The sequence below is a fragment of the Battus philenor genome, unplaced genomic scaffold, assembly GCF_028537555.1.
Source record: "Battus philenor isolate CCGP_79_NKW_IND1 unplaced genomic scaffold, ilBatPhil1.0.hap1 SCAF_30, whole genome shotgun sequence".
Taxonomy (NCBI): domain Eukaryota; kingdom Metazoa; phylum Arthropoda; class Insecta; order Lepidoptera; family Papilionidae; genus Battus; species Battus philenor.
Genome location: NW_027181694.1, coordinates 1123171 through 1255000, shown reverse-complemented (window position 1 = coordinate 1255000; position 131830 = coordinate 1123171). Strand labels below are relative to the sequence as shown.

At 35.8% G+C, this 131830-nt stretch overlaps 3 protein-coding genes across 3 annotated transcripts in view; 1 reads left to right on the top strand and 2 right to left on the bottom strand.

Annotated features, from left to right (window-relative positions):
* The window catches only part of Nup98-96 (nuclear pore complex protein Nup98-96), a 58972-nt gene extending 4401 nt beyond the window's left edge, over positions 1 to 54571 (bottom strand). Inside the window, exons 1-40 of the mRNA XM_068771015.1 lie at positions 54453 to 54571; positions 53710 to 53823; positions 52942 to 53142; positions 52091 to 52228; positions 49992 to 50128; positions 48817 to 48952; positions 46673 to 46750; positions 46064 to 46156; positions 45096 to 45190; positions 44263 to 44416; positions 43592 to 43711; positions 42211 to 42333; positions 42027 to 42129; positions 39939 to 40042; positions 38021 to 38157; positions 35697 to 35842; positions 33978 to 34099; positions 33474 to 33504; positions 31756 to 31838; positions 29782 to 29821; positions 28722 to 28846; positions 26904 to 27011; positions 25237 to 25356; positions 24144 to 24294; positions 21315 to 21417; positions 19704 to 19818; positions 18247 to 18411; positions 18106 to 18168; positions 13593 to 13691; positions 11837 to 11983; positions 10552 to 10641; positions 7943 to 8071; positions 6756 to 6865; positions 4981 to 5121; positions 3793 to 3871; positions 3094 to 3222; positions 2407 to 2529; positions 1706 to 1880; positions 1022 to 1205; positions 73 to 191 (exon numbers count right to left, since the gene is read on the bottom strand). Of these exons, the coding sequence (XP_068627116.1) occupies positions 73 to 191; positions 1022 to 1205; positions 1706 to 1880; positions 2407 to 2529; positions 3094 to 3222; positions 3793 to 3871; positions 4981 to 5121; positions 6756 to 6865; positions 7943 to 8071; positions 10552 to 10641; positions 11837 to 11983; positions 13593 to 13691; positions 18106 to 18168; positions 18247 to 18411; positions 19704 to 19818; positions 21315 to 21417; positions 24144 to 24294; positions 25237 to 25356; positions 26904 to 27011; positions 28722 to 28846; positions 29782 to 29821; positions 31756 to 31838; positions 33474 to 33504; positions 33978 to 34099; positions 35697 to 35842; positions 38021 to 38157; positions 39939 to 40042; positions 42027 to 42129; positions 42211 to 42333; positions 43592 to 43711; positions 44263 to 44416; positions 45096 to 45190; positions 46064 to 46156; positions 46673 to 46750; positions 48817 to 48952; positions 49992 to 50128; positions 52091 to 52228; positions 52942 to 53142; positions 53710 to 53823; positions 54453 to 54495 (4673 nt within the window). The 5' untranslated portion in view covers positions 54496 to 54571. The remainder of the gene's footprint in view (positions 1 to 72; positions 192 to 1021; positions 1206 to 1705; positions 1881 to 2406; positions 2530 to 3093; positions 3223 to 3792; positions 3872 to 4980; positions 5122 to 6755; positions 6866 to 7942; positions 8072 to 10551; positions 10642 to 11836; positions 11984 to 13592; positions 13692 to 18105; positions 18169 to 18246; positions 18412 to 19703; positions 19819 to 21314; positions 21418 to 24143; positions 24295 to 25236; positions 25357 to 26903; positions 27012 to 28721; positions 28847 to 29781; positions 29822 to 31755; positions 31839 to 33473; positions 33505 to 33977; positions 34100 to 35696; positions 35843 to 38020; positions 38158 to 39938; positions 40043 to 42026; positions 42130 to 42210; positions 42334 to 43591; positions 43712 to 44262; positions 44417 to 45095; positions 45191 to 46063; positions 46157 to 46672; positions 46751 to 48816; positions 48953 to 49991; positions 50129 to 52090; positions 52229 to 52941; positions 53143 to 53709; positions 53824 to 54452) is intronic.
* A 6905-nt stretch (positions 54572 to 61476) lies between these two features.
* Positions 61477 to 82008, top strand: LOC137927311 (uncharacterized). The gene is made up of 11 exons (XM_068771099.1): positions 61477 to 61720; positions 63427 to 63579; positions 65077 to 65208; positions 66204 to 66350; positions 70327 to 70389; positions 72171 to 72256; positions 73172 to 73372; positions 74476 to 74540; positions 75578 to 75658; positions 77319 to 77434; positions 79897 to 82008. Exons 1-11 carry the CDS (start codon positions 61544 to 61546, stop codon positions 81346 to 81348), a joined length of 2673 nt encoding a protein of 890 aa, XP_068627200.1. The 5' UTR covers positions 61477 to 61543; the 3' UTR covers positions 81349 to 82008.
* Positions 82009 to 90380: 8372 nt separating this feature from the next.
* On the bottom strand, positions 90381 to 131489 carry LOC137927379 (uncharacterized). The gene is made up of 9 exons (XM_068771178.1): positions 131323 to 131489; positions 107771 to 107954; positions 101795 to 101929; positions 100286 to 101053; positions 99181 to 99299; positions 94249 to 94380; positions 92677 to 92919; positions 91857 to 91970; positions 90381 to 90559 (listed from the first exon to the last, which is right to left on the bottom strand). The coding sequence occupies exons 2-9, from the start codon at positions 107951 to 107953 to the stop codon at positions 90472 to 90474; spliced, it is 1782 nt and encodes a 593-aa protein (XP_068627279.1). The 5' UTR covers position 107954; positions 131323 to 131489; the 3' UTR covers positions 90381 to 90471.
* Between the last annotated feature and the right edge of the window lie 341 nt (positions 131490 to 131830).

Genomic DNA, 131830 nt, shown 5'->3' with positions numbered 1-131830 from the left:
GTACTATATCATCGAACCCAATATCTCCAATAACCATGGTGTGAGCGAGAGATAATACACATGGTGTTTCACCTGAGACTGTAGTCCATGGGGTCTAAAGTGTAACCAGCTGGTTGCAGCTTAGGTCTGCTGTTGAAAGCCCTGGCCCGAAGCAGCTCGTAGCGAAGATCTAGCACACGACGGTTGGAGTCCTGCTGAAAGAAATATCATTGTATCCAATGTCACTACAATATACACTATCGCTTCTGTGAACCAGGCGTGGACCAAACCGTCTTCGTAGCCCACTGTCCTGCATTCGGAGGACTCCGAGTCGACTCCCGGAATTCCTTAATGTATGCAGAATATATAATAAATCGAAATAAAAACTAAAAATTAAGATACTGTAAATAAAATGAATACTTTGTAAATAAGTAAAATAAGTATGGAAATTAATTTTTGAAAAACAAAAAATTGTAATAATTGAGGAATGAGGTGAATGAAAGGTATTGAATGAAAGGGAATGATGGAGCTAAAGTAGAAAGCGAGGAAAGAATGAAAGATCATACGATGAATGGAATAATATCACGCAAATAAAAAACAATGTGAAAAACCATAAAATAAATAAAACAACCCTGTCCTTCCAAAAGATAGGGGCATGAGAGGTCCCCACAAAAAAAAATATACACTACCAGTGTCATAAATAATCTGTGGTACTTAAGTTATAAAAAAGTTTGAAAGGCGATGGTTGAAAGAAAAAAAGAGAAAGCATGATAGATACTGTCAACGAGGAAAGAGGACAAATGTTAATAAGAAATATATCTGAGGAACTTATCTATTAGAAATTGTAACATTCCTGTCCCACACCAAGGAGGATGAATGGATATATATATATTGTATGTATATATATATCCCTTATGAGGCCCGCCGTAATCGACTACGTCTCAGATCCGTATGTCATCACCGGCAACACACATTGGTGAAAGACCATCATCGTGGCAATCATCACAGTAAACTACTTTCTGCTCAAAAATCTAACTCTTACCCCATTCGTCCAATCATATTGATCGTTGTATGGAGGCAGTGGTAGCTTCATCCCCATCTCGTCTTGCTGGACAGTACTAAGGTCCAACTCCTCGCCGTCTTCGGTGCTGGACTCCTGGGTGCTGAAGTAGCTCTCATACGTGCGGACTACTTGCTCCAAGTGAGGCACTTGGGGACAGAGGTATCTATATAAACAGATAAACATACAGGATGTTTCATTATAGGTATAAAAGTTTTGAATGGGTGATAATATAGTAAGAAAAAGTTAACCGGTGGAGAATGTATTAACACGTTGAGTGCCGTGTCAGTCACCGGTGACTGACATCGACCTTACCGTTTAGGCCGCGTCAGTCACCGATGACTGACAGTATAAAATATGATAATAAAGATAAAAATTGGACATTTCACATATCACTTTAATGGATTTTATTGAAACAAGGTAATGATTAAATGTAATAAATTTTTCAAAATTTGAATCACTTTATATTAAAATTAATTATTATTTATTATCTGTTTCTGTAGGCTTAATATTAGAATTTATTAGCATGTCGCATATTAAAATAAAATAAAAAGGGGGTTGAAAATGCGCTATATATTCATCCTCTTTACATGCATTACCTATCATCCTGTATATATCCTGTATACCAAAAAAAAATTATTAATGATAAAGTGGAAACGTATCTACCTAGCGGTCGCATGAAGGGCCCTGATCCAATCCAGCTGTTCCAGCTCTCCGCGCGGACGGATGCCGGCGATCAGCTGTAGTGCAGCCATGCGTGGACCGGCCACCAGATCGTGGGCACCGCACTCCCTCCACAGATTCAACTGCTTCTCCACCAGCGACCTGAAGACGGGGTCACCTGGAATGACACATGCAGCAATTTTATTTTACAAATCAATTGAACAATGAATTTATATATATCCACACAGGGACACACAGACACAAAGAGAGAGAGAGAAAGAGACGAATCTGCATGCGCGCGCAGTCACATATACACGCACGCACAGACATGCATACACACACAGCATAAGCAAGCACCCACACAGACACCCACGAACGAACACCATTTTTTTTTAATCTTCTGAGATATCCGACAGAAATATATAAGTAAATTATAATAAGGTTGACGCGTCCCAGGAGGGTCTATCAAATTCTTCACTGACTGGACCCATCGATTGCAACCTATCAACCCAGATGGGTGGGTAGCGTTCTGGACTTTACCAAGTTATATATTGCTTCAATGTTCCACTACCATATTATCACCTCTCCTAAAGGAGAACTAGAGCACTGGGGACTCTCTTGTAGTAGACCAGGAGTAGAAATCTAGTGTTCCACATGGACCACGGATCCATGAAGACTACTTGGAGAAGTAAGGTACAACATACCAGCAGCCTGTGCCAGGAGAGTTGCCATGTGGAGGTCACCGTTATCCCTGGCCACCTTGCAGGCCTCCAGCACTCGACCACCCAGGAGTAGTGTCCACACTCTTCCGCTGTGACCGTCCGATTCTGTCAAAGATATATTTATACATTAATAACTATAGTTTGTGTGCAGCTTCGAGTCTAGTCGGTGAAGGTGAACGCCAATGCATTGCACGGATGCCTCCCTAAACCTGTTACGATCACAGTAATAGCCCCACCAACAATATATATATAATGGAGTTTAACTATTACATTTTATGAAGTCCATAGTAGTACATCATCAGATATCAGATAATTGAATCCATGGAAAGCTTAGAAGTTGCGTCTCTCTAGTATATATATGTATATATATATATACACATACGAAATTAAGCCCAAAAAACATACTAAATTCGACGGTAGAAAAAAGCATGTAAACACATCCTTATCTTCGACTACGAGGGTGGATAAACCTTGGCAGGTGATACAAAAACATTTTTTAATCTAATAGGCATTTTTACGCACTTTTGCATTGTCTATTATTTTGCTTGTCTTATATTGATCTGCTGAGAACTGGCAAAAAAATCAGCAGTTGATCTTTGTAAGTAAAATTTGACACTGAGTTTTACACATTTCGATACTAAATTAAGATGAACTTTGGAAGGTACTAACCATCAAGAGGATCAGCCTTCACCAGCTTCTTGAGTTCCCGCTGCGTGATATCAGCTACAGCATCCTGCAGCCAGCGCAGCAGCTGGCGGTGCCGGTGCACCCTGGACTGCACATCCATTCCTGCCACTCCTGCCCAACCAGAGATCAAAACTATAACTAACATATTATGAGGATGAAGAAGGTCGAAGATAGATGAGAGCGAAGTTGACAGTGATGATAGTGGAAAGTGAAAGAAGTAAAGAGATAGAGGGTGAGTAAAAAGAGAGTGAAGGTAGGAGAGCAGCAAAAAAGAAATGGGGAAAAAAGAGTGATAATAAAACTGAACGCAATGTGGGTAAAGGAAGCGATTGGGAGAGTAGATGAAGTGATAGAGGAGAGCGAAGAAAATTATAGGAAAGAGTGAAAAAGAAGAAGAGTAAAGACTCTTCTCTTTCATACTACGTTTCTTTAAATGTCTGAAAGAAACAACAGGAATCAGCCTGGAGAAGGAAATAAATATAAGATACATGAAATGATAAGGGAAGAAACAAAAGAGATCTAGTGTATGGGAGAAGGAGAGGAAGAGAGTAAAGGCAGTGAAAATAAGATATGATAAATAGAGGTTAGTGAAGATGCATGAGGAGAATAAAGGCAAGGACAGAGAGGGTGGAAGAAGATGAAGGAGATGACTATAAAAAGGTTACACTTTACGAATCTCACCATCGTTCTCCAGGTCAGCGCCCCACAGCGCCTCGCAGAGCTTCCATATCTGCAGCCGGTAAGTGTTGCCGGCTTCCGACTGGAAATTAAAACTTTTATCATCAAAAACGTATTAGCAATCAAAAATATGCCGTTAATTTTCTGACATGAGGATATTCTTGCAAGATTGTTAGAAATGGAGAGTAGTTTTAGAAAGAAATACAGGAAGGTTTCCTTAAAAAACGTTTATGTTCAAGGATCACTCATACATGGTGATCATCTTAAGAAAGGCAGATTTGTAAGCGGTGAAGATGGGAGCCCCGTCAAGAGATATATCAGCTCATTGTGGAACAGGTTTCTTATGTTATTATTTAAAATTTGGTTTGGTAGAAGTCTTGTTGGTGGAGGTAAACTTAATTACACGATGGTCTCCCTTAATCTGGTACGCGGGTCGTCAGCCCCGACCACAGTAATAGGCCCACCATCAATATATATATATATATATATATATATATATATATATATATATATATATATAATGGACTTTAACTACTACATTTTAAGAAGTCCATAGTGGTAGATCTTTTGACAACTGAATAGGCGGTTGCCTATTGCTATTTTTAAGCAAATCTACTATCAAAGCAAAACGCTAAAGGCACTTACAATAGATTTTACACTAAACTATGGGGGTACCGCAAAAGCCTGACTTCGGACTGATGGTATATGAAGTTCCTCGTTTTAAGCCTCTTTTACAGACAACAGAATGGGTAATGTAGCTATTACCCATTCTGTTGTCTGTAGTCTGTAGTCCCGAGGTAGTTCTATGGATATATGAATATAACCTAATTAAGAAAAGGACCAATATATAGCCACTTCCGCACATGCAGTGGTAGTCGTGCAACAAAGCGCACCGCCCGCCAGCCCGCTGATAAATGCGTATGCGGCAAACAATGCGAATTACACAACTGCCACCGTCAAATCACTCAACACGTGTTTCACCCCTCCACGGGGCATCTTCAGGAGTTATGTTACACCGATTAGTGCCAAACATAGAGTCCATACCAAGTGGTTAAATATTGGTCCTTTTCTTACTTAGGATGGACTTCCGCAAGGTAACGCCTGATTCCATTAAACATGAATATATCCATCAAACACACCACCCTAGTGATAGCTTACCTTACCGTACCACACTAGCATTAATGCACTCACCTCAGCATAACGCAGTAGCTTCATCAGCAGCTTATGACGCTGTTCCGGCTCCGAAGACAGGACCAGACGAGGGCATCCACCTTCTTCCTCCACTATCTGACTGAACTCCAAGAGGCTCTCCATTTGCTTGGGTAAAACATCCTGAAATGAATTGTTTATCTTGAGATATACTCCTGAGATATCTTCCGTATCATCATCATTTCAACATATGTCCACAGCTGGGCAAAGCTTTGGATCATTTAAATTTCTAATATGATCGAATACATTAAATTGCTAAAGCCTTATTATTAGTATAATAACACTGTTATCTAATATATAAAATTCTCGTGTCACGGTGTTCGAACTTGAACTCCTCCGAAACAGCTTGACCGATTTTTACCAAATTTTACATGCGTATTCAGTATGTCTGAGAATCGGCTACTATGTATTTTCCATACCCCTAAGTGATAAGGGTGGTCCACCCCTAAATTTTATTTTTAATTTTTTAGACAATTTTTTTGATTTTTATTTTTTATGATACAACATACAAAAATACATACAACCTTAAATTTTCACCCCTCTACGATCAACTCTTATTTTTAAATTGAAAAAGAAAAATATTTTTTTTTGCAAAACAACGTTTGCGGGATCAGCTAGTTATTAATATAATAACACTGTTATTTACATATAAGAGATTTCCACCTATGTACATTCATCACAATATCTCTGGAACCATAAGACATAGAGAAATCAAATTTGATAGTAATATTCCTTTAGCCAAGTAGAAGCTAGCTATTTTACCAAACTATCCAGAAAATAATATTCCTCGTTTTAACAAATAGACAATTTAAGGTAAAGACCTCCCCCTATGGGGGGATATACCATGATCGCCACGCCTGATAGACGGGTTGGCGATATATCTCTTTGGAAACTTGTTTCTAAGTAGCAATCCTATATAATTAATACAGATTTTGAATTACATAAGATTGTATTGATTAATCGAATCCACGACTTAAGATCGCATGTCTTAATTCTCTACCGTTTGGTTATAACTTGTCAAAACATATTAACGGGAGTGTTTATTATATATATAGTTCATGTTAAAATTTACCATAAATACATTACCATCCTAAAGGAACGGAAAACATATAGTATATATAACTTTATATGCGTTTAAGGCGTAAATATATATATATATATATACAAAACTATATTTATTCATATATTTATATTAAATAAATTGCATTAAAGTTAGAAGAAGACACTGTATCCGGAGATAAATATTGCACATCGACCTTTGGAAAGAGACGATCGGCTAATTTCGGCTTCGTAGAACGCTATCTCTGTCGTACGAATAACAAAACGTCACATCGATGTGCAATATTTATTTACTGTACGATCGAAGGATATAAAAGAAAAATATTATTTTTATATAAAAAAAAATTATTTACCTATGTACATTTACATTGGTCTAATTTAATATAGTAATAATTACTGTGCCCACTTCGTAGAGCGTTATCTCTGTCTCACATATATATGTGACGTTGGTAGTGTCTTTTGGCCAAACGTCAATACGGTTGAGTTTCGTCCAAATATCCGGAGCTATGTCAACATATATTTATTCCGGCCTTTACCGTTTATTAAAAATATATATTTAATTCGGTTTCAAACAATAACTCATATACATATAAAAGTCTATAAGAATATTTATTTCGCTATTATAAAAATGCCCACAAAAAACGGCGTGGACTAATCAAAGTGCGCTGAGTACAGATAATAAATAAAAGAACCTATACCTGAGTGTCAGATGGTTCTCGTCCAATAGCCAGACTGGTCACCATCGGTTCGCTCCAGTCTTCACCGTCGCGACCACGAAGGTATCTACCCAGGTCCCATAGCTCCGCAGCTGTGGGAAGAATTTAAAAAAATATAGCCATGACATCACATATATATATAACTGAGAATTATTACAGAAACTAGTTTCTCTCTCTACACATAAAGGGTTAGTATCTAGTTAGCAGCACTTTTGTTTCTAATTGCGCCATGCCATCAAATCTCGGGGATTCCCTTTCTAAAAGCGACGCAACTACAGAATACAGTTTTATTTTCACTTTGTTATGCTAATTTTAGAGTTCAGTTTCAATTACGTAGTGTATTGTGCTATATATATATATGTATATATATTATGTAATATATATGTAATATATATTATGTAATTATTATATAATATATACATATATATGTATATATATTATATAAGACACTAGATTCTGTAATAATTCTATTTTGTACTGCGCCGCTCTTATTTGATGTCGATAAAGCAGTGTCTGTTTAACCTTGACACTTCACAGATGGCGCTGTTAACAATGGCGTCCATTGCGATCGCCGGTCGGTAAAGCAGTCGGCATTTGTACAAAATAACCTTTTAAAAGGAATCGACAATTTATATAATATCTTTAAATATCGTTTCTCTGTTTCAGAACAGTTATTTTAAGCATATACCCACATATAAAAATAGTATATGTATATAACATATACATATATATGATTTACAGGTTAAAGCATGTAGTTTAAGACACTCAATCCTAACATTATTTGTAACTATACTCGAGGAGTCTAAATGAAGCTGGTACTTTATGTCATCGGATTCATAAATCGCTAAACTTTTATTAATTCAACCGATGGCCGTCAGGGCCGAAAGGTTATCGAGTGGTGACCATCATTTGGTAGACTCCACATGAGTGATCAGCACACTAGGTAGACCCACGACATAAGCAGCGCAGAACCGGGCATCAGCTGAAAAGAACAAACTTATATCCCTAGGTTTCGAGACTGTATTACATAGACCAATACAATATTTTATCCAACAACGTCATTGTCATTGTTTCGTATGGCTTTTACAGCTTCATCTGTAATGAGTTCACGGAACGGAGGGGTCCGTGAACTATATACCAACAATGTTATGGTATTATCTGATACTCACATCGCGGTAGATCGGAAACCGCGTCGGTGGTGGTGACGAAAGCCAGGGATCCACGTGGTCCAAATCCCACTCGGCTGTGTCTCGCACGGCACACCGACACGTCTGCAATACACGCTGCTTGCAGTCGACCTGGTGGTGATACCAGAAATTATTACTATACTCTCGTATTAACGTAGATATGCCGAATTCATACTTAATTTTGAGACGATTGTGGTAGGAGTCAACAATTGCAAAGGTACATAAAGATGTGTTTACATGCGGCCAATTTAATAAGATAAGCAAGTAACATTTAACATATTCCACGTCGTGTTGGGGCTTATACGACACCTGCTACACTTTCCGTTCATATGCAGTTCTCATTGAAGAACAGAAGATTCTTAAACAAATGAATTGTTGGCTCGAATATATATATATATATAAACTATATACAACCCTTATCACTTAGGGGTATGAAAAATAGATAGTAGCCGATTATCAGACCTACTAAATACGCATATAAAATTTGGTAAAAATCGGTCAAGCCGTTGCAGATGAGTTCAAGTTCGAACACCGTGACACGAGAATTATATATATATATATATATATATATATATATATATATATATATATATATATATATATATATATATATATATATATATATATATATATAACATTTTCTCGCTAATTATAACTTTGCAGTATTGAAAGTGTAAAGCGTATGTCTTAAACGACTTTTTTAATTTTTAAACTGTGGGTCGTATACGCCCCACGCGGCAAGAATAGAAAATCTTCAAAAATTTCTGCGGCACGGAATGTGTTAATATATTTATATATATTTTGGCAGTGGTAACACTGTACTACATTTAACGTACATATATTTACTAATACTATATAATAAAATATGGCTGTGGCTATATAATCACACTTTTAAGTGAAAATGAGAGACGATTGCAGTGAGAATCAACAATTGTAATGATATATAAAGATACGTTTACATGCGGCTAGATTTGAATAGATGTGAAATCAACAATGCATATATGGAATTAAATTACTTCTCACTAGTACAGATATTAATTATGATATATAGCTTTCGTAAATGAAAGGGACAAATGAATGTAGGGGTCGTAAAAATTTTCACCCAATATAAAGATGCATTTACATGCGACCAATTTTTAAAAAACATGCAAGTAACAATTTTTTTTTATTTTCGCAGTAATACAGATATAAATAAAGACACACCAATAACTCGCTTTGCGTCGCTTCGTTTAGCGTTTTTTTCGAAGTTGCGTCGTTGCTTAATTAGTACTAATTTTCACTGTGCGTCGTTAGATTTCCGAGGTTGCATTGTTTTGGGTTCGAGTCTTTATTTATTTGTTCTAAAAGATGGCAACACTTTTGTTTCTAATTGCGCCATGCCATCAAAACTCGGGGATTCCCTTTCTAACTAAAAATCAACGCAATTTGAATATAGTTTTATTTTCACTTTGTTTTGCTCATTTTAGAATTCAATTTCAATTTCGTAGTGTGTTGTGCTTTTTTAAAAAGAGAATAATAAATTTATATAAATTTTTACGTGTTGTTTCTGGTTACAGAAAATGTAAATATTATTCCAATTTATTTATTGGCAGAGTTATATTATTTTTGTTTTTTAAATGTTTACTTTGTTAAATTTTCTTTTTAAAAAGTTGTATTTTGCGACCCCGGAACCTATCTTCGATCTTTACATGGTTTGCTATAGAAAATCTTAATTCACTTTGCGGCGTTTCAATTCGCTTCGTGTTTTTTTGGTACGTAACCACGACGCAAAGTGAGGTATTGGTGTATATCTCTTTAAATAAAACTTTCGTTAATGAAAGAGACAGATGATTATAGTAGGCGTCAACAATTTTAAACAAATATAAAGATGCGTTTACATTACTTTTTTTCATCAATTTCTCAGATGATGTAAAAGGCGTCCAAAACTCCTAGTAATCGCATTGTTACAAGACCTCCCACTTTCAATATAGATATATCAAAATAAAACTATATAGATGATTCAGATATTGCTATAAATTATATTGTAAAGAAAGCACAAAAATACGTAAAAATAGTAAAAGAATTAAATAATTTGTAAAATAAAAATGTGTAATAAATAAAATGGTGCGAAACTGTAATAAATAATAAATAAAATGAAATTGTAAACTAGAATTAGCATGTAGTGGCGGAGGATGGATGTAAGGATAACGGAATGAAAGTGAAAGACTGGGAAAAACTGTAGAAAGAATGAAGAAGAAAGAGAGATAATAAGAAATATGAAATGAAGAATGAAAATAAATAGAAGTATGTGAAGATATTAATAAAAAATTAAAAGTCCCTGTCCCACACAAGATAGGAAAACGAGAGGTCTCCAATAACAGGGGCCATTTAAAAAAACAAATAGGTATATCGACATGGGCTTCATCGATGATCAATCTATATTATATCATCATCACCCTAAGATCCTTCACTACTGGAAGTAGGCATTCCAGTGGACTTCCAGTAACACCAACTTCTTGTGATGTGACAAATCCTTAACTTGCTGATCAGAAGTCTTCACTCCAGGACCTTGAACTTTGATGAAGAGAGAGTTGGATAGTTTAAACGTTTACCAGCAATCGTCTTGGAGAACGGTGGCACCTTCCTATGGTACTTCAGCACGACGGTATGTGGCCTTACAACTAGAGGTCTCATAACCACTTCTGCAACAATAAAAAAAAACAGCCATATGTAAAAATTCCCGCGGACTTCGTTACAACGTTCACTCGTCTCGCTCACTCGCACGGCGTGCACTATACGCGCTCTTGCTCGCACCTTGGCACAGAACGCGCGCGCTGCCGATGTTGGAGTTCTCGGAGGAGTCGGATTTCAACTAGGGTTCGATGTAACCGCTCGTATGCGAATTATTCATTTTCCGCGCACAAATTATTTTAATTATTAAATAAACGTTTTTCCAAATCACAATACTTATTTTCTATATACAGGGTGTTCAATGTCAGACGGAATAAATAATGATGACGCAATGCGATATCTTGGACGAGGAGTGAACACAGAACCAATGATCTTACCATAGATCATTTCAACTATCTCACAGAATAAGTTTTAAGTATATACAGCGTGATTTTTTATAGGTCAACTAGCTGATCCCGCAAACGTTGTTTTGCAAAAAAAAATTGATATTTTAATTTACAAATAAAAAATAAGGGTTGATCGTAGAGGGGTGAAAATTTATGGTTGTATGTATTCTTGTATGCTGTATCATAAAAAAATAAAAACAAAAAAATTCGTTAATTTTTTTTTTAAGTGTGTACAACCTTTATCACTTAGGGATATAGAAAATAGATAGTAGCCGATTCTCAGACCTTCTGAATACGCATATTAAATTTAGTAAAAATCAGTCAAGCCGTTTCAGAGGAGTTCAAGTTCGAACACCGTGACACGAGAATTTTATATATGAGAAGAAGATTTATGTATGGTACATCCTTTATATGGTATATCGTAAGAAAAAACGTTTGATAAAATATTTCATCTGTCGATAGATTTTGTAATGACAGAAGCTATTGTACTGTCGCATTCGGATATACAAAATATATTAATGCAACATATTTTAGAGTGATCACTTTATAAAAGATGATTGACAATAGATGAATTGTCGATGTGTTCGCTGATGATGGGGCGTATAGGTTCAAGGTAACCCGAAGAACAATCACCGACATATATAGACGATTTTTTCGTCCAAAGTGGCAGTAGGTATGGCACATCGCTCGTGCAACCGACAACCGTTGGAGACGAAAGGTTCTTGATGGTCGAGGGATTCCCTGATTCACCATGACGATGTTTGGAAGAGACCAATGCCTTGCAGTTAACTGATATGATGATGGAAAAGGTGATACTGACCTTCGGTTGATGGTTTAGGCATGAGCGGTTCCTCTAAACGAGACTGGCGCTCTGTTAGCACCTCCGATGGCTCCCCTCTCAAGCCAAGCCCTCCCAGAGGCACTAGCTGGTCCTCGCTTGACTGCGACATGTCTTCGTCTACATCCGCTGGAAAATACAAACATTTCGTAAGAAATTATTAAATGAGCAAATTCAAATTTCTTCACGGGTCTGAGCGTACGCATATATACAGTACAAACTAATAAATATTGCACATCGACTTTTAGAAAGAGACAATCGGCTAATTTCGGCTTCGTAGAGCGTTATCTCTGTCGCGCGAAATACAAACAGTCCGGTATCTACTAGGAGCTGTTACAACAAGTATCTTTTTTTTCTTTAGATAATTATTTTTATTCTTTGTATAAAATACACCAATTTTTTTACAAGTGATGGCTTTAGGTTGGTGTAAAATAAAATAATACTACTGTAATAAAGTTCCACAAGATATATCACACCTTACATTTCTTAGTTTTAAATCTACCGCGCTGGTGTCTCTTTTATACGTCAACTAACAACAAGCGCCGTCTGCCGAAACCATAGTTCCTACATATATGTTATGCTAAAATTTTAATTCATATAGATAAAATAGTGACAGACACATTATAAATAAAAAATATGTATACACGACGAGATATGTTTATTTTATTAGTTTTAAATGTAAAATTATAAGTATATTATTTTATAAATTTTATTATAGCATTCAAGAGTTTTTGGTTGATAAAAATCTTTGTTCATTTAACAATCAGAGTAACAATACCGAACGATAAATATTACATCGTTCTATGGAAAGAGACAATCGGCTAATTTCGGCTTCGTAGAGCACTATCTCTGTCACACTACCTATGTAACGTTTTGTCATACGTGCGACAGAGATAACGCTCTACGAAGCCGAAATTAGCTGATTATCGGTACTGTACTTCTCATATTATAATAATTGATGATTCAAGTGCTTACAGATGCCTATTCGAATAAAAAAATTAGATTTGAACTCCTATACCGGCCTTACAATACTTTTTTTTATGGCCCCCGCTATTGGGAGCCTCTCGTACCCCCTATCTGGTGTGGGACAGGGAATATTCAACATTATTTAATTTTTTCACATATTTTTTTATTTTTATTATCGTCTTTCATACATCGTATGATCTTTCGTTCTTTTCATTCTCGCCACAATTCTTCTGTCTTTCCCTTTCGCTCTGTAACGCCTTTCATACATCCCCCATTACTCTTTTACATTTTTATTATTTTATTTCTATATAGGATTATTAAAATATCACTTAGTTTTACATTTTTTTTTTGATTTTTGTTGTTTATATTTTTATTAGCTTTTATTTCATATTTTTTTTTACAGAGTAGGAGGAACTCTTCTTTGGTTTTTTCTTCTCTTATCAGGGAAGCTATTGATTGCTCCCTGATTTTCACATCAGACCGGCACTCGAAGTCGACCCACACACATCAAAATACTTTAAAAGCTTCTGCGACACTAACGCCCTCTTCTATAAGCGATACATAATTAAGGCAGCACAAGACTGGTCATCATGGTGATCTTTGGAGGAGGCTTTACCTTAAAGTGATCATTTATCGGTTGACATAATGATGGTGATGAGATTTTTGAGACACAGTTTAAAAGGACTCCCGACGTAGACCTGGATAAGGACCTTAAAAATGATGACAAGGGACATTCATGGAAGTGATGGTGGTAACAAAAAAGACAACTTACCGATGTCGGCGTAAAGCGAAGCCTTCATAAGTTGCACGCTGTGGGAGTGGCGGTGCTCGAGCCTGGCCAGTTCGCTGGTGGGACTCTTCACTCCGAGAGCTGAAACAAGCGGATTCCTTATAAAATATACTAGAATTACACCTGATCAATAGACGATTGCCAGCAGACAGACTTTGTAGCTCTTAGTTTCATCTGCCATGAGCTTGAGGATCCAGGGTCTGCATAATTACCCATCATAAAACTAATGTTACCATTTAGTATGGTGGCTATGTGAAGGTTTGGAAAGTTATGACAGAAAAAAAAGATGCTAGTGTTAACAGAGCGACTGGCATGGCCTAATTGACTTGTAGTCGAACCGTGGTGACATTTGGCCACTAATAAAGTTGATTGATATACATCAGATCGAAAACCGGCAGTTGGTCGACGTTCATAGGGCCCAAGTTACGTTTGGTGAACAGAAGGTAGCTCGACATTCATATGGTCAAAGTTACGTTTGGTGGACAGAAGGTAGCTCTGCATTCGTAAGGTCGAAGTTACTTTTGGTGGACAGAAGGTAGCTCGACATTCGTAAGGTCAAAGTTACGTTTGGTGGACAGAAGGAAGCTCTGCATTCGTATGGTCAAAGTTACGTTTGGTGGACAGAAGGTAGCTCGACATTCGTAAGGTCAAAGTTACGTTTGGTGGACAGAAGGAAGCTCTGCATTCGTATGGTCAAAGTTACGTTTGGTGGACAGAAGGTAGCTCGACATTCGTATGGTGAAATTTACGTTTGGTAAATCGAAGGTAGCTCGACATTCGTAAGTTTACGTTTGGTGGACAGAAGTTAGCTCTACATTCCTAAGGTCAAAGTTACGTTTGGTGGACAGAAGTTAGCTCTACATTCCTAAGGTCAAAGTTACGTTTGGTGGACAGAAGGAAGCTCTGCATTCGTAAGGTCAAAGTTACGTTTGGTGGACAGAAGGAAGCTCTGCATTCGTATGGTCAAAGTTACGTTTGGTGGACAGAAGGTAGCTCTGCATTCGTAAGGTCAAAGTTACGTTTGGTGGACAGAAGGAAGCTCTGCATTCGTATGGTCAAAGTTACGTTTGGTGGACAGAAGGTAGCTCGACATTCGTATGGTCAAATTTACGTTTGGTAAATCGAAGGTAGCTCGACATTCGTAAGTTTACGTTTGGTGGACAGAAGTTAGCTCTACATTCCTAAGGTCAAAGTTACGTTTGGTAAATCGAAGGTAGCTCGACATTCGTAAGTTTACGTTTGGTGGACAGAAGGAAGCTCTGCATTCGTAAGGTCAAAGTTAGTTTTGGTGGACAGAAGGTAGCTCTGCATTCGTAAGGTCGAAGTTACGTTTGGTGGACAGAAGGAAGCTCTGCATTCGTATGGTCAAAGTTACGTTTGGTGGACAGAAGGAAGCTCTGCATTCGTATGGTCAAAGTTACGTTTGGTGGACAGAAGGTAGCTCTGCATTCGTAAGGTCAAAGTTACGTTTGGTGGACAGAAGGAAGCTCTGCATTCGTATGGTCAAAGTTACGTTTGGTGGACAGAAGGTAGCTCTGCATTCGTAAGGTCAAAGTTACGTTTGGTGGACAGAAGGAAGCTCTGCATTCGTATGGTCAAAGTTACGTTTGGTGGACAGAAGGAAGCTCTGCATTCGTATGGTCAAAGTTACGTTTGGTGGACAGAAGGAAGCTCTGCATTCGTATGGTCAAAGTTACGTTTGGTGGACAGAAGGTAGCTCTGCATTCGTAAGGTCAAAGTTACGTTTGGTGGACAGAAGGAAGCTCTGCATTCGTATGGTCAAAGTTACGTTTGGTGGACAGAAGGAAGCTCTGCATTCGTATGGTCAAAGTTACGTTTGGTGGACAGAAGGAAGCTCTGCATTCGTATGGTCAAAGTTACGTTTGGTGGACAGAAGGTAGCTCTGCATTCGTAAGGTCAAAGTTACGTTTGGTGGACAGAAGGAAGCTCTGCATTCGTATGGTCAAAGTTACGTTTGGTGGACAGAAGGTAGCTCTGCATTCGTAAGGTCAAAGTTACGTTTGGTGGACAGAAGGAAGCTCTGCATTCGTATGGTCAAAGTTACGTTTGGTGGACAGAAGGTAGCTCTGCATTCGTAAGGTCAAAGTTACGTTTGGTGGACAGAAGGAAGCTCTGCATTCGTATGGTCAAAGTTACGTTTGGTGGACAGAAGGTAGCTCTGCATTCGTAAGGTCAAAGTTACGTTTGGTGGACAGAAGGAAGCTCTGCATTCGTATGGTCAAAGTTACGTTTGGTGGACAGAAGGTAGCTCGACATTCGTATGGTCAAATTTACGTTTGGTAAATCGAAGGTAGCTCGACATTCGTAAGTTTACGTTTGGTGGACAGAAGTTAGCTCTACATTCCTAAGGTCAAAGTTACGTTTGGTGGACAGAAGTTAGCTCTACATTCCTAAGGTCAAAGTTACGTTTGGTGGACAGAAGGAAGCTCTGCATTCGTAAGGTCAAAGTTACGTTTGGTGGACAGAAGGAAGCTCTGCATTCGTATGGTCAAAGTTACGTTTGGTGGACAGAAGGTAGCTCTGCATTCGTAAGGTCGAAGTTACTTTTGGTGGACAGAAGGTAGCTCGACATTCGTAAGGTCAAAGTTACGTTTGGTGGACAGAAGGTAGCTCGACATTCGTATGGTCAAATTTACGTTTGGTAAATCGAAGGTAGCTCGACATTCGTAAGTTTACGTTTGGTGGACAGAAGTTAGCTCTACATTCCTAAGGTCAAAGTTACGTTTGGTGGACAGAAGAAAGCTCTGCATTCGTAAGGTCAAAGTTACGTTTGGTGGACAGAAGGTAGGTCGACGTTCATAAGTACTAAGTTACGTTTGGTGAACAGTAGGTAGCTCAACATTCATAAGGACAAAATTACGTTTTGTGGACAGATGGTTGGGCGAGACCCATAAGGCCCAAGATACGTTTGGTGAACAGGCGGTAGGTCGAGATTCTTATGGCCCAAGTTACGTTTGGTGTACAGAAGGTAGCTCGACATTGATAAGACCGAAGTTACCTTCCGTGGACAGAAGGTAGCTCGACATTCATACGGACAAAGCTACGTTGGGTGGACAGGAGGTTGGTCGAGATCCATAAGGCCCAAGCTACCTTTGGTGAACAGGCGGTAGGTCGAGATTCATAAGAACAAAGTTACGTTTGGTGTACAGAAGGTAGCTCGACATTCATAAGTACAAAGTTACGTTTGTCGACAGGTGGTTAGTCGAGATCCATAAGGCCCAACTTTCGTTTGGTGGACAGAAGGTAGCTCGACGTACATGAGGCCCAAGTTACGTTTGGTGAACAAAAGCTAGCTCGAAGTACATAAGGCCCAAGTTACGGTAGGCGGACACAAGGTAGCTCAACATTCATAAGGACAAAGTTACGTTTGGCGGACAGGTGGTTAGTCGAGATCCATAAGGCCCAACTTACGTTTGGTGGAAAGAAGGTAGCTCGACGTACATAAGGCCCATGTTACGCTAGGCGGACAGAAGGTAGCTCGATATTCATAAGGCCCTATTTACGTTTCGTGCACAGAAGGTAGCTCGACATTCGTAAAGACAAAGTTACATTTGGTGGACAAGCGACTGGTCGACAATAATAAGACTGAAGTTACGTTAGGCGGACCAGAAGGTAGCTCAACGTTCATAAGGACAAGGTTACGTTTGGTGGACAGGTGGTTGGTCGACATGCATAAGACCCAAGCTACGTTTGGTGAACAGGCAGTAGGTCGAGCTTCTTATGGCCCAAGCTACGTTTAGTGTATAGAAAGTAACTTGACATTCATAAGACCGAGGTTACCTTTGGTGGACAGGTGATTGGTCAAGATCTATAAGGCCCAAATTACATTTGGTGAATAGAAGGTAACTCGACATTCATAAGGCCAAAGTTACGTTTGGTACATAGAAGGCAGGTTGACATGCATAAGACCCAAGTTACGTTTGGTGGACAGAAGGTAGATTGACATTCATAAGGCCCAAGTTACGTTTGGTGGATATGTGGTTGGTCGACATTCATAAGCCTGAACTTACCTTTGACGTACAGAAGGTAGGTCAACATTCATAATGCCGAAGTTACGTTTGATGAAAAGGTAGTTTGTCGACATTTAATACCAAGAAATGACTAGCAGGTTAAAATATTAAAATAACAAATTCTCTTTCACAAATAATTATTTACTCTTACTATAGATACACACAAATTATGATTTTTTATATTCATTTAATCAATTACGTTAATTTTCTATACTTAGTTAAAGTAACTTTAGATAAACCTACATACTATTCCAATATTCGGGTAAATTTTATTATCTTTATAACTAGTCGTGTTTTTTAGTAACACTTTATTGCTACAAAACAAAATTTCAATAACAAGGGTGATTATAAAATGTTATAATATAATATATATATTTAAATCAATGATTTTACTGTCCGTACATACATTCGATCTTTCGTTCAATTACAAAATATTGAAGATTATATATTATAAAACTGTTTACCCATGCTATCCGGGAACATGCTTTGACCATCCGCACTATCTTCTGTTGTATCCATTTCGAATGCTGAAACACATAAGAATATCAATATAAAAACACTGTCACTTGATTATTAGTACAGTCAGCAACAAAAATTCTATGTACCTTTCTCGACACCATTGGTAAGGTTAAGCGAGGTCCGCTGCATGGAGAACAGGTCTTCGGCTATGGAGCTGGTGCCGGGAGGCGCGGATAGCCCGCCCAAGCCGCCCAGACCTCCCAGACCAACTGGAACAGCTGGCTGAGCTGTAGCCGGTTGCTTTGGTGGTGCTGGAAATATTAAAATTATTTAAAAAAAAAAACATTTGTATTTTTCGGCTCTTCTAAGATCAGCACTGTTCAGAACCCTTATAGCTTTAAGTTGGATGCTTTATAGGGAAGTTCAATCTGAATCAAGTTCCTATTAAATTGATCTCTTCTATCGTTTTTCACAGGATCTACAGGTGACAACTGTACAATAAGTTTAGTGACGTGTTTCCGGAATGGACTGGTAGATGGCGCCATAACTATTACAATCGTGACTGACGGTATTAACCCTTTTCTTACCGCAGTACGTTCCGCCGAAGTAACGGTAGTGAACCGTGCATGTGCGCCTCGAATTGCACATTGCATGGCGGGTATTTAAAGTTTTTACTGGTATATTAATTAAAAAAATGAAGTTAGGATATTTTTTTATTGAATCAGGCGTTACCTTGCGGAAGTCCATCCTAAGTAAGAAAAGGATCAATATTTAGCCACTTCCGCACCTGCAGTGGTAGTCGTGCAACAAATGCACCGCCCGCCAGCCCGCTCATAAATGCGCGTGCGGCAAACAATACGAATAACACTACTGCCACCGTTAAATCATGATCATCATCAATCATCATCAACAACATTACCGTTAATCATCACCGATGAAGTTATTAAGCCTTCTGACTAACAGCATCGACATCTACAGAAGCAATAGTATTGTAGTACCAGAAAGTAATGTCGCTTTCTCAAGTTAAATTCACACGACTACATATATATCAAATTTTTATTTATAATCAACAATATATTCACCTTCGTTATTAACCTTTTGCCGTCTACTAGTATACAAATCAATGCCGGAGCGGTAACAAATCAATCTAATTTTCTATATGTCGATAGAAATGACATTACTTTTCAGTCCTATTACATAAAAATCAAGCCAAAACCAAGTTATCAAGAAACTACAAAAATTACAAAAGTACAGTTATAAATAAATAATTAATTTAATCTAATTTATTTATTTATATATAAATCCTAGAGAAAAAGATCCAGTGGATATACCAGAAGATGAAGCATAGAACTTCCATCATCATGTTTCATTGGCCATGTCGAGAAGTAGACATATGAATAAAAGATAAAATACGTTCATTCATCATTGGAACTTTTTTAATCTAATTGATTTTTGACCCTTCTTTGCAAGGTGTTACAGTTGTGGAGAAGAATCATGAATATGCGAAGAATATGTTCTTTCAGACTTTAGTCTCTTGTACGTATTAGTATATTGCTACTACAGAAGTTACAAAGGTAGTTGAAGAGTAAGAGAAGTCACTTACCAGGTGCTGCAGACTTCTGCAAAGCCTGGGTAGCGAGTTGCCGCTTCAGCACGTCTGGAACAGGATCGTCTTCTTCATCAGAGTCGGTGAGGCCGTATTTACTGAAATGCTCCACCTGTAAACGTCATACATTATAATGAATAATATCATTCGATCATTCATTCAAATATCATTCAGTTGAGAAACTTATTTCTATTTCTTTATATTTTCATCATCTGTGTTATTTATTTCGAACCAATGCCTATCATCGTTTTAGGTCGTATTACGTCCACACTTGGACTTCATCACACCACATTGGACTGTTTTTTTTTCGCCCACGTTTTTGTGGACCGCTTCTACCCCCCTTCTATGTGTAAGGACGTATTCGTTTCGACCTTTCACCCACTGTATATTCTAGGCCGCTTCCAAAGATGTCTATGGGGGGATATACCGTAATTGCCATGTATTTTGGTACGCAGACACTGCTGACTATCTTCTGGAAAGTTATTACGCATAGTGTGAATAATATAAGATTGTATCGCGGGAATCGAACCTTAGACCTGTAATTAAAAATCTCAGTCCTCTACCGTTGGACTACCTAACTCACAAGCAGGGACACTAATCACATATTTCCTCGCTGCTCTTTATTCATTCCTCTGTTGTCTTTCTCATTCTCTTTCATTCCATGTACCCTTCTACCTTTCATACATCCTTCCTCTTCCTTCGCCTCTAGACCAGCGCCTAACTCACAAGCAGGGACACTATTCACAATTTATATTTCTTCGCTGCTCTTCGTTCATTCCTCTGTTGTCTTTCTCATTCTCTTTCATTCCATTTACCTTTTTACCTTTCATACATCCTTCCTCTTCCTTCGCCTCTACACCAGTGCCTAACTCACAAGCAGGGACGTTATTCACAATTTATATTTCCTTGCTGCTCCTTGTTCATTCCTCTGTTGTCTTTCTCATTCTCTTTCATTCCATTTACCTTTTTACCTTTCATACATCCTTCCTCTTCCTTCGCCTCTACACCAGTGCCTAACTCACAAGCAGGGACGTTATTCACAATTTATATTTCCTTGCTGCTCCTTGTTCATTCCTCTGTTGTCTTTCTCATTCTCTTTCATTTCATTTACCTTTTTAACTTTCATACATCCTTCCTCTTCTTTTGCCTCTAGACCAGTGCCTAACTTACAAACAGGGACATTATTCACAATGTATATTTCTTCGCTGCTCTTCGTTCATTCCTCTGTTGTCTTTCTCATTCTCTTTCATTCCTTGTACCTTTTTACCATTCATACATCATTCCTCTTCCTTCGCGTCTAGACCAGTGTTTCTCAACATTTTTTGTGGAATGCCCATATTTTGCAATTTTAAAATTTTTATTTCCTCCTATTTATCATACTAATTTTTAAATAAAAAAAATGACTCGCGTGCAAAACACCCTATCTTTGCAAAATATATAATCACTCTCCAGCGCGCGTGTGTTGCAATTGTAGCTAGCATAAGATGACAACACTTTAAAAAAAAAACACTAATAAGGGGCCTCCGACAAATATCGAATGATTATCTTGTCCCTGATAATTCTCCTCCCCTCCCCGTCCCCCCCACTTAAACTAAATACATCACATACCCGGAACACCCAGCTGCCTGATTCTGGTCGATACTCGATGAACTTAGTTTCATGTTTATCACACACACGACGCAATTTTCCTTCATAATCCATTTTCAAAAGCCTGCGAAAATTAGAATATATCGTTAGGTATTGTGGGTTCTGACTCGAAATGAAACACCACTGGTTCACAAGGAGTCCTTTATTCACAAATCAGATGGTCACCCTACTTCAACACAAAGTATACTTTCGCTCAGTCCAAACTACGCTTCCAAATCGCTCAAGAAATCACTGTCCAAATAAATTACCAAATAGTCACTTTGTATCACTGATCGTAGATCTTATATAACTCGAAAAACAACACTGAACTGTCGACATGGGGAGTACACTTATTTATACTACGAATAAGGTTCTAGTAAGTTCGAGATTGTACTCGGCTAGAATTTCCGAGGACCGTACACAAAAATCTATAAATAACTTCAAAGTCTTACGTGTTCACGACGCTTCTTAATCCTAGGGTTTAGTGTTTATTGTTTAGAGGGTTCTGTAATTCGTGCTTTATAACATTATTACTATATAAATAAGGTTGTAAGTTCATACACCAATAATCACTATTAGATTAACACAACTAAAAAGCTTTTACATCTATTTACAATCACCCTATGTAATCACATAAATAAAGTATCAACCCAAGGTGAAGTGCTTGTGGTACACCCGGAGCATAATCACTAAAGAGGTCCAGGGCTAAGAGCTTTCAATCTTATGACCAAACCGATGAAGCCCTATTGTCGAAGAGAATTTGCCAATGACATAATGAACTCTATGAAATTCATCTAAAGCACCGACCCAAGGTGAATGCTTGCGGTACACCCGAAGCAGAATCACTGTAAAGAGGTCCAGGGCTAAGAGCTTTCAATCTTATGACCAAACCGATGAAGCCCTATTGTCGAAGAGAATTTGCCAATGACATAATGAACTCTATGAAATTCATCTAAAGCACCGACCCAAGGTGAATGCTTGCGGTACACCCGAAGCAGAATCACTGTAAAGAGGTCCAGGGCTAAGAGCTTTCAATCTTATGACCAAACCGATGAAGCCCTATTGTCGAAGAGAATTTGCCAATGACATAATGAACTCTATGAAATTCATCTAAAGCACCGACCCAAGGTGAATGCTTGCGGTACACCCGAAGCAGAATCACTGTAAAGAGGTCCAGGGCTAAGAGCTTTCAATCTTATGACCAACCTGATGAAGCCCTATTGTCGAACAGATTTTGCCAATGGCATAAGGAACACTATGAACTACATCTAAAGCACCGGCCCAAGGTGAGGTGCTTGCGGTACACCTGAAGCATAATCATTAAAGAGGTCCAGGGCTAAGAGCTTTCAATCTTATGACCAACCCGATGAAACCCTATTGTCGAACAGAATTTGCCAATCACATAATGAACACTATAAACTACATCTAAAGCACCGACCCAAGGTGAGGTGCTACTGAGGTGAACTAGAGACCACTTGATCAAGGTCAATCACCTGTCTCTCTCTCTCTCTCTCTCTGAGAGAAAGAGAAAGAACGTCCAAGGTGAGGTGCTACTGAGGTGAACTATATACCACTTGGTCAAGGTCAATCACCTGTCTCGTTCTCGTTCTCTCTCTCTCTCTCTCTCTCTCTCTCGCAGGGAAAGAGAAAGAACGTCTGACCTCCTCATCCGCAATCGGAGAACTGGACGTCGGAGGGTGTTATACTGCGTTTTTCTCCAACCCCTTTACAGTGGCCTTGGCGACGAAGTCGGGGTGATCTGCCTCAAGTAAGGAGTCGAGGAACTAGGTCACCGCCGTTGAAACTGCAATAATATGCAAAGGCGTTCCCATAGTTTCAACAGAAGGCGTTCAAGACCGTGGGTTTTCAGCTGGCAAGAGTCCCTCACCCTTTCGTTGCTCCCGCAGCGGAGGGGTATCCCATGCAGGATTTCCTCACCAGTATAAAAAGGCCAATCACCCGTCTCACTCTCTCTCTGAGAGAAAGAGAAAGAACATCCAAGGTGAGGTACTACTGAGGTAACTACAGACCACTTGGTCAAGGTCAATCACCTGTCTCTCTCTCTCTCTCTCAGAGAAAGAGAAAGAACGTCTGAGCTCCCCATTCGCAATCGGAGACCTGGACGTCGGAGGGTGTTATACCGCGCCTTTCTCCAACTCCTTCATAATGGCCTTGGCGACGAAGTCGGGGTGATCCGCCTCAAGTAAGGAGGCACTAGGTCACCGCCGTTGTAACTGCGGTAGTATGCGAAGGCGTTCCCATAGTTTCAACAAAAGGCGTTCAAGACCGTGGGGTTTTAGCTGGTAGGAGTCCCTAACCCTTTCGTTGCCACCGCAGCGGAGAGGTATCCCATGCAGGACTTCCTCACCAGTATAAAAAGGCCAATCACCTGTCTCACTCTCTCTCTCTGAGAGGAAGAGAAAGAACGTCCAAGGTGAGGTGCTACTGAGGTGAACTACAGACCACTTGGTTAAGGTCAATCACCTGTCTCTCTCTCTCTCTCTCAGAGAAAGAGAAAGAACGTCTGAGCTCCCCATTCGCAATCAGAAACCTGGACGTCGGAGGGTGTTATACCGCGCCTTTCTCCAACCCATTTATAATGGCCTTGGCGACAGAGTCGTGGTCATCCGCCGCAAGTAAAGAGTCGAGGCACCAGGCCACCGCCGTTGAAACTACGGTAGTATGCGAAGGCGTTCAAACCCGTGGGGTTATAGCTGGTAGGAGTCCCTAACCCCTTCGTTGTCACCGCGGCGGGGGGGGGGGGTGTATCCTATGCAGGACTTCCTCACGAGTATAAAAAAGGCTAATCACCTGTCAGGTTCCACAATGAGCCTGCGCTGAGTCTTGTCACGCGGCCACACGCGGTCCAAGGTCACCACCGCGCGACGGTTCAGACCCTGACCGACTGGTGGCTTGTCGGCGTCCTCCGGGTAGATTATCACCTCCTTGTTCAAAAAGTGGACTGAAAATGAAAAAAAAAATAATAATTACTATTGTTAGTCACAATGCTTACGCAACATAACTATTTCTTGTAAAAGAGCTTTGGAAGCATTACTATTGCCTGTGCGAGCATTGGAAACATAACTATTTCTTGTGAAAGGGCTTTAGAGGCATTACTTCTGTTTGTGTGAGTGCTTTGGAAGCATTACTATTTTTTGTGCGAATGCTTTAGAAACACGACTGTTTCTTATTCTGTCTGTATCTGAATAAGATAGAATAGATAGAAAAGATAACCTTATTATCTTTCTTCGAGAATTTTCTACATATATGTAAATATGTAAAGAAACTAGTTCCTTTAACACTTCTTTATTGTATTGCGCCGCGCTTATTTAATGTCGGTAAAGCAGTGTCTGTTTAACTTTGACACTTCACAGATGGCGCTGTTAACAATGGTGTTATGATGGCGTCCGTTGCGGTCGCGTCGGTAAAGCAGTCAGTTTTTGAGATGTCAAAGTGACGAGAATTTAAATGTCTTTTTACTATTTACACGTAGGTTACTGGTGTAAAACATTAAGTGTAAGACTATTATTACCTACTTGACATATTTAAGGTTTTTAAAATAGTATTTTCAAAGCTCTATTGTAGTAGAAAGTGCTTCAAGAAAACTATTATTTTTAACGTGAGGAAAATCGTTGAAATTAGACGTTTGTTTTAAATAAATGTGAACTAAGACTTACAATAAAGTATTGATTTATAAACAAACACCCAGAACAGCATTATATCTCTCATCAGCATATCAAAACTGCTTTCTTCGCCTCTTTACATATCACCAACTAAAAACCTTCAACATCTTGGCCTGAGTAAATATCTCATAGTACGCTATCAAAACTGAAGGATCCTGAATTTTATAGAACATTAAAGTACAGCAACCAGATTATGATGATCAAGGGTTCGAAGTACTCACCCAGGGCGTCCAGGTCTAAGTTGGCTACGTCCATCTCGCAGTCGTAGTGCACGTTGCCATAGTTCTTGCGCCCGATTGTGAAGTGTGGGACCACGCATGATCCGTCTGGGCGTATGTAATCTGTAATTTACAGGAACATTATTAAAGGACCTGGAACTTTGGACCTGGTCTCATGATTTTCAATCTAATATATAAGATTCTCGTGTCACGGTGTTCGAACTTGTACTCCTCTGAAACGGCTTGACCGATTTTTACCAAATTTTATATGCGTATTTAGTAGGTCTGAGAATCGGCTACTATCTATTTTTCATACCCCTAAGTGATAAGGGTTGTTCACCCTTAAAAAAAATTTTTTAATTTTTTTGACGAAATTTTTTGTTTTTATTTTTTTATGATACAACATACAAAAATACATACAACCCTAAATTTTCACCCCTCTACGATCAACCTTTATTTTTAAATTGAAAATTAAAAATTTTTTTTTTTGCAAAACAACGTTTGCGGGATCAGCTAGTATTTGATATGAATTCATCGGTGTGGCAAATACGGCATCCGTTGCATATACTGGCGAAGAACCTGATGATGGTTTGGGTGACGTAATTAGACAAAATAAAACCATGTAACATAAAGTGTGGCGAGGAATGGGAGGCGATGAGTGAATGTATCGTGAGTGAATACTGTATGCTGAATGATAGAAATTGTGAAGGATGAAAGAGGAAAGGTGTAAGTAGAAGTGTATGTCTCTGTCCCGAAAATAAGATGGGAGAAAGAGTGTTTAAAAAAAGAGAGAAAAAAAAACCGGAGACACAAACCGCAGTGACGTCACGATTTCTCAGGCCATATAGGCTACGCGATATAACATGCAACTTTCTAAAATCTATGTGTTGTTCAACTGAAGGTACATATCTATTCCAAGATCTTTTTAAATATTATATATAATACTTTTCTAAATATTAGGGCATGGATGCACAGACCGCGGCCCGCCAGTCGAATACTGGTGGCCCGCCGACAGCAAAAATAATACTCTCGTACATTCGAAGAATATTGTATTCTATTCCAGAATAAAACCAAAAAAAATTAATTACCTATACTTCTGGCGGCCGGCCCGCCATCAGTTCATGATTTGTCCGAGTGGCCCCTAGTCTTAATAGGTCTGTGCAACCATGTATCAGGGAGACCGGAAAGTAATGTCGCTTTCTTAAGTTAAATTCACACGTTAGTGAAGTTTTTAGAAAAAAAATTTTTAATGTTACGTATCTTTTACATAATAGATACAAAATTTTATTTTGAGTAATTTTAATTTAAATTCAATTAATAAATGTATAAATTAACATGTGTTTTTACTTTAAGTTTTTAACACTAAACTTCACTACAGTTAGAAATTTACAGGAAATCAATATCAGTGTAAGTAGGGGGTCTACCCAACACGGAAAAACATGGCAAGGGGTCTACGACACAAAAAGTTTGGGGAACTCTAGCTTACAGGGTATCTATTCTGCCACTGCAACCTTTGGGTTAAGTCTGTTACTTTCCTTCGTCCTTAGATCTCCTCTTTACAGAAGCCCAGCGTTGAAATTCCCTCTGATGATGCAGGCTTCCAACTGTTCCTATTGGAAATCTATAGAGATATATGATGGTAATATCCATATAATATATCCTAGCTATACCTGCTAGCTCCTCCAGCGAGGGTATGGTGTAGTATCCAGGTCGTCGCAGTTTAATTCCAGCAGGATGCGGTGGAGAATCTCCTTCTATTACATTCTCCTCTTCGGACACTGTAAACGAATAAAACATTTTATAATATTTTTCATACAATCATTCATAAAAATTTTAATGATATTACATTTATATATACATGAAGATATATACATAAATAAAATTTCATACATCTACCCTCAAATAATTTGTTCAAATCTATTTCTACCCTGCAGTAATCAAATAACAGTGTCTCCCAAACGTGGGGCCCACGCCCTAAAGGGAAGCAATTTGATTGTTAGGAGGAGGAAATGTTAAAATGTACAATACCCGGCGATAAATATTGCATATCGACCTTTGGAAAGAGACAATCGGCTAATTTCGGCTTCGTAGAGCGTTATCTCTGTCGCACGAAATATAAATAGCCCGGGTATCTACTAGGAGCTGTTACAACAAGTATCATTTTCTTCTTTTGATAATTATTTTTATTCTTTGTATAAAATACACCAATTTTTTCTATAAGCGGTGGCTTAAGGTCGGGGTAAAATGAAGAAAAAAAATCATGTTCACATTATGTTTACGTATTTAATTATTTAGGCAAATTACATTTACAATAACGCTCTACGAAGCCGAAATTAGTCGATTGTCTCTTTCCAAGAGTCGATGTGCAATATTTATCGCCGGCTACTGTACATAGTTTTACAAGTTAATTTTTATTTAAACAATTTTTATTTTTAATTACAATGTCATTTTAACAATAGGTTATATATATATGGTGTTTATTATGTGCAGTTGTAATTTTCCTAAATAATTAAATACGTAAACATAAAGTGAACATGTTTTTTTATTATATTACCCCAACCTAAAGCCACCACTCATAAAAAAATTAATGTATTTTATATAAAGATTAAAAATAATTATCAAAAGAAGCAAATGATACTTGTTGTACAGCTCCTAATAGATACCGGACTGTTTGTGTTTCGTGCGACAGAGATAACGCTCTACAAAGCCGAAATTAGCCAATTGTCACTTTCCAAAGGTCCATATGCAATATTTATAGCAGGGTACTGTACTTGACACGAGTTTAACCAATAGGGGAGGCGTGGGACAAAAAAGGACGGGAAACACAGTATTAACATGTCAAAATGGATATTATATCTAACAGTAAATGGTCACTAATTATTTTTACATGAAAACAAAGACTACCCTACGTAAAATATTAAAAAGACCGTATAATCCTCCGATCTGGTGAGCGATTTTATCACACCGAGAAGATCCCGGAAGTTGACCCCAGCGGTGGCAGCAGAAGTTGTAGTGCTCCAACATGGTATCTTCAAATATGATGTAAAGCATATATCAAGGTATCTACTGCATTTAATATCGGGTCACAGAATCGAATTGGTTCGGGTTTTTATAACGATGCCTTTATCTTGAAAGCCTTTTTTAATACCTAAGTTCTTAGACGCTCCATGGAGTGACCTCGCGTAAGGGCTCCCGAGAGGAGACCTCTGCATGGGTTAAGTTAATGTTAGAATAAATATTGTTGCACTGGCACGCCACACACTGTTTGGTGGAGGGGTGAAACACATGTTGAGTGATTTAACAGTTGGTAGTTGTGTTTCGCATTGTTTGCCGCATACGCATTTATCAGCGGGCTGGCGGGCGGTGCAACATTGCACGACTACTGCTGCATAGCGGAAGTAGCTATATATTAGTTCCTTTCTTAGTACCAATGGACTTCTGTAAAGTAACGCCTGAATCTATTAGATATGTAGTAAGAAATTCCTCACCAGATCCCGAGTCCACGTTCTCCTTGTCCATGGTGCGGTGTTGACGAACCGCCAGCTCTCGTACCGAACTGTCTGCTGCCTCGGGATTCGATGCAAGCGGCTTCCTCAGCGGCTTCGTGGTCAACCTGGTGACAGAAAGGTAAAATTAATTATCGTAAAATATTTTGCGATATATTGCAGTGGAGTGATAAAGAGAACAGAATCGCTGCGATTGCATTACACGAAGTAAAATCCCGCACACGCTTGGTGTTAGTCAAGTGCACGTGTACCGGGCTGTTGACAGGTGCAATGAAACCTCCTCCGTTTGTGACAGAAAAAGATATGGCCGTACACGCAGTGTTAGTACAGCTATCAAAGCAGTAAGGGACATAATTCGAAGTAATCCTGTCCGAAAGCAAAAGACTATATCTCGGGTGATAAAGATAGCACCTAGAAATATGTCGCGTATTTTAAAATATTACTTAGGACTTTCAGTCTATAAGACACACTGGTCATGTCTTTACTGATGATTTAAAAAGGAATAGGGTGGTAAAATCAAAACAACTACTTAAGAAGTACACAAAGGGAGGTCACGGTAATATTTTACCAAACAAAATGATCCTATTTATTAGTGGCGATCTTTAAGAGAAGCCAATGCCATGCAGCTGGCAAGGTATGTGCTCTACGATGGGCGTGACCTGTAACACGATAGGCGTGGACTGTGACTGGCGATGGGCGTGGCCTATAACTAGCGATATGTGGCCTGTGACTAGCGATGTGTGGCCTGTGACTAGCGATGTGCGTGGTCTGTGACTAACGATGACCGTGGCCTGTGACTAGCGACGGACGTGGCACAGGACTAGCGATATGTGTGGCCTATGACTAGCGACGGGCGTGGCACGAGAGTAGCGATATGTGTGGCTTATGACTAGCGACGGGCGTGGCACGGGAGTAGCGATGGGCGTGGCCTGTGGCTAGCGATGGGAGTGGCCTGCGATTTGCGATGGGCGTGGCCTATATCTTTCTAAAGGCATACATGCCTGGCAGTAAGTTTATCTGCAAAAGAAGAAGAAGCACTCACCAACTGGCGCGTCTGTCCGCAGTCTGTGACATTTCTTTATCTGTAAAATAAAACAATTATCTCATTTTAACACTTAACAATTGAAAGAGACAAATGTAAAGATGCGTTCACATGTAGCTACTTTTCAACACGTTATCTTTTATTATCTTATTTAATAAATCATGGCTTCAAGAGCAATAATTAGCATATTCAACATAACATCTTACTATGCATATGCATAGTAAGATGTTAATTTTTCCATGCCATTATTCATATAAGATGACGTTTACAGTGACCACTTGTGGACGGTAAGTATGATAGAACAGCATAATTTGATAAAAACTACAATCAGATTAAACTCTCCTATAAGGGATTCTCGCGCCCTTATCTGAAAAATGACCATATCAAACACATGTGTGTTCTTTATGGTCATTATTACTGGCAAAAACAATTTGTCTCCAAGCTCTATTACCCTTCTATTATTTTTAAAAATTATAATTATTGGTGTCCCAGTGGTACAGTACTGAGACTTCAGATCGTTGGTCGCGGGTTCGATTCCTGGGATACTATCTTATATAATTCAAACTTTGTGCATTAAGTTTCCAGAGGATGGGCAGTAGCTTCCTCTGCGTAGATTAATACCACAGCGATTGCCAAACCACCTGCCAAGGGTGATGATTATGGTAAATCCCCCATAGATATTTTAGGGGGAGATCCATGTCTTTTTGTAGACGTCTATCGACTGAATCGACAATTATGCTGGCCAGTTTGACAATGTATAATACCACACTGAGGTCTACAATCTTCCTGTTAAGCGTGGTGATTATAGTTTAGTCATGTGGGAGTCGCATATACACTGATGTGATGTCTGAATGAATAACAGGTGTAAGATTTTGTGGGCGAGCGTAGCCGACGGGCGAACTTAGTGTGCCGAATTAGTGCAGCGGGCACATGCACGCACCGGTGACGCGGGCGCAGACCTTTTGTTACTTTTATTTCTTTTGTTTCTTTTATTTCTTTTGCGCCTTTGTTCTATGGCCCGCTTTCACTCGGTCGCAGAGCACATTGCGCCCCAGAGTCCTACGACGAATGCACGTCCTTTTTGCTCGCACTCAAGCGCTAATAAAAATTTGTTCGTGTGTTAAATAAATTGATATAGTGTTACAAACGTCTTTTAATAAGCCACTAACTCTTTAGTCACCCTATAGGTATCTTTGGGGGAGGCCTTTGCCTTTCAGTGGTCATATATAGACTGAAACTACTAATATGTTGGCAAATTGGGTTTATATATATATATAATGCCAGACAATTCGCCAACCCGCCTGCCAAACGTGGCTATTATGGTATACCCCCCCCCCCCATCTTTTAGGGAGGCCTATACCTTTCAGCAGACACGCCTATCGACTGAAATTACGAATATGCTAGCAAATTGGTTATATATATACCACACTAAATGCAGTGGACCTTATATACCTTTTAGCGTTGGCAGCTGTTTTAAGTCACCAATTTAGTGTTGCGTGTTTAAAGAAAAACGTTTCTTTGAGAGTGGTTTTATTTGAAAAATGATTTCTATTTACATGTGCATAGGGCGATCTATTTGTCGTCCTTCTCGCACACTTTACGAAAAGGCATGTTCACGGGAAACCGATCCTCAGTAGCTGTCGAACGCGTCGAGATGCTATAACTTCAAACTTAGAGAGACTACAGTACTCGACGATAAATATTGCACATCGACCTTTGGAAAGAGACAATCGACTAAATTCGGCTTTGTAGAGCACTATCTCTGTCCCACACTATAGGTAATTTATGTTATGACGTTTTGTCAGTCATGCGACAGAGATAACGTTTTACGAAGCCGAAATTAGCCGATTGTCTCTTTCAAAAGTTCGATGTGCAATATTTATCGCCGGGAATTGTACATCTGAGTGTAATTTTAATATTGTAACACCATACAGTAGCCAAAAAAAAAATTTTTTTTACATATAAAGAACTTACCCAAATTGGGATAGATCCTGGGTGTTGTGTCTCCGTCTACTGGTTTCTCCTTTTCTATCCAGGACACCTTGTTGCCGCTTAACCTGTGAAGTTTTTTTGGATTAACACCTTGAAACATCAAACATGAACCAAAGCTAGATACTACCATATCTTCTGTACTTATATTTTAGGATCAATTATCCTTTACAAGAATTATTAATAAAAGCTACACTTGATTATTTATTTATATATATATATATATATATATATATATATATATATTCTTGCACATTTAATACAGCCAAAAGTTATTGGGTCTGTCGCATTAAAATAAAAAAATGTAACATATTTCAGTGTATACATTAAAAAGTATGAAGATAAAAGATTACATGAAAAATATGATTATTGTACTAGAGAATCCTGCTCACATATGGTACGAGAGGGTCCTAAATCGGAGTCTTAAAAAATCACTTTAAAACCTGTTTCCCAACGTGGGTCCTATGGGGAGATGGTAAAGTGACTCTTTACGAGTTTAACCATTTCGTTAAAATATATGTTATATATGGGGCGTAAAACATAAAGGTTTAAAATACTGTTTTAACCATATTTTTTGGTCACTAATTATTTTTAGCGATTAGTACGTAAATGAGGGTACTTTTACAAATTATTGTTACAGTAGTCAGCAATAAATATTGCACATCGACCTTTGGAAAGAGACAATCGGCTAATTTCGGCTTTATAGAGCGTTATCTCTGTCCCACACACTGTATTTCGTACCACAGAGATTTGTCGCCGAATTGTCTCTTTCCAAAGGTCGTTGTGCAATATTTATCACCGGGTATTATACATATGTAGTGTAATTATAAGCTGTGAAGATGTCTCATATAGAAGAGGGCGTTAGTGTCGCAATTTTAAATTTTAATTTTAAAGTATATTATTAACACATTCCATGCCATGTAGGTTGTATACGACTCCCGCGCAAAACAAAGGATTCTATATATAGTCGAATATAGATAACTTCACATCACGTACTGTACGTAATGCATATTAAAATTTAAAACTTTTTCCCGCTAATTATATATATATGTATATATATGTGTATATATATCTATATCTATATATATATATATATATATATATGTATATATATATATTATATAGCTTTGCAGTATTGAAAGTGTGAAATGTACGTCTCAAAGGACTTTTTTGATTTTTAAAGTGTGGGTCATATACGTCCCACGCGGCCTGAATGGAAAAACTTCAAAAATTGTGGCACGGAACGTGTTAAATATAAATTGCGTGGAATTTTATTTGTTGACTCATTTACATGGTTGATATTATAATATACATATCCAAACATTATTACATAGCTTCTGGCCGGCCTGTCTCGGATCAACAGAGTCGATCGATGGTGCCTTATTACTTATAAAGTTAAAGAAAAAGAAAGATTCAAAAGTGCATATAAATGTCTATTAGAGATATTTCAATTTTGCATTGTATTGTTAACCTACGATATTTTTTTTGGTAGAAATTTTCCTACCAAAAATTACAAATCTCTAAACCTTATGGTTCCAAATACATGAATTGAATCAACACATTGGTAGAAATATATATAAACTCATATTTAAACATATTAGAGAGTAAAAAATACTCCTTAGTTCGTTGTTTCTCTGTCTCTTTCTTTTTAAACTCATTCATAAAAACTACCAAAGCATTTAAAAATAATATATGTAACTCACCAATTGCCTTGTTTCTCCGATGTATCTGAATCTGTAATAATAAAAAACATAATTACCTTATTAATTCACACATTTCTATCTACTCTACATCCGCCATATTAATTCACTGAACACTATCATCATCAAGTGAGAAAAGGACTAATATATAGTTACTTCCGCTATGTAGCAGTAGTCGTGCAAAGCGGAAAGCTATATAGCGAAAGTAGCTACATATTTGTACTTTTCTTACATTGACAGTCCAAAATAAATTGGTTATCGGATAAAAGAAAAAATGGATATGAAAGGGAAAGACAGAAGAATCGCAGAAATAAAATGAATGAATGAATGAAATATCATAGAAAGAACGATAAAGGAACGATAGAAAATAAAAATATTACATTAAAGTCCCCATAAAAGGAGATATATATATATATATATATATATATATAAAGCCTAAAATATATCACTATATCATACAGGTTAAAACACTATATGTTACTTCAATATACAAAATTATATACTTACTGTTGACGTCATTGGCAGAGTGTACAAGAGGCTGCGCAATCGCAGGTGACGAAACCACAGGGTTCTGCGCCGGGGGCTCCTGGCGTTCCACATTCACGTTGCTCGTCTGCTCCTCCAGTGACCTGATGAATAAAATACAAGGTTAATTATTATTTACCATCTACCATCTGGTAAAATATCAGAGAAGAATTCTTAAAATGGAATATCTGGAGTAAGAAAAGGACCAATATTTAGCCACTTCCGTACATGCAGTGGTAGTCGTGCAATAAAATGCACCGCCCGCCAACCCGCTGATAAATGCGTATGCGGCAAACAATGCGATTTACACAACTGCCACCGTCAAATCACTCAACACGTGTTTCAACCCTTCCACGGGGCATCTTCAGGAGTTATGTTACACTGATTACTGCCAAACACTGAGTCAATGCATTTCATTGCACGACTACCACTGCATGTGCGGAAAGGGCTAAATATTGGTCCTTTTCTTATTTAGGATGGACTTTCGCGAGGTAACGCCTGATTCCATTAAGTATAAAATATGATACAGATAAAATGATGATGATGATGCTGATTAGTGCCAAACACAGAGAACACCTGGAGAATAATTTGTCATTCCCAAAGTATGTTCATCTTCTAAGTCTTTTACAGTGTAGTATATAAATTTAAAATAAGGCTGTATGTGTCTATGATGCGGCGGTTGCAATATCAAGTCATACACGTGCGTATATTACACGGACGAGACTCAAGACGCGATCGCAAGATTCATCGATGTACAGATACTGGCGCACAACCTGATGATGTCAATATGGAGTAGGGATGAGGTGGTCGCACGAAACGTAATGGTAAACTGGACATTATTAAGGTGTCGCTAAAAACAAAAGAAAATAATTATAATAATAGTATAGTCATAGTTGACGTCAAATTAAATATTTAATGGAAACAGGCGTTACCTTGCGGAAGTCCATCCTAAGTAAGAAAAGGACCAATATTTAGCCACTTCCGCACATGCAGTGGTAGTCACACAATGTAACTCTGTGTTTGGTACTAATCGGTGTAACATAACTCCTGAAGATGCCCCGTGGAGGGGTGAAACACATGTTGAGTAATTTAACGGTGGCAGTTGTGTAATTCGCATTGTTTGCCGCATACGCATTTATCAGCGGGCTGGCGGGCGGTGCACTTGATTGCACGACTACCACTGCATGTGGCTAAATATTGGTCCTTTTCTGACTTCAACTTAGTTTTTAATATTTTATCATGTTTGTAAAATAAAAAGGTTGTTCACCCTTGGTTTAAGAGACTATAAACAAACATGCAAAAACGTGACAAAAAAATATTTAGTAAATATTAAACGTAATTAAAAATAAAGACACGGATGCCAATGTCTATTGAATATGGACCCTAAAATTAAAAAAAAAAAAACTTTTTTAATTCTAATGTCTAATAAAATGTTTTGTAACTCAATGTATTACTTTATGTTTGCCCCGCCAAAAAAAAGTATTAAATTTAAATTGGTCAGTTGATTAAAAAGGTTGTTCACCCTTGGTTTAAGAGACATTATACACATACCGTAATCAACACGTACCACCTTTATTAAAGAACTCTAGAAAGACAGAGAGATATCTATCGTCTCCCTTTAGAGGGAGGGGGGGGTAACATTTTCTTCCTCTATTCTCCTATCCATTGCGACAAATAAAAAAAATAAGGGTAATACATCACCTATGACTGGTTGCGGTTCTATCGACGGAGTCCTGCGTGTCGTGGGAGGCGCTGGGGCGAAGCACCAGTCTCTTTCGGCTCGGCTTCATCGACAGCTTGTCTTCGAGCGTCGCGTCGGATTCCTCCAGGCCGTCGAATAGTGATTTCTATAAGACAGAGATTTTACGTTCACTGCAAGGTATATGATGCCTTCGACATAAGATCGCAACGATCGCCTTGCTCCGACTGTACCCGACCCATGGTTGCCAACCTTTGGACTAATGCAATTCTTAAGCCTTAAATGCATGACTTTTATTTATATTTTTAAAAAAAATATTTATCTTGCAGATAAGTACACTAAAAAGCAGGGAAAAAAAATAAAATGTATATAATATTTTTTAAACTTACTTTTTTTTAAAAACCTTATGTTGCAGATATGCAACATGCATTTATTCTTAAGTGTAGTACTCATTTTACGTTTAAGTGGTATGTTGCAGTTTTACATAATTATGCATTTAAGGGTTAAACCTTCGGTAGTCATCTTGGTTCAGTGTACGGCGGACAGTCCTACTACGTCGCACTGTCCTGTCCGCGGCGGCAACATGCGCGCCCTAGCGCATTGACGTAAGCCGCTCGGCGCGTGCGCACTCTGGATTCAGCCGCACATCAGCGCACGCGCAAGCGCGCCCTAATAAACTCTCGCTCCGACGCGCTACCTTTGTATAGTGATTGTGTGAACAATAAACTTTCTCAATTGCATTCGTTTATTTCATTTCACCACCACAAGTGTATCTCGTAGTGAAACACAACACTGACTTTGACTGTCATTGGTCCACCTAGTGGATATCGAGGGAACTTGAAGAATTGCTCGTCTGAAATGGCAGTTGAAGAGTAATATTGGGCGAGTAATATTCTCGATCGTTAATTTTCTCTTTGGTCTAAGTTAATTTTTGTTAATTTTTTTATTTTATATCAATTTAGGTAATTGAAGTTCGTTAAATAATGTTTTATTTGATTTTACCTCGCTGCTTCCAAATTTTTGGACGGCAGTATATATATATATTGTATTTCTTTCAAGTGTTATACCATGATATTTATATAAGTAACTAGCTGATCCCGCAAACGTTGTTTTGCAAAAAAAAAAATATTTTTAATTTTTAATTTAAAAATAAGGGTTGATCGTAGAGGGGTGAAAATTTAGGGTTGTATGTATTTTTGTATGTTGTATCATAAAAAAATAAAAACAAAAAATTACGTCAAAAAATTAAAAAAAAATTTTTAAGGGTGAACAACCCTTATCACTTAGGGGTATGAAAAATAGATAGTAGCCGATTCTCAGACCTACTAAATACGCATATAAAATTTGGTAAAAAAATCAGTCAAGCCGTTTCGAAGAAGTTCAAGTTCGAACACCGTGACACGAGAATTTTATATTATTAGATATATAAATGACAAAAATATATATATAATAAATATCATAGTATATTATATATATATATATATATATATATATATATACATATAATACATACATATATATTCAATTTATTAATATTTATTAAATACCATTAAAAAATTCAAAACGCATATTAAAAGTAAATTTACGGAAAATGCTTATTATTCATTAAAAAAAATATTTATTATGACTAGAATCCTCAGCAGTGATGTCGCTAGTTTTGATTTCATTTAGGCTATATTTTAGTATATATGTATATATCTATGTTAAACTTTATTATAAGACGTGTTGTTGTGGAGTTTCTTCCTGCTTCTAATCCAGATATATAACACCTTGCGAAGCAGAGTATAGTCAATAATAAAATAGATTAAATAAATAAATACATAACAAGTTGACAATCAACAAGAGCTCTATTAAAATTTATAATGTTGTATAAACGACTTTTATCTTTTTTATCTTAATTTTTCTGGACATCTATGGTCTACGACAGGACTTCTTAAACTATGGGTCGCGACCCCAAATGAGGTCGCGAGGCAAAGTTCTGGGGTCGAGAGATTTTAATGTCAAATATTTATATATACCATTTTATAACATCACTAGAGTTGGTGGAAAGCAGTGGACTTACAGCGTCTAGACACGCGCATTTGTTGAAGGTTTTAAACTAATATAAATACAATTTTATAATTTTTTGTGCAATTTGTAATTTTAGATTTTTGTTTGTTTCAAAATGAATCATGAGATCGTCAAGAAACTTGCAATCATAAATGTGGTCGTAAATGACAAAAGTTTAAGAAGCCCTGGTCTATGATGATTTGTAATTCATTACCCGAATTCAATCTTAAATTTCTAAAATGTCGATGGTATTGATGGTGACCGCCCTGTTGGTTACCTTGTCACTAGGAACGGTGGGACGCGGCACAACCCTCAACCGCCCAGAAGTGGGAGAGGCGACCTTATACGCGCTGTCCAGTGCAGCCTTCAATGCAGCCGGATTGGTAGGCTTCAACGCCTCCTCTGCTGAATTTGCTGAAATAATAAAATTATTGTTTCAATACTGTAACGTCTGATGATGGAGGTCTTTGACCAATATGTTGCCGGTGATGACTTATGAATCTGAAACGTGGTTGGTGTGAGACCAATGGAGACGCCTTGCTCTGAACTTCGCCAAGGAAATAATATCCGAAGGAGAAACCAAGGTCAGCGACTTAGCTAGCACAGTAGCAGTAATTGCACGTCTGAAATGGCAGTTGAAGCATATCCTTCGTGTAAGGACGAAAGGTCCTCAAATTGCGATAGCTAGCACAGTAGCAGTAATTGCACGTATGAAGTGGCAGTTGAAGCATATCCTTCGTGTAAGGACGAAAGGTCCTCAAATTGCGATAGCTAGCACAGTAGCAGTAATTGCAAAGTGGCAGTTGAGACATATCCTTCGTGTAAGGACGAAAGGTGCTCAAATTGCGATAGCCAGCACAGTAGCAGTAATTGCAAAGTGGCAGTTGAGACATATCCTTCGTGTAAGGACGAAAGGTCCTCAAATTGCGATAGCTAGCACAGTAGCAGTAATTGCACGTATGAAGTGGCAGTTGAAGCATATCCTTCCTGTAAGGACGAAAGGTCCTCAAATTGCGATAGCTAGCACAGTAGCAGCAATTGCACATCTGAAGTGGCAGTTGAAGCATATCTTTCCTGTAAGGACGAAAGGTCCTCAAATTGCGATAGCTAGCACAGTAGCAGTAATTGCACGCCTGAAGTGGCAGTTGAAGCATATCTTTCCTGTAAGGACGAAAGGTCCTCAAATTGCGATAGCTAGCACAGTAGCAGTAATTGCACGCCTGAAGTGGCAGTTGAAGCATATCTTTCCTGTAAGGACGAAAGGTCCTCAAATTGCGATAGCTAGCACAGTAGCAGCAATTGCACATCTGAAGTGGCAGTTGAAGCATATCTTTCCTGTAAGGACGAAAGGTCCTCAAATTGCGATAGCTAGCACAGTAGCAGTAATTGCACGCCTGAAGTGGCAGTTGAAGCATATCCTTCGTGTAAGGACGAAAGGTCCTCAAATCGCTACCATAATCCGGTAGACACGACGTGATTAGGCCTCCCATTAGGTCGACACAGTTAAGTTCGCTGTATTCCCTGGATTTAATAATAAATTGTATCAAATTACTATGCGAGATATATATATATATATATATATATATATATATATATATATATATATATATATATAGTGTTTATTTTAAATTCGATCACATACATGATTGGAGTCACATTATTTTCCGATTAAATCATTTACAATTATCTCGTACAGTAATTTGATACATGTGTATGTGAGTATATGTTTAAATGTATCTTGTAAGACTTTGTTGCACATCCTGTATATGCTATAAAGTTTATTGAGTAACTTTCTTCTTTATATGATTGACCCTTTTACACTTCCTCACAATCTCAATAAGTAATGACTACTTGTTATATACGTCGTCTGTAGTGTAACATGTTTTTACGTTTCCTCGAAAAGTAAAAATAAATAATACCCACGCATATTATTTACACAAAAGAACCCTTTCAGGACATTTAAACCACTGAAAGAATCGCTCGTCTGAAATGACAGCGGGCGAGACACCGACTGCCATTTAAACCGGAAATTTCTCGAATGGCAGCCACGAACCAATGGACGCGGCGTGGGTACCCCCCACCTCCCCCACTAGAAGTCGACTACAATCAAGGTCATCATATGCAATGATATAATATATGTAAGATGTATGGTGAGTTTCTATCGTAATGTATAATGTAAAAACTACCAAACCTACCAGAATCCGGTAGCAAGTCTTTGAATAGCGGGGAATCCCCGTACGGTCGCGCTGCGAGGGTCAAGATCTGCTCGTGTACTCCACCACCGGACGCACTGCCTCCGCTAAAGACAAACATATAATAACAACAATTATATATATATATATATATATGTATATATATGTCTATATATACATATATATATATAGTGTGTGTGTATATAATAAAGTTCCACGATATATCTCAGGCCTTCAGTTTCTCAGTTTTAAATATAAATTTAAAGGTATATTATTAATTAAATCTTATCATAGCTTTCAATAGTATTTAGCTAATCGAAATTGAACTATCTTGGTTTTTTGACTCATTTACATGGATGATATTATAATACACACATAAAAATTAATAAATATCATTTAAAAATACCAGCTATTGAGTTTCTGGCCGACTCTTAGCTTGAATAAAGAAATTTTTAATTTTCATAAATATTCATCGACCTGTCTACCTACTTAGAAAGTCATGTTCACTGTGACCAGATAAATCTATACTGATGGTATGCTAAACGTGGCAATTGTCAAAATTACTACACAGCGTAGACCAGTGTTTCTCAACCTTTTTTCTCCCACATCCATCTATGCCTTTCTAAACTCCTTACACCCCTATTGAATTACCCTGTTCAACAATCAAATTGCCCATTTGTGGGGCGTGGGCCCAACTTTTAAATGGCCACCTATGGGGAACTCTCGTACCCCTATCTATTGTACGACAGTGGCTGTTTTTATTTTTCATATTATCATTTTATTTTCACGCTCTTCTATCGTTCCTATGATCTTTCATTCCTCTATTTTGTTAAACGGTTTTATTTAGTTCAACCCGTACAGAATTTATTTGGGTCAAAATTAGAAATTGAAATTTAAGCACCTTCCCGTTGTCAGATTGATCGGAAATCTGGTACACACATTTAATTTAGATGACAATACAATATAATAAAATCAATAACATTATAAATCTAAGATGGCCGCTGATACAAAATGGCGGATTACGTATTTTTCCTTAACCCCCTCAATATGGGTATCAAATGAAAGGGCTACACTAGTAAAACACGATGATTATGTCAAAATTTAAAATACAAGATGGACGCCGTTCCAATATGGCGGACTAGGTACATATTTTTCCACAACCACCACAATATGGGTATCAAAAAACCGTTTAACTTAAAAGTTTTTTAAATGTATTTATTTATTGTAACACGAGTGTAATCCTTTCGATTTAAAATAAAAATTATGTGGGTATAGGAGCGTAAGGATTTTAGAAAGACTTGGATATGGGACAAAAAAAGGTTGAGAAACACTGGTATACGCATTCTAGAGATTTTGACAATTACCACATTTCGCACTGCAATAGTATAGTTTCAACCGGTCATTGTAAACGTGACTTTCTAATTAGGCGATGGATATTTATACAAATTAAAACTTTCTTTCTTAAAATTAAGTCCATGACATCCAGAGACCAGACGCTCGATGGTGAACTAGGAGTGTCTCTCGCCAGGGAGACCCCTTTCAAAGCTATAACCACCCAACAAATCCGCTTATAGTCGCGAGACTGATCGCAGATGAAATAAGGAACACAAAAAAAAATTAAGTTAAACAAAAATATCTTAAATAAGAAAGGACCAATATCTAGCCACCTCCACGGGGCATCTTCAGGAGTTGTTACACAGATTAGTGCTAAACACCGAGTGTTGAAGCACTCGGTGTTTAGCCCCGTGGAGGGGTGAAACACGTGTTGAGTGAGTTTACGGTGGCGGTTGTGTAGTTGGCATTGTCTGTCGCATGCGCATTTACGAGCGGGCTGGCGGGCGGTGCACTTTCATGCACGACAACCACTGCATGTGCGGAGGTGGCTAGATATTGGTCCTTTCTTATTTAGGATGGACTTCCGCAATGTAACGCCTGAATCCATTAAAAAAAAAACATCTTACAAGTGATCTTTTAAAAATGTGGGGTAGCTTTGGATAAAGAGGGCGTTAGTGTAGCTGCGTTCGAATATAGTAAAACCGTGTTCATTCGTGTATATCAATTTTTATAACTGTTTTAATAGTAAATACTTACATTTGATTCTGAGTAGTATTTGCATTGAATCCTCCCAGAGACATACCTCCTCCCAGGGAGGGCGTGTTACCGAACATACTGTTGCCCAATCCACTGTCCAAACCTGGCAAGGAATTTTTTTTATATAGCAACACTTAAATAAATTTTATTTACATATATAATATATATTCAATAGTGTAATCACCAGTTCTGAAGGTGTTATTTGCTTGTGGCTGCTGGAATATGGAGCCGGTTCCAATGTTGCCGAACGCTGGAGCAGCAGGCTTCGCCTGGAAGGACGTCCCGAGACCTGCGCCCAGTCCTGTACCTGGATATTTTATAACAAGTTCTAAAAATCACAACAGCACAAATGCTATGCGTATTTATTTATATTTTACCCGTAGTATCATATATACCACTTGTGCATAGTATAAATAATACTTTCAGAGTCAAATATCATAGAAACTTGAATTGTAAGTAAAACTCTATTGCAGAGAACATACGAAATTATAATAAAATCTCTTGTACCTTTATATGTATTGTTTTTTTTTTTTTTTGTTTAGTCATTATCTATCTAATATATAAAATTCTCGTGTCACGGTGTTCGAACTTGAACTCCTCTGAAACGGCTCGACCGATTTTTACCAAATTTTACATGCGTATTCAGTATGTCTGAGAATCGGCTATTATCTATTTTCCATGCTCCTAAGTGATAAGGGTGGTCCACCCCTAATTTTTTTTTTAAACAAATTTATTGGTTTTTATTTTATTATGATACAGCATACAAAAATACATACAAACCTAAATTTTCACCCCTCTACGATTAACCCTTTTTTTTTGTTAATTAAAAACATTATTTTTTTTTGCAAAACAACGTTTGCGGGATCAGCTAGTTAATAAATAAATAGATTTTATTTGTCAACACACTATATTTATAACAAACCTTTAAAATACGTTAACAAATCCTACAACTAACTTTACTTACGCAACCAATCACAATCCCTACTTTTCAACCAATCACACGCGTCGTCTGTGTGAGAGGGACAGAAGATGTGTGTGACAGAGAAAGGTCGTCTATATAAATACGGTATATATAATAACAATTGTTTTTGCTACAATAAAGTCATCTTGCAATACACACACCTACATGCAAACTATGTTACACCTCTAAATCCATTCAAAAATTAATCCCATACATTTATGAAAGGTAATTCACTCACTCTGACCCTCTTAGGTGATCTCAGTCATTTAACGATCAATTGAGAGGGCCATATGCCTGGGATTTTTTTTACCAGATCAAGATTAGGAGATCCAATAACGAAAGGTCACTGGTATAGTGGCAGCGGATTGGCAAATTTAAAATGGCACTGGACATGCCAATTAGACAATTTGCAAAACCTCGAGATAGCCTCTGGTTCTTAAATCCACAATATGATCATACAACCTTACTATGGAAGAAGGAAGAAAAAACCCCAATAAATGATACAACAAGAGTTCCCAAAAAACATGGGCTTAAATACACAATATAAACAGAGCCATGTCCAGCAGTGATCTTCTGAAGAATTGGAGATATACAGATGACTTACCAAAGCCAGTGTTCTGTGCCTGTCCACCCAGCATTGGTGTGGTGTTGGGCTTGCCGAGACTTCCAAAGAAACCAGACGTCGAAGTGTTGGTTCCAAAACCGGTGCCGAGTGATCCAAATGCTGAAAACGAAATATTAATATATGTTTAGCAGAATTCTGGAAGCTTATAGAAGATGCGCAGAAGAAGCAGTCATATATGTAGTTCGTGGAATTGGTCGTCTGAAGTGGCAGTTGGAATAGAAAGGTTCTCGGGTGGCAGGTCTTAAGTAATTACTGTATATAAAGGCCTATGCCTTGCAGGGAGCGTCTATCATCACATGATGATAAACCTATTTTATGCGATGTACTAATTTTGAATTTCCTCGATTTGAAAGAACTCATTTCATTGACGATGATCTTATTTGTTCCAAGACAAAACCGTATATTGTTTTTAATCATTTAATGCTTGCGTGCGTTATCTTTGTTGCACGAAATACGACTGACCAAACGTCACATAGGTAGTGTGGGACAGAGATAGTGCTCTACGAAGCCGAAATTAGCCGATTGTCTCTTTCTAAAGATCGATGTACAATATATATCGCCGGGTACTATATATATATATATATATATATAGAGTCATCTACCTAGTCAAATAGGACAACCGTGATCTATCACCACCTCTAATCATTTACCTGAAGGTGCAGTCGAACCGAAGGTTGGTGCTGTGGTCTGCTGTGGCTTCGCGTTGAAGAGTCCAGTGCCGAAGCTACCGAACCCGGTGCTGGCAGGCGTAGCCCCGAAGCCAGTCGTCGCCGGTTTCGCACCGAAAAGCAACCCCGTGTTTTGCTGTTAAAAAATATATGTACCTATATATATATACATATACTTTACATGTCGCCAATAGATGGCGCTGGTAAGTTACCTAGCGCTTCTCTTGTGTATATATATATATATATATGTGTGTGTGTGTGTTTGTATGTGTACATATATAAATATATATATATATATATATGTGTGTGTGTGTGTGTGTGTGTGTGTGTGTGTGTGTATATATTTATATATCGAAGATATAGCGTCAACGGCTCGAACGTTCCAGTATTTCAAACGACAACTGTCTGTGCCAATAAAAATACATTTTTTATTATCAGTCATATGTTTTGTATACATATACATTTCGGAACGCTGTTACTGTGGGCAATTTCCATAAATTGATATTCCATGAGGCAATCTTAGAGCCATCTCTAAGATTGCCTCATGCTATCATAGTCGCATATCAGATGTACATTACATATAAGATATACATACATTTTTATATATATATATAAACTGTAGTTTCGGCGTGCATCGACAGATGACGCTAGTTGTTCTTGAGCGTATAAACTGGGACACTGCAGTATAGAATCGAAATTAACAAAGATTAATGAATATCGCCAAGACATATATATATATAAATATGTGTGTGTGTGTCTCGTCATAATAATTTCTTTACTACATTTTTCTCTAAGTGATCCTAGAATATACTCACTTGATTCTGTGTGTTGCTGCCGAAACCGCCGAAGGTGGAGGTGGTGGTTCCAAATGCAGGCGCCTGAGTTGTCACCGTTCCGAAGATACCCGTACCTGAAAAAACATAGTCGTAAAAATATTTTTTATTATTACCTTTATCATTATGTCGGCTGATAGAAACACACAGGAACCCCCCCCCCCCGCCCATAGATCACCACGACAACCAAAACCATCACAAATTGAAGGCTTTGATATTACAAATGTACCATCGCGTGTATAAATGACGAAATCTTTTGCTATAGAAGCATATGTCTAATTTAACCTATACAGACAGAAACAAAGCTTTCAATGTTGGTTTATTTTAATTATATACAGAAAATATGTAAATAGAATAAGAATATACAATTAAATTTAAAAAAAAACAAACGAAGGAATAAAATTGATAAATGTAAATGTAATGTAGAATCCAGAAGAGAATACGATGAAAGTGAGAAGATGAATATATTTAAAAGAACGGGAATGAATGATAAAGTGAAAGAAGAATGAATGGAATCATTCAATTGTAAAAGAAATCCTTGCTCGCACATGGTAGGGGAATACGAGGCCCCAAAACGGAGTCCAAAAAATATTAATTTACATTTCACTTTGTATTTTGATGTGTTTGCAGTATCCAACTTACCCGCATTGATAGCAGAGGAGTCAAGTGAGACCTTAGAGTCTAGAAAATAAAAATAAAACTAGAAATAACTAATTGAAATTGAGTCCATAATTTGATATAAAAATAGACCTGATTCAAATTGTGATCTAAGATCGAAGATGATAGAAGGTAGGTGATTAAAGTAGCTATTGTAAACGACGAAAGGAAAGATGTCAAATTAGGAAGAGAATGAGTTATAAAATTAGAATATGTTGTCTCTGTCCAACATTTCTGCCATGAACGAGCGAAGACCCCAGAGACCTAGGGCCATTTACAAAAAAAAAACTCACCCGCAGTGCTTGTGGCTCCAAAGGCAGGTTTATTACCAAACAGACCAGTGGACGTGGTTTGATTTTGGGCGTTCCCACCAAAAGCAAAAGTATCTGAAAAAAAACATTATTAATAATTAGTTTAAATCCCAACTATTGCATTAAAGATGATTTTGAAAGTCTCTCATGTCAAAACACGTTTGAAACCCTCAAAGATATAAGTTGGCATACGATAATAAAGTAGATAATAAAATAAATAAATTTACTTCAAAAGTATCTACGTATAAACACATCTTTACATTTACATATTGTTCATGCCCACTAGTCATCTGTCTTTTTCGTTCAGCGAAAATAGCACAAAAGTAGATTTAAACAGTGGAACTATATCATCATTCTTAGTCTCTATTTAAGATAAAACCTACCGTTTTATTTTATATATAATTATCAAAAGAAGCAAATGATACTTGTTGTAACAGCTCCTAATAGATACCAGACTGTTTGTTTTTCGTGAGACAGAGATAACGCTCTACTAAGCGGAAATTTACCGATTGTCTCTTCCCAAATGTCGATGTGCAGTATTTATCACCGGGTACTGTATTCTTATTTGATAAAGGGTGTTAAAAAACTCACTCGTCTGTCCAAAACCGGAAGTACCCAGGGAGCCACCTCCAAACAGCGTGGCACTTGTCGTGGCTGGCTGGCCAAACGCTGAAATAAATAGTATGGTAAATACAAATACAATGAAGTATTTTATCATATTTCTCTAATAAACCAATAGATGGCGCTGTAATAAGCTACATTAGACGTGGTACTGTTTTACCGACGTTTTATATTATATATGCTCTAATTATATATCACGATAATGGTGTTTCCGTCTTCCTTTACCTTGAAGAGCAGTCTACCATCGTGTGCACATCATGGCTTATGAGATGTGCTTATGGCGAACGTTGCATATTCAGTGGTATACTGAAAATCGAAGAGTCCACTCGGATTTTTAAGTAAAAATACACCTTGGACATGAGATGATAAGTTGAATAAACTTTTGATCACCAGAAAAGTGATTGGATATAGACTACGTGGCCACAGGCCATATGCTGGTTCAATACCACAATAGCCGAAGCAATACATACCACCGAAGACAGAGATAGATGTAGTAATACGTTGCGAGATACAATTCACAAAAAGTATTAGGATATCCAATGGTGGATGTTACCCCGCAACTACCAAGAGGGGCAAATTATTAAAAAGATTTAAAAAAAAATGATTTTTAACTCTAATTGTCAAACTTGAAATGAAATGTGTCATAAAAATCTGTGACATGTAATTTAAAATTGTGATCAGGGAATGTAGACGAAGAAAGAAAGGTGATGGAACGTGTGCAGGACAAAAGGAAGGCATAATGCCCCACTCATGCAGGGGAGAACTAATGGTCCCCTAAAACCGGGACCACAATAAAAAATAAAAAAACAATGTATGCGTGTCAGTCATCGATGACTGACAGTAAACTATTGACTGGCAAATAATTTTTTATGATAAAACGTTAAAATAACAGTCGTCAGCAGTAACGAGAAACTAAACTTTCAAATAACACATTGATGACTGACATCTAATATTTCAATGGAAATTTTTTCATTGACTGACACTAAATTATTGACTGACGATTTAGTCATTAATGACTGACGTTAAATAATCAAGTAAAAGGTTGGTGATTGACTGACAGTAAACAAACGCCTCCTATACCACACTAATTTCTTATTGACTCACACCTAGACTCACACTCAATTGGCTGAATTCGCGTCAGTCATCAATCACTGGTACTAAACTAAAGTCACGCGCGTCAGTCATAAGTTATTAAAACAAATAAGAACTTTTGAATTTTCTGGACTGATGAGAACAAATTTATTTTTGTTTATTTATTTCAAAAGCTACTAATTACAGATTACATCCAATACTGTAGTGAACGATATTACATGTTAGAGGGGTCGGACATCGATGACTGACATCAAATAATTGAGTAAAAGTTAGTCATTTTCTGACAGAAAGCCTCCTATATAGCACTGAATTCTCATTGACTCGCCCTAAACTACTGAACAACAATTCGCTAATTCAACGATAAGCTTTTGAAATATACACAGCTAATTATATATATTACTAACACTTAATTAAAAATTCGTGCGCCAATTATTAATAACTGACACCGAACTAAAGATTCTCCCGTCAGTCACCAATGACTGACCTTAACAAAACAAATAAAAACTTTTTGAATTTTCTTACATTGGTGAGTGACGTTAATAAACTGATCATTTTTGTTTATTTATTCCAAAAGCTACTAATTACAGGTTATACCAATGCAGTAGAACGTTACAAGAGGTGTCAGTCACCGATGACTGACATAAAATAATTTAGTAAAAGTTTGTCATTTTCTGACAGAAAGCCTCCTATATCGCATTGATTTCTCATTGACTCGCCCTATTCGCCTAATTCGCTAATTCAATTAAAAATTCGTGCGCCAATTATTAATGACTGATATCGAACTAAAGATACACACGTCAGTCACCGATGACTGACATTAACAAAACAAATACAAAACTATTTGAATTTTCTTACATCAGTGACTGACGTTAATTAACTGGTCATTTTTGTGTATTTATTTCAAAAGCTACTAATTACAGGTTATACCAATGCGGTAGGATGTTACAAGAGGTGTCAGTCACCGATGAGTGATACTGAATACGTGTGATGTTACAATTGAGATATGTAAAATGGACACTCACTGGACCCTCCAAACAACGGCTTATTCTCAGTCGGCTGCTGTTGGAAGCCGGTGAACATGCCGGCGGAGGAGGAACCTTTCCTCCCTGCCGTGTAGTCCTCTAGGCGCAGCTCCTCCAGCGACTTGCTTTCGTACTCCTGAAAACGTCATGCATGTAATAAAACTGATTTCAACTGATTATACGATATGACATATGTCATTTTGACGTATGTCATTTTGACGTACCCCGGGACGGGCTATCTAAAATAGCACGGCGCGAGGGAAGACCGCGTGGCGATCCATGACCGGGAGATGCCGCGGTCCCCCGTATAGCGCAGAAGGCGATCACGGGGGGGGTTATTGGGTAGGAACCCCACATACCTCTGTCCTTCCCCCAAGAGGCGGGGCATCTTGAACGTCCGAAAGATTCCCCCCGAAACCAAAAAAAATGGTATATCCCCCCCCATAGATATCCTTGGTGGAAGTCTATACCTTGCAGTGAACATCTATGAGCTGAAACAGTGACGAAATGAAAATGTTATAAATATCGACCGTCGAGGTATCTGTTCAAGTATCTCATGTGCGTTTTGTCAATCGTACCCCCGTCTCGCCGCTTGCATATTCAAGGCGAAGACATTAGTGTGCAAGTCCTGGACATCTTAAGTATATGAGCGGAAGGACGGGATGTAGACAAAAGACTGTTTGTTCTTTATCATCTCATGTGCGTATAGTCAATCGCGCCTTCCCACTTACCTATCTCATTCGTATAATACAATTATATATTCAACATATGAGATATTTTAGTAAAGAGACGATATAGGAGTGACATGGGGGGTTTAGTGGGGTAGGAATCCCACATACACCTGTCCTCCCCCCCATTGGCGGGGTATATTGAACGTCCGGAAGATTACCCCCCCCCTCCCCAAACCAAAAATGTCATTTTGACGTATGTCACTTTTAGCGGGAAATATTTGCCATTATCTTACACAGATAAAAAAATTGAAACGTATTTAAATGCCACAAAGAGTAGTAGAAAGGGACTAATATATAGCTACTTCCGCTATGCAGCAGTAGTCGTGCAATGGAGTCCTGGTGTCCACATAGGCCCTTAACTTATCATTCACAATAATCACACAGTGATGCCTCTTATGGTATTCTTATCTTTGGAACCTGTATATCATCAGAGTATCAACTTACCTTCATGCATGTGATGCAGTGATGTTTTATATTCACATTCTGAGAGTTTCCAGACTTGACCACCACGTCCGTGCCCACCACTGGATTGTACTTCGTATGTCCTGTGCCGGTTGGCGCTTGCTGTTGTCCAAACGCACCTGGAAGCAGATGTCATTGGTTACGTCAGTGATTCCCGAAGTGGTCTATATCGACCCCTAGGGGTCTATGACCACCTGCAAGGGGTTTTCGTCAGCGAAAAAAAATTTGTGGGTCCATGAAATGAAAATGGGGGTCCACAGACTGGACATCATTAGCCGAGGAGATTTAAGATTAACCCTTACAAAATTGACGCCAAATGTTGATAATTTATTATTAAAGCATCAGGTTCATCCTTCTCACTAGAAATATTGACTTATTGCTTATGTTATTTTTTTTTATAGTTTATTTTATGTTTATTTAATGTTACGTATATTTTACATAACAGATACAAAATTTTATTTTGAGTAGTTTTAATTTAAATTCAATTAATAAATGTGTTTTTAAGTTTAATAAGTTTTTAACACTAAACTTCACTACAGTTAGAAATTTACAGGAAATCAATATCAGGTAAGTAGGGGGTCTACCCAACACGGAAAAACATGGCAAGGGGTCTACGACACAAAAAAGGTTGGAGAACTCTGGGTTACATGATGTATTCAAAGCTATGCTTCAATATTAAAAAAATAATTTCTACTTTTATGTAACAACATAGTTTGGAATTAGTTGAAAATTTATAGAGATAGGCTATGCTAATTTAAATGAAAAACTTTTGTGTGAAGGAAAAAAATGAGAGTTCCATATGGAACACTATTAAAGAATGCTGGTACACATGGAATATTATATTTACGAAGTGCGAAAGAGACAGCGCTCTACAGTATTTCTCGTCTTGTGATTGGCTGTCAATTAGTTTTACAGTTTCAAGTATTTATTACATTATACACCTTATTTTTTTTAATAGATATTGTAATACCTGATGAATGAGGTGATGGATGAAAGGCATAGAAAAAGATGCAAAATGGAATGAAAGGGTAAGACAGATGAAATGTAGGAAGAAAGGAAATAAATGAAAGATCTTAAGACGCATGGTAAAGGAGCGCGAATATATATATATATATCTATATCTATATATACATATATATATATATCTATATATACATATATATATATACATATATATATATATATATACATATTTATATATACACACACATACCATTCATTTATTCATATTCAAAACCGCTATCTCATAATTCACATTGACATCTCAATGTCAGGTTTCCCAACGGTGGGCCCACGTCCCGGAACTCACACGAGTTTAACACTTTCTCTTATATATATATATATATATACATATACATATATATATATATATATATATATATATATATATATATATATATATATATATACATCTCCGCTGCCATATCTAGGCCTAGGAAGAATCCACAGACCTCACCGCCTTCATGTCACTGGACCACGACAGTCGGGATGAACAAGGGAATGTACCATAATATCTTACACAGTTGCATATAAGCCACTGAAAATTTACCATAAAATTTCTGATCACCATGCAGTGATAGTCATGCAATAAAATGCACCGCCCGCCAGCCCGCTGATAAATACGTGTGCGGCAAACAATGCGAATCACACAACCACCACCGCCAAATTACTCAACACGTGTCACCCCTCCACGGGGCATCTTCAGGAGTTATGTTACACCGATTAGTGCCAAATACAGTCTGTGTAATTGTTGCACGACTACCACTGCATGTGCGGAAGTGGCTAAATATTGGTCCTTTTCTTACTTAGGATGGACTTCCGCAAGGTAACGCCTGATTCCATTAAATATTCTGATCACCATTTCAAGAACCTTGAGGTCGATATATCTTTTTATAGACCCATAACTTTTAAGCTATCGCTTTACATTTTTTATCTATTTTATCAAGAACTATATTATGCATATATGAGATCTTACTTCCCTTTTTATACAGGATGATTTATAACGTGTATAGAAGCTAGAAAGTTATATATCGCTCATTTGCTGGATTGGTCCACACAGTGGCACGACTTTCTACACTCACCTCCGGTGTTTGTGAAGAGTCCACCACCTCCAAGAGTTGTGTTCTGCTGTCCAAACAATCCTGTGCTGGTGGATGGGGTCGATCCGAACAGACCGGTGCCCGTTGTTCCAGTGGCGGACGTATTGCCGAAGCCAAAACCTGGTCAACAACCATAATGACATACATATACACAGTGGCGTAGCTATGGTATTTGGGGCCTGGGGCAGATTGGGGCTTGGTGCCCCCCACCCCCCATAAATTTTTTTAGTTCAAAATAATAATAAATATATATAAAATAACATTAGATCTTAATAAAATTTATTGGGAAAATTTAAAAACGAACATTCCTCGCTTTTTGGCTTGCAAAGTCATTAATCACATTTTCAAAATCAATAGTGTCGACTAGTTCATGTTCTATTGACATTATTGCAAGATTATTTAATCTATTTATCATTAAATAATCTTGCAATAATGTAAGAATTTATTATTTTGTCATTAAGGGCCCTTGCGAATGAAAGCCTTAAACACTGTGTATATTATAATTTGTAACCGTTTACTTTTTTTTAATGTTCATATTATTTAACAACTTTTTTAGCACAAAAATAGTAAAATTCTAAATATTCTTTTTATGTTATTTACTTTAAATTATGGTTTTCATTTTTTTAACATTCCATTATTCATCATTCAAAAAAAAAAAAAAGTTCAAAAAAATTATTTTCAACTTTGGTGCCCCCCCTACTTGTGGTGCCTGGTGCGGCCGCCCCGCTCGCCACCCCCTAGCTACGCCATTGCATATACATATACATACATATATATATATATATATATATTGAACATGGGCAAAGTATGTTGCCAGATATGGCTATAGTTACCTGCAGGTTTAGCACCGAAAGCTGAAGTGTTCTGTGCGTTACCAAAGAGTCCAGTGGATTGGTTGTTACTGAATAGACCACCCGCTGAAGTGTTGGCACTAAAACCGAAGCCCCCGGAACTGGAACCAAAGGCCGGGGCCGAGGTGGAAGCCGCCCCAGCACCGAAGAGACCTCCGCTGGTGTTGTTGGACCCGAAGAGACCTTTTTTAATTATCATAGTATTAATTAGTTCGGTGGGTAATTTTTGTAGTATTTTAAAAGGAAATATTTTATCTATATATAAATAAATGTTTGTCTGTATGTCCTTTATAGAGTCTTAAACTATGTTTGATCATGTGATGATCTACAGCAGTGATTCCCAAAGTGGTCTATATCGACCCCTAGGGGTCTATGACAACCTGCAAGAGGTATACGTCAGCGAAAAAAAATTTTTTTAATGTTACGTATATTTTACATAACAAATACAAAATTTTATTTTGAGTAGTTTTAATTTAAATTCAATTAATATATGTATAAATTAACATGTGTTTTTACTTTAAGTTTTTAACACTAAACTTCACTACAGTTAGAAATTTACAGGAAATCAATATCAGGTAAGTAGAGGGTCTACCCGACACGGAAAAACATGGCAAGGGGTCTACGACACAAAAAAGTTTGGGGAACTCTGTTCCAGATGCAGGAGGAACAGCACCATGTCATCATGGCGATCTTTGGAGCCTACTCTTGAAAAAAAGGTAAATCAAATACTCTAAAAACAATCATACATACCACCCCCAGTAGTGGGTTGTGCGGTGGCCGTAGAACCAAACGCAGGCGGGGCACCGAATGCATTAGTCCCAGTTGTGGGCTTGAAACTACCGAATGATGGCGTCGTTGTTGTGCCTGTACACGTTATTACATCATTTATTAAATACAAAACAATTATTATACCAAGTTTGTTTCTGCTGATGATATGGATCTAAGACGGATCCATGTCAACCAGAGAACAATGATGAGGGCTATGCCCGGGTCTTCCAAGAACAGATCAGATTCAGAGACTAAGGGTTCTCCACTGATGACCAGGAGCCGGTAGACGGCGTGGGTGCACTTTCAGCTAGTTGGACCGAAGACATATCCAAAGTCAGAATCTTTAATGGAATCAGGCGTTACCTTGCGAAAGTCCATCCTAAGTAATAAAAGGACTAATATTTAGCCACTTCCGCACATACAGTGGTAGTCGTGCAACAAAGTGCACCGCCCGCCAGCCCGCTTATAAATACGTATGCGGCAAACAATGCGAATTACACAACTGCCACCGTTTCACTCAACACGTGTTTCACCCCTCCACGTGGCATCTTCAGGAGTCAGTCAAAATCGCTATATACGGTCAGCGCAAGTCTAAAGATGTCAAAAGATGGTTTAAACTTGTTACATTTTCAAAGTGGCTCCCATTAGGAATGGTATTTTTAAAAGCCATTGTTGAACAAACTCTCTACTTCAGTATCATTTCATAATAAATATACAATACTCACCGAAGGCCGATGTGCTGGCGCCGAAAGTCTGCTTCTGGAACATTCTGTTGACTTCTTATCACTGTCTGGACTGAAGATGAAGGGAGGTTCGGACTTCACCAGCTGTCAGGCACCCAGCATGGTGCACTGGAGAAACATCATGTCATGTCACCATTCATTCATGTATCACAGTACAATCGTTTTATTATCAAAACCACTATCTTATTATTCACATTGTCATCTAAATTTCATGTTCCCAACGGTGGGCCCACGCCCCAGAAGAGCCCTATGAACGCCAGGTGAGCCTATTCGAAAATAAGAGTTTAACCCTTTCGCTTTAATATATGTATATATATATATATATATGTGTGTGTGTGTGTGTGTGTACCCCATTAGGTCACTTAGAAGCGCGTGTACTGTCTGTGTAAGATCAATGATTGTATATATGTATGTAAATATTTATGTGTATATGTATATATATATATATATACAAATACATGGTATACATATATATATATATATATATATATATATATATATATATATATATATATATGTATATATATACTATGTATGTATACCCTAAACAGTCTCGTCTCCTTCATATCTGTCATCATCACCCTAAGGTTGTCTGGTAGAGATCGCCTCTAGTGATAAGACCACCTCTTGTATGTCTGTCTAAACTGTTTTTTTTTATTTATTACCGAAGGTGCAAAATAAACTGTAAATAAATATATAAATAAGTAATAATATCCTATTTATATATATATATATATATATATATATATATAAATATATATATATAAATATAGGATGTAAGAATTTTAAAAACAATTGAGAGCATAGAACAAAAAAGGTAGACAAACACTGGATATTGGACCACAAAACTAAGTTAAATACCTTAAATATCACTTATGACGTCATCAAGTTATTTTTTTTTCGTTACGTCACATCCATGTAGAACCTTATACTTACACAATGTTTTGTAAAAACAATTTTCAACGTTCGACTCATAAGGAAAAATAAATACAGCAGAAGCCGTATTGCTGATTAATACGCAAGTTAAACAAGAGATACAATGCATTTCTTAGACTTATTTCTGACAAGTAAGCTGCCTGAAAAATGGTGTAAGCATCCGACATATTCCAGAGAAACAACAACTCAGGGGACATCTGATGATGAGAGTCACTTTAAACTAAGGCTGCGGAGGACCTGCTGCTCACTAGAATTCTAGCTTACACTCAGAGTCCCAAAATCAACTCTTAATAAGTTTAACACATATATTGTAATGTTTTTTTTTTTTAAAAAGTCTTGCAATGATAAAACTTGAGTATATTAAACTTCATGAGTAAGCCGCCTGGAAGACTAAGGAAACATCCGACGTACCCTCCAAGAAAAATAACTGAACAAAGCGTGGGACATTGTATGGTGATAGAGGCAGTTTTGAGTCAGGCTCTGGGAGAAACATTGGTGACCAGAGAACTAGCTTAGACTCACAGAGTCCCCAAATAAGCTCTTATTAAGTTAGAATAAAAATAGAGTCTTGTATTACTTTTGAAAAAGTATTAAAACAATCAAAATAGACTTTTTCAAAAATATTGTAAAGTCAAATATATGTATACAATAATATATGTTATTAAACAAAAATTAAATAAAGCTATCATCTACTGTGCAAAAACATAACAAAACATATGAGGTATAACACGCAAACATTCTTGCTTTAAAATATTTTTCTTAATTATATGTAATCATACATGAATAATAAACCCCTTTTTTTGGTACAGAGAGAAAATCTTATCAATGGACACAAGAGACTCTCTAGGGATAGGACAGGGCTATGTATATGTATGTGGTCATCTTTAGCACCTTTGAGGGGGTCTCCTGATCTATGGAACTCACAGAGATGCCTTTCAGTGCTTTTCTAAGACATATCCCAGAGGAAGCTATTCATACCCTGCATGCTCAATTTACTACAGTGATATGAGACTACTTCACTTTGCTGCCGTTCTCAAAATTGCATTGAGTAAACTATGTAGGCCCCAACCTTCAACATCGGAGAACTGCAAAGGATACCTCTAATAATGTAATCAACGACCATAATTAACCAAACTTATTTAAAATTACTTATATTGTAACCAAACTTATTTAAAATTACTTATATGATTATAAACAAAATTCTTCATTAAAAGATCTTACCAAATACCCACATTATAATTTTAAATCAGTCCTTATTCATTACAAAAAAACTAGACAGTATAAATTGAAGTTGTATCAGAAAAGAAATATTATCAATAAATAAACATAAGTCATTTCGTCATTAAATAACAGGCAGACGGGGAAGTAAAGTTGTTTCTGTCAACATAATTTACAGAAAAACCAATTGATTTTTACCGCTCTGGCATTGATTTGTATACTAGACGGCAAAAGGTTGTTGATAACGAAGGTGAATATATTGTTGATTAGAAATAAAAACTTATTAAAAATGTAGTCATGTGAATTTAACTTAAGAAAGCAACATTACTTTCCAATCCATAAGTATAAAAACATCTATAAGGAAGAGACTTTAAAATGATAATAATTATATTTTTCCTTGAAAATCTCGGCATGTGTTAGCAACATTTTATTCTATTTAGTGATGTCTTTTAACAATTATTAAGGTTCATTTTTTATTTGCAGCTCACAACCATATTGCCAAAAAGGTTTCTAACCTCATTTGAAAGTAAACAATGGATTTGAATCCTCAGGAAAAACATTATTATGGCCGTCTCTAGCAATAAACCATACAAGTAAATTATAAAGGCGATGGCAAGGCATGATGCATGGTTAAATAAAAAATTGAAACAACATCAGGATAATCCAAGTGTGCACCTATCCACCGATTTACACGGTACTTATTTTACATGTTTTCGCTTTTACACGGTTTTCCAAATAAGTTTTTTTTTTATTATTTTATTACCATCTCTCATACTGAAAATATTACTGCTTCAAACATCAAATAACTTCGAGTGATGAAAGTAAATTCGAACCTTTGATTCCGAAAAAAAGAATGAGAGTAATTTCTGACAGTGATTAAGGATAATACAACATGTTTGGTTTTATTTTTGGTCTTCTGTAATATATTAAATATTTTAACTTGTCCATGCATATCATTTTTATTTCTGTGTACACCAAAAAATATTGAAAAAATCACAACTGTTAAATAGCAAAATTATGCATTTTCTGCAAGTTTTTCGATTTACACGGTTTTGACTTGAAAAATTTAAATTTTCGATTTACACGTTTTTCTCAGGAACGTATCTACCGTGTAAATCGGGGGATAGATGTAATTTCACTGTAGACGCCATCTCTGGACGCAAGGTAATAAGTTATGGTGCTTTTTTAAGTTAGAAAAAGTAGGCTCAAGTCGGCCTTCAGTCTACCTAGACCAAAAACCGATGCTGTGAACATTGATAACCGCCTAGAACCCTGATGTATCTAGTTTAAGCGATATACATGGTCTTAGTTGTGCTCGCAGAGAAAAGTGATGTGTAATCACGGATGGTAAACCACTAGTGGGAACAAAATATCAAAAAATATAAAGATAGTAAATTTCATAACAGCAACGGAAATTTGTCAAATACATCTCACAGTGTGGTATAAAGAATAATTAAAAAGAATTTAAATCGAGTAGATTGTTATTGAAACATTTCCCGCCTTTAATCAATCCTCTCGTAGCCCAATGCACGTCGGTATAATAAAAATAAAAATAGTCGTGCAAACAACCAATAACGATACGGTTTATTTGCGACTTTATGTAAATAAACATTTTAATACTTACCAGAATAATATATAACGAATAAATGTAAGTCTATAACTTTAAATTTTAGCACTAAATGCGATAAAATTGTTTAAATTTTGTTCACAACACACGCAAGTTAGGTAAACACGAGTTATATTTTAAGACGGTGTCGGTAGACATCAACAGTTTTTATTAAAGGTTGCCATATAAAAACGATATTTCATCAATGTGGCCAGATTAAATAAGTATTGACGTTTGATTTCGAATCGACAAAATTATAATTTGTTTTACTGATACCTTCTGTATATTGCTTTAACTTTTCTGTGCAATTCTAAATTGATCTCTACGAGTAAGAATCAAAACTTTCTTATAGTTGTCACCTTATTATTTGTTTATAACTATCGTAAACAAATACGTTGCTGTAAAATTGATTGTAATTAAACCTACATAAAAGTTATGTCTTTTATTTAATTCGCTACATTAATATATTAAATTGCGTCTAATCATTTTGTTTCATACAAGAATTAGCAAATATAATTCTTACGTAGAAATTTTAGAAAACTATGCATCTGTATCGTTTAATTCGTTTACTATTTCCTATTGTAGCCGTAAGTATATTTTATAAAATTATTTAAAGTTAAAAGTGTTGTTATTAATTTTATGGTATATATTATATTATACATTATATATTATACCTGTGTAAGCTGTGTTTTTGTAACTAAAATAAAATTATACAGAAACAGTTCAAATTTTACATAATTATATAGAGAAGACCTATTAATTAAAAAAAAATAATATCGATTTCTTATTTATCGATGATATTATTATTACAAAACGTCACGAGTGAAAGTTTTTAACTTTATATGACTCACTCCATTTCACAATGTTATCATAATATTGTGAAATTGATGACGAAATATTACAAAATATTAACAAAATTATTGATATCTTATAGAAAAAACTGTTTTTTTTCTATACAATATTAATTTCTACTGAGCAACTATATGGTATAAATCAAAAGAAATGGCCTGTAAAAATTTTATGATTTTTGCAATGTATATTTTATTACTAAAATAAAATGTATTTCATTCAATTGGCAGCGTTATTCTGTAAGTCAAACATTGAAGTATGTTTACATTTATTTAATATTTTTGATTGAATTTCTTGTGACCAAAACATTAATTTAAATTTGAACTCTCTGACCTATTTAAATAAAAAATATTGCTACGAATGGAAAATTTTTGGTAGAATACATATAAAAAATCTTATAGAGAAGCATTTCAAGATTATTTTAGTGATTAATATAAAAAAAATGCAAAATAATCTTGTTATATTCCATTTCTTTTGTTATCACCTTTTTAATCATATGAGGTTTCCTATTATCAGTCAAAACTCATCTGTACATTCAAAGATAAATTAATTTCAATATTGAATAATATATTTAAAATTTTCAGGTGCTTTAGCACTTGCTTACGGCGTGCAATTTCGTGTTGAAGGCTTGTTCAAATTAGGCCCCAAATTGAATTATGACCTCCAATTTAAACAGCTTAATAATGGAAGTGTTGATCCGGCATTAAGAACAAACATATCTAAAAATTTGACTTTTAATGATTTTTTAATGTTACTGGCAGATAATAAATCTGATGCCCAAAAATTTGAGCTCAAAAACGCTAGAAGTCAAATGGCGGGAAATTTAAATAAACATCGCACTGCAAAAATTAATATTACTCTTGTGCTCGATAATAAAGTAGAAAATATTATTTATAATGAGAAAAATCCATCCATATTTCGTTTAAATGAAGATCTAAGACAGCGTGCGGAAATCCAAACGCCACACAAGATAAAAGATGACGTCGATATTCAAAAGTATATCATTCATATTTACAACCAAGCTTTAGCACTTCTGGATGATATGCAGGAGAAATCGAAATACAAAATTAACAAACACCATTTTCACAAAGTAAAACAGCTTTACAAAGAAAAAATTGAGGAGCATATACTTAACATAGGAAATCAAACATTACGAACGAAACTTGGCGCTCAAAAAGCAATTTTGAACACTTTGAGTATGTCAAACCGAATTGTTAAAAAACTACTAGATAATATGAACGTATTAATGAAAGGCGCCCTCAGAGACGACGACCCGTTAAATATTTACATCCGAAAACAGTTTGATAAGGAAGTAACTTCGGAATATATTTATATTTGTAAGCAGTATAACATTTGCAGAAATAAAAGGAGTTTCAGCGACTTACTAGCTGAAATATTATCTATAGTCTTAAAAACTGACGACAGCAGAGTGAAACAAGCATCTGATGCCTTAACAGAAGTTCTAAAAGACGTTAATCTAGTCAAAATAATGGATTGGGAGTCGCAAAGGAATTTGAAAAATGTTATTTCGAAATTGGAAACAACGGAAGCCACCGAGACTAGAGTTATATTTTTAATTTTAAAAAACATTATTGTTAACAAAAATCAACCTATACGTATATACGGAACGGAGAATATGGTTCTAGTGAACAAAACCGTAGCATTTCAACATGTCCTGAACGATTTCGACAAAGCGATCCCAGGAAATAAGAAAAATATACAAGAATGGGATGATTTAATTAAAAAATTAGATCAGTGGGCAAATAAGGATGAATATAAAAGTATTATTTTAGACATATGGTTAAAATTATTTGAAATTATTCTAAATGGTATAAATAATATGACAGATGACGTCGCTCAGACAGTTAGGATAAATATACGACTTATTTTAGTTTAATGTGTTTATTCCAAAAACATAAAAATTAAAAAAATATATAATAAATTTTAAATGCGTTTAAAAAGATTGTATTCGGTATAATTATTTAAACAAGAGGATTATATCCCTTGTCTCAAAAATAATATTCACTCAATTCTATTTAATTTATAATAGATATTTCTTTAGAAGGTTTTTATATAATCATCAAAGTTATTACAGATGCACAACTTGATATTATTGATGGGTAATCTGGTATTGCGTTACAAGCAATAAATCGAAATTACAAATCGTTGCGCATGTACAAATTACTGTAGAAGGATAAAATACTGTGTTTATTGTAGAAATTACTACACAATAACGTAATCAAAGTACATAAAAATAAAATCAAAGTTATTTTTTTTAATAACAGTTTATCGTAAATTATTATCGTATTAAAACGTCTTTAAATTTTCTCACCTATTAATTATCTGTACTACATTTGTTTTTAATGTTCGAGGTATGCAACACTTGTAATGGCGGAATAGCGGCAATAGGTTCCCGTCATCGTAAATACGCGTTCTAGTTTTCGTATTAAGTGTTTTAGACACAATGGACGGCTTTTCAAATACAAATATAGAGCAACAGTCGATATACGAGGTTTACCGAGCATGCCGATTATGCGGGGCAGGCGCCGGATACAAGATGCCTATTATACAGAAGTTCGTAGATTTAGATGGACGCGATATTGAATTGAGGCAGAAAATCCGAGAATGTGTGCAAATAGAGGTAATTTCACACTAAATTACTATAAAATAACATTCATACAATAAGTCGAACAACAAAATAACCAGTGGAACTAATAACTTTTATATGAAATTTGTGTTATAATATTGTGTTGTTGTTATTCAAACAGTTGTAGATGTTTTATAGTTATATGTTTTACTGGTCCAGGAACGAAACTTTGGCTTACAGATTTCCTAGCAAAAAAGGCCTGTTAAGCCATAAAGTTTTAGAGCAGCAAAGATCAATGTGAATAAAGGAACTGTAGAGGAAACCAAATATTCTAAAACAATTGGGATTGTAATTGTACTGATTTTTCTTTCGTTTATACTACGCCGTGGTCTTAGGTCGCGTATGCTGAAGTTACTTGGAATGACTGGACATAGGAGGCCAGTAAGCAGTGTAGAATATTCATTTACAAGGTGGTCAGGTTGGAAGATGCTGGATGCAGGCTACTGCCAATCGGTTCCATTGGAAATACAAAGGTGTGGTTCAGTGAGAGGAATTTAGGCCTGAGTTTTCTGGCTCCTGGACTTTAAATTCATAAGCTGCATGAATATAGGCTATGGTCTACATGTGACTTGCTGATCGGGGTTCACTGACTACTTGTTTTTGAATTGATAACCAGTGGATATTTGGTACCGAAAGGGCTTTTACACCTATCTTCCATCACTAACAAATCTATGTATCTCTAAAGGTTGTAACTGTCAAAGAAGAGATCAGAGCATTGGTAACAAAAGATAGGTTGCTAACCATCCAAACCTAGCTGCCTCAATTCTTACATTGGCAAATTATGCCAAACTCCTGAATAGGTATGAGATCTTGAAGCTGCATAAATTAATGTAGCTTTGTGAGAATAAGTCTTGTAGGAGTGGCTTAGGTTGAAGCGATTCCTACAAGACAGATGGAAGGGCAGAGAAAAAAGTTTCCAATTACCTTGCATAAAGTTATCACTCGGAAATATATTACATTAATTTATTTTTTCTCTTACAATGAGTTAGGTCAAACTTCTAGCAGTGTAAAGTCTGCAAGGACTGTTTTAATACATTGCACAGGCACTATGCTGCAGGGCTTTACCATGTAGCTGGTGATTTTATGTAGTTCCGACGCTAAATTCCTTCTATATAAAACAGCTGTAGTTTTTAAACATTAGGGTCATTTGATAAAGGTTCAGTTTTTGTTAAAAACAAAAATAACTTGACAGAAATGAAAAACTAATATAAGTGATATTGTTTAAAGCATTTTACCTTTATTTATTGGGTATAGAAGAATCACACAACCCACATATGAAACAAAACCTCAATAAAATTGCTCTCCACAGAAAACTACTCAACATTTTTCTTGAGGCATTTGGAAACCTCCTCAAAATATTATATGATAATAATATATTACAATGTTATTACATCAGCAAGACAAATTTATAAGTATTCATCCTTGCAATGCAACTTTTGTATCTTTCCAACATACGTCTATCTGATCTCATTGTAAAAACATCACAAAAACTAATCAATAGCCTCTGCGACAAAGACTTTGGTCTCTGCTCAAAATGTGAAATCTGCGCTAAAGGATTTTAGTCATTTCCTGCTCAAGATGTGTTAATATATAATAATCAGAATTTTTACATATTAAAAAAGTGTTTTCTTATAGTAATATGTTTTACAGTTTTCTATACATTCAACCTTTTAACCAATCACCCTGTATAACATTTTCAGGTGGACCAAGATGACAAAATGCCTCCGTTGATATGTGAGCTCTGTGTTGACAAAGTAAACGACTTCTATGAGTTCTTTGAGATGTGTAGACAGACAAACAAACGCACAAGACTGAGGCTTGGCTTGCCACCGCAGCGACTGCCTAAAGGAGCTGTAAGTGATGTTTTATATTTGATTATATGGCAAGGTACATGAGGGTGAAGACCTGGATACTTTAATCAGACTTAGGCCTCCGCTATACATCTAACCTTCTATTAACACCTGTTCGATTGAATTTTAAGGGTGGACTTTCCATGATTTGTGTGCAAGTCCAGTGTCTTCACACCATAACCTTTAATTCTCTTACAATCTGATGTTAAACCTGATTGTTTTGACGTGAACTGCTGTACCATCTGGTAGGTAGTCTTGATCCTTTTGGTGGTGGATCATGTATGAAGTAATTCTTGGTGCATTAGTATGCAACCTTTATGAATTTTGGTCTGAATATTCCATTAACAATAGTAAAAACTGGGTTCAGAAGAAAGATGAAGATTTTTATTAAGTTATTTTATGCCTTAAAATGTATGGCAGAAGTCTCTATGACTTATTAATATATAACTATGAATATATGGTAGCAAAAGGCCTTATAAAAAGGCTTAAGATCCCCTATAGAGGGCTGTTCAGAGTTTTGCTTTGAGATGAAATAAAAAATTAGAATATCTGCAGAAGAATCAAAGACATTGACATAGTTGAAAGAATGGATCAAGTGGTAAGTGAAGTTTCTCGAATGGCAACCATGACCTTTCATAAGCCAGGGGTATCTACCTCCAAGTAGACCATTGACATAGTAAAAGTTGCAGGAAGCCATTGGAAAACCAAGACACTTGGGGGAGGCCTATGCTATGCAAAGGACATATCAGCTAATATCTACCTATATCAGGTGGGGCACACCTGTGGCTTGCGAACTTCATGTGTCTCTTAGTGTACTTCAGTTTCATTTTCATGTGAATTTTGAACACCTTTGGTCTATCTAACCAATGTCTGAAAGAATTGCAAATGCTGTGAGCAATTATAAAAAAAAAAATTAAAAATAATCTCGGAAGGTTAAAAAATGGTGTATGTATATCTTGCCGCTGATGATACATGGATCCAAGTCGTAATCACTTACGATGGACCTCATAAGAAGGTTTGAAGTCATCCAGAGAACAGTGCCTCTAGGCTATGCTAGAAGTTTCGCTACCAGATCTAATCAGAAATGAGGAGATCGAAAAGAACCAAGACCACAGACGTAGCTAGAAAAAATTGCTCGTCTGAAGTAGCTGTGGGGGGCGCACATTGCTCGTGCAATCGATGGCTGTTGGGGCTGAAAGGGTAGGAACTCCATAATGTGGTCCAACAATATAGTTGTAGTTGCAGGAAGGGAAGCACAGGACCTGCTATTGTTGTGTGCATCAGCTCAAAAGACAATGAGAAGACGAAGAGGTGTTATGATATAGGACATCAGGCTTCACTTATAAATTGCATTAGGAAGCATCATGCATCTTACAATTGCTTCATTTGGTTGTCTATTGTATTTTGGTCAATGATCTCCACAGCGAAACCTTGAATCTCTATATGCAATGTGTTCAATGCGTAATGTTTTTAATTTAAGTAATTATCATTCAATTACAGCCAGATGCCGGAGACTGCATACTGGGTGTCACAGAGCCTGTCTTTATAAACGAGGACTCCAATGAACCAATTGCAAAACATAAGAGTAAATCCAAGTCGAAGTCAAAAAAGGAGGCTGCAGTCAAAGAAAAAGTAAGTCACCATTAAGTTATTGTAAGTCAATTACATCAACATATCAGTTATATCACATCCACTGCTGGAGATAGGTTTCCCATCATAGATATGAAGTAGGTGGTCTGCTGGAATTTCTGGAGGTGTTGGCTTGATAATAGGACCAATTCAAAGATGACTTCTTCAAGCGTCTTCAAAAGACCATTAAATACCGTTAAAATATATTTAGAATCTAATTATAGGGTTGCCAGTATAGTGGAATTGTTGTCAGTACAAATAAAACACGAATATGTTGTAATAATATTTATTTTATTAACACTTACTACATTTACAAATTTATTTTACATGTAGCATGTAGATCTAAGGAACATAACCCTGAGTTAGTCAAACTACACTCTTGGGGCTGTTCAGCAATAGCTGTGTTGTGTGGAAGAGATATCTGACTATGCAGTTCTTGGATGTCTTAAGGTGTTGACACCATTATTTCATAGTAAAGATGTGAACCCTTAGGGGGTGCTCGCTCCCTAACCTTGAACAGCGGTGAACCAAGTTTGGAACTGGAACCCCTCCTTGTCTCGCCTGTGGTCCATGCTGCTGTCCCAAGCATACACACAACATCAACACTACACAGCTCTACTCGGGTAGAGAGGTTTACTATGTGTGAATGTCTTCATACAACTGGAATGCGTTTTTGCTTCTGTAATATTTTTAGTTCAAATGAAACTGTAAAAGCCTGCGGGCTAACATCATCAACATTCAATCGAAACCAAGCAGTTGTATTCTAGAAATACATCTTGGTGTCTTCATATGTGGTAATCAATTGAAGATTTAGAGTAGCTTTTCTTGTCTACTACCTTCTTTGACCAGGTAGGCATGGAGTGACTTGAACCCTTAGTAACTATACTTGCCCTATAGTCAAGATCGCTAGATGCAAGCAGCACATGCCCAGTCTTGGTGATCTTGGAAGGCTGATGAATGAATGAACACCAATACATCCAGTACTTAATGTTTTTCAGATCGAGACGCCGAAAAATCACCGTGGATCCAGGTCATCGAGTAAATCAAGCGGTGACAGCTCGCGGCGTTCCACCCGCGGATCCACCTCTAGTTCACCAGTCACACCAATCCTGAGGGGTATTAAAGAGCTGAAGAGCTTGGAACTGGTGAGTTTAGACTTCATTATACTTGGATTCAAATGTAACAAATATTTATTTTTGTATATACACACACACACACACACACACACATATATCTAATATATCAAATTCTTGTGTCACGGTGTTCGAACTTGAACTCCTCTGAAACGGTTTGACTGATTTTTACCAAATTTAATATGCGCATTCAGTAGGTCTGAGAATCGGCTACTATCTATTTTCTATACCCCTAAGTGATAAAGGTTGTTCACACTTAAAAATTTTTTTTTATTTTTTTAACGAAATTTTTTTATGATACAGCATACAAGAATACATTTAACCATAAATTTTCACCCCTCTACGATCAACCCTTATCTTACATTTGTTAATTAAAAACTTTAATTTTTTTTTGCAAAACAACGTTTGCGGGATCAGCTAGTACTTATATATAAATAGATTTATACATGCAGAGATCGCTGTTGCCCAATCTCTGAAAACTGTGTTTGTAGGCAGTAGCAATATTTATCGTATATAATATATATCCTATATGTAATTATCACAGTACATAGTGTGATCATATATAGCGTTGATATATAAATAAGTTTTCTACATGTACTGAATGAGGCACTGTTCAATCACACAGTGTGAACAGTTTTTCAAAAATATTTATAAATTTCCTTTATAAGTCCACTGCTAGACGTCTTTAAGGTTCCAGAGTCGCTAACACCATCCAGCTGTCGGAACATAGCGATAGCGTGATTTAATCTACCACCAGCGCCATCTGTTGACGGACAAATTAAACCACCCTCTTTTAGTGTTGTGGTTTTTGGACAGATGGCGTATGTTTAACTACATATGTATAATTTTTTTTAAATGATGATAGAGAAATGTGGTAAACGTCTAATCTGTATAAAAATTATTGGTACATTTTTACTTAGATATTTTTACATATAAATAAGTGTATATACCGTATTCCCTGGACAGAGTATTATTCTTTCAATTTAGAATTTGGACTGACAGAAAAGTCTCCAATAGATTTCCATCAGGACCAATTAAGCAAAGATATTACAGCCTTCAGGTCGTATGTCCACCTTGTGGACGTTATATACTATGCTAACTGTTCCGTGGTCACCTACCACTGCCACGACTAGACTTGCTCCAAATATTAGCGAGGATATATATATTTTTTTGGCAACAAAGGTCCTATTTTACCTTTATTTCTAGTTTGAAGCTTTGTAGCATAGTAATAATGTGCTATTGACACTACAACCCATTTGATATCCACTAAAAGCGCCACCAATCAAGATATAATCCTTTCTTTCTCGAGTTTTGGTAGGATTGTAGAAATTTGCAGTGGGTCTATCTAGATTTTGAAAGTGGTCTATGATCGTATGTCCACCTTGTGGACGTTATACACTGTGCTAGCTGTTCCGTGGTCTCCTCTCAAAACCTACCACTGCCACTTCATTAGACTTGTTCCAAATGTTACCAAAGATATACATATATATATTGGTCAACAAAGGTCCTCTTTTATCTTTATTTCTAATTTGAAGTTTTGTAACATGGCAATAATACTATACTATTGACACTACAATCTATTTGATATTCACTAAAAACGAAAGCAATCAAGATATAATCCTTTCTTTCTCGAGTTTTGGTAGGATTGTAGGAATTTGCAGTGGGTTCCGTAGCCAGCTAGATTTTGAAAGTGGTCTATGATAATCTGGTAACTTGTGATCTAGAACAGAGGTTGGCAGGCGCGCCATTGCGCATTTTAATAAATTTTAGTGCATGAAATTCAAAACGTTGTATTTGTTCGATTATGAAAAAATTTCAGATGATATGGCAACCCAAATATCCAAAAAATATGTCATAAAAATATCTTGTTCTGTAATTAAATTTATAAAATTAGTAAATGAACACGATTAATAAATATGAATGTTATCTTTATATATTTGCAATGTCAAAAAATAGTTGGCACCTGTCATGAATTTTTAATTTAGTACAGAGTTCCCCAAACTTTTTTGTGTCGTAGACCCCTTGCCATGTTTTTTCGTGTTGGGTAGACCCCCTACTTACCTGATATTGATTTCCTGTAAATTTCTAACTGTATTGAAGTTTAGTGTTAAAAACTTAAAGTAAAAACACATGTTAATTTATACATTTATTAATTGAATTTAGATTAAAACTACTCAAAATAAAATTTTGTATCTGTTATGTAAAATATACGTAACATAAATAAACATAAAATAAACTATAAATAAAATAACATAAGCAATAAGTTCAAAATGTATTGCGACCACAAAGCGAATACCAACATCCTACAACTTACACAATTTTATAAATGTATATAATAAATATTTTACTTCATAGGTATTTTTATAAATAATGTAAATGTTTTGATATTATAAGATAGTATGATGTAAGTAAATAGGTACTATCAGTGTATGTGTTGAGATCCACTATCGTGGACCCCCATTTTCATTTCATGGACCCCCAAATTTTTTTTCGCTGACGTAGACCCCTTGCAGGTTGTTATAGACCCCTAGGGGTCGATATAGACCATTTTGGGAATCACTGATTTAGTGTTTCATTTTTTACATTAAAAATGTTGCCGACCTCTGATCTAGAAGCATACATCGCCATCCGTCCATAAAATAACAACACTAACACGTGCAGTTTGATTTCTCCGTCAACAGATGGCGCAAGTGGTATAATAGATCGCGATATCGTTTTGTATGAATGGCGGAATGGTGTTGTTGATAGTGGGCCTAGTTTGATATTCAGCAGTGGACGTCTAAAGAAATCTATAATCATTTTTGTAAGACTGTTCACAATATATATCGAACAGTTCCTTTTACCATCTATACATAATATCGTTATCTACTGACTCAAAATGAAACACCATTGGTTTACAAAGAGTATTTATTTACAAATAGATCTTTTTACGGTATAGCCTTTATCGCCTTCACCCCGACGCGGGCCACCGGTGATCCGTACTAAGCTGTTATATTGACTGAGTAATTTAAACCTTTTTACAAACAAACGCTTGCCAATTGTTATAGACAGATATACCGATCTAGGAAAAAATTACCAGCCTATCCGAAAGTTTTAATGATAATTTCACTTATACATAAGTATATATATACGTATACCTCACTTTGCGTCGTGGTTACGTTCCAAAAAAACACGACGCAAATTGAAACGCCGCAAAGTGAATTAAGATTTTCTACAGCAAACCATGTAAAGATCGAAGATGGGTTCCAGGGTCACGAAAATACTACTTTTTAAAAAGAAAATGTAACAAAGTAAACATTTAAAAAAACAAAAATAATATTACTCTGCCAATAAATAAATTGGAATAATATTTACCTTTTTTGTAATCAGAAACAACGCGTAAAAATTTATATAAATCTATAATTCTCTTTTAAAAAAGCACAACACACTACGTAATTGAAACTGAACTCTAAAATTAGCAAAATAAAGTGAGAATAAAACTGTATTCAAATTGCGTTGAGTTTTAGTTAGAAAGGGAATCCCCGAGTTTTGATGGCATGGCACAATTAGAAACAAAAGTGTTGTCATATTTTAGAAAAAAAGAAAATTAAAAAAAACTTAAAGACTCGAACCCAAAACAACGCAACCTCGAAAATCTAACGACACATAGTTATACAAGTCCTATACATATACATATCCTCAGGAGCCTGACTTGGAACAGATGATATGACCATTCCTCACATTGAGTTTCTTGGAAGGAACATCAGATGTTTACATAGTTTTGCAGACAGACTTATTTGACAAAATATAGTCTAGAAAATATATATAATTTCTTGCCTAGTTTGTACATTATTCTGTAATAAGTGAATATATGTAAACAATGTTTAATTTTAATATGATGTAATATATATCTAGAAATAGATTTTACAATATTATCATTATATTATTTATAATCTGTGAAACATGTTAATTGAGGTATATATTCAATAAAATTTGTTTTGATTTTCAGTATCAAGAGAAGAAAATTTCAATGCCGCTGAAATCTATATTAAAGAAAGAGAAAAATTTCAAGGTAAATAGTGATATATAATATTTTGACCCTTTGCACTTGTTCATTCCCTCTGAGAAGACATTACAGTTTAGATGTTCTAAGCAACTTTTGGAGATGTGCAAGTTTATCTGATGAATTCAAAGATACACCAATACCTCGTTTTGCGTTTTTTTCGAAGTTGCGTCGCTGCTTAATTAGTACTAATTTTCACTGCGCGTCGTTAGATTTTTGACGTTGCGTTGTTTTAGGTTCGGGTCTTTAATTTTTTTTAATTTTCTATTTTTTCTAAAAGATGGCAACACTTTTGTTTCTAATTGCGCCATGCCATCAAAACTCGGTGATTCCCTTTCTAACTAAAAATCGACGCAATTTGAATACAGTTTTATTTTCACTTTGTTTTGCTAATTTTAGAGTTCAGTTTCAATTACGTAGTGTGTTGTAATGTAGTGTGATGGGCTTTTAAAAAAAATTATATACATTTTTAACGTCTTGTTTCTGGCTACAAAAAAGGTAAAAATTTTATTTCAATTTATTTATTGGCAGAGTTATATTATTTTTGTTGTTTGAATGTTTACTTTGTTCAATTTTCTTTTTAAAAAGTAGTATTTTCGTGACCCTGGAACCTATCTTCGATCTTTACATGGTTTGCTATAAAAAATCTTAATTCACTTTACGTCGTTTCAATTTGCGTCGTGTTTTTTTGGAACGTAACCACAAACCAAAGTGAGGTATTGGTGTATTGTGAAAGCATTAAGATTGTGAGGACAGCTGAGTCCAATTACTTCATGGAGTGTTTACCGAACCCATCAAAGAATTTGGTGGTCTCCAAACCCAGTGAAATAATAGTATGTATCGGTTCTAGCTTCTGCTAGGGCCACTCTGCATCCTGCCATTTTAAACCCTCATAATCTGCAAATGCCATTTGGACACCAGTGGGAGTCTAGAAAAAAGAAACTTCTGACAGACTTTATTCCATAGAGTTGAAACTAATCGGTGTAACATAACTCCTGAAGATGCCCCGTGGAGGGGTGAAACACGTGTTGAGTAATTTGACGGTGGCGGTTGTGTGATTCGCATTGTTTGCCGCATCCGCATTTATCAGCGGGCTGGCGGGCGGTGCACTTTGTTGCACGACTACCACTGCATGTGCGGAAGTGGCTAAATATTGGTCCTTTTCTTACTTAGACTTTAATCCTTCAGCAGGTCATAAAGATTTTGCTGTTGGCTTATCTTAATATATATATACATATATATATATATATATATATATATATATATATGATACATACACCAAAATTATATATATTTTATAAATTTGGGTCTGTCTGTTTGTTCTGGATAATCTCTAAAATGGCTGAACCAATGACGGCACTTATACTGGCATGTAGTTGATATAATAATGAGTAACATAGGCTAATTTTATTTAATAAAAATTCTTAAAGGTATGAAAATAAGCAGGTGAAGTCACGGGCATATATATAAGAATAATAGTGATATATACAAATATAGATACAGAAATAAAATTCGTTACTTCTTAATGTTTCACTAAAGTCCATTGCTGGATTTTGGTCTACCTGGAGACTTCCAAAAAACCAGTTGGAAGCCTCTTGCATCCAGCATATTGGAAGAAGGGTGGTGGTCTTGGTGGGAGTTACCATGTAAAAATTTAAGAAGTTTATGAAACAATAACAGAAGGATTCTTAAATTGATAAGGTGATGAATGGCTCTATCACAGTATTGTGTTTGTGATAGTGATGTAAAAACAACTTGAATTTATATATAATCTGTGAACTTGCCCGCAGGTGGAAGAGGACTCATTACTGATACCCAGATCGAAGAGAGCGAGGGAGAAGGATACGCCAAAAGAACCTCCGGGCAAACGAGTCAAGTATGTTAAACTCTTATCTTGTCTTCGCGGGCTGGAGAAATTCCTGCATACCCTTGATCTCGGGGAGAAATCTCAGTTATCTGTGAAGAAAACCCTCCTATATAGAACTAGTGTGTGTGCAGCTGTCTCGTCCCAGCCGGTTCTCTTCCATCAGGCACAGTCGGGACAGGTTGTTAAAGATCCAGCAGCTCATGTTGTTAGCCTTACATGAGCTAACCAAACTCTTGGAGAAATCTCTGCAGACCCTTGATCTTAGGGAGGTACCTCGAGGTTTCGAGGCGGGAATCCCTGTACATAGAAGTAGTACCTAGGCAGCAGTTTCATCCTCTTCCATGCGTGGACATAGTACTGTCATATAAATAAAGACTATGACATATATGTATATATATATGTATATATATATAGATATATATAGATAGATATATATAGATATATATATGTATTCTCCATAAATCAACGTCATATTGAATATGAGATACTAGAAAATTAACTTAAAATTGATTTCTTTCCTTTATTCTCCCATGAAATATAAAGCCTGATTTTGGTATAAAAAAGCATATAACGATATGAACGATTGAGGGTCGACATTACATTGATAAAGGTTGTATATATGTATATACAACAATATTTTTTTTTGATTTACAACACATTGACAGGCCAAGCATTTGACCTCCGTGTGTGCGTGCGTGCGTTCGTGCGTGAGTGCGTGCGTTCGTGTGTGTGTGTTTTTGCAAAAGGCAAAGCATTTGTCTCGCCTGATGTTAAGCAATGACAAGGTCTGTGATGCTACATGCTTGCTTAGAAACCTATTTACTTTTGACTTGAAGGCTCCCAAGCTATAGTTATTTGGAAGCAGTGAGGACTAGGACACATGAATCACTAAAATGTAACTAAGCACCAATGTTCCTCTTCCAGGATATCAGTGAGACATGGCCGTAAGTCGCCACCGAAACAGACGAAGCCCCCGCAGCAGACGAAGCCACCGCAGCAGGCGAGGGTGTCGCAGCAAACGCGACCCTCGCATCAGCACACGTGCCGCATATGCGGACGCGATTTCAGCTCGGGCACCTCACTCTCCAACCACTCCAGGATACACCAATCTGTAACAGCGCACAAGTGAGAAACGTTTCAATTTCTTATTGAACACCTTCCGAAGAAAATAAGGAGGGGAGACGTTTCAGTACATTTAGTTCACATTCATTTTTCATTTCATTCAATCATTCATTCATTGATGTAATTTTTATGATCATTCTCCTCTTTCGTGTATCATATTATCTGTCGTACTGTTTCTTTCGTGGGGACCTCTCGTTCCCCTATCTCGTGTGGGACAGGGATTTTTTATTTCTAATAATTTATTCGTATAATTTTTTATTATTATCATTCTCCTCTTTCGTGTATCATATTATCTGTCGTACTTGTTTTTACAATTTTCCCAGTCTTTCTGTTTCATTCCATTAGCCATACATCCATCCTCAACCACTACGTTCTAGGTTTACTTTATTTCCCATTATAGTACATGTAATTTTCATTTCAGTCATAGTACTAAAACATGTCTGTGTATTAAATCTCTCCTTAATTGATATGGGAAGTTAAAAGAAAGGAGTAACATATTACTATATTCAGTACTCGCTTAACAACCCTCCCTAAAAATATAGGAAAGAGATTTAAGAATAATGGTACCCCACTTAAACTCCCCCTTTAAAGAGATAATAAGAGATATGTTATCATCATTTCAGCTCTAGAACCTCCATTACTAGACATAGGCATCACCATTAAATGGCATTTTTCGTTCGTTTTGAAGGTTTTTGGGAAAAATCATGCTCTCTGATGAAAAGAATTGACACTCCTCGGTATATACGATCCCCCGGTAAACCAACTCTATAAAAGGGAGGCATGTTTTAGTATGTTTATAATTGTCTTTCATTTCAGCCATAGGATGTTCACTGTTGGGCATACGTCTCCCTCATAGATTTAATTTTAGTATATACAGTCGTTCCAAAACCAAGTTTCCCATGTGAAAAATATTGAGAACTCTGAACATTTATATATATATATATACATATATATATTTATTTATATTTATATATATTATTATATATATTAAATAAGTACATAGTAATATACGTATAATTATATAATTGACTATGTTATATATAGATATATGATATGTTATATATAGATAATAATATGTTTTTGTAACCGTGTAATCGTTTTTGCAGGAGGCCGAAAGAGAACACGCAGCCGGAGCCGCCTCGGCCGTTACCGACCAACTCGCAAAAATATGGTGCGTATTTTAACATCTGTGGTAGGTCCGTAACATCTGAACTAGGTCTATGACACATCTGTGGTATGTCTGTGACACATCTGTGCTAGGTCTGTGACACATCTGTGCTAGGTGTGTGACACATTTGTGGTAGGTTTGTAATACATCTGTGGCATGTCTGTGATACATCTGTGATAGGTCTGTGACACATCTGTGCTAGGTCTGTGACACATCTGTGCTAGGTGTGTGACACATTTGTGGTAGGTTTGTAATACATCTGTGGCATGTCTGTGATACATCTGTGATAGGTCTGTGACACATCTGTGATAGGTCTGTGATACATCTGTGCTGGGTGTGTGACACATCTGTGCTAGATGTGTGACACATTTCTAGTATATCTGTGACACATTTGTGATAGGTCTGTGACACATCTGTGCTAGGTGTGTGACACATTTGTGGTAGGTTTGTAATACATCTGTGGCATGTCTGTGACACATCTGTGATAGGTCTGTGACACATCTGTGGTAGGTTTGTGACACATCTGTGCTGGGTGTGTAACACATCTGTGCTAGATGTGTGACACATTTCTAGTATATCTGTGACACATTTGTGACAGGTCTGTGACACATCTGTGCTAGGTGTGTGACACATCTGTGCTAAGCGTGTGACACATTTATGGTATGTCTGTGACACATCTGTGATAGGTCTGTAACACGTATCTTAGCTTTGTTCTGTATTAGACGTATATCCTCGATATCTCTTTGATAGATTTGCGTAAGGTTATGGATTGTCTGTGGCAACTCTGTAGCATAATCTGTAGCATTGTTATAAATCTATGATTTCTGTGATAATTTTTTGTAAAATTTGTCTGGCAACGTCTGTAAAATCTCTAGCCGATCGGTGGAAGCTCTTATGTTTCAAGCGAGTGGTTGATTGTGTCAACTCCTATGATATATCTGAATTCTATGACATATGTCTTATATAAGTCCTGTAACGTTTCTGTGGCATGGTTATGTCAGCTCTATGATATATGTAACGTAATATGTTGTATTTTGCAGGTGAATGCACGAAATGCGGGCGGACAATGGTGCGTTGCAACCTGAGCCGCCACGAGAGGGTGTGCCAGACGAAGACGAAAGGTATTTATTTTATATAGGAGACCATTTTTAATTTTACCTAAATATAAATATAAATACTTTATAAAAATTGTAAGGTACCATAATTGAAGGAGAATGAGTGAATATGGTACAAGCCCGAGTCCTGGTGGGAGATATCACCAGGTAAATCGAATCTCTAGAGGTATGAACGATTGATGGGGTTCCACGTATGACAAAGGTTACCACTCGTAAAAACAGGTCTACTTAAAATACTACTACTACTACTCCGCTAGCTCAGTGACCCAAAGTGGGTCTTGGCCTCCGAAGCGAGAGACTTCCACTTTCCTCTATCTTGCACCATCGTCTGCCATTGGCTGACATTCAATTCGCGCAAGTCTGCCACAACAAAAGAAATAAAAAGGAAAAAATATGATTCGAAAGGATAATGAAAAAGATTAGTAAAATAAAAGTTATAATGTATCTGTGTAAAAAGAACGAAAACAATTGTGAAGAATGAAGGAAGAAGTAAAAATTGAAATGCTCGTTACTTCCTAAGAATAATAGTCTCTGCCCACACCTACAGGAGAGCTAAAAAAAGAGCCAACAAAGCCAAATGTTATGTACACCTGAAGCATTACAACAACGGAGGCTTAAATAAAAAGACTTATTTTTGAATAATTGACAATAAACCAATAAATAAAGTGAATACTCTTAAATAATATCTGCGATAGATCAAGATCAAGGCAGTATTTCACACGCAGGATAATTTTATAGATATATAAGCTATAAACTGGTGAATGTACAGGTCATTTGCTGACAAGTAATTTATGGAACATCCTGTTTATATATCAATAGTTTCATAGATATTACTATACAATACCCGGCGATAAATATTGCACATCGACCTTTGGAAATAGACAGTCGTCTAATTTCAGCTTCGTAGAGCGTTATCTCTGACGTACGACTGACAAGTCTCATAAGTAGTGTGCGACAGAGATAACGAAACGAAATTAGCCGATTGTCTCTTTCCAAAGGTCGATATGCAATATTTATCGCCGAGTACTGTAATGATATTATAGTAAGAAACAACATTTTTAAAATTCGATATCTACATAATAAAATTAATTATTGTTTATTATCTGTACCTGCCATACGCTGCCAGAAGATTGCCAGTCGCATTGCAATAAAAAAATAATACTGTTAAATATTTCAGAGCGATCATTTTACAGAATGATTGGAAATGGTGTACAATACCCGGCGATAAATATTGCACATAGACCTTTAGAAAGAGACAATCGGCTAATTTCGGCTTCGTAGAGCGTTATCTCTGTCGCACGAAATACAAACAGTGCGATATCTATTAGGAGCTGTTACAACAAGTATCATTTGCTTCTTTTGATAATTATTTTTATTCTTTGTATAAAATACAACAATTTTTTTTTAAGTGGTAGCTTAAGGTAGCGGTAAAATAAAAAAAAAACATTAATAAACACCATTATACCTATTGTTAAAATGAGACATTGTAATAAAAATAATAATAATTCTAATTTTCAGTACATTCCATTTACTATCTGTGCTCTCAAAGAGGTCAATATCACTAAAACAGTATATTATATAAACAGTGTTTATTATGTATACACAACATACATATTTATTTATATATATACATAATGTGAATGGTGATGATGTGTATTATTTTCAGACGTAGTTGTGGATCCCAAGGTGATGAACCAGCTGCGTCCGGTCCAAGTGAGGGTGGCCAGATGTGACCCATTGCTGGCGACAAGGGAGTCTTGTATGGTGACATCTTCACATAAGGTATGAGATTGTTGTTCCTGGTGACAGTCAGAGGTTCTTGTGGTCAATATGATGGACATTAGCCTTGGGGTAGGATTTTTTATTTTAGGGGAAATCGAAAAATAGAAGGCTTTGATGATCGATGACGTTAATGAATATAGGGGGACTGGAGGGTAATATCATCTCTGTGTATATACAAAAAAACTGATTGATTTGTATTCAATTTGAAAAAATGTAGTCGTGTGAATTTAACTTGAAAAAGCGATATTACTCTCCTGTCCCCCATAATATATAGTTATGGTACTATATGCCGAAAATCTATAAAGTGTATGTACTCTTATATTTGTTTATCAAAACTTTCACCAAAATAGTTTTCTATCACCTCTCTAATTTGATTTCTAGAGGAATTTAGGAGAATCCAGAAGATCACAATTCAATATATAGCATGTATCTTATACTTCTTGATTTGATGAACGCCGATGGACGCCCATCTGCATGGTATAGGTTTATCACAAAGATCACCAACACTGTCCAGGTCTACCCGAATCCAGCGGCTTCTGTTCACCTTACATATGTCGTTGTCCACATGGAGAGCTTACCCACGTCTTCTGGCTAGTGGTCGCCGCTGGAGAACATTTCGGCTTTGACCACCATCTGTTGCACCAGCAATCCTCTCATTTCTAATTTGATCTAGTAGCAAAACTACAGTAAGATAGCTATAGGATATAACTTGTCAGATATGAATTGAAAGCAACAGCTTTGTAAATATGAGTGTATTGGGTATGCCAGACAATTTTAACCCTTTCGTTACGAGCGGTGGATACAGCCGGCATCCATTCGAAGACCTGTATGTACGAGAGCCAACGTGATACCGCTCTCCCAACGGCCCCGCGATATTTTTATTTCTTTCGTTCGTATGCACGTATCACATTGATAGCACTTGTCATTCTTTAGTTCGTTTTCATTTGTTTTAATCAAAAAATAAGACTATCTTATATATATCTATATATGGCACTATCAGTGGCGTAGCTAGGGGGTGGCGACCGGGGCGGCCGCACCAGGCACCACAAGTAGGGGGGGCACCAAAGTTGAAAATAATTATTTTGAAATTTTTTTTTGAATGATGAATAATGAAATGTTAAAAGAAAAATGAAAACCATAAATTAAAGTAAATAACATAAAAAGAATATCGAATTTTACTATTTTTATGCTAAAAAAGTTGTTAAATAATATGAACACTAAAAAAAAATAAACGGTTACGAATTATAATATACACAGTGTTTAAGCCTTTTCATTCAAACACATAGTGTTTTTTAAAAGGCCCCTAAATGACAGAATAATAAATTATTACATTATTGCAAGATTATTTAATGATAAATAGATTAAATAATCTTGTAATAATCTCAATAGAAAATGAACTAGTCGACACTATTGATTTTGAAATGTGATTAATGACTTTGCAGGCCAATAAGCGAGGAATGTTCGTTTATAAATTTTCCCGATAAATTTTATTAAGATCTAATGTTATTTAATATATATTTATTATTCTTTTGAACCAAAAATAGATATATTAACTACATTCTGTTCTGATTTTTGAAATTATATACTCTTTGGGGGGGGGGGGGGCACCAAGCCCCAATCTGCCCCAGGCCCCAAATACCATAGCTACGCCACTGTGCAATATGTAACGCGTAAAGAAGAGTATGATCTGAAAAAAGACACGGTAACGTTGAAGGATATAAGTCACAGTATGCACAGTTTGCGGAGAAGCTCTTCGATCAGTGGCCTTACTCCGATGGTGTGGTTCCCCGTTTGGTGGCGTTATTCCAGCGAAGCGAAATGCCGTAATGAAAGGGTTAATAGGTCACGCGGTTAGAAAATAAAAAAACAAACGCTTCACTGCCATGCTCTAGCTCTCACTAGGACGATCAATGTTTTCGAGCTTCTACGTGATCGATGCTCGTCGCCTGCGCACGCGGCACTGCGCTTTGCAACCGAACTCGATCACGGCAACTCCGCTAGATGACACAGAGTAACACGGTTGTCACACTATATCCCTTTCCGTTGCTCTCTGGGTGACTTTGCTTAGTGATATCTCACTCTCTTATATATGTTACATTGTAAAATGATAATTTTGGATATAAATAAAAGTAAATAATCATGTATATGAACGTGGTCATTTACGATAGGTCTTAAAAAAGGCTTAAAGTCACCCAGAGATGGAAAAAGAAATGAAATCAGCAGAATAAACAAGGTAATAGAATCTTGAGGACTTTCGTCTGTAGTGGCAGTTCAACCGACTGCTGTTAAGGCTAAAAGATTGTCAAGTGGCAATCACAAGCCACTAGAAGCGGTATGGGTAAGTCGATACGGGCAGCGCAGTATCGGTCATGGTGGTGATTATTAAGGGAATCCCATGCTATGCAAGGCGATTGTTGGCTGATGATGATGGTATGTAAATTAATCTTTATGATCTCTTTCAGGAGTTTGGCCTAGACGACAACTGCGTCTACCCTTACATCTCATCAGTACGAAGCCTTTGTATCAAAAAGGAACCTTACGCTGACGGTATGGTTAATATCAACGATGACGTCAGAGTAGAGTTCGGGTCAGAAGCAGACTTCGTACACTGGGACTCGGACTCTACAAGTGAAAGCGGTGATGACCTCGAAGCTAGTCCCACGAAAAAGAGAAGAATTAACTCACTAGCAGCGATCGCATTGAAGACTATCTTCTCCAGAAATTGTCTGGGTAAAGTACCAAGAGGTCACCGGAAAGTCAAAACGGAGAATTTCAACGAAACAATGGAACCCAATGTTGGATTTGATTTGTTAGTAAACAACAGTTGCAATAAGAGAATTACAGACTTTGAAGCCATAATTCAAAATGGAAGCGATTTATTGGAAGAAAATGACGATCAGGAAAATCAAACCATGGACAATGTAAGTATAGTTAGTGATACTGTTGGAAGAATAGAAGACGTAAGAACTGAATTTGAGAAAATTCACGAATCTAATGCAATTAGTGATTCAGGTGATGCTACTGCAATAACAAATCAAAACAATGTTAAAATTGCAAATAAAATACTAGTAGATTCTGAACTTAAATCAAGTGAAGAAAATGCTAAAACAGATAAGTTAGAAAAAGGAAACGATCTATCTAATGAAATAGATAAATCTATTTATAATAAGGATTTATATCAAAATGAGGTTACTGATGAAGCAAGTATAGATCATAGATCATTCAGTAATGACAGTACAAAAATAAACAAAAATGTAGATGAAAACACTGATGTCAAAAATAGTGATGTAAATGGTGCGGAGGAAATAGAAACAAACTTTGAACCATTAAGTACAGAAAACTTTAATGATAGAGAAACAGCAGAGGTATCTAAAAGAAATATAGATTCAGAAGGTAATAGTAATGTAGATGACACGATAGGTGGTGAAGAATTAGAAGATAAAGGTGTGTTTGATGATAGAGATACATTAGAACATGTTAATGATGTAATAAGAGAACAAAAAGACAAATTAGATAAAGAGGCAGATGAAACAGAAGACAAAAATGAAGAGAAAGAGATTAAAGAGACAAGTGTAGATGTAGACAATAGGACAGAATCAACGGATTCAATAGATAATGAATTTAAAAGCAAGAATGATAAAATTAATATTGGAAGGTACAAAACAAACACAAACGGACAGACGACAACGCGTTATAAACTAAACATGGATGACTTAGATGACATCAGCGATGCAGAACTAGATGACTCTAAATTTATGGAGGCTTTAGATGCACAGATTGGGGAGGATTCGAGGGATAGTAAGGTGTGTGATAAAGACGAGATAACCCTGGAGGACCTCCTCCCGGATAAGTCTCATGAGATTAAACCAATGGATTTGGATACGCTGACAGATGAATTCAATTTTGAGGCATAGTGATGATTTGTGGTTTAAGTATCCCATCGGGGATCCCTGGATAAACTGGTTGTCTCCAAAATTCCAGAAACTAAAGAACTAGATGAACTGATGTGATTGTTTGGTAAATATTTATATATACCGTCTTAATTCGAACTGTCTACCCCGTTTTAGATTAAAAATCAATATTGAAGTGTACTCAAAATGCACCCGACGAATGTAAGACTACCGTCATTTGTGAAAAATATTTCTACCCTCATTTCTAAAATATAATACCACAGCTATGGGGTATATTTGATATATGTTACATTTTCATGAGATAAATTCATTTTTTTTTAGATTTTTAATATGAAAAAATATTTTAAACTTTGTTATAGTAGGCGTGTTTAGTTGGTGCTTAACTAAATTACTTGCTAACCAATATCTATACTAGACTTCAGTGCCCGGCGACAAATAATGCACATCGACCTTTGGAAAGAGACAGTCGGCTAATTTCGGGTTCGTAGAGCACTATCTCTGTCTCACACTACCGTACTGTAAAAGGTTCTGTCTCGTTTTGGTTAAGAAACAAGTCAGTGGAAAGTGAAGGCTTTAATTATGTTGCCTTAAAATTAAGTCACTTATTTTTAAGTGCGTGACTGACTTAGATTCAATATTTATTGATTACGTTCTATTGTCTGCTTCTCCACTTGTTTCTTCAATATTTCAATATATATATATATATACTATGCATACAAACTGAAGTTTAAAAATGCTAAACAAAAAAAATTAGTTTTTGAAAACTGCAATCTCTAATACATTAGATATATAATCCTAATACATATATTAATAAATGATAAAAACATATATGTTACACTAAATTGCGAAAAAATATTTTTATTTTATTTAAATTTTGTTATACATTTGTTTTTTATTATAACAATTTATTCAATGTTGGCCAAAAGCCTGTATGCTTTGTTTATATTAAAAAGAATATATCGGGGTGTAGGTACAATTAAAAGTGCCGTATCTAATGTGTGCCTTAGGCCATGTCGATTTAATAAAAAAAGTTAGTCGAATTGGGCGCCAATATCTAGCAAGTTGCACAGATTACTAAATGGTGGGTAGATCTAGATCTACGGGGGTGCCTTATACCTTGCAGTGTCTGCATAGAAGCCTTCGTTTGAATAGGATTTTTTATTTGCATAAAGGGGCAATGTATTTTATATATTGTTTTTTGAAAATAACAAAAATGACGTCACTTAGAACAATTATTCATGAACCATTTAATATAATATCCTGAAAGAGCGAGAAATAAATTGAAAAGAGAGATTTTAGTGCAATGGAACTAGCGCCATCTATGTGTCAGTCCGAGAAATTTCAGCCTCGGAGATTTTATGAGGTTTACAGTGCCCGGCGATAAATATTGCACATCGACCTTCGGAAAGATACAATCGGCTAATTTCGGCTTCGTAGAGCGTTATCTCTGTCGCACGAAATACAAATACTCCGGTATCTATTAGGAGCTGTTACAACAAGTATCATTTGCTTCTTTTGATAATTATTTTTATTCTTTGTATGAAATACACCAATTTTTCTATAAGCGGTGGCTTTAGGTTGGAGTAAAATGAAATAAAAAAATCATGTTAACATTATGTTTACGTATTTAATTATTTAGGAAAATTACAACTGTATATAATAAACACATATTGTTAAAAGTACATATAGTGAAATGAAAGTAACTGAGAAATGGCATTCTTATTATTTTTATTATTATGTCTCATTTTAAAAGAAGCAAATGATGCTTGTAACAGCTCCTAATAGATACCGGACTGTTTGTACTTCGTGCGACAGAGAAGCCGAAATTAGCCGAACGTCTCTTTCCAAAGGTCGATGTGCAATATTAATCGCCGGGTACTGTACATAGTTTTACAAGTTAAATAGCTTGTATGGTTTATAAAGGTTTCTATTTATATATATACGTAGTTTAATATGTTACGTTTAAGTTGATTTATATGAAAAATAGGTTTTTCTTTTGTTAAAACCTTTTCTAGATTCGTTTGTGTAAATATTTTGTAAATAAACTGATATTATATGACTAATGTTTAAAAATGTGTTTTATTTTATGCGTATGTTCCATAAATATGCCGCAAATATAGACAGCGAATACGGAATGCATTTATATGCGATTATAGGCGATACCTTCTAGACAAAATAAAAAATGGCATGTGTATAAATAAATACATTTAAAAAACTGCTAAGTTAAACGGTTTTTTGATATATAATATGTACCTAGTCCGCCATATTGGAACGGCGTCCATCTTGAATTTTAAATTTTGACATAATCATCGTGTTTTACTAATGTAGCCCTTTCATTTGATACCCATATTGAGGGGGTTAAGGAAAAATACGTAATCCGCCATTTTGTGGCGGCCATCTTAGATTTATAATGTAATTGATTTTATTATATTGTATTGTCATCTAAATTAAATGTGTGTACCAAATTTCAGATCAATCTGACAACGGGAAGGTGCTTAAATTTCAATTTCTAATTTTGACCCAAATAAATTCCGTACGGGTCGAACTAAATAAAACCGTTTAAAAACAATTTTATTGGTGTTATTGAATATATAAAAATGCTTTTTTTATTTTACTTTGGATTTCGCGTTGTCATTACCCTCATGATGTACTGTCCAATCTTACAACCCCCATATAGGAACCCGTAATATAATAATGCGAAAATAACTAAAATAGACAAAAAATTATTGTTCTTTTATAAATGATATATAACATAGTAAGAATATGAAACATAAATATATTCCGTTACGTATCGTGGGAAGCGACCTGGTTAGTGTTGTACATCAAGGCGGACATCAGAATTGTCCAAGACAACAAGCGCAGCAATTGTCTGCAAAATTATAGCGTTACGTGTGCTGTTACGATGGCACTGGTAGCCCAGCGGTGGGGGACTGGGACTTGCGATCGTAAGTCACGTGTTCGATTATAATCTTATGGTGTATAGGATTTTCTGATGGTGAATTAAGATTTTCTATAGCAAACCATGTAAAGATCGAAGATAGGTTCCAGGGTCACGAAAATACTACTTTTTAAAAAGAAAATTGAACAAAGTAAACATTTAAAAAACAAAAATAATGTAACCCTGCCAATAAATAAATTGGATTTTTTTTTCTTTTTTGTAACCAGAAACAACACTAAAAAATTTGTATAAATTTATTATTCTCTTTTAAAAAAGCACAACACGCTACGTAATTGTAACTGAACTCTAAAATTAGCAAAACAAAGTGAAAATAAAACTGTATTCAAATTGGGTTGAATTTTAGTTAGAAAGGGAATCTCCGAGTTTTGATGGCATGGCGCAATTAGAAACAAAAGTGTTGCCATCTTTCAAAAAAAAAGAAAATTTCAAAAAATTAAAGACTCGAACACAAAACAACGCTACCTCGAAAATCTAACGACGCACAGTGAAAATTAGTACTAATTAAGCAGCGAAGCAACTTCGAAAAAAACGTAAAACGAAACGACGCAAAGCGAGGTATTGGTGTATAAAGTAAAAATTCCTTATCGCGGAGTATATTCCATAAATATGCCGCGTATATAGAAACAGTGAATACGGAATGGGATATAAGAATAAGGATTATATATATGTTCCTAGATGGCGAAATAGAAATAAAACATATATATATAAAAATCTATTGAATGAAGCCTTTGAACATTTTGATTAATTATCTTAATGCTTAAACAGTGGTATGAATTTTGTAATTCTCTCTCGCTTGGCAGTTTTTAAAAGCCTTCAATTCAGATTAAACAGCAGTCGCGTTGGCAATTTACTTCTTAAACATAAGACTGTCGTTCCACAGACGGGTCAATGTTCATAAAGAAATCTTAAAGCTTTACCATTATTAAACCTTCGCTAAGGTTTTTCAAATTAAATGTCACGTTTTCAACGCGTCGAAGCCTCTTCTTCGATGTGCTGTGAGTTTAACATTTTAACATAACTTGTTTTATTAGTCCATCTGACGGCATTCACAAAGCACATTGGGTTTTATGCCTGTTGGAATCCATTTAATATTAGTGAAGATGACAACAGTTTTCAATATTTATTTTAGATCCTGGTAAGTTAATATTTATGAGAGTATATTTATTTGAAAAGATAATAAAAACCTTGATATAAATCGGAACTCGTAATTTATAGAAATCGACAAACAACCGTTCGGAACACGCGCAGGTTGAGCCGCCCTGGATTGACAACGCTCTCTACTCCTCAATCGATGATCTAAGATTTAACCTGAATGTGGGAGACTGGTTAATCATTACCACAATTTCAGCCGTAGAAAGTCCACAGCTGGACATAAGCCTCACACATATATTTCCAATAGGACCTGCATGTCCCATCTTAACAGCCGATTAGTCTCAAATTACCAAAGAACACTACGAAATTCGTAATTTTGCAAAAATATTACCCATAGATAATTCAGTGTAATTATCAAGTACATGAGCACTTAATAAGGCGATGCTATCAATTATTAATTTAGTCACATTTCACGCGACTTTAAACTGTTACACTGTGGTAGCTTGTTACAATTTAGTCACATTTCACGCGACTTTAAACTGTTACACTGTGGTAGCTTGTTACAATTTAGTCACATTTCACGCGACTTTAAACTGTTACACGGTGGTAGCTTGTTACAATTTAGTCACATTTCACGCGACTTTAAACTGTTACACGGTGGTAGCTTGTAACAATTTAGTCACATTTCACGCGACTTTAAACTGTTACACGGTGGTAGCTTGTTACAATTTAGTCACATTTCACGCGACTTTAAACTGTTACACAGTGGTACTTTGTTAAAATTTAGTCACATTTCACGCAACTTTAAACTGTTACACAGTGGTAGCTTGTTACAATTTAGTCACATTTCACGCGACTTTAAACTGTTACACGGTGGTAGCTTGTTACAATTTAGTCACATTTCACGCGACTTTAAACTGTTACACGGTGGTAGCTTGTTACAATTTAGTCACATTTCACGCGACTTTAAACTGTTACACAGTGGTAGCTTGTTACAATTTAGTCACATTTCACGCGACTTTAAACTGTTAGAGTGGTAGCTTGTTACAATTTAGTCACATTTCACGCGACTTTAAACTGTTACACAGTGGTAGCTTGTTACAATTTAGTCACATTTCACGCGACTTTAAACTGTAACACAGTGGTAGCTTGTTGTTGCAATGCTACTAATGATTTTTTGTAATTAGGTATAATCGCGTAAATAAGTCGTTTCTTTATATTTATTTATATATAAGTTCTATACGTGCGTATAAAGGCAAACCAAATGTCTCAGGATCTACCAAGTGACCTTAATTAGTGTAATGATGGAATATAGTAATGCATGTAGTTCTGCGTCGCCGACTGCCAATTCATACGAATGATGGTTCAAGCTTCATCGGTGACGTTCTTCTTGGATCTCTTCATTTCTGTCAAACAGACGGATACTCTCTCTTCGTGTGAAATGACTTTAATCGGGACTTTGGTATGACAGAGACATATCCTAAACTAATTTATTGATTTTAACTGTATGTTGCACTTTCTGCTAATCTTTTTCTTTGTCATAGGCTGCATTTTTTTTAGTTCTAGTTAAATTTCAAATTTTCATATTTTTTCTTTACAAATTAAGCTTAAATAGGTAATATATAACGATGTTACATACTTGTATAGAAACCTATTCACTCTTGTCTTAAAGACTATTAAGTTATAATTGACTTAAATATTTTTTTAATTATAATAATTAATTGACTTAAACTTAAATAATTGACTTGAATAAATGTATTAGCAAAACGCTTAGTGCAGGTAGAAGGAATTTCAACAGTGTATATATGTCTTGAATCCGTGCGTCTTGTTGTCCGATGGAAGAAAAGAGATGGAGAATGGAGTAAAACATTGATAAACTGGCAATTCTTTACCCATGCTCGAGGTACTTAAATTTAGCGTTTATTAATGCATGATTACCAAGCCTCTTGGCTGATCTCTGGATTTCAAAGCTTCGAGCTGGTACTTCGATCCATTCCACATATGGCTGGTGTTCTACGTATGACCGAACTTGTGATACAGACAGATTTAAAGCCGTCCTGATGTAAAATACTGCCGAACCTTGCCCAGAATACTCAGCTTTTTGGCAGCAAATTAATAACATTTGGACACAAGAAATGACCCAAAGTTGAGATTTGACTTTTAACAGTCTTTGTTCAACGGCAGCAGCGTCCTCTGTGTACCATAATACCACACTGCGATCGCCAACACGTCTGTTAAGCGTGGGGATTATATATCCCCATAGATATCTAAATAATCATGGAAGTATTGTTCATAGACATAAAAGAAGTATTAACACCACAGATAATACATCTAAATTGACATTAAATCACACAGATAATAAATCTTATATATTAGTCGAGAAATGAATGCAAATTCAGGTTTGGTTAAATAGAAATTGAAAATTTTAACGTGTTCGACAGATTGAAGGCTTCGAACTCTCTCATGTTGAACCTTCTGGGAACATTGAAGCTTTTCTCAGAAAACAATGTTTTAATTAATAAATGAAATACATGAGTTTAATTTTAAAATAATCAGACATTTCAAAGTGGAATATGAATATGTGTCTTCTTGTCGATATAATAGTTTCAGTTCAAAAACATCCACAGCTGGGCATAGACATTATTTTCAATATGATTTGACCAGCATCAAGCCTTTTCCATAATCTTGATAATGTTGTCGTGTCTGTCTTAACACAAAATCTTGTGGGCCCAATTTACTTCAGTTATGCAAGCAATAGGCCCGCCCACTATGTTACCCCTCCGCTGGGCAATGTCATTTACTTTCGTTCGACTAGTCCTGTACACCAATACCTCGCTTTGCGTCGTATCGTTTTGCGTTTTTTTTCGAAGTTGCGTCGCTGCTTAATTAGTACTAATTTTTACTGTGCGTCGTTAGATTTTCGAGGTTGCGTTGTTTTGGGTTCGAGTTTAATTTTTTTTTAAATTTTCTTTTTTTTCCAAAAGATGTTTTCACTTTTGTTTCTAATTGCGCCATGACTAAAAATCAACGCAATTTGAATACAGTTTTATTTTCACTTTGTTTTGCTAATTTTTGAGTTCAGTTTCAATGACGTAGTGTGTTGTGTTTTTACTTAAAAGAGAATTATAAATTTATATAAATTTTTACGTGTTGTTCTGGTTACAAAAAAGGTAAATATTTTTCCAATTCGTTTATTTGCAGAGTTATATTATTTTTGTTATTTAAATGTTTACTTTGAAATGTTTTTAAATTTTTACTCTGGAACCTATCTTCGATCTTTACATGGTTTTCTAAAGAAAATCTTAATTTACTTTGCGACGTTTCAATTTGCGTCGTGTTTTTTTGGAACGTAACCACGACGCGAAGTGAGGTTTTCATGTATATAGTACATTGAATGCGCTGACATAGTATCAATAAAAGGTAAGGTCGTTCAAAATAAAACAAATAGGTAATTTAAAAATTTATTCAGTCTATAACAAACATGGCGTATGCCATTTATCTTAAGTTAGTTAAAATAAAAAAATCTAAACACTACACATTCACCATAGACTTCGATTTATGATTTTTAATAATATATTTTTTTAACTTTTGTATCTTTACCTTAAATAAAAGTCTATAGTAAAATATACAAGGTAGTTAAATCTATGAAATAAAAAGCTACAGCACCCGGCGATAAATATTGCACATCGACCTTTGGAAAGAGACAATCGGCTTGTTACGGCTTCGTAGAGCGCTATCTCTGTCGCACGAAGTACAAACAGTCCGGTATCTATTAGGAGCTGTTACAACAAGTATCATTTGCTTCTTTTAAAATGAGACATTATAATAAAAATAAAAATAATAAGAATTCCAATTCTCAGTTACTTCTATTTCACTATCTGTGCTCTCAAAGAGGTCAGGTTTTATTACAATGTCTCATTTTAACAATAGGTATAATAGTGTTTATTATAGACACCTGTAATTTTCCTAAATAATTAAATGTGTAAACATAATGTTAACATGATTTTTTATTTTATTTTACCCCAATCTAAAGCCACCACTTATAGAAAAATTGTTGTATTTTATACAAAGAATTGAAATAATTATCAAAAGAAGCAAATGATACTTGTTGTAACAGCTCCTAGTAGATACCGGACTGTTTGTATTTCGCGCGACAGAGATAACGCTCTACGAAGCCAAAATTAGCCGATTGTCTCTTTCTAAAGGTCGATATGCAATATTTATTGCCGGATACTGTAAATATTGGTCAGTTGATATAAAATACCTTAGAAATAACTTTAATAAAACTTAATTCTAATTAAGTTACATAATATATAATTGGATATTGTAACTTATAATATATGTATATGTATGTATATATATATATATACACACACACACATATATATATTTAAGTGTATATGTGTATATATACATATACATATATATATTTTCGCGCCAATTTCTGTCTTATATAAGAAAGATTCAATTATATTTCGATAGATGGCGGTAGAACACTATATAGTTTTAAATAAATTTTCGTAATACCGTCATGTATAAATATTTAATGTGCAAATTAAAAGGCGATATATCAGGGGAACCGAAAAGTAAAGTCGTTTCTGTCGACATACAGAAAAACAGATTGATTTTTTACCATACATATTGTTGATTAGAAATAAAAACTTATTAAAAATGTAGTCGTGTGAATTTAACTTGAGAAAGCGACATTACTTTCCAGTCCCCCTAATATATATTAAAAGTTTAGGACAGTTTTGTGTTTTTTGAGTCCATTGTTTTGGAATGTTAAAAAGTGTAGGTAGAAATAAAACTATTACCATTTACTAAAACACTCGATTATTGGCGCCAAAATTGATATATATGTATTTTTTAATATCCACACATATATTACATTTGTATTTATGTCAGTACATATATGTATTACACAGTTCTTATGTAGATATATATATATATGTATGTATATATATACACCTATATGTGTGTTTATGTGAGAGAGTTATAGAAGAGGAATGTTATGCAACAAAAGTGTTGCCAACACAAAAAAATATTCTACACTTTTAGTAGATATTTTATGAAATTCATCGCGATCTATTATTAGTCTGTGAACTCTTGACTGGCAACACTATGGACTCCAACACGACGGCAGCCGCGTTCGCTTTGCTGCACCTATGATAAAATTTGAACATATATATGTATGATATATTTTAAGACAACCCAACTGAGTGTTGCCATGTGAATTTTAAATGTAATTGTTAAAAAATTGAGGTGAATTTATTTACAAAAAGTAAATTCTTAATTTATTCATCCAAATCAATTTCATCACCTTCAAAGTAATCATCGATATAAAACGCTTAATCACCGGTACAAAAAAACACACTTATGCCAACGCATCTTCCATTTCTCGAAACAGTCGGAATAGTCTTTTACCTGTATAGCCTTGAGGACCTTTGATTCTTTTTTTTTTTATCAATACAGCCTTCAAGAACTTTGATACTTTTTTATTTCTTCAATCGTCTCCCACGTTGGTCTTTTGACTTTTATTTACAACCAGAAGTCGTACGGAGTCAAATCAGGATATACGGCGGTTGAATGACTAACTCTGAGATGATTAAACCTTTTGAGAAACATGCTTGTCAAATGTGACATTCCTGCCATGCTTACCAGATGCCCTGATTCAAATCAAAATTTCACCTTACTTTTCGACCACAGCAATATATTACGAATGCAAAATCACATTAATAACAAATATATTCCCAGTGTATATAATATTTATAATATATCTGTCTGTATATGCATATGTAAGAGGTTTCTATTCATAAACAAGTTTCCAGAGGATGCAAACACATCACACTGATATCGACAAATCATTTGTCAAGTGTGGCAAATGATTTGGCACATCCTCCCATAAACATGATGAAGCCTTGCAGTGGGCGTGCGAACTCATCATGATATCTCAACAACCATAACACTTAGAGAATTGAATTTTTTTATTACTTTTTAATTTACAGAATAGATATCAGCTAAGAAAGATTTTTATGAAATTTCACTCGGTTGTGTATAAAGGGGAAGTCATTAAGTTTGAGTAGAGGGCGTGTGTGTGCTAGTGATTGTTTAAATATTTGATCCGGTATTACATTTTAGTCAACGAAATAGGTAGTAATAAATACACCGTGAATTTATATATGGTGCAGATAGGAGATAGAGGAATCGTGGCGATATATATCTATAACCTATCGAATTTGTTTAAAAGTAGTTTTGTGATACTATCTGTTGAAAAAGTAGTTTCTTGTTGAGAAACCCATTGAAAAGTTTTTTATATGATAGCTTGAGGCTGTAACATTATTATTCTCACGTGTGAATAAGTTGAATTTACTTTTTATCTTTCCTTTCATACATCATCTTACTTTGATCACCTTTGCAAGATCACACTTGGAGATTAAAAGTTTGGTATCAGGTCACGTACCTGGGGAACATATCCGAGCAGCGCAACTCGCTCCATCCGCCGAGAGCTTCCAGGAGTAAGGTGTCCAGAGCTCGTTCTGTAGGCAGATCACCCGTCAGCATTCTCAGCGCCAAACTGTTCATCAGAAATAATCTCATTAAAAACTAATAATTCCTTTTGATTCTTGGCTCTTCGGACAGTGTAAGACCTGGACTGGATCTTTGGAGGCCAAAGCGTTGCAGTGGGTGTTTTGACTGATATGGTGATGAAGTTCCTTAACTGTATTCGTCATCAAGAACTTTTTCAATGTTTTGATCATCCATCTAACATCCCTGGATGATTTCTAGTTACACTTTAATAATACAATACATCATGAATCCATTTATAATCCATTACAATAATCGATATTTTGCCGTAACAAATTTTCAATTATAGTACCCGGCTGTAAATATTGCACATCGACTTTTGGAAAGAGACAATCGGCTAATTTCAGTTTCGCAGAGCACTTTCTCTGTCCCACACTACCTATGTGACGTTTTGTCAGTCGTTGTATTTTGTGCGAAAGAGATAACGCTCTACGAAGCCGAAATTAGCCGTCTCTTTCCAAAGGCCGATGTGCAATATTTATCGCCGGTTACTACAAAGATATAAATTGAGGGGAGAGGGGGGTAGAGAACGGAAGGCTTTTGAACCAGAATCGAAAACTTTTATAAATATAAACAACATCTGTATTCCGACACAAGATGCAGTTCGCTTCCAACAGGTCCCAATGGACATCACTGTAGATCTTTGCCCAGCTGTGGACGTCCCACGTTAATTGATGAATATGATGTACACTCACCCGTTAATTCTCGCCATTGTCCCATACGGTGCGTTCAGCTTGGATGTCGCCACCAAGTTCTTGCAGTACAGCAACCAGATGCAGTCCAGGTCTGTGTAGCTGCTGGAACTGGTGCCGTGACCGTTGCTGAACGACGCCTGCAGGTGGTTCAGGGCGTGGGTGTTGGCGTCCACGTTGCGGGAGAACTGTCCCTGGAGGTTCAATCCCAGATTCTCTCTGTTCGACATCTGAGAGAGAACTAATCTGTGGAATTCAATTGTTTATATACAGCATGATTGACTATAGATGTAAAAGATTGTTTTTTTAGGACTTATAAAATTAGTGACTCTACTGGGCAACTGTGTAAGATAGAGATGGGTAGATCGCGAGCTAAAGACAAGAAAGATATATATCTTTGCAAAAGATATAATCACTCTCCAGCGCGCGCGTTGCAATTGTATCTCTGTCTTTATACTTGTAACGAGTTGCGGCTCAGAGTTAGAGAGAGATGGGCTTATATAGCAATTTATACGTAAAAGAGAGACAGATAGCTATTGCATGTTTGTATTAAAAATGTAAACTACTTATTTTCGGAATGACGATATCAAGTGCGCGTGTTTATCTTTGTTGTGCTTTATGACAAAGACATGAAATGCTTAATAGGAATATTTCACACGTTCTATTCCGCCTTACAGAGTTCTAAGTCTGAAAGAGCCGAAGATATAAAGGATATATGTTTAGTGTTAGTTGCCTCATTCTCTCTGATCCGCACTGAGCTAAATGAGTTAAAGATACAAAAGAGTGATATATATGCCAAGATCGAAGACATATATATCACTCTTCTTATATATACATATTGTCCTTCTCTAAAAGTGATGTGTGAATATAATATAAATGAATGCTTTGTATGAGAGAAAATGTTAAGGAAGATAGAGGGAAGAAAGAGAGAGAGAGTGTGTGAAAATAGGAAGGTTTATATTCTCTTTCCGAGCCGTACTGAGCTAAATGAGTTAAAGATATAAAAGAGTGATGTATATGCCAAGATCGAAGATATACAAATAACTCTTTTCTTGTCATTGATACATTTTGTCCATATCTAGTGTAATACAATTTATAAGGCTTTTGGTTTCTCTGTGGATCCCCCTTTTTGCCTAAGGCGCAGTTGAAATCGGCAGACAAGATGTCCGCTAGGGTCTCAGGTTTACGAGGTCATTCGCCCATGGAAATATTTCTAAGATCTTCGAACAAGATAGGTGATCTAAATAAGTCCCATAGAAAATGAGGAGGTTTATATCTCTAAGTTGGTGTAAATGATAGCCGAGAGTGATGGAAGATTCCTGAAAGATAGAAGCATTTCTTCTAGAACATGATTGCACAGACTTATTAAGACTAGGGGCCACTCGGGCAAATCATGAACTGATGGCGGGCCGGCCGCCAAAAGTATAGGCAATTAAATTTTTTTGGCTTTATTCTGGAATAGAATCCAATATTTTTCGAATGTACGAGAGTATTATTTTTGCTGTCGGCGAGCCACCAGTATTCGACCGGCGGGCCGCGGTCTGTGCATCCATGTTCTAGAAGAATAAAACTTACTTGGTGTTCTTATACGCTCTTCCGAGGTGTATTGCGGCTCGTGCTGTGCTCATGCCTATTTCTAGAATGTTCTCCAGAAGATTTCTGCCGAAGTCGAACTCCTCGGCCGTTTCGGGACGGCTCAACCGTTTCCTGGAATAGTAAGGTTTGGAAATCTGTTTTTTTTGGTTGAGATTTCAGATTAGCTTCAAAACCTCTTTTCAGGTAGCAAAACTTGAAGGCTCTAGTGAGCTTTTTTCGCTTCCTAGTAAACATATGTATATATATCATCAGAGCTATGAAATTGTTTGACTGAAGCTCCATATTGCGATATTTTATCTTGAAAATAATTTTGCGATGAAATGTATAAAATGTTGTATATATATAAAACAGCTTCTGAAAATCTAAACCACACGATACTCGTGGCCGCAAAAAAGGTGGGGGTAGAATTAGAAGAAAAAGACATAGACTGGATCAGCCGAGTTGGGCCGCGTCGTCCTCCGGTGACAACAGCCTTACCAGAGGATGGAGCTAAACTGCCACGTCCTGTTGTAGTACGTTTTCTTCGCCGAACAAAACGAGATCTCTTCCTAAAGGCAATAAAATCAAGACGGAACTTGAGTAGTTCCGACCTCGATATATCTGGCTCACCAAAACGTATATTTTTTAATGAGAGACTGACTAAAGAAAATAGAGCTTTATTTCGAGACGCCCGTCTTAGAGCTAAACAACACGGCTATAACTTCTGCTGGTGTATACATGGTGCCATATACGTCCGACAACGCGAAGGGAAACCGGCGATACTTATACGATCCCACAAAGACCTGGAAAATCTTATTCATAAGTCTGTGTCTACTGATTCTTGTTAGATGTATTATTTGTTCAACTATCTGTAATGAACATAGAGAGATAAACTTGAGTAATATATCCGACAGTGATTTAAAGAATACTTTTACCGATAAACTAGGTTCAGACCTAGACTCCATAAATCCTCATTGTCAAACTGTGTCTGACTGTACTAGAATTAGAGAATTTGTTGTACCGGACCATAATTTTAAAATTTTTTCATTAAATATAAGAAGCATCCATAAAAACTTCGATATCCTACAAGTAGCCCTAAAAAATATAAAAGTCCCTTTCGATATGTTAGTCTTAACTGAATGTTGGCTCCATGACTCACTTATTGTTCCACAATTGCCGGGTTATAATTCGTACCAAACAAAAAAATATTTAAACCAAAATAGCGGAGTGGTTATATATGTAAAAGATACTTTGAATGCAATAGCATTAGAACCATCAATAGACGATGCAGTCTGCTTAGCGATAACCGTTCCCAAAATGATTCACGTACTCGGCATATACCGATCCCCATCTATTAAAATCATTGACCCTTTTCTCACTTCTCTAGAAACATATATTAATGAAACTGATCGAAACAATGTACCGTTTGTTATTGTTGGTGACATAAACCTAAACATACTGAGTACCTCAAACAATCTACAGAGCTTAGAATACCAGTATTTTATGGCAGAACGTGGTTTTCTCCCAGCTATAACGGAACCGACACGTGAGCTTTCATGTCTTGATCATATTTATGTTAAAGGGGTTAGTTATCAAAACGTAGTTGGTGTAGTATGTCAAAGTGATATAACAGACCATTATCCAGTAATAGCTGGCCTGAGGATACAAAAACCAAGACACCATTGTGTAAATCGTCTAGTTATCAAAAGGGACTTTGTTGCAATTAAAAAAGCTCTAAGTGAAATCGACTGGTCTGTCGTTTGTGATATAAAAGATGTTAATAAAGCAAATGAAACCTTCAATTGTATATTTACGGATATTGTTAATAGACATTCGAAGGAAATTAAAATAAGCAGAAGCAAACAAAACTTGAAGCCCTGGATAACACCAGGACTATTGAAGTGTATGCGAGTTCGTGACCAACTACACTTAAACTCTAAAAAAGACCCCGACTATAAAATACTTAAGATTACCTACACACGTTACCATAATTTTCTCACAACCCTATTACGTAAGATAAAACAGGAACATCAAGAAAGGGAACTGACCACAAACCTAAAGAATCCGCGAAAACTTTGGAAATCTATAAAAGACATTTGCAATATTACTAGTCAAAATAAAACTGCAAGAGAATTACTTACACTACATAACTGCCAAAGCATGCAACAGTCCGCTGATTGGACGAATATTCATTTCGCGACAGTTGGCAAAAAACTAGCTGATAAAATCCTCTCAAATCTGGGTAAAAGAGAGGTGGATCTTATGAAAGAAGTTAAAGTGCGAAACGCACCAGCAAATTCATTTTTCATTGTTCGAACAGATCACGAGGAAGTTGAAAAGCTGATTATAAATTTAGAAAATGGTAAAGCACCCGGCATGGATGGTTTTGGAAACTCATTAATAAAGTATACCAGAAATGAGATTATGATACCACTAACTCATATACTAAATTTAAGCCTCTCAAGTGGCATCTTTCCACATGACTGGAAAATTGCTTCGGTGTGCCCAATTTATAAAAGTGGACCAAGGGATACTGTGGAAAACTACAGACCGATCTCACTGTTAGGAACCTTTTCTAAAATTCTTGAAAAACTTATGAATAAACGTCTTGTTGGCTATCTTGAGTCCCAAAATTTAATTTCTGACCACCAATTCGGTTTCCGTAAAGGCAAAAATACTGAAGATGCAGTTACTTTACTTACCAATACAGTCTCATCACACCTTGATAAAAAGCAATGTTGTGTCAGCGTATTTCTAGACTTGGCAAAAGCCTTCGACACTGTCTCTGTCCCCATACTTTTACAAAAACTGGAGAACGTTGGAATTCGTGGAACTGCTTTAAATTGGTTTAAAAGCTACCTAACACAACGGAGACAGCGTGTAAAGATTGATAGTATTACTAGCTCGGAACATTCTATAAATTTCGGCGTTCCTCAAGGCAGCATCTTGGGTCCGACTCTTTTTCTCCTCTACATTAACAATATTCATGAGCTCCCCTTAACAAATGCCAAGATTATTTGCTACGCCGATGATACGGCAGTGGTTTTCCACGGCCCCTCCTGGAACTCTGCCTGTAATGCTACTGAACGAGGGATGATACTTATTTCGCAATGGCTTGAACAGAACCTTCTGACTCTGAACAAGCAGAAGACTCAATATATATGTTTCCATAAGTCAGCGGCCTCAGCACCGCATGAAACCTCTATCAAAATCCATCATCCATGTCCTGGAGGAGTTTGCTCATGTGAGTCGCTTAAACGTACGAAGTGCCTCAGATATTTAGGAGTTCATATTGATGAAAACCTTTCATTTAAATTCCATATAGAGGTTCTCTCGTCAAGAGTCAGAAAGATTATATCAGTAATGAGAAGTGTTAGAGATGTAGCAAATCGGGAAACCCTCAAATCAATTTACTACGCATTGTGCCAGTCAATAATAACATATTGTATAACATGCTGGGGGAGTGCTGCCAAAACCTTCATGATCCAAGTCGAGAGAGCACAAAGATCAGTCCTCAAAACCATGCTTAGGAAGCCATATAAATATTCTACAGACAAACTGTACAAAGAGGCTGACGTTCTTAGCGTAAGAAAGCTTTACGTTTTAAAAAGCACGCTGTTGACGCACCGCAAAATATTATCTGCCCCTGATGAGTACAAATATCTACGAGATAAAAGGGTCTACAGAGTGAATATGCCAGTGGTGAATACTGCCTTCGCGCAACGCCACGGTCTCTTTGCCAAGGCGTTTACATATAACAGAGTGGCGATGCACTGTAACATTAAAAACAAGAAAATCTACGAGGTAAAAAATATCGTGTCAAACTGGCTTGCCTCGTTGTCCTATGGCGAACTCGAGAATAACCTGGACTTAAATCGGCTAAACTAAAAAAAAAAAAAAAAAAAATAGTGATAACTCATCTATACATAATCCTCACGACACAGGCTTAGCCTAGTGTGAGGGTTATAGGAAATAGAAATTTTAGAAATAAGTAAACTTTGTTAATCTATATCGCCAAATCTAAACTGTAAATAATTTTTGTCAATAAATCTTTTCAAATCTTTCAAATCTTTCAAATCTTTCAAATATATATTGAACGGGATCGGCAGAGGACAGATCCCGCTCGAAGACGACGCCATCAGCGCAGGCACGCGCCTTGCGACGGCCCCCCGGTGAATGGTGCTACCCTACCATATACGGGGCCTTCGGAGTCGCGGGAGTTTAGGGTGGGGGGCCTAAACTCCCACTAGCTTCGGCGACTCTGAGGTGGACGATGGTTCGACGTGGTCTCGAACCATCGTGATAGTACCACGAGAGTTTCGGGGGTAACGTGAACTATACACGAATACTCCAGGACGGGCTATCTAGAATAGCACGGCACGAGGGAAGACCGCGTGGCGATCCCTGACCGAGAGATACCGCGGTCCCCCGTATAGCGTAGAGGGAATATAATATATTATATATAACCCACATACCCCTGTCTTCCCCCTAGAGGCGGGGAATCTTGAACGTCCGGAAGATTTACCCCCCCGAAACCAAAAAAAAAGGTTATGAAGTCGCCTCGTCGGCCCAAACCTATAGCCAGGGTTCACTATAGGCGAAGGTATTCCTTTTAGGATTCGCAGATGTTGAGGGTCGGGGCCGTCTACGTCCACTTAATGCAAACCTGGAAGAGCAGCATCGCGAAGTGGTCTCGTGATGCTGTGATGCAGTGAGGATACCGGAGGAAATATAGCTCCCTTAGAAAGTGTCTTGGTACAGTACTGGCACCTGCAAGTTCCGTAGAAGATCCGGCGACTCCACCAAAACAAACGAAGACGACCTCCCCTGTTCTCCCCTCAGAGATCAGAGTATCTTTTACCCTGAAGATTGTCCAAATATCCAAAAAAAGGTTAAGTTTTGCATTGTCTGTTGAATATCATAGGTACTTACGAAGTGATCTCGTGATGATATACTTCGTTCTTCTGCGCTTCAACTTTTCCAGGTTCCAGGAACAGTGCGTTGAAGGCGAACACATCGGGGTCCTTCATCATCTTCAACCTTGAAGCCTCCTGTGGGTAGTTTTACAAACGGATATTATTAAATATTTCCCGTGTGAACTTGAAAATTTCTATTTATTATAAGAGTCACAATGCTGTGTTCATAAAGGAAGGTGGAATTGTCTTTTAAAACTTCTGTGCTAAAAGGCAGGTAATTTCGTTCCTAGGTTGGTAGAACTGTCAACATTAGCCAAGAGTGTTTGTCAAAAGGTTTTATTATCTCAGAGTTAGTCGTTCAACTACAGTATATCCTGGTTTTGCTTCGTGCGACTGCTGGCTGTTCAGTAAACTAAAAACCAATGCGTGGAGGCAGTTTTGACCCAATCGAGGAGATAAAAACCGAACGGAAGATCTTGAAGGCTCTATCGAAATAAGAACTATTCCGATTGTTTCTAGGACTTGAAAAAGCGTTGGAAAAAGTAGGTTTTTTTGGACGGAAGGACTTAGATTTTATAAACAAATTCACCTTACTTTTTATGATAGTATTAGATATATTATTTAATTTTTAATATGTCTATTGATTTTAGCTATAAAAAATATGAGTGACTGACTACCACTGCAAGTGCGGAAGTGGCTAAATATTGATCCTTTTCTTACTTAGGATGGACTTCCGCAAGAAAACGCCTGATTCAATTAAATAATAACATCGCAAGCCTAACCCTAAGATATCTATAGGGGATATAAAACATAATCGCCACGCTTGGAAGACAGATGTGATCACATCTATGCAACTGTACATATATTGTTTTATATGCATACCATAATTGGTACGCATAGGACAATGTTCTCTACATTTCTACCGAAAAGCTACCAGTGTTTATGCTTTCGGAAATTTTCTGAAAGAAAAACCAACTTATGAAGTTGTATTGATAGTCAATTGTAATTATCTATGATTATTTTATATGAACATTGGCAGGTTGGAATAAAATATTTTCTGTGATTTATTCCTAGTGATATATATCTAACTAGATTTAAATTAGTAAGTTGAATATTCTCACCTGGTTCTCCCACGCCATTAGTTGTATGTTGTGTAACAGCATTACATCTAGCGTTAAAATACCAAAAGACAACAGATCCGTTCTATTACTAGATATAATCTTCCTAGAACTATTCGCTTGAGTGTAATTATCTCCAAAGTATATCTCCTTTAGTTTTTCCATTATCACTGATGCATCTCCTTCTATCAGACTTTCGTTGAGTGCCTTCAGTACTTGTCCGAATTGGTTGCCTGAATCTCTTTTCGTCGTATTAAAGTCCTGGTCGGTTGTGATCCAGTCGTGCAACTCTTGGACTTTCTCTATCAGGTAACTGGTCATGGAATTACTCTCCATGTAGTCCTGATAAAGATCGTCGTTGTAATATTCTTCGTAGTAATCTGTCTCGTGTTGTCCAAGTCCGGAGATTTGTTTGTTGTGGACAATTTCTTTTAAGTTCGACTTGATTTCTGGGCTCATCTCCGGGTACTTCGCGTGGTCCTTCTTCTCTATTCTCTTCTCCGGGTGGTGGAGTGTGGTGTCGTGGAGCGGATGTATTTGTGGTTTGGAAGCTAGATTCTCGTCTGATTTTTTTATTTTCTCCCTATTAGCGACAATGTTTTTGAATATTGACAACTTTTCTAGAATAGGATTCTGTATTTCATTGTTTATCTCCATTGTTGTTGTTGTTGATGCTTTTTGTGTTGTTGTTGTTGATGGAATGTGTTCTGTTGTTGTTGTTGTGGGCCTCGGTTTTTCTGTCGCTGGTCGCGGATTCGAATAGATTGGTTCCTGGATGGGACAAATTTGAAATTCAAGTATTTATTGTCATCTATTTAGTAAGACACATAGATAGATTTAATTATTTATTTATTCTTTTATAATTTATATTGGATGGTGGATTTAATGCTTTACAGCCATTCTCTACCTGTCATCCCTGGGAGGTACAGAGATAACAAGAGTAAAGGAATATTGAATGATTTAATACTCTATGCTATATATATATACATATATATATACCACACTACCTAAGTGACGTTTTGTCAGTCGTTGTATTTCGTGCGACAGAGATAACGCTCTACAAAGTCGAAATTAGCCGATTGTCTCTTTTCAAAAGTCGATGTGCAATATTTAACGCCGGGTACTATATATGGTATATGTATATGTATAAGTCTTTAAAAAGTTATCAAACCCTTCACGTATCTGAGTGTGCGTACATATAATAATATATATACTTAGTTATATATCTAAAATTAAAAGTATATTATTAAATGAATCATATTATAGCATTAAACAATTTTTGGTTGATCGAAATGGAACCAAATTGGATTGTTGATTCATTTATATGGTCGATATTATGATGTATATATAAAGAATTGTTAAATAGTTTCTGTCCGGCTGTTACATCAGCGTTCCTTTTGTATCTTACTGCATATAATGTTAATTTAATCAACGACCAAATCGCCGACTCTCTCATTCCGAGGAGTTGAAACAGGAGAAGCAGTTCCATTGAGATATGGAAATATATGTTACCGGTGCTTCGAATATCTCTCTTGCGGTGTAAGTCTCCGTGGCGCCCCACTTGGTGATGACCACAGTAGCCAGCACCAGGGCTGCGCATACTGCGAAGCAGGATGCACTGGCAATGATCCACACCTTTAACGGAACCTGCAAAATGTTACAATGTCACTCAGAGAGTATTACCATCACCATGTTAAACTATATCTAATTTAATGGAATCAGGCGTTACCTTGCGGAAGTCCATCATAAGTAAGAAAAGGACCAATATTTAGCCACTTCCGCACATGCAGTGGTAGTCGTGCAACAAAGTGCACCGCTGCCAACCCGCTTATAAATGCGTATGCGGCCGATTAGTGCCAAAAGCAGAGTCTCTGATGATTGTGTTTAGCACTAATCGGTGTAACATAACTCCTGAAGATGCCCCGTGGAGGGGTGAAACACGTGTTGAGTGATTTGGTGGTGGCGGTTGTGTGATTCGCATTGTTTGCCGCATGCGCATTTATCAGCGGGCTGGTGGGTCTTAGTTCTATACCGCTGCTACCACTGCCCGAAAAAATTCTTAAAATTATTTTTTGAACATTTTGTCTATGAGACATAACAATGGATTGAACCTCACACACCAAGAAGATCGAAAGATTTCAACATAAATCATTATATATATATATATATATAATAAAATAAAAAAATTTCACATATATATATAAATATATATATATGTGAAAAATTTTAAGGGAACTTATTACATAAATATTGTTTTATTGTTATTTATTCTATAAGTTTTTTTTTTACAAAACAAACATAAAGATAAACTGAAATGCAAATTGTTTACAATATGAGAATCAATTAAATTTATTTGTTTATAAAATATAAATACTTTATTTATTCATCCAAATTTTATCACCTTTAAAGTAATCATCGACATAAAATACATTTGGTCATCACTTCCTTTCCTAGTAAACGTCGGAACATTCCTTTTCGGGTACAGCCTTCGAGATCTTTAGGTTTTTATCTTCTCAATCGTGTCAAAACTGCCTCCACGCATTGATCTTAAGTTTACTGAACATCCAGAAGTCAGATACAAATCAGGATATACTATAGTTGAACGACTAACTCTGAGATATTTCAACTTCGAGTGCCGGTCTGGTGTGAAAATCAGGGAGGAATCAATAGCCTCCCTGATAAGAGAAGAAAGAACCAAAGAAGAGTTCCTCCTACTCTGTAGAAAAATAATAAGTATAGTAATAGATAGAAATAAAAGCTAATACAAATATAACAACAAAAATAAAAAAAAATAATGTAAAACCAAGTGATATTGTATTCACCTATGTAGAAATAAAATAATAAAAATGTAAAAGAGTAATGAGGGATGTATGAAAGGCGTTACAGAGCGAAAGGGAAAGACAGAAGAATTGTGGCAAGAATGAAAAGAACGAAAGATCATACGATGTATGAAAGACGATAATGAAAATAAAAAAATTTGTGAAAAAATTAAATAATGTTGAATAGTCCCTGTCCCACACAAGATAGGGGGTACGAGAGGCTCCCAATAACGGGGGCCATGAAAAAAAACTCTGAGATATTTAAACCTTTTGATAAATGCATCGTATGATCAAAAGCATCTCTACCACGAAGTATCAACTCTTAGGATATACTGTGATATTAATTTCTTTGACTAATACTTGTTGATAGTTCCTTTTGGATCCGATACGATATGCACTATGAACAATGAGAAATAAGAAATGAGGAAATCCGGAGAAGAATCAATACTGGTAAAGAACATAGTCGTATTTTATATATGAAAAAAATTCAATGGAACAAAAATTTAACAACTCCTTCACATGTCTGAGTGTGCATATATATAATAAAGTACCACAAGATATCTCAGACTTTACTTTTCTTAGTTATATATCTAAAATTAGAAGTCTACACCTATCCCCCGATTTACACAGTACTTGTTTTACACGTTTTCGGTTTTACACGGTTTTCCAAATAAGTTTTTTTTTTCGTTTTAATAACCGATTATATTACCATCTGTGTGAATTCGAAACTTCGATTCCGAAAAAAAGAATGAGAGTAATTTCTGACAGTGATAAAGGATAATGAAACACCTTTGGTTTTAATATTTGTTCATCTGTAATATATTTAATATATTAAATATTTTAACTTGTCAATGCATTTTATTTTTATTTCCGTGTACATCAAAAAATTTTAAAAAATATTTCACAACTGTTAAATAGCAAAATTATGCATTTTCTGCAAGTTTTTCGATTTACACGGTTTTGACTTGAAAATTTTAAATTTTCGATTTACACGTTTTTCTCAGGAACGTATCTACCGTGTAAATCGGGGGATAGGTGTATTATTAAATAAATCATATTATAGCATTAAATAATTTTTAGTTGATCGAAATGGAATTAATTTGGTTTGTTGATTCATTTATATGTTTGATATTATAATGTATATATAAAGAATTGTTAAATAGTTTCTGTCCGTCTGTTACATCAGCGTTCCTTTTGTATCTTACTTCATATAATGTTAATTTAATCAACAATCAAATCGCATTTTTTCAAACACTTGGCTTATGTTATAGATCAGTGATTCCCAAAGTTGTCTATATCGACCCCTAGGGGTCTGTGACAACCTGCAAGGGGTCTAGGTCAGCGAAAAAAAATTTGGGGGTCCATGAAATGAAAATGGGGGTCCACGATAGTGGATCTCAATACATACACTGATAGTACCTATTTACTTACATCATACTATATTATAATATTAAAACATTTACATTGTTTATAAAAGTACCTATGAAGTAAAAAATTGATTATATATGTTAATAAAATTGTGTAAGTTGTAGGATGTTGGTATTCACTTTGTGGTCGAAATACATTTTGAACTTGTAAAAACCTGAGAGTCGCAGTCTCGTGTTTATTTAATGTTACGTATATTTTACATAACAGATACAAAATTTTATTTTGAATAGTTTTAATTTAAATTCAATTAATAAATGTATAAATTAACATGTGTTTTTACTTTAAGTTTTTAACACTAAACTTCACTACAGTTAGAAATTTACAGGAAATCAATATCAGGTAAGTAGGGGGTCTACCCAACACGGAAAAACATGGCAAGGGGTCTACGACACAAAAAAGTTTGGGTAACTCTGCTTTTGAAAAACAGACGCTTGGCTAAAGTTATATACAGTACTACCAACCTAGAAAAAATTATCTCCCTTCATAATGATCATGAGTTTTAAATGACAATTTCAAACGTTAGATCATAACAAGTAGACTGAAGAAATTTAATATATGAAAATAAAAATAAATAAATAGATTTCACTTGAACTACGAATTCGCCATAGAAAAATTTAACTATCGAATTCCTGCAGCAAGAACGCGTTCTAGATCTAGATCTCTCTTTTTTTATCAACGGCTAAGACAAATATCGGTAAACGTGCACCCTTATACAGGATGTGTGACCTCCATAATTCATATGTTAGTGATATTGATATATTCTCGTGCTCTCTCGTATCTTTTAAAAAACAATTTCGTTCGAAATTATTGAGTACATACAATGCAATTTAAACCATAATATAAATATATAAACCATAGTCTTTGATCCCTGTTTAGTAATGTTTTTGTTTTTTCATTGTTAGACTATAAATCATTATATGTTCTCAGTGAGATAGTTATAAGGTAACAACTGTAACTAATTTTATATTTCTAAGCTTCTAAGTTTGTACTTTCTTACTGCCTTTTGTAACTGTTTATCTCCAATAAAGTAAATAAATAATAAAAGATGAGTCCATTTTTTGTTTTTAAATCCGATGAAAGTAATGATTCTAAGGGAAATCTCTTTTTATGTTATTTCGTTCCGTCATAGCTGACTTGTGAAGTGTAATGAAATATATTTTGTTTTCTATTTTTAAACTAGCTGTACCCGCGAATTCGTCTGCGTGGTATTTAAAAAAATAGTTTTTACTTTTTTATTTAAGAGCTTTTATAAAATAAATGTATACTAAGTTACTTATTGTTACATCAGCTAACTTCCTTTATAAGTCACGTCACCGGTCAAGCTGTTTCAGAAATTGCCGGAACAAAAAGACAGACAAAAATTTTAAAAAAAAATTTTATATACACATATGTATATAGTAAACAGCGGTAATTTTAATATTACAAACAGAAACTCAAATATTTTTATTTATATAAATCAGGTTGTAGTATTAGGGGTACCGGAAAGTAATGTCGCTTTCTTAAGTTAAATTCACACGACTACATTTCTAGCAAGTTTTTATTTCTAATCAACAATATATTCACCTTCGTTATCAACAACCTTTTGCCGTCTACCTTTACCTTTTTTGTATGTCGACATTACTTTCCGGTCCCCCTAATATATACATATATATATATATATATATATATATATATATATATATATATATATATGTGTGTGTATATATATTTTTTATAAAGGCCCCTCGTACCCCTAATATGTTGGGATCAGGGTCTTTGTTTACAAATAAGTTTTTCAAATTTTAATCTTTATTCTTCACTCACTTTCATTCTTCTCAATTTCTTTTGTTCTTACCTTTTTCCATCACAATATCTTTCATTTTGTTCTTTCATTCCTTCTTGCTTTCATCGCCTTCCTTCCCTCATCTTATTACTCTTAGGTGGCTAGGTACATTTCTTTTATTACTTATCCTATTTTTTTTATTTCACAGTTTCCTTTTTTGGGTTTGACATTTTTAATACAATACTACTTTTTTCTTATTCTATTTTTAGTTTATTTTTCCTGTTATTAATTGACTAGTTATTTGTGCAGTTTATTTTGTACCTACTTATCTAAATTGTTTTATTCCTTTTAACAGTATCACTCACCACCCTACAAGCAAATATATATAAATATTCTATTGAATAACAAGCCTTTTCCGTCAATTTACTTTTAATAAGCGTTTTGAATTTTGTATGTTACTCCAATAATGTTTTGCGGAATTTAATTAAAAAAATCTGTTTCCGTTTATTAAAAATGAATTAGAATCTTTTTGCAGTCGAAACTTTGGTACGGACTGTTTTTGATTGACTTGTAAATACGAGATATTATAGTACCTATTCAAATATCTCAAGGAGATTTGCGGTCTTAAACCATAAATAGCAAAGAAAGTAATTTTTTGCAGAACATATATATTTTCAATATCAGCATCTTTACTCCGAAGTATCAGCTCATAGGATATACTGTGATATTAACTTCTTTGATTAATATATGTTGCTAGTTACTTTTGGATCCGATGCGATATTTACTTTGTACAATGAAAAATAAGAAATGAGAAAATCCGGAGAAGAATCAATACTGGTCAAGAACATAGTCGTGTTTTATACTTATGTAAAGTAAAGCCTTATGAAACCTTGTAGGTGAATATCCTATGCTCCTTTTGTGCGTGGTAGATTCATCCAGCATAAGATATTTTAGTATATAACCTTCGACATAGTGTTTCTCTATCCTAAATCCTAGAACTGTGATATGAGGTAAACTGCATTATTGTTCCATATGGAAATACTTATATTTAGGTATTTAATGGAATCAGGCTTTACCTCGCGGAAGTCCATCCTAAGTAAGAAAAGGACCAATATTTAGCCACTTCCGCACATGCAGTGGTAGTCGTGCAACTAAGTGCACCGCCCGCCAGCCCGCTGATAAATGCGTATGCGGCAAACAATGCGAATCACACAACCGCCACCGCCCTCAACACGTGTTTCACCCCTCCATGGGGCATCTTCAGGAGTTATGTTACACCGATTAGTGACAAACACAGTGTTTCCTTTCTTACTTATATATATTTAGGTATTTATACATCTGTGATAAAATTTCATTTTGCCTTTCAACCTGTGTAAGACATCCGTATATAATATAATTATTCTAGCATTGATAGGTTAAAAAGTGGTCGACGAAATATGATGTTTCAAGTGGCAGTTACAATATCTCAGCTGTACTTACAGTGGTTTTACTTGGGATCCTATCGCAGGAGACGGGTCTAGGTGGCAGTGGTCGTCGAGCCCTCTCCACACACACTCTCGTGAGACTAGAACTGGCATATCCCTGCCAGTCTGGCGACATGGCCAGTCTACTGCTGCAAGAACTCGGCGATGGTGATCCCTTCTCCTTCTCGTACTGGAACATTCTGATGAAAGAGACATAGATTTAATACACAGTTTATCAACAATAATTTCGTATGTCAATCTCCTGTTTAATCCTAGACGAAAGTCCCGTTAAAATAATGTACCCGGCGATAAATATTGCACATCGACCTTAGGAAAGAGACAATCGGCTGTCTTCGGCTTCGTAGAGCGTTATATCGGTCCCACCTATGTGACATTTTGTCAGTCGTTGTATTTCGTATACAGTGTTTACTCTGAAATATTTTACATATATATACACATATTTATATATATATATATATATATATATATAACATCGTATAGAGTTTATTATATATATATAATAAACTCAACTTGACGTCACTAAGAAAAGTAATTCTGAATGTCGAATTAAAAAAAAATTTGAACATAAATAAAGTGTAAACAAAATGGAGGGTAGCAAGAGAAAAGATAAAGTCGTTGGAATAACCATAAAGTCGTGGTAAAAAATGAATTTAAATTGCAAATATAAATAAAAATAAAATTCCCATAAAGTCTTAAAAGATTAATTTAAAATAATTTTATAACACTTTAAGAGAAGGAGGAGAATCTATTACATTTGAGCGCCACAATTCTGATCACTGTAGGGTAGGTGTAAATTTGTAAACACATGACTGAAAAACTATTGAGGGTACTTGAATATTTTATATACCCACGGATAAATAACGAGGTATTACACAATAAAAGACTTGTCTTACTGACCTCGCACGTATTTATTTTGTCATACAAATATATAAGCCTAAATTATATATATGTACACAACATATATATATATACTAGAATGTAATAGGACAGTTACTTTCTGGCAGTACAATGTCTGCAGAGATACAATATTAAAAATATACACAATAATAAACCAGTGCAAGGCATATGACTCTCTTTAAGATATCTTTTTTTTTATTAAATCTAATTTGTATCGCTAGTGTTTTTATACAATATTTATTTTTCGCTTAACCCTTAAATGCATAATGATGTAAAACTGCAACATACCACTTAAACGTAAAATGAGTACTACACTTAAGAATAAATGCATAGTGTTGTATATCTGCAACATAAGTTTTTTTTTTTAAGTATATATAAAAAATATTATATACATTTTTTTTTCTATTTTTCCCTGCATTTTAGTGTACTTATCTGCAAGATAATTTTTTTTAAAGTATAAATAAAAGTCGTGCATTTAAGGGTTAAACTAAACGCAGACAGTTGGGAGATGGTTGCTGCTATTTGATACGGATCTTTCTTCTCCCAGCTGCGAGGCACGACAGCGTTTTATAATTTTTCTTACACAATTTTCTCTTATGGGTAAATACAGCTACTCTGAAAGATATCTATGGATGGATATATCATAATCGACGCGCATGGCAGGCGGGTTGGAGATCGCAGTGTAATAAAAAGCGCTTCCATCAGACTTCTTTTAAACTTGTTTTTAAGAGGTCAATCTAATATATAAAATTCTCGTGTCACGGTGTTCGAACTTGAACTCCTCCGAAACGGCTTGACCGATTTTTACCAAATTTAACATGCGTATTCAGTATGTCTGAGAATCGGCTACTATCTATTTTCTATACCCCTAAGTGATAAGGGTGGTCCACACCTAAATTTTATTTTTAATTTTTTAGACATTTTTTTTTGGTTTTTATTTTATTATGATACAGCATACAAAAATACATACAAACCTAAATTTTCACCCCTCTACGATCAACCCTTATCTTACATTTGTTAATTAAAAACTTTAATTTTTTTTGCAAAACAACGTTTGCGGGATCAGCTGGTTCTATATAAATAGGTGAATTATATAAGATATCCGGAATCGAACCCGTGACATATGATCGCAAGTCTCACTCTACCGCTGACCTATCGACGATTCAGTACAATTGTGGACATCTTTTATATATGCGTATATATATACATATATAAGTAATGTTTATATATTGGGTATATATTTCTTATTAATGTGATTTTTGCCGTCATTATATATATGTGTGCTCGACGCGTGTGTGTGTGTGTGTGCATAATAATAAAAGGACTCCAATACGCATCCAACCCAATATGCTTTGCAAATGCCATTAGATAGACTAAAAAAAAGTTATGCTAAAATGTTAAACTCGCATTCTCCATTGGAGCCTCCGTTGGAGGCTTCAACGCGCGCTAACGTGAAGTTTTATTTGAAAAATCTTAGCGAAGGTTTAAGAGTGGCAAAGCTGGCGTTGAAATCAGGGAGGAGACAATGGCCTCCCTGATAGGCGGCGATGACAAACAGGCATTCATATCCCTTTGTAAAGAGATCGCCAAAAGGGCGATAGAAAGAAATAAAGCAAACAGAATATAAAAAGATAAATAGATTAAAAATGTAAATAGAAAAAAAAACTGTGATAGAAAATAATTATAGAATTAGTAACAATGTAAAATAAAAATACAAATCGAAAAATAGGGAAGAATGATAGACGAACAGAGCAAAAGGGTAAGAAAGTAGAAATGTAGCATGAAAGATAGAAAACGGACCGAAAGAGAATGTGAATAATGAAAGAAGAGAGAGAAAATAAAAGATAACGTGAAAACATTAAATGCTAATAAAGTCCCTATCCCACCACAAATAAGGGTACGAGAGGCCCCCAATAGCGGGGGTCATTAAAAAAAAATACTGACAAGCGAGAGAGAATTACAAAATTCATACCACTGTTTAAGCCTTAAGGTAATTAATCAAAATATTCAAAGGCTTCAATTAAATATATATATATATATATATATATATGTCTTTTTATTTTTATTTCGTCACCTAGGAACCTATATCCTATATAGATGACATTCCGTATTCACTGTTTCTATATTCGCGACATATTTATGGAACATAATCTTTGCAAATAAAGAGCTTTTACAGTACCCGGCGATAAATGATGCACATCGACCTTTGGAAAGAGACAATCGGCTAATTTCGGCTTCGTAGATCGTTATCTCTGTCGCACGAAGTACAAACAGTCCGGTATCTATTAGGAGCTGATACAACAAGTATCATTTGCTTCTTTTGATAATTATTTTTATTCTTTGTATAAAATATATCAGTTTTTCTATAAGCGGTACTGTATAAGATTATAATCGAACACGTGACCTACGATCGCAAGTCCCAGTCCCCCACCGCTGGGCTACCGGTGCTATCGTAACAGCACACGTAACGCTATAATTTTGCAGACAATTGCTGCGCTTGTTGTCTTGGACAATTCTGATGTCCGCCTCGATGTACAACACTAACCAGGTCGCTTCCCACGATACGTAACGGAATATATTTAAAAAACTTTTAAGTTTAACGGTTTTTTGGTACCCATATTGTGGTGGTTGTGGAAAAATATGTACCTAGTCCGCCATATTGGAACGGCGTTCATCTCGAATTTTAAATTTTGACATAATCATCGTGTTTTACTAGTGTAGCCCTTTCATTTGATACCCATATTGAGGGGGTTAAGGATAAATACGTAATCCACCATTTTGTATCGGCGGCCATCTTAGATTTATAATGTTATTGATTTTATTATATTACATTGTCATCTAAATTAAATGTGTGTACCAAATTTCAGATCAATCTGACAACGGGAAGGTGCTTAAATTTCAATTTCTAATTCTGACCCAAATAAATAAACAAATAAATTCCGTATGGGTCGAACTAAATAACGGATTTATTTAGTTTAACCCAATTTAAAAAAGACAATAATTTTTTGTCTATTTTAGTTATTTCCGCAGTATTATATTACGGGTTCCTATATGAGGTTGTGATTTTTTTTCTAGGGCCCGTATATTATGGAAGTAATGACAACACGAAGTCTTAAATAAATATTTAAAAAATTAAGTTATTTTTGATGGTAGCATATATAAATTTATATCTTTGCTTGTACATTTATATCTGGCTGGTTAGGGTAACATTCAATATGTTCCATTTTTAAATTCAACTATCAATTAAAGTTTTATTTCGACATATTTTTCATTTGTTTTTCTTTATGTAAAAGCGAGTGAATTTATTAAAGAAATTCGATATATTAAAATACATATATATCAGGAGTGTCAGTAAAAGAAAGACGAAGTTAAAACCGGTGTTTCTCAACGTGGGTGTTCACGTCCCACAAGTGGGCAATTTAATTATTAGGGGGGGAAATCAAAAATAAGCTTGACTAGTTTAACCTTTTCGCTTTAATATATATATGTTACATAGGGGAGCGTAAGAATTTTACAAAGTCTAAGATAGGGCATGGCACATAAAAGATGTGAAATAAAAGTAAAAGAATGCCCCATCTGATCAAGTGGCAGCCTAGGTTGGGAACGCTTGATGAATGGAATAGGAGGTACATGGAAGGTATGACGGCATTGAAAACTCGGAAATTTGAGCTGAACACGGTCTTGGTATAGATGCTCATGGGTCATGGGGTGTTCTCGGAGTATCTTTACGGGTTTTATCTCAAGGAGCAGGCGGACCAGACCGTGCTGCACCTGGTGGTCAACTATCCTGCATTCGGAAGACTTAGATACAACTTCGAACGTCGGTTAGAAAGGAAGATCGACGAGCATCACCTTTATTATAAAAGAAGAAGGCAGATCATTCTTATTCAATTACCAAAACAGAAAAGAGAGAAAGAAAATAAAAGTAACAGAATAAGGTAATAAAATAAAAATAAACTGTGATACATTGTTACGGAAAGACTTAAACTGTGATAGTTGGAGAAGATGAAAGGCGATACAAAGAAGGAAATTAAGAATGAAAAAGAATATTACATTATGTGATATATATTAAAAGAAAAAATTCAAAATGTAGAGGTCCCTTTACCACAATAAGATAGGGCAATACAAGAGGTCCGAAAAACGGTGACCTTAAAAAAAAGCTTGAATATATTGGTTTAAGCATTTTGCAATATTCGAAAGCAGGTTGAGTAAGAACTAAGTGAGAACACCATCGCCTCATTGATAGAAGAAAAACCCGACAGACCAGTGTTCCTCGATTATTGCAAAAAAATAGCAAAACATGTAATAAATAATTAACAAAACTAATACAGGTCTTAGCTAAAAACAATTAGAAATAATTATAAAGTTAATAAAACAAAAACTATGTAATCTGTGATAGAATGTAAAATAAAATATAAGATAAAGTAAAAATAATGTGATAACCAAAAGATGTGATAGTAAGGAACGAGGCGAAAAAAGTAAAGCGATGAATGAACGGTAGAAAGTAAGTAAAAGAAAGATAGAAATTGTAGAATGTAAGTAGAAGAAAGATAGATGATGTGAAGTATGACAGAAGAGCGTGGAAATAAAAAAGAAAAGAAATTGAATCATTAAAAGATAAAAACGTCCCTGTCCCATAAATAAGAAAAAGGAACGAGATGGCACCAATATCGGAGGCCATAAAAAAATATTTTCAATCTTGTAACTTATATGAAAGATCTATCTTGCTCTGGTAGATAAGATATAATTAACTTGAATTGGTTATAACTATTATTTTATTTTGTACACCAGCACGTTGTTCGCTACGTTGATTTTACGAGGTTTCCCATCAGGTCACGCGCGCCAACTAGAAACGTTTGTACTGTAAAGTCAATGTTTCTTCTCGATAAGGTTTTATCGTTAACAAAAAGGGGAATTCCATAGAAATATAATTCTTTACATACATCGGACGAAAGAGGGCGCTCGACAAAAATCGCGGCTTGTGATTGGACGATTTTAATTGGTCGAACATTGAATCGGTATACACCAATACCTCGCTTTGCGTCGTGGTTACGTTCCAAAAAAACACGACGCATATTGAAACGCCGCAAAGTGAATCAAGATTCTCTATGGCAAACCATGTAAAGATCGAAGATAGGTTCCAGGGTTACGAAAATGCTACTTTTTAAAAAGAAAATTGAACAAAGTAAACATTTAAAAAACAATAATAATTTAACTGTGCCAATAAATAAATTGGAATATTATTTACCTTTTTTGTAATCAGAAACGACACGATGAAATTTATATAAATTTATTATTCTCTTTAAAAAAAAAGCACAACACACTACTTAATTGAAACCGAACTCCAAAATTAGCAAAACAGAAAACAGTTAGAAAGGGAATGCCCGAGTTTTGATGGCATGGCGCAATTATAAAACAAAAGTGTTGCCATCGTTTAGAAAAAGAAGAAAATTTCTAAAAAACATTAAAGACTCGAACCCAAAACAACGCAACCTCGAAAATCTAACGACGCACAGTGAAAATTAGTACTAATTAAGCAGCGACGCAACTTTGAAAAAAAAACGACGACGAAACGACGCAAAGCGAGGTATTGGTGTAAATATGAACTAAGTTTGATGAATACACTGAAATAACACTTCTATTTATGACTTCGTGTTGCTATTATCTCCAAGACCTTCCAGCACTGGGAAGAATCCCACAGATTTCTTTTACGACAAACCATTGCAGATCTTTAGACTTGAACATCAAAATGTCTGAAAGTGTGAGACAGAAGCAGTGAAATTATTTTAACTTGAATAAGTATATTTTTATTCTCTGACAAAGATAGTGACATTTATACAACCTTCTGGTTTTTGTAAGGAAAAATTTGTGTACACGATCAAATATACGTGTAGAAATCAGCAATAGAAGATACCAAAAAAAAGAAAATTCTCCAAAGAAAATCGAGAAAAATCTCTGAAGTTCCAAAGTGTTTTAAATTGTTATGACATAAATATAAGAAAAGATGTTAGAGTGATGTCAAGCCAAAATACTTATTGTAACATTTTGTAGTAATTTATATGTTTCTATATATGCTATTAATTTTTTGTTGCACGTTGTTCCCGAGTTGATAATTTTGTTACAAAGCACATGTGACAGAACCCTCTAAACAATAAACACGGAACCCTAGGATCAAGAAGTGAACACGTGTAACCTTGAAGTAATTTATAAATTTTTGTGTACGGCTCTCGGAAATTCTAACCGAGTACTATCTCGAACTTACTAGAACCTTATCCGTAGTATAAATAAGTGTACCCATGTCGACAGTTCAGTGTTGTTTTTCGAGTTATATAAGATCTACGATCAGTGATACAAAGTGACTATTTGGTAAGTTATTTGGACAGTGATTTCTTGAGCGATTGGGAAGCGAAGTTTGGACTGAGCGAAAGTATACTTTGTGTTGAAGTAGGGTAAGAAAAGGACCAATATTTAGCCACTTCCGCACATGCAGTGGTAGTCGTGCAATAAAGTGCACCGCCCGCCAGCCCGCTGATGAATTCGTATGCGGCAAACAATGCAACACACACACTCTGTGTTTGGCACTAATCGGTGTAACATTACTGTTGAAGATGCCCCGTGGAGGGGTGAAACACGTGTTGAGTAATTTGGCGGTGGCGGTTGTGTGATTCGCATTGATCAGTGGGCTGGCGGGCGGTGCACTTTATTGTACGACTGCCACTGCATGTGCGGAAGTGGCTAAATATTGGTCCTTTTCTTACTTAGGATGGACTTCCGCGAGGTAACGCCTGATTCCATTAAAATTGGAAGTAGGGTGACCATATGATTTGTGAATAAAGGACTCGTTGAACCAGTGGTGTTACATTTCGAGTCGGAACCCACTGTAACAGTATCTCAGCATGGATTTACTTTCGTTAAAATTTCCTATACGAACGTCATGATCTAATTCGCAGCTGGAATGTAGTCTCTGTTTAGCTCGCCACCACCATCTGTGACGGGGTCAATGTACTGTATCCTCACGTAACCATACGTTGGTGATGGTCGTAGATCATTTCATCACATCCTCCCATATCATATATCGGGCTTGTACCTTTTCTGTCAAATTTTGCATCTATAGATAATAATACACCTTGTGATATTTTTTTCATATTATGTTTTTAATAAGAGTATGATATTCACGGGGCACGAGGGGTTCTCTGAGTACCTCCACAGGTTCAAGCTCAAGGAGGACCCCTCGTGCTTCTGTGAACCGGACGTGGACCAGACCATGATCCACCTGGTACCAGAATGTCCCGCATTTGGAGGGCTCCGGTACGAGACCGAATGCCGGATAGGAAAAAAGATTGTGGAGGCCACACTCGCCTCCATTATAATGGAAAATGATGCAAGAGAGTCCGTCCTCAAATTCTTCAGGAAAGTTGCACAATACGTAATTAATAGGAATAATACATAGTTAAACATAAAATATTGTAAGTCTTATTATATATTTAATCTTATTAATAATGTAAAATTGATGTACAATTAAATAAAGCTGTGATACTGCAATAGAAAATACAACTGAAGTGTTTGAGGATGGATGAAAGGAATGGAATGATTGAGAAAGGAAGATGGAATTATGGAATGATAGAAGGAAGAAAAAAGAAGATATTGTGAACTATGAAAGACGAGGACGAAAATAAAATATTCATATGAAAAAATTGTTGAGAAATGAAAAACCCTGTTCCCAACAAAATAGGGGTGGAAGGAAAGGTCCTAATAGCGGAGGCCTAAAAAAAAGAGTATGATATTTCACTCTCTCTTCGGTTTCGTAACAGTTGTGTTTTTACGTGGGAGGGTAGTTAGCCCTCCGCACAACCCCCAATGTGCTGGAGGACCACATCCTTCGTTGGTCAACGGGCCCTTCGGGCCCAGCCGGCTAGCTTAGCTAGGCTGTGCTACCGACCATCCCCCCATCCGCCACCCGGGGGACGCCGCTGGCTTGGTCACTTGGAGCGAATGGGATCGGATCGGAGCGTGAAGGTAGCGTTCCTGGAAAAACCGAGGGGTCGAAGACCAGTGGGTAGACCCAGGTATCGCTGGATCGATCGCGTTGAGGCAGACTTGCGTGAATGTCAGCCAATGGCAGACGATGGCGCAAGATAGAGGAAAGTGGAAGTCTCTCGCTTCGGAGGCCAAGACCCACTTTGATCACTGAGCTAGCGGAGTAGTAGTAGTATGATATTTCACTAGAAAATTATTCGCTAGGTTTCCAGAGTACTGTTGGCTACTTTTGTACTTCCTTATGTATATCACGGTGACATCTTATCACCGTGATCTATTTTAAATCGAACACACTAAGCCGATGTGATTCGAAAAAAAATCTAAAAACTATCGCGGCGAAGGAGTTGGCACATACACATGAACAATATCGTATTGCAGCTTTACTTATGACGGTCAATATCAAATTTCGCTTGTACATCGTAAAGAACGTTAATTTTAAAAACGTCTAAATTAAATTCGAGTAAAATCTATTTTCCGTAATAACTCAGATATTTTCTAGAATATATAGACATAAATTGTGGAATGATTTACCGCTGAATATAAGACGTGCTAACTCACTACCTATTTTCAAGAAAAAAGGTTAAGAACCATTTACTAGATCTATAATTATCTATCTCTTAGTTCATTTCTTTTTCTTCTTCTGTTTCTTTCTGAGGCAAGTGCGATCGAACCAATAATGATCGAAGTCAGTTAGATGTTTTTATTTATTATTGTATTATATTTATAATATGTATTAAACCTTATTTATTATAAGTATATATGTTATATACGTATATATGTATATTTACGTATGTATGTCTATGTATATTTATGTTCATTTGTTTGTGAATATGTATTTTTTTGTACACGTGAACTACCCTTTATAAGTAATTTTACCTTTTACATACTACGGTTGTCTGTAAGAGATTGCCTTGTGTGATAAGACCGCCCATTGTACTTTTTTGTAAAACTTATTAAATGTATCTTACCGTGTACAATAAAGAATATTAAATAAATAAATAAATAAAAAATAAATTACATACATGAATGCAGAATGAAATAAGCTATGATTTGGTATATACATAATCCTTGTATTTTGAATATAATGGAAGTTATTAAAGAAAATCAGTTTTTTTGTATTTCCTGTAAAATTTGATTTTTGGTTACGGGTTTAAAAATTAACTTTTTTATTATAAAATTTGATCACCAGCCAACTAATTACTTCTGCACCACTAGATTGAATGGTAGGAACTGAATAAACACCGTACTGTCCACAAAGGAGTTACAATTTTATAAAGCCCTTAGAAAGGTTTGACAAAACTGTATTTAATTCCAAATTTATAAATACATTTAAAAAACTTTTAAGTTAAACGATTTTTTGATACCCATATTGTGGTGGTTGTGGAAAAATATGTACCTAGTCCGCCATATTGAAACGGCGTCCATCTTGAATTTTGAATTTTGACATAATCATCGTGTTTTACTAGTGTAGCCCTTTCATTTGATACCCATATTGAGGGGGTTAAGGAAAAATATGTAATCCGCCATTTTGTATCGGCGGCCATCTTAGATTTATAATGTTATTGATTTCATTATATTGTATTGTCATCTAAATTAAATTTGTGTAACAAATTTCATGGGAAGGTGCTTAAATTTAAATATCTAATTTTGTCCCAAATAAATAAACAAATTAATTCCGTACGGGTCGAACTAAATAAAACAGTTTAAAATGTTCACCATAAAGTTTCTGATTACAGTTTCAAGGGAAGTATCCAAAGAAATAATATATGACTTGACCTCAAGGTCGATATTTCGTTCCTACGGGACCCTTTATCTATAAAACACATCCAAAAATAACTTCTCATCTATCATCTGACACTTTTTATCTATTTTATCAAAGAAAATTATTATTAATAGATTATACGACGTATAGCAGTCACGCTTTCGTTTATATACAGGGTGATAATTTATAGGTATGTTTAGTACATCTTTTTTATTGTCGTGGGGAAATCCTGCAAGGTATACTCCGCTGCAGGGTCAACGAAAGGGTTAGGGACTCCTACCAGCTAGAACCTCACGATCGTCTTAAAAGCCGCTGTTGAAGCTACGGGAACGCTTTCCCATACTACCGCAGTTACAACAGCTGTGGCCTGGTGCCACAACTCCTTACTTGTGGCGGATCACCCAGAATCCGTCGCCAAGGCCATGTTAAGGGGGTTGGAGAAAGCCGCCTAATAGCTATATATATATATATATATATATATATATATATATATATATATATATATATATATATTATTTCCATGTCACAGTGTTAGTTACCGTACTCCTCCGAAACGGCTCAACCGATTTTTTCCAAATTTTATTTGCGTATTTAGTATCTGAGAATCGGCTACTGTCTATTTTTCATACCCCTAAGCGATAAGAGTTTATTTTTTATTTTTTAGACAAATTTTTTGGTTTTTATTTTCTTATCATACAGCATACAAAAATACATACAACCTTAAATTTTCACTTCTCTACCATCAAACCTTATTTTTACTTCGTTATTAAAAAACATTTATTCTTTTTGCAAAACAACGTTTGCGGGATCAGGTAGTGTATATATATATATATATTATAAGTCTCTCCCGGAAATATAACCACGTTTGAAGTTTGGCGATCCCAGTGTGGTATTATGATACGCAAAAGAAGCTGCCGCCCATCTTCTGGAAACTTCTGAACAGTGGCATTCCTATATAATTAATACAAGTGTTAATTATATAAATAGACCAGTGGGTAGACCCAGGTATCGCTGGATCGATCGCGTTGAGGCAGACTTGCGCGAATTGAATGTCAGCCAATGGCAGACGATGGCGCAAGATAGAGGAAAGTGGAAGTCTCTCGCTTCGGAGGCCAAGACCCACTTTGGGTCACTGAGCTAGCGGAGTAGTAGTAGTGAATTATATAAGGTTGTATCCTAGCTAACATTAAGTAATTTTATAAAGTTTAATTAGAGGATAGGAGTCCGGTCTTAACCAGGTATGAGGTTCAGACCCGAAAACCTAATACTATATGGTGAGAATGTTAATTATTTTGAAATCAAACCAGAGACTACGATCATCGTCTCATTCCTCCACCGCTGGGCCAGTGGAACCTATTAATGGTTATATATCATTTTAACCTTCCAAATAAAAATTTTATATTTCGAATCCAATACAAAATTAATATATTTTCATTTTATATTATTATACAAGATATATTAGTATTTGATTATATTTTTACACGCATTTTGTTTATATAAATAAATATATTATTGTATACAAGAATACTATACTGATGTTAATGCGTGGAATTAAATGTTGTCGATGCTTCAGGAAGCTAATTATTGTCGCGCGCTCTTAATAAAGCTATATCTGTAAAGAGCAACTGTTGAGTTTCTAACTCAGGAAGCTAATTATTGTCGCACGCACTTAATGAAACTATATTTGTAAAGAGCAACTGTTGAGTTTCTAGCTCAGGAAGCTAATTATTGTCGCGCACTCTTAATAAAACTATATCTGTAAAGAGCAACTGTTGAGTTTCTAACTCAGGAAGCTAATTATTGTCGCGCACTCTTAATAAAGCTATATTTGTAAAGAGCAAATGTTGAGTTTCTAGCTCAGGAAGCTAATTATTGTCGCACGCACTTAATGAAACTATATTTGGAAAGAGCAACTGTTGAGTTTCTACCTCAGGAAGCTAATTATTGTCGCGCGCTCTTTATAAAACTATATTTGTAAAGAGCAACTGTTGAGTTTCTAGCTCAGGAAGCTAATTATTGTCGCACGCACTTAATGAAACTATATTTGGAAAGAGCAACTGTTGAGTTTCTACCTCCGGAAGCTAATTATTGTCGCGCGCTCTTTATAAAACTATATTTGTAAAGAGCAACTGTTCAGTTTCTGTCCTGTTCTCAGCAGAACTGCCTTTCGTGCCGGCAGCTTGCAGCAGGGACAACAATGCCAACGTAAGAAAAGGACCAATATTTAGCCACTTCCGCACATGCAGTGGTAGTCGTGCAATAAAATGCACCGCCCGCCAGCCCGCTGATAAATGCGTATGCGGCAAACAATGCGAATCACACAACCGCCACCGCCAAATCACTCAACACGTGTTTCACCCCTTCACGGGGCATCTTCAGGAGTTATGTTACACCGATTAGTGCCAAACACAGAGTATTACTAACGTACTAAAAACAGAGAGTTTTATTTTAATAGAAACCTTTCTCGTTACTTTAAAAAAGGTCATTGTCTTTTAAACATAAATAAAACCATTCGAAAGTTGTTATTACAACTTTTACGTAAATATGTTATTTTGGATCTGTCCTTGGGTATCTTCTGTATGGGTACATACGCAGATTTAATTAAATGTTATATTACCAAATATTAAATATAGTATCAACTTGTTGAGGAGTTTAACAGGTTAGGTAGGCAATGTTAGAGACAACACCTAGGGAGCTGGAGCACAAAAATTAAAACGCTTGGATGAAAGATAGACACAGTTTATTTTAAAAGTCATCCGCCTACAACTTCAGATACACCGACGCCGTAATAAATTATTTGTCATGCGAATAACATAATTTTTACATAAAACTTTCACCATTCATTTGTAAATATTAAACATTGATTCAAAATTGATATAAGATAGTATTTAATTACATATTCCATCACAGCACTAAAGATTTAATACAAATTCACAAACAACAACACATATGTCACTCGACGCCGTTCGCCATTATTATATTTTATAATATTTTTCGTCGTGAGACGCGGTTTTGACAGCCGCCTACAAATCATACGCCGCGTGTCCTTACATTTTGCGCATGCGCAGACCGATGGATTGACAGATAAGCGAAAGCATTTTGACAGCTGTCATTATTTCGCTACAAACTTATATGTATATATATATATATATATATACATATAAGTATACATACTATTTACATATATATATACATACTATTTTGTCGAGTATTAAAATGACCATGTTTCTTCCATGATAGACGTGAACGAAAAAGAATTGGGATTCGAATTGACAGTATATGAGGTCATTCACATCGGCAATGGTCTATAAACCGCTGAGCACAAAGGTCCCTTCATCTGAAACAGACCTCTGTTGATCAAGTTATTGCGTTTCCAGCGCTCGTCTTGTGGAAGGCCCTTTTTAAAAGGTTTTTATTATTAAACGGTTTTATTTAGTTCGACCCGTACGGAATTTCTTTGGATCAAAATTAGAAAATGAAATTTAAGCACCTTCCTGTTGTCAGATTGATCTGAAATTTGGTACACACATTTAAAGTAGATGACAATACAATATAATAAAATCAAAACCATTATAAATCTAAGATGGCCGCCGATACAAAATGACGGATTACATATTTTTCCTTAACCCCCTCAATATGGGTATCAAATGAAAGGGCTACACTAGTAACACACGATGATTATGTCAAAATTTAAAATTCAAGATGGACGCCGTTCCAATATGGCGGACTAGGTACATATTTTTCTACAACCACCACATTACGGGTACCAAAAAACTTAAAAGTTTTTTAAATGTATTTATTTATATCGATGTCTTCGATATTAGGATTTGCAATGATCTAATATATAAAATTTCCCTGTCACAATATTAGTTACCGTACTCCTCCGAAACGGCTCGACCGATATTTACCAAATTTTATATGCGTATTCAGTAGGTCTGAGAATCGGCTATTATCTATTTTCCATACCCCTAAGTGATAAGGGTGGTCCACCCAAAAAATTTTATTTTATTTTTTATACAAAATTTCTTGATTTTATTTTTTTATGATACAGCATACAATAATACATACAACCCTAAATTTTCACCCCTCTACGATCAACCCTTATTTTTTATTTGTTAATTAAAAACTTTTTTTTTTGCAAAGCAACGTTTACGGAATCAGTTAGTATATATATACATACATATATAAGTAAACGAAGTATGTGACACATCATTCATTAGAATTCTGCCGCGTAATGGCTTCCATATATTTTTTATCTGCGTACTTTTTGCGGTTATATAGTCTGTGGCGTTGACGTCGAATTAGGGGGGTGGATATGAAAATAACAGACGAGAAATGTCATCTATTATTTTAATTAAATTATAGTTGTGAAATATTATCTTTAAGTGTTGTATCTCTTTCTAGAGGAACACAAGTCAGTAGTTAGTTAGTTTTACTGTTTCTCAGTAACAAAAACATTATATACTCGTATATATATGTATATATATATGTGTGTATGTGTACATATATACATATTGTAAAACAATTTTATCTAGTATTCGTAATCTGTCGATCTTGTTGGTGTGTATAGTTTTATAAACTGTTATGCCTCTGAATTATAATATTTAATGATATATATATCTTACGAATATATATATATATATATATATATATATATATATCTTGTTTTTAGCTCGCTACCTATCTCTAATATAAGAGCACCTAATACATTCCAGTTTTGACTGTATTTACAAAATAAAACTTTTTTATATCCAATCCTTTATTTAATAAATATATATTCATATATATATTACATGTCCTTTGAAAAACGTATTTTAGTGTTTTTTTTTAATTTGTACATATATATTCATTGTTATTGAATTGTCGGTTGCAAATGGCTGCGAAGGTGGTGAGGTTGACCCCACTTTGAAATTGTAATTGTTTGTATAATTGTCGAAACTGGAACAATTGATTCCTTCGTATATATATATATATATATATATATATATATATATATACGCTTGTGTTAAACAATATATATATATATATATATATATATATATATATTGTTTAACACAAGTGTTACCTACATATAAATATCTACAGGCCCTATGAAGTATACCCCACCGACATAATTCAGCGGATTTGTTCCAGTTGATGTAACAGTGGTCACATAGCACATGGAAAAGATGACCACTGGGGTCTTAAAGTTTCTGCCCACACGTGGACATAGGATCTTATTAAGATCATCGGAAGACGTCAGATGCACACCGTTTTCAATTGGGCTTTTTTAATTTCCCACTTATGGGACCTCTTTTTATTACTTCGCACTACTTGCTGTTCTTAATAAAAAACTATGGGCAAGTTTATGTCCAGCCGTGGGCGTCTTATGGCAGTGATGATGGTGTTATGTCGAAGTAATTTTGTTGTAAAATATAGTTTTTGTTAAAAATAATTATTGTAATTTGTATAATTAAAATTGATATCTTACCTGTTGAATAGTCCAAACATTAACAAAGTGTAGTTACTTCGTGAGAAAATCAAAAGTTATTAACTGGTTTTAGATAACTAAATAAGCCTCCTAGTTCTGTAAGCTTTCTCTTGCCCTCTATGAGGTCTAAACTCAAGATCTATCATCACCCTGTGGAAAGGCAACCTTCGCACGGCTGCTTCTGTATGTCAATCACGGAAACTAACTAGGATAGTAAAGCTCAAAATATTCCGGTCCAATGTGAAAACCGTGTTGCTATATGGATGCGAGAAGTCACCAAAGATACCTCGCGCCGGCTCCAAGTCTTCGTTAACAACTGTCTTCGACGTATCCTCGGTGTATACTGGCCTGAGAAAGTCTCCAACGTAGATCTCTGGAAACGCTGCGGTGAGATGCCGATCGACCAGCAGATCAGACGCTGCAAGTGGAACTGGATAGACCACACGAAGGTACCCTGATCACATACCGAGGCAAGCACTGGAATGGAATTCTCAAGGAAAGCGATAACGTGGCCGCGCAAAGCAAACCTGGCGGATGATCACTGCAGAAGTGAAGGCAGTTGGAATGACGCGGAGCGAAGTAAAGCGCGAGGCTTAAGACCACTCGGGATGGCGACGTACTGTGGACGCCCTCTGCCCCATCTTGGGAGCATAGAAATAAATGATCATCACCCTGTCTATCCTATACCTAATTTATTGACTATACTGTTACCGAGATCACAACCGTTAGGTTGTACTAATGGAGATAGTACATCCACCTGAGGGTTGGGACCTATTGACGCTAGGTCTTACCTCCACCGTTTCCGACAGCAACATACCTGACTCTTTAAATAGATGATGGAGTTGTAAGGCATACTGTTCCCGTACGTCACCAAGAACGCACTGTCACAAATAAATAGATAATAAAGACAAAATAAAAGCAAAATAATATATAATACTGTGATATGAAATAATTATAGAATCTAAGTAATAAAAATGTGATATAAAATAACAATGTAATTTAAGAAAATGTAAAAGGAAATGAGGAATGAATGAAAGGTGATACAGAGCAAAAGGGAGAGACAGTAGTATTGTGGAATGAAAGAATAGAGCGAAAGACAATGTGAAGTATGAAAGAAGAGAAAGAAAATAATAAAAAATTCTGTGAAAAATTAAATAAATTTGCCCAAAAAGTCCCTGTCCCACAAAAGATAGGGGGGTACGAGAGGCCCCCAATAGCGGGGGCCATAAAAAAAAGAACGCACTGAGGATTAAATCCTCGCTCGGAACGCCAGATAAGCTGGCTCCCATATTATCAGGATTTGATATCGGAGTTGGTATATTCGCTACCTGGTTCTCAATACAGGATCTAGTTTAAACTACATCCAGCTGCGATGGGTATTATCTAGCATATACCTCTTGCTGAACAGGCAAGTACCCGAGCGACTCACCTTGACATGATCACTCACTCCACGCGACACCGATCGTCCGGCTTCCAACCTAGTCAGGCCAATTGCATTATCTAAAATGTCAGTGGACTGGATGCAATCGACGACTATCGGGGCTGATGATTTTCAAGTAACATAGTAAAAACCGCAGGAATTCTTTGTAATCTATAGTGGTAGCCTATGCCTTGCAGTGAGTATTGATACTATTTGATTATAGAATTAATAAAAAAAAACATTTAATTGATAATAGCAATTCAGTAGTTCCAACATAGCAAACTGTATTATTGCGTTCAGACGAAGCATTACAAGTTAATCCCCGACGCTCGAAAGCCCTTAATAGTGTTCAATTAAACGTAATTTGAAATCAACTAAGACCGTCCGCCATGTTTGTTTTCTGTCGTAACATACGTCATTTTTGCCGCCAAAAATATTTTTCAGAGCAAATTCAATTTTTTTTATATTTAGAAAATATTTACTGCTAGAACGTTGCGTTTTATTATTTCATACGTTTAGATTTTCAAATGAAAAATGCATTTGATTTCATATAAAAACCTTCGAATGGTATATTTTACTATAGATATCAGAAAACTTATATATTTAATGGAATCAGGCGTTACCTAGCGAAAGTCCATCCTAAGTAAGAAAAAGACTACTATTTAGCCACTTCCGCATATGCAGTGCAGTGCAACAAAGTGCACCGCCCGCCAGCAAACTCAGTCTCTGGCACTAATCGGTGCAACATAACTCCTGAAGATGCCCCGTGGAGGGGTGAAACACGTGTTGAGTGATTTGGCGGTGACAGTTGTGTGATTCGCATTGTTAGCCGTATACGCAATTATCAGTGGGCTGGCGGGCGGTGCACTTTGTTACACGACTACCACTGCATGTGCGGAAGTGGCTAAATATTGGTCCTTTTCTTAATCAGGAAACTTATATCTTGCAGTGGGCATCTAAAACGCCTGTGCGTTTTAGACTATAGATGCCAGGTTACAGAACCAATCACACTGAATTTCTCTTTTAGCAGATGGACGCCCTCTGCAAGGCATATGCCTTCCCAAAGGTTACCAAGGTGACAGGTGCTGCGCTGCCTGTATTCAGTGACTTTCCAAGACTAACTATCTCGGTTCACCTGCCGGCTGCCGATTCATCTAGTGGATGCCACGCCCACTGCCATTTCAGATTAGCAGTTCTGTTCTTGGTCTGGTTCAATCCTATTATGGACGGTCAATCTAACGTCACATTTAACTATTGTTTTGTTTAAGTTTAAGTTATATAGGTTATTACTTACTTATTCACTTACTCCGCTGGCTCAGTGACCCAAAGTGGGTCTTGGCCTACGAAGCCAGACTTCCACTTTCCTCTATCTTGCACCCTCGTTTGCCATTGGTTGACATTCAATTCGCGCAAGTCTGCCTCAACGCGATTGATCCAGCGATACCTGGGTCTACCCACTGGTTGGACCCCTCGGTTTTTCCAGGTACGCTACCTTCACGCTCCGATCCGATCCCATTCGCTCCAAGTGACCAAGCCAGCGGATTCGTTGAGCTTTATATTCGCCAATGATATTTGACTGTGCTACTAAAGTCTCAATTTCGGCATTCTTTCGGAGCCTCCAAGATCCGGCTCATATAGGTTATTGTTTAAACATTAAATCCACAATCGACTTGTTGACTGTCATTTTATTTATCAATCGAAGATTGAAACTTCTCTCATTGATTACTTCAAATAAGTAATCAAACTTCTCTATTTTAAAGATTGGTAGTACGCGAGCTAAAGACAACAAAGATATATATCTTTGCAAAAGATATAATCACTCTCCAGCGCGCGCGTTGCAATTGTATCTCTATGTTTGTACTTGTAACGAGTTGCGGCTCAGAGTTAGAGAGAGATGGGCTTATATAGCAATTTACACGTAAAAGAGAGACACGGAGATCACACGTTTGTATTGAAAATTTAAACTACGGATTTTTAAAACGCGCGGGCTAGCTTTGTTGTGCTTTATAACAAAGACATGAAATGATCAATAGGAATATCTCACACGTTTTATTCCGCCTTGCCGAGTTAGTGTGAGCTAAAAGAGCAGAAGATATAAAGGATATATGTTTAGTGCTAGCTGCCTCATTCTCTCCGAGCCGCATTGCGCTAAATGAGTTAATGATATAAAAGAGTGATATATGCCAAGATCCAAAAAAACTGTCCAAAAGAAGTGACAGAGACAGGTGATATATGAAAGGTAATGAATAGAAAGGAATGAAAGAGAAATTGATAGAAGAAAGAAGAAGTATTTAATTATATTGAAATGAAAAAAGAAGAAAGAAAATATAACTTAGTATGTGAATAAATACAGAAAATAACTTCTCTGTCTACCCACAATAAGGGGTAGTACGAGAGATCCCAAACACGAGGGTCATACACAATGAACTAACAGCACAACATCGTGCAATTGGTCAAGTCAATCAATAAGACTTATATTTATTTGTCTACCCTCAATAATGGCGCTTACAAAATATATGACTACCCTACAATAATTATTTTTAACAAAAACCATATTTTACAACGAAATTACGTCGACATATTGTCTTCATCATTTCTGCCATAGGATGTCCACGGCTAGACTTAAACTTGCCCATAGTTTTCTATTAAGAACAGTAAGTAGTGTGAAATAATAAAAAAAAATTACCGATTGTAACGTCACTGAGAGGTCCCATAAGTGGGAAATAATAAAAAAAAAGACCGATTGGAAACGGTGTACATCTGACGTCTTACGATGATCTTAATAAGATCGCCTGTCCATCTGTGGGCAGAAACTTTAAGACCCCAGTGGTCAGTTCCGTGTGCTATGTGACCTATCCACTGTTACATCAATTAGCAAATCCGCTGATTTATATCGGTTAGGTACTTCATAGGGCCTGTAGATTTTGTAGGTAATTTTGTTGTATGAACTGTAAATATATTCATATTATTTTAATGTTACAAAAAGACACGCTCATTTTATTTATTCATATATAGATAACACTTATTTTGAACTATATATATATACAAGGCAATCATAAACTGTCCCAACCAAAGTTTCGACTGCAAAAAGTTTCTAATTCATTCGTTATAAACTGAATTAGATTTTTTTTAATAAAATTCCGCAAAACATAATTAGAATACTTAAAGCAAATCGACGGAAAAGCCTTATTATTCAATAAGGGAATATTTAAATGACAAGAATCCTTGGCGATAATGTCGCTTGTTTTGATTTCATTTAGGCTATATCTAAGTGTATATTTATATATATCTATATTCTATCTGTTTCCTGCTTCTTCTTCACAACTATAACACCTTTCGAAGCAGAGTAGAATAAAATAAATAATAAAATGTCGATCAATAAGAGTTCTGTTAAAAGTACCAATTTTGAATAAGTGAATTTAATATTTATTTTTAATATTTTCAAATATAAAAAACTTTTAAGTAGACATTTACATGCGATTTTAAATCGTCGATTATTTTAACATTATAAACAGCAAGCTGCAGTGGGTACGCTAATGTAACAGAGTGGATAGAAACTCAACATTTGCTATTTTAAAATTAAATTTCACAATGTTTTATATGTACACTAGCTGATCCCGCAAACGTTGTGTTGCAAAAAAAAATTAAAGTTTTTAATTAACAAATAAAAAATAAGGGTTAATCGTAGAGGGGTGAAAATTTAGGTTTGTATGTATTTTTGTATGCTGTATCATAATAAAATAAAAACCAAAAAAATTGTCTAAAAAATTAAAAATAAAATTTAGGGGTGGACAACCCTTATCACTTAGGGTTATGGAAAATAGATAGTAGCCGATTCTCTGACATACTGAATACGCATGTAAAATTTGGTAAAAATCGGCCAAGCCGTTTCGGAGGAGTTCAAGTTCGAACACCGTGACACGAGAATTTTATATATTAGATTATAATATCAATCATGTAAATGAGTCAACAAACCAAGTTAATTCCATTTCGATCAACTAAAAACTATTGAATGCTATAATAAGATTTATTTAATAATATACCTTTTAATTATAGATTTATAACTAAGAAATGTATGGTCTATATCTTGTGGAACTTAATTATATATACACACAGACGTATAAAGGATTTTATTTTTTTAAGACAAAATTTAGACGAGTTTTATTTTTATTTATTATATTTATCACGTGTCAGATATTTATTTATTTATTTATTTGCTTTATTGGAGATAAACAGTAACAAAAGGCAGTAAGAAAGTACAAACTTAAAAGCTTAGGAATATAAAATTAGTTACAATTGTTACCTTATAACTATCTCACTGAGAACATAAAATGATTTATAGTCAAACAATGAAAAAACAAAGAAAAACATTACTGAACAGGGATCAAGGATTATCTAATATATAAAATTCTCGTGTCACGGTGTTCGAACTTGAACTCCTCTGAAACGGCTTGACCGATTTTTACCAAATTTTATATGCGTATTTAGTAGGTCTAAGAATCGGCTACTATCTATTTTTCATACCCCTAAGTGATAAGGGTTGTTCACCCTTAAAAAATTTTTTTTATTTTTTGACGTAATTTTTTGTTTTTATTTTTTTATGATACAACATACAAAAATACATACAACCCTAAATTTTCACCCCTCTACGATCAACCCTTATTTTTAAATTGAAAATTAAAAATATTTTTTTGCAAAACAACGTTTGCGGGCTCAGCTAGTGATCTATATATTCATATTATGTTTGTTTATATATTTATATTATGGTTAAAATTGTATTGTGTGTACTCAATAATTTCGAACGAAATTGTTTTTTAAAAGATACGAGAGAGAGCACGAGAATATATCAATATCACTAATATATGAAAAGGTTAAACCTTTGTAAAGTTTACGAATTTTTAGGTTAGAAATTTAAATACAAACTTCATAATATACATCGATGATTATTAGATCTGTGGTCATGTACCATGTTCTATACGTTGTAACTGGCTGAAAGTTACGATGCAACTTATGCAATTAAAAATAATTAACGCCATCCTGTCTCGAGTTTTATGAGTTAATTTTGTTTTTTTTTCTTTTAAATATGTCTTATACAGAGTGTTTGGTTGTAGTTGTACAATACCCGGTGATAAATAATGCACATCGTCTTTTGGAAAGAGACAATCGGCTAATTTCGTAGAGCACTATCTCTGTCCAACACTACCTATGTGACGTTTTGTCAGTCGTATTTCGTGCGACAGAGATAACGCTCTATGAAGCCGAAATTTGCCGATCATTCCAAAAGTCGATGTGCAATATTTACCGCCGGGTATTGTAAAAACTTTAAAGAGGTTAATTTTTAGTTAATTTGCTTTCAACTAATGTATTGTACACCCTTTATATAAAATTAAAATATTTAAAATTGATAAATACCGTAATGATAAATTACGTTTCAAAAATTCGTATTACTATATATAAAAACTAATTATTGTTTCCGTTTTAAGACTTTATACAGCCTGAAATTATTGGCAATTCCAAAAAGAAAAAAAAATAGTGTAACATATTTCAGAGTGGTTTCTATTTTATTTAAACAGGATATTTGGAAAAAGGTGTAAAAGTTTTAAACCTTTTTTATATATATACCTATAAAGTTTTTACATGTATAATAAATCATCCTGTATATTAGACACTTCACAATTTGTGAAAGCATCTAAAATTAATATTTTTTAAGACTTGGATGTACAAAACAAAATTTAATACGTAAAAAAATGTCCTAATATGTTTAGAAAGTTTATGTTTATACAACATTGCGTGTGTACAAAACAATTGATAGAATAATAAAAAAACAATATAATTATGTATTAATGTAAAGACATATTTGCACAGACAATAGAATAAATTCAAAATGATAATTAAGATGTAAAGTTTGTGATACATATAAAATAACACCGTTGTAATGTATACATATTTTACAATACTCACATATAAATTCTTCAGTTTGAACTAAAACGTTTTATTAGAAAGTCGATAAACAATTATTCAACACATCACAATAATGAACTAACACAAAAAAACTACAAGATTTTAATTATAAACAATTGTATTACGATCGAAACGTCAGAAAAATGGCGGGCGTTTTTTTTTTTTAATGCACGAATTTCGAGACACAGACGCGTCGGCGTGCGCGGCCGTCTCGCTTACCGGTTTTTGCCCGACTGTCTATTTGTCACCATACAGTTATTAGCGGTCTGAGAAAGCGCCCGACTTATTCTATGTGTAAATATACAACTTTGTTTTTTTTTTTATTCGCTTCATTACCATATTTTATATAATTGTCTCTCGCGTGAAATGCGTGTTATGTTTATATTAAAAGATAATTTTTGATGATATTTATTTATAAGCACACACAAAAAGCGGATGCATTAAAATAGTACAATTATTTGTTATAATAATTAAACACTCTGTGCAAGGAAAGTAGGTTAGTATCTAA

Bases quoted from the DNA above. Each gene is read 5' to 3' on its own strand.
- LOC137927311 (XM_068771099.1), top strand. From the start codon at position 61,544: ATGGACGGCTTTTCAAATACAAATATAGAGCAACAGTCGATATACGAG. The intron at 74,541-75,577 runs GTGCGTATTTTA...TGTATTTTGCAG, and splicing joins GACCAACTCGCAAAAATATG to GTGAATGCACGAAATGCGGG. The intron at 75,659-77,318 runs GTATTTATTTTA...TATTATTTTCAG, and splicing joins GTGCCAGACGAAGACGAAAG to ACGTAGTTGTGGATCCCAAG.
- LOC137927379 (XM_068771178.1), bottom strand. From the start codon at position 107,953: ATGTTCCAGTACGAGAAGGAGAAGGGATCACCATCGCCGAGTTCTTGC. The intron at 92,920-94,248 runs GTAAGTTTTATT...TGAATTCCACAG, and splicing joins AGAGCGTATAAGAACACCAA to ATTAGTTCTCTCTCAGATGT. The intron at 91,971-92,676 runs GTGAGTGTACAT...TCTGATGAACAG, and splicing joins ACAATGGCGAGAATTAACGG to TTTGGCGCTGAGAATGCTGA.